The sequence below is a fragment of the Rhipicephalus sanguineus genome, chromosome 3, assembly GCF_013339695.2.
Source record: "Rhipicephalus sanguineus isolate Rsan-2018 chromosome 3, BIME_Rsan_1.4, whole genome shotgun sequence".
Classification (NCBI taxonomy): domain Eukaryota; kingdom Metazoa; phylum Arthropoda; class Arachnida; order Ixodida; family Ixodidae; genus Rhipicephalus; species Rhipicephalus sanguineus.
The window spans coordinates 80,192,650-80,336,828 of NC_051178.1; the positions used below are offsets into that span (position 1 = coordinate 80,192,650).

A 144,179-nucleotide genomic window follows, 5' to 3' on the forward strand; every position below is an offset into this window, starting at 1 on the left:
CTCACCTCTACCAGAGCACGGTCATGACTTGTGGCTCGTTTGTTCTTCTTGGCGGACGGAAAAGGAGCACGTGCTCTTACGCTTTGCCGAGTGCGGACCATCATCATCGTCGTAATTGTATCGGCTCTGTCAAAGACGCCGTTCGAAGCCACAACGCCGGTCGTCGTCTTTGCATATCCACTCCTCCGCTTCGTGGAACGCCTTGGCGGAGTCGTGGTTCGAGTGTTCACACCATGAGCAAGGCGAAGAAGGCCGACACTTCTTCCGACGAAGACCTGGTGGATCCGCTGGAGACGCTGCGAGCTGAGTGCCGTGCCAATGACAAGTGCGTCGCCTTCAGCCACAAGCTGGACGAGTGCAACGAGCGCGTCGGCAGTCGCTCACAGACGTTCGAGACGTGCGTTGAGGAACTGTTCGATTTCCTGCACTGCGTTGACCACTGTGCTTCCAAGAACGTCTTCAAGAAGCTCAAGTAGCTAACAGCTGCGTCTAGGTCGCTGCGGGATCTTCGGGAAGATGCCGAAGACACAGTATGAAGGTCGGCTGGATAAACTTCTCGTGCTGACGGGATCCGCGCTTGGATAACACATTGCTGAAACCACCACGCAGCGTGGAAAAAAAAAGTGCACAGCGTCCTCTTGTTCACCATTACATGTACTAATTCTCTGTCTATTCAATATAAATGATGCACGTGTCCTGCACCTCCCCTAGGTGTACTTTGTTTCTTAAGCAGAACAGACTGTTGGGCTAGTTGGTTATCCATGAACACTGAAAGAATACGCGCTAAAATTGACGAACACAAAAAGGAGAACAGACAAAGGTCCTTTGTCTGTTCTCCTTTTGTTTCTGCATGGCTGTTGGCTGCGAAGTGCGTGAATACGCTGCCAGTGCCTGTGCAGGGATGGCATGAAAGCCGCGATGTGCAGAGATGTTTTTATTTGATTGAGCGGCAGTGCTCATCATTAGTCCCACTCCCTCAGGCGAGCATATGGAAACATGCATTGCACATGGATGAGCCTAATTGACAACAGGCCCGTTCAGTCAGTGAACACACGCATTGCATCTTGCAAGCACCTACTATCGAGAAACTGCTCTTACCATTGCCAGAGCCAATCAGAAGGAAGCTGTTGTCCAGAGGTAAAGTGGGAATACACACAGCGTTTGTAAAGAATTCCATCCAAAGCCTCCGCACACCTTACCTTATCAGCCATCGAGTTGCTAAAGTGGGGGCTTCCGTTGCTTTGCAACTGGGCACCGGTCTCGGCCCAACAATAAACACGTTTGGTCAAACACGACTGCTCTTGTACCATCCGAGACTGTACCTCTTATGCATTCAGTGGTGAAATACTTTCCTTGACAATTATGTATCAATGCTGATGCCACGGCAATGATGTCGCGGGTTCGATCCCGGCCGCGGCGGTCTCATTTCGATGGAGGCGGAACGACGGGACCGATGTGCCCCCCCCCCCCCGAAATTTTTTCCCCGTGGGATACAGAGCACAAAATGACACTCGACCTCACTTATCTTCCCACTTATCTTCCCAGAAGGTGCACCCCCCCCCCCCAGAAAAAAAATTCTGCCTACGCTACTGGACCCAACAGCCACTGTGCACTGAAAACTGCAGTGTATATGATAAGAAATTAGTCGCAATACATAGAGCCTCCAATCAGTTGTTTCTTAGATATCGCCGCATGAGTTTTACACGTGCGGCTGAGTTTTGAAAATTACAATTTGCCAGCCAAGAACCACTTCCCACGAAAACACAGCAAAACACTCAAGAGACCAAATGAGCAACATAATAAATTTAATACACGCTTCTTCAGTAGCTTATCTTGCACAGCGTATGCAGTGTTTTCCAAGCATGCTACAGCTAAGCCCACAAAGACAAAAAAAAAAAAGCTCGGTTGCTTCACACACCACATAAGGATTGCATTACTTGACTATGATCATACAGTGGCCCTAAGAATAACCAACCACAATTGCATGTAAATACAAAAAGACAAAAATATAAAACAACATAAGAATCCTGCTCTACCCAAAGATCAGTTTTAGGAAGCAAATTATGGGAGCTGTAGAGCTTCACGCGAACACTGCGTCTCAATCACAGCACTGCACAAGGTCCAACTGACCGGTTTGGTTAGATTCATGGTGTTGCATTTCTGTGGGCAAGGTAAATACGTATTGCATGCAGGCTGAAGCAAAATTTCACAACTCAAAAGTACTTCGGCGATTTACAACCAAGTAAATTCTTGAGAGCTCATTCCTTTGTACTATTATGAAACGAAGATTTCGATTAGTTTTGGTGGTCATGAATTTCAACAGCAGCGTGTTAATGGGGCATCCCGTGCAGACAGCTGCGCCGAAAATACGATGAGCGCGTGGCAGAGCTGAACACGCGGCATGCTACAACGATCTCACAGCAAATGATTGCCAGAATATCTTTATATTTATCCTAAAAAAAGAAGTGCACGTGATGGGGCAGAGTTTTAACACACCCCAAACTAGTGGACATGCTCACAACAACCATTAGAAGCAAAAAGAAAAACGGAAACATCACAATTTATCACAAACATTACGGGGAACACAACTGTACACTACAATGCTACGCTTTTTGCCAGCTAGAATACTCCGAACATGCCATGTAAAGCACAACTGATACGGGTCAATGTAGAAGCATCGAGCGCTGCAAGGAATATACAACGAAAAAAATCTTCACATTTTACAGCTTTGGTGCACGAGACATCTCTCAAAACATAAAAAAAAAACAGAATCCTACAATTTTCACCGCAGAATACAATTGCCTACGGAGCTTGCAAAACGCCAGTGCCACAGACTACTGTAATGTGACGGGATTGGTTGACAAGGTGGGCCATTTCTCGATCGTTTAAAATATTATGGTTCTTCACACTCTCATAACACATACGTTAGAAAACATGCTCATTCTTGGCTATAAAGAGAACAAATTTACAGTGCCACTAGCACCAGTGCCTAGCTACCATTGCTTCAATTTTCCTTGCAGTGTCACGGATTGGACACAACATTTGAACATGAATTTAAAGGCGTGAATCGAGTCAATGGCCCTGTCCCAGTCCTACTCGTATAACAGTTCAAGCAAACCGGTGACAACGGCTTGACAAGAGGTGCCAACATTTTTCATCGATATGCAAAAGCTTTTATAAGGTGCCAGTTTAAAACAGTCAGAATTCTGAATCTGATGCTTTCAACACAGTTCTACCTTTCCATCTTCCTCATTAATACGTTCTGCCTAAGCTGCGCTGAAAGCAGTCATGGAATTGATTTTTGCCATCACCTAACTGGGACTGTGGCAAGAGTGTCCATGCTGTGCATCAAGAAAAAATATGTTCATGCCAAAACTTGCATTCACACCAAGCACACAGATAAACACACACACACATACCTTTTCCTCATGTTCCCACGGCACGCAATAACGAATGTGTGCAGACTAAGGTGCTACGGCAACAAAGTAAAATTTTTAGAAATAGGTTCCGCCAGGCCAGCGAATCTCACCAATGCCGTGGCTCGGATGAGGTGACACCAGTGGTGTCTTTTTTTTTTTTTTTTCATTCTTTAACTCCGCAGCCTGGGTGCCCAGAACCCTACTCAGAACTAAGGCTGGGATAAAACGAAACAAATTTGCAACACAACAGTGTAACACAATGTTTAAAGAGGCAGCAAGGTGGGGCATTGCATGCTACGGAAAACAAAACAGATATAGTAAAAAAACACACTTCTCGGTACTACTGCAAAGCAACAAGAACGAACAAGAAAGACTACAAGATGAAGAATGCCAGGCCCGCGCAGGTGCGACAGTGGCTCCGCAGGGGCAATGGTGTCTCCTTTCGGCGGTTCATTCCTCGGGCACGACACCTGCCAAGTCAAGGTGCAACGTGACGGGCTTGGCAAGACAGTTTTGGCCGTTGCCACACTGGAGGCGACTCCCACAAGAGTTGTCGTCCGCACCGCCCGTCCTCACAAGACGACGGGCAGACGTACTGCAGCAAGCTGCCGCCACAAACTTAAAGTCTCTCTCTGTTTTTTTTTTGTCTCATAGCGCGTCCCATGCAAGGGCGCTTGGCCAGACACGACAACCATTCCAACACTGACGACGTGCGAAGGATGTCTCCGCCCACCGCTGCTCAGTCGACCTTGACGACACTGTAGATCTTGCGCACAAACCAGAAGCAGGAGAAGAACCCCACAGTGCCTGCAACGAGGGCAACACCGCGGCTGAGGCCAACGTTTTTCCACTTACGCACAGCTGCCACAGCCAGCATGAGTCCTGGGCCTTAACTAAGATTGAATTCTGGGGCTTTGTGCACCAAAACCCTGAAGTGACTATGAAACACATTGTAGTGGTGGAACTTCAGTCGATTTTGACCACCTGGGTTTCCTTAACGTGCACTTAAATTGAAATACAGTCAAACCTCGTTAATACGTACCCGCTTTAAACGTACTAACGGCTAAAGCGTAGTTGCGACGAATCCCCAACCGAGTCCCATAGAGCCCAATGCATTCGCTGACTGCTTAAACCATAGTAGTTCGCCCTATGCCTACCGGTTAGTGCATACCCTGCGTACCGCGATAACTCTTTATGGCATAAAATTTTACTGCACCGCTGAAATTCTCGAAGCCACAATGTGCGGCCAAAGGTTTTCCGTCTTTTCGAGAAATGCGGAGATCGGTCGATCACCGATTCCGACTTCCGCGCGATTGCGGCGACGCCTTTGCAGGTAAGCATCGAGAAAGAACGAAGGCGAGGCGGTGGCCACCGACGAACGCGCCAGCATGACTTAGCGCCGACAACCTTATCACAAGAAGTATCTTCAGCTATCTGCTCGGGCATGCGTACAGCGCAGCGCTACTTTAAGCCTACTGCACGCTTTTATTTGGCGACAACCTGAACGCGCTGGGCCGCCGATCGCTGCCGCCTCGTGCGGGGCCGTGTTCAAGCGCGCACCACTTTGTAGAAACGAAAGCAGATCGCTGTTGCGGAGTTGAGCGTTGCGGGTCGCGGACGCCGCGAAACCTTGCTGCATTGACGCTATCATACTAAAGCAAGCGTACGGTACAGCAAGCGTAGCGCTGTTGTAACCATACTGCATGCTTTTATTAGGCGACCACCCAACGCGCCTCCGTCCGCTGCCCGGACCGCTACAGCGTCGCGGAGGAAGCACTTCACTGCGTTAACTGAACAAGCTACTCATCGCATCTGTGCACGGTTTGGAGCGAAGTGGGCACGAAGAACAACACTCCCACGACAAATGCGCGCGTGCGGTACGGCAGGCGGCCTGGCAGTGACGGCGTGAGCCGAGTAGGCGACGCGCTGCACACAACTACCCAGGAGACGATCGGCTCCACGCGGCCATAACGCGTGTCAGTTTTCGTTTAGTAGCAGATCGCGGTACAGACGCATACACACATACCACGGAATACAGACACTATCCGTTTTGTCTCTATGTCGAGCACTGCGTATCCCGGACCGTGAAATAGTTTCGAAATGCTCTTTGGCGTGGCAGCCACCGCGCGCTATCGGACGGTCGTGCCAGAGTGCCAGGATCTTTTCTCCACTTTGGCAAAAAGAAAGAAAAGGCTTTGAGGTGGGTACTTTAGGCGATATTTGCTGTGGCACTCCATTTATTTCTTTGTTGGCGGCGATGGCGTACGCCAGGGGAGGCACATTTGTACTTGATGGTTAATGCGTACTACTGTTTAGTGCGTAATTATGCCGCGTTCCCGACAGGTACGTATTAACGAGGTTTCACTGTACATGCGTGTTCTTGCACTTCACTCCTACTGAAATGTGGCCACCACTGCTGCGTATAGAACTGTAGTCCTCGAGCTCAGCAGTGTTAACACTTTAGCTGCTAAATTACTCCAGGTAGTGGGCGGTAGCTAGTTATTAATGACCTTTAACCAGTTACTTTTTCAGATAACTTGTAGCCGTAACATTGTTACTTTTAAATGAATCCAACAGACAATTGGGCCAAGGAAAGCGTAGGGGAAATAGTTTAACTGTCTTCTTTACCTGTAGTGTAGTATTTGTGACGTAAACTGAAATGAACTAAAGTAGACAAAAAGATCGCCCTTTCTCTCGGTGGGAACCAAACCCACAACCTTCAGACTATGTGCCCGATGCTCTATCACTTGAGCTGCGACGGAAAGGGTTTTCCTGTACACGTCGTTGGGTGTTTCTGGATGTGTAATCCTTGGGAGCGCTAGCCAGTGCCACTCATAGCCAAGGCGGTGAGTGTGGAACACTCATTTTGCTAGAGGGCGTCACGATGCACGTGATTTTTGCATGAGGTGGCACAGACTAACACTCCCAGGGATTAGGTACATGTATTGAAACGCACAACGAAGTGGACGGGGAAGAGCCTTTCGCAGTAGCTTGATTGGTAGAACATCAGACGCGTAATGGAAAGGTTGTAGGTTCAGATCTCACCGATGGGAAGGGCAATTTTCCGTCACCTTTAGTTCATTTATGTAAGCACAATTAATTTTCCCTATGCTTTCCTTGGCCTAATTGTCTGTTGTATTCATTTGGTTGTGCCTCACAAAGAAGAGCGCCCCTTGAAAAAATTCCCCTTCTCTCGTTCACTGTTACTTTTAGTAACAATGTGTTCAGTGTTACAGTAACGGAAAACTAACCATGTTACCTGACAAGCAACTGCAACTGCAAGAAGTTACTCTGTTGAAGCTTGTAACCATAACTGGACTTTTCTTTTCTGCTTTAGGTAGCTCCAGCTGTAAGACTGTTACTTTTTACTAGAAGCATGCACTGATAGACGAGTGTTGAAACAGTCAATGTGCTATGCCTGAACAGAAAGAGTTCGGAAATGGCTTCCAGCCCGAGTTCAGCTTGCATGTGCTGTGGGGTGGACGTTGTCTGTTTTTGCAAGTTCACATCTCCCAGATAGCTACAGTAAGGTACTTCCAGCCTCTCTCTCACTGTCAAATCTAATGCTATAACAACACAGTTATCAGCGTAAACAGAAAACGCAAAGTGAGTAAGTACCTAGGACTGACTCATTTTCACCACAGGGCACAGCAGTAAAGTAAACAGCGCAAGTTTTTGAGATGGGGACCAAAGAAAATGACAACGACCAACCACCGGTTCGTGTTTTCTTCTTTGTACCCTTGTCATTGTCTTAAATCACGCCGTTTTACCTTAAATTATGCAGAACCAGTGAGCTAAAGCTTTGATGTCACTAAGGTGCACCATTTCAGTGGTTTACTTTCGCGAACAATCCTAGAGAGCTATTATGTGTTTTAGCAGCTATGTATGCTTCTATGGGCTGCTTTGCTTCAAGAATAGCATCAAAATGTGTTCCAAAGTCACTATTTTATGGCGATGCCACCCGTTCCAATTCTATGCTGACTTTATGGTCCACCACTATGACTGGCTGATCTGAATGACGTGGGCAGACTGCAACTCTAATGAGTAATGAAGTGTCAAAAGCACAAAAAAAGGCACTGCTGCAGAACAGCATGCCGCCGTTTGCTTTTCTTAGCCAACTGCAGTTCATGTAAGCAGTGCCTCCAATAATGTGGAAGCAAAATGACAAACAGCGCATTCAAACAATGCGAGGCAAGCCAGCCTGAACTCACCGGTGAGCAGGAAGAAGAGGAACACGATGATGAGGGTGTATCCAAAATAGAGGAAGGTCGAGGCCACGCCCGTGATGCTGAGGCGCGTGAAGTAGTGGATGCAGTAGACAAACAGGTAGAACGCTGTGCAGCCACTGGTCAGGAACGACCGCCACCACCAGTGGTAGTCCTGCACACACGATTTCACCGCACGAACACATTAACGAGTTGTTCATGTCAAAAAGAAATGCGTAAGGGTGCTTGTAAGTGCCCAGGAAGTGTTAAAGTGCCCAGTACATAATTGCATAGTAAGGAAGTAAGTAACAAACTCTCTAGTAAGTGTTAGAGATGACATGATCAATTGCCTCATCACATTAATGCAGACACAGTTTACATAAGCTGAATGTGAGCAGGTTCGGTTGGAACTCGAGATAACGAGCCCAACACTACCGCATTTGCTGGAATCTTGGTCACTCATTACGCGTGAATGAGGTGGCCTATGACTAGGGCTCCATGTTTTCGGATAAATCCGAAAAAATCCGATAAGCACTCGCCGGTAAAATTCTTGACAATTCGGATTTATCCGATAAACTCAGATTTTAAGAGGGCATTTTCACCATTCAAAGGGCATTTTCAAAGCTGAGAATCATCAATCGAAAGGAGCGCACCTACATCAGCGACAGCAACCTCGTAAAATATGCTTTCGCCTATTACAACAAGCTTTAAGGTTGTAATACGAACAAACGTAGATGTTTTGTATTCAACTACTTGTGCTTGTATGTATATGTGTTTGTGCGTTCAAACCTTCCAGACATTTAAAATACACTTAGTGCATTCGCATGTTTTCGTGTTCAGATATCATTTCATGTAAGATTTCGGAGTATGAAGAATAATAATAATAATAATAATACGTCCTTAATTTTTCATCAAGAAGATGATAGAGGCTGGGAGAAAAAGCTGAGAAGCAGACTGACTAGCTTTTGCCCCCCCCCCCCTCCCTCCTCCAAAGTACACTTTGACGAGTTTACAGCAGTGCACATCGATAGCCTTATTACGCCCAAAAAGGGGAGCGGTTCCGCAGCACTCTCGAAATACTTTTGGGGTTCTTCAAGGCCATTAAGTGTGAGAACACCTGCTCTAGACACATTTTCAGTGACCTGCTTTTCCAAAGTTTTACTCTTATAGTCTTCTTCATATAGGTCAGATTTTAAATGTAAACATTTCGACAGAAGTCTGTCTGGCTGGGTGGAAGAATTAAGAAGTTGAAATACCTCCAGCCACAAATTCTTGGAGGAAACCCGACGTTTTGAGACCGGCTTGGTCTCTTCTTCAGGGGTGACTGTGCTGATCAGGGAGGCTTCGTCGCAGCTTGTTTTGGGCTCCGCCTTTCTCTTTCCCTCACGTTTTGGATAGCCTTATTACGCAATCCAGTTTACGGTGGAAAGAGAACAAGACGGAGCGCTACCGTTCCTCGATGTTTTAGTACGACGACAAGGCGAACGCATGACCTTCTCGGTGTACAGAAAACCAACGCACACCGGCAGGTATTTGCATTTCACCTCGAGTCACCCCACTGCCCACAAAGCTTCCGTGGTGTCGGCACTCTTTTCACGAGCAAGAGCCATCTGCACATCAGAAGGAGAGAGAAAGAGAGAAGAAGAGAGGGTCGTGGCCGAGTTAAGAAAGAACGGATACACGACAGCTTTCATCCGCCGTGTGGCACGCCGCATGTCGAGAGATCAGCTTCCCCGCCGCGGAGACGCATCTGCGAACGACACACGCGACCCTCCTCCCACGCTGGCCACTCCACTGGCTACAATGGTATCGAAGAAACCAGCCCAACGAGTCGTCATCCCGTATGTTCCGGGAACTAGCGAACAGCTCGCCAGGGTTCTCGGAAAAGCTGGGGTCACGGTGGTTCACAAGCCGGCCTCAACGCTCGCTCGCTTACTACCGCGGCCGAAAGATCGACCATCCCGGGAGCAACACCAGGGCGTGGTCTACAAAGTGTCATGTGCCGACTGTCCAGCGAGCTACATAGGCGAGAGTAAGTGCTTCCCGGAAAGAATGCGCCAACACAAAAACGACGTCAGGAAGATGGAAATACAACGCAGTGCACTTGCAGAGCATTGCGAGAAGTACGACCACAAAATTGACTTCGAGGGCGCATCCATCATAGAAACGGAAAGGAATCTGGGAAGGAGGCTCTTGCTCGAGTCGTGGCACATCCAGAACACACCTGCGAATGTGAACCGGTCCCTCGGAACAATGCCTCCGATCTACGTGCACGGCCTCCGGAACGTGAGGGAAAGAGAAAGGCGGAGCCAAAAACAAGCTGCGACGAAGCCTCCCTGATCAGCACAGTCACCCCTGAAGAAGAGACCAAGCCGGTCTCGAAACGTCGGGTTTCCTCCAAGAATTTGTGGCTGGAGGTATTTCAACTTCTTAGGTCAGATTTTGAACAACAATAGGGTTCATGTTGAACTCAGCTTTGTACTTCAGTTGCTTTCAATATTGCTTGCGTCGGGAGCCTCCTATTCTAGACTTCACCAAAATGAAAGTTTAGGGACGACTAGTGCAGCGCTAAAAGTCTCGAGGAAAAAACAAGGGCGAAGAAAAAGAGAAAGCCTTGCCTCAGAGCAGAGGTGGAAGTAGCAGAGCAGTATGGTCGTCTCCGAGCAGGTGATGATCAGGATGATGAACACCAGGAACAGGAATCCAAACATGTAGTACATCTGGCTAGACCTGAAACATACATTGTGTACGCACACAAAACATCTGCATATATGCTATCACATACAGTTGACTTTCAATAAATCAAACACGAGAGGACCCCAGTATTTCTGAATAAGTATGGTAGCACAAGGTAACGGGACACAACAGTAACATGGAATTTCGTTTGACCTATCAGACGTTCTCATAAATATGACTCTGGGAAACATAACAACTTGTGTTATGTTTACGTTTACCATTTCTTAGGGCTATAGCAACGTCAGACACAGATCTGAATGATTATCAGTAAAGTTTTTAGGTGTCAGCGATCATATTAGTACAGTAGAACCCCGCTGATACGTTTTTGAAGGGACCGTAGCAAATAAACGTAAGAGATGGGAAACGTAAGAGCCAAAAAACAGGAAAAAAAAAACGACAAAATATTTCGAGGTACAGAATTTTGTTTCAGTGCTCACGAGCAGCACGAAAATTGGCGCGCTCAGCCGCGATCTAGTCGACGGATAGAAACGCGGAGCTGGAGACGGCCTCATCCACAGAAATGTAATCAACGTATGTGATTTTTTTAACACCAACAGCTGTAGGCATGAAAGAACTAAGCACACGCAATCACGACCAGTGCGGCGAGTCTGACCGCGAACCGCGCGCACGACCATGCGAGCTCCAACCAGCTCGAACTCCTCCCGTCCTCCGACGAATAACGATGATGATGAGTCTACGCCAACGCGATGGCAGAAGTAAATGCCAATCTCGAAGGCCTTGCTTTCGCGAGCAATTACGCCATAGACGCCATCTTTGCAGTACGAATCTCGAAGGCGATGCATTTGTTTGCATTAGTTGAAAGATCCTGTTGCTTGAGCCTCTCATGCAGCTAATATTACGGTCAAACCAGGCCAAGCTGCGTGAAAATGCACCATGGCCGCTCTCTTTGGTAGTCACTCGGTCAGCTCCGAGCGCACTTCGCGACGTATCATATGGGAGCTATGCTGGGACCGGCGGAAAACGACGTAACAGCCGGGAAAACGCAGCAGTGAGGAACGTAACAGCGGGGTTCTGCTACTTGCTATCATATTAGAACTCCAGTGCTCTCAACAAAGCCAACGAAACAGCTAGCTTACACATCATTTGTAAGACCAGTTCTCGAATATGCTAACACAGTCTGGTTACCACATACGCTGACTAACATAACCAAAGTAGAAGCAATACAAAGGAAAGATGCGAGGTTTATCCACAACGAATATAGACGCACAGATTCGCCAACGCATCTTTCAACCCAATCTGGTTTGCAAACATTGTCTACTAGGGCAAAACACGCTCGCTTCCTGTTTCAACTACTAAAAAAATAACTACAAGACAGATTCATCTGAATACCTATCCCAGACCTATTTTCCAAGGCTCAACAAACACGAAATAAGCATGCACGCACATGGACAGAATACACATGTAAAAACGACACGTTTAAGTATTCATTCTTCCCACTCGCAATAGCAGAATGGAATCAACCTGATGCTACTATCACTAACGCTGAATCATTAACACAGTTTGCTGCACAGATAGAAAAAAAGCTGTGCGCGCATAACAGTAGCTATGCATGCAGGGACACCGGCCCAGATCTATTCTCCGTTAGGTAAAGCAATACGGCTTTTTAAAAGCCTTCTTTTTTTTTTTTTAATAGTTCAAACATTTTGGAAATATGCTTTCAATGCTTGCAATTCCAGTTCCCTCTGTTTTATTACATTCTCAATCGTGACACTAATGCTATCATGATTATATTTGTCCACTCATATATTTTCCTTTTTATTATCTTTCTGTTTGACCTCAGCATTGTATAATACGTATCTATAACTTGCTTTGTATCTTGTATTTATTGTATGCATTGTGTATTGTTATCATTATTATTATTTAACTTCTGTATTCTTCACTTGTTTATGAACCTCATGTCCTGCTATTATCCTTGCAAGTGTTTACTTCTGTTTCCTTTTTGTTTATTACTTTTGTAAAAAATTATCGTACCGCCCAATTGCCACGTTCTCAAAAGAGAGTTGCAGTATTGTAAAACAAAAATATTAGGGGTGTGCGAATATTCGAAATTTCGAATATTTTTCGAATAGGGTTTGCTATTCGATTCGATTCGCACTGGAATTTTACTATTCGAACTATTCGAACTTTCCAAAAACAAATACAGTCAACGTCCCATTCAAAGTGACCCTTTCAGATTTTCAATATGCTTCACCTCATTACACTCTTGCACTGCGGCAGAGCTGCCTTTCAAACTCCGTTACGGTCGAACTTTGCCAAGAGACAGTCAACATCGATTGGAAGTGGTCCCTAGATTTTCAATATGCTTCACCTCATCACACTCCCGTATTGCGGCAAAGCTGCCTTTCAAGCTCCGCTACGGTCGAACTTGGCCAAGACACAGTCAACGTCCGATTGGAAGTGGTCCCTAGATTTTCAATATGCTTCACCTCATCACACCCCAGCATTGCGGCAAAGCTGCCCTTCAAGCTCTGTTACGGTCGAACTTTGCCAAGAGACAGTCAACGTCCGATTGGAAGTGGTCCCTAGATTTTCAATATGCTTCACCTCATCACATCTCGTTATTGCGGCAAAGCTGTCTTTCAAGCTCCCTTACGGTCGAACTTCGCCAAGAGACAGTCAACGTACGATTGAAAGTGGTCCCTAGAGTTTCAACATTCTTCACCTCATCACACTCCCGTATTGCGGCAAAGCTGCCTTTCAAGCTCTGTTACGGTCGAACTTTGCCCAGAGACAGTCAACGTCCAATTGGAAGTGGTCCCTAGAGTTTCAATATGCTTCACCTTACTACACCCTGGCATTGCGGCAAAGCTGCCTTTCAAACTATGCTACGGTCGCAAATGTATTAACTCAAGAAAACGCTGGTTCCAACATGGAGATGAAAGATGTGGCAGAGGTGGGGCTCAATTAATGCTGTTTTGGACCTCGAATTTGGGCAGGAAGTCCGAAAAATCGGAAGCCGAAGCTTTTTAGCATCTAAAATTTCAGATGTTCTTATATATCGACCTCTACGAGGCAGATTTGGAACTCCGGAGTTGAAGGGAGCACACCCTTGTCCGTCACATCAGTTGGGCTTCCACAGACGTTCCACAGAAAGAGGAGGAGAGGCTGAGGAAATGGCATCTTTGCTTATCACGCGTAAAGTGTTGTCAGCAACACTTTGGTTGCACCAAATCATGTACATAAATACAATTCGGCCTCTACATTGCCTCATTCTTGATAAGAAAACCATGAAACACCACCCCACCAGTGCTTCATCAACCTAACGAAAAGAAACACGTTCATGTTGCTATCTCATAAGAATATGCTTAGGAATCCTCTCTAACCGCAATTTCGCTTCGAACTATTAGAAAAATATTCTAGAAATATTCGAGAAATATTAGAAAAATATTCGATTCGATTCGCACTTACACTTCAATATTCGAATTCGCTTCGCACTCAAAATTTTGCTATTCGCACAGCTCTAAAATATATACAATATATGGTGCATGCATGCGCGTGTAACTAAGGGACAAAATGTGCTGTGTCCAGTGACATCTGGTAGCCACTTCCCAATCTTTGTACGCTTTTCCGCATAACACCTGTGTACTGCGGTGAAAATGACTTAAGCATTCAGTACCAGACAGACCTAGGCCAGACTGTCTCATTTTTTGTTTTTTTTTATTGAGCTAGCAATGATATGGACACTATCGGCAGCTTTCTGCCGTCACTGTCATGTTCCGTATATAGTCCAAATCGATAAGATCACCCCATGCATCGTATGTCCTACACGCGAGTGAAAGTGCACGAGTGCTGGGGACGAACATGGCTAAAGCAGAGATGGAATGAGCCGGCCATCTACATTGCACGAAGGCCACATGGAATGCCATTGCCCCATGTGTTGTCAGAATCAGTAACAAGTGCTCCCTTTGCCTAACAAACTGTTACTGAGCTCCACTTAAAGTTTATATCACTCCCTCAGACTCGCGTCCCTTCTTTACCTCCTGTAACGCACACCACATCCACCACTCCAGAACTCCATTATTACATGCTTCGTCCAGCAACTAGTGTCGGTTCTGCCAGGCCCTTACACACCACTGGCGTCACGACAGCCTCCTCAATGTATTAACCCATATATGCCCAGTGTCCTACATATAGGACGCTTCTTTGATGCACTGTAACATCGCTATTTCTTTAGCTGATGAGTAGCGCCACCTACAGCACATCAAGCAGGCCTCAATGAGGCCTGCTTGATGTGCTATGTTCGAGTGCCATGTTAGAGTGTGCCATGTTAGAGTGCATCAAAGAAGTGTCCTATATGTAGGACACTGGGCATATATGGGTTAAATGTACAAACACTCTGTCCCCATTAGCGTGCTCCGAGCTTCTTCCATGACAACCTGTTGCAAAAGGAAGAAACACCTGCACGACAGCCTACGTACCAGATAGAGTTGAGGATGAAGAAGAGCTGGATGAAAATGCATCCAAAGGGCAGGATCCCGCCCATGAAGATTGCTGGAACCACTTGGGTGTACAGGGACTGCTCGGGGATCTGTCGGGGAATCTGATTGGTCCGCACGGGGTTCTCCAGCACCTGTCATCAGACGGAAGAAACTCGGGCGATGTACTTTCACCACACTTGGGGTGCACCAAGGGCATCACCTAAATCTAGGCCTACTACTTATGCGCTCATTTGCGAAGAGAATTGGGGCCCAGGAAAGTTTTAAACAGTGCCAAAGAAAAGAAAACTAGACAAAGAGGCAAAGAAACTGACAAAAATGCGCTGTGCTCAGTTCCTTCAATCTGTTGGCACGAACTGTCCAGGACTGTCCAGGTCACTTAACACGCGATGCTCATTGGCTGGGCGATATGCCTCAGACAAAGCAGGACTTTCAGCGATGGCAACTACCATCAACTCAATTCTACATATATTTGCAACACTTAAGAAACATAGGGTTTCACAGTGATAGACACATGTCCGTGGTCATGTGCAATTCAGTAAAGTTACTGATTAATTTCTCTGTCACTGATTGAATTCATTAGTAATGTTTTAACATCCAGCACCAACATGGGGCTATGAAAGGTATCGTAGTACACACTTGTACAGTACCAGTGAACCTGACCTGAAGCACGGACCTAACAAAACTGCTTCTATAGTTCAGTTTAGAGCATACGGATTTTGAGTCATCCATTCTTCACTGCATACAAACAGCCACATGATTACTATCAATATCAGTCTGTTGCAGTCCTCAAAGTTTCTGAGTATCACTTGCCAGCACTTCCCTAAGTTAAAGGTGATTATTGAATATTGACATAAATGCAGTTGTGCACATTGCTATGCTGACTCATTATTTATCTTGTTTGCCACTGATCCCAAGTGGCCAACAAGCGGCATCCCTTTTGGTAGAGCAGCCAAAACGACAACCTCAATTAGCAAGAAATTGTGTGAGTATTGGCACTGACATTTCCATGAGAAAACTAATCATATGTGCAAAGTCGTGATCTACCTGGTTTATCAAACATATAAAGAGTGTGCACTAAGAAAATACAAAGAATAACCAATAAGTAGATACAACAGATCAATGTTCATTCATTCACCCCACATCGACACCAAGGTGCGATGTTGCTCATGTGTGCAAAATCTGCTTGTTCTGCTATCTTGTGACATTTTATTTCATGCCACCAGGCTGCGGCTCGGATTACATTTCAAGCAAACAACAAGCAGTCACTGCACTTGCCAATAAAAACATGTGCATGAGTACTGGTTCTTACTTTGTACCATTACTGGCAAGTAAGGATAGCAGCGTTCCATAGTATCTTGTAGCGAGTATGTCGAGAGCTTCCTTGAAAATGGGTAAAACGCCCAAAATAGCAAGATAAAATCTGTGGCTAGAGCTACCCTTGATATCAAATTGCCATTGCCTATGCTTGATAACCAGCATTCTTAGCAACTTTGGTGGTTGCAAGGGGAATGCAGATGGCAATTAATGCCTGCTGAATTCTGTGGTTTGATGCCCCAAAGGCAAGACATGACGACGAGGCATGCCATAGTAGGGTACTCCAGATTAAATTTGACCAGCTGGGGTTCTTAAAAGTGCACTTAAAGGGACCCTGCAACACTTTTCCAAGTAATCGTCCAATGGCTTCATTAAAAGAGCTTATTGCCTCACGAATCAACTTTTTAGAATCCGTCAAGTACGAGCAGAGTTACAGGGATTTGCCGCACGCTTTACCCGCACTTTCTCTCCTTTTGTACCAGCAAGCACGCTGCAAGCTACACAGGGAGGGGGGTGACAAGGGGGCAAGAAGATGTGTCCCATCAAGAAGATGCATGTATCATGACCTTTTTTCCTTCGAACGCGCACTTTACTTCCGGTGTGATCACGCACGCCCACGCGGGCACGTGGTGGCATTTCGCGGCGACCACGGTGACTAAGCAGCTACAATGCTCAAATCAGCAAACGGCCATAGACTGTGGGTATATGGGGCAGTAATGTGGGTATATGGCATCATTTGTAAACGGAGAAGGGAACCATTTCTAGCTGACTTTGAGAATGAATTGTAAATTCCAGGCCGCATGCTGCGCTATAATGTTTGGCTTGCATGTTCTCAGGAGCCTCAACTACCGATCGGCAGCATTTCCTGACCAAGCTGAAAAAGTGTTGCAAAGTCCCTTTAAACCTAAGTACATGGGTGTGCTTGGATTTCTCCCCATCAAAACACACCCACCACAGCCAGGAATTGAACCTGCATCCTCAAGCATAGCAATGCAACACAGCTGTTGAATTCAACACACCACATACAAAGTGATTACAGATCAGCAGCATCTGCTTGCTAACGGCTGGTGATTTCATTGACATCACAGTTAACACAGTTTTGCAGCTACAAAGGCCTGGTTACAGCAAACGAGGCAGCCACAAACCAGCAGCATGCACTAGATCTTCATCTTTACCATTTTCGTCCTCCACACTGGTGGGACCAGCACGCTTTGCGTGCCTTCCCAGCTTGTGCATTAAAATACATCACATGAATAGGTATTCCTTGGCAATATTTCAGTTTTGTTATTATGCTTCTTCGCTTATCCAAAATTATTTTCACATATTCTAAGCTTATGTACTATCAGAGAACCTCAGGAACATATCACTGCCGAATGCATAGTTTGCCGCTGAAAACACGCACACAAAAGAAGACAAGGACGACGACACAGCTGCCCTTGTCGTCGTCCTCATCTTCTTTCGTGTGCGATTTTTCAGCGGCAAACTATGCATTCAGTATCTCACCAACTAGGCCAAGAACAAGTTCTCCTCAAATACAACTGCCATTACTATAAATTACCTTGATTACCTTGATATGAAGGGGCAGGCACAGTTCTCTTGTTGAGTCGGCATAGAAATGCTCAAGTATTTAAAACTCGCAACTTCGACGCTTGTTACACATATTCAAAACTTCCTCTTCAGATGTATGTAAATCTGAGAATCCGCTACCTTAATGATAGTGTAGCCGACTGAGCAAGTTCTCATGACCGATGTAAAAAGTAATAACAGTTCATTTGCTGACTGCTGCATAGTGACAGTTACAACACAGTGAATATGCACCGTGGGAGCTGTACCCCCCCCCCCCCCCCCAAAGCTCCCAGCTAGACTTAAACAAGAATCTGATTTTTAGCTATAGTATAAACTGTGCAATAAAGGTTGTCTACTTACATGAGGCTTTTGCAACATAGCTCACCTTATAATCATAGATAATTATGCTTTAAAAAACAAAAAGAGTCAGTCTGTTCTTTGATTTAATACCGAGCATACCACCACCACATGCCAGTCTTCAATGACACATAAAAATGGGCGTAGGGCTATCGCAAACAGCTTCTGAATGTTCGACTCACATCAGTGCACTTGCGCGAAAAAGACACGAACAAATGAGAGAAAGACACACCCAGTGCAAACTTTCAACTAAATTTATTGTGGCACTGAACCTGTTTATATATTGAAGCAGAACAGACCGTGCATGAGTGTCTTTTCTGTGCAACTTTACTGAAATACAATGGATTACCAACTTGCCCAGAAAGTTGCTCTCATTAAGTTTGACTCATACTTGAAATCTCTTAGCATTCACGGGCCCTTAGTTATAACTAGAGACCGGATATTAGGCAAATGCCTATTTTGTTCCTTGCGCTCCTATCGTGCCACTTTGATATATGAGCATGAATTAGACGTTAAGAAGGGCTTTTATAGTGTTTTTACAGTGCCTATAAATGCCTATCTTTGGCGTTAGTGCCTAAATGCTTACAAATGGCTATAAATGCCTATTTTCTAAATCGGTGCTTATATGAGCACTGTTTAGCCTCAAGTTTCGCTCCCGGGTGCAGTTTGAGCCCGTTATTCATGTTACCGCGCAACACTGACAACTCCCGGAAACAATCGGTAGCAGCAGTGAAGTGGGACGCACCGGTGAGCATTCGCCGCCCCACTGATATGGTGCGAGAAATTGGCGAATGCGAAACCGCGGAAAGGAGAGTGAAGAGCAAATAAAGAAAGAAAAATGTCATGCACACGCGGGTTTTGTTTTGTTTGTTATTTATGTGTAAGGTGTTCACTGCAGTAGTGCAACCAGAATTTTTTTTCTGACGGGGGGGACAGGAAGGTTTCAACCACACTTTATGTATGTTCTTGCGTGCATATACACTTACGCAAAACTGAAAATTTTCGGGAAAGGGGGGGGGGGTTGCACCGCCCCTCCCCCTACCCTCGGCTACCCCAGTGGTTTGTTGACAGAGGAGAAATTTGCTCTACGCGATTCCACCCGGCCAATAGGAGGTATCCCTCCCTTTTCGTCATTTAGCGATCTGGCTATCTGCTCCTGCTTTGCCTTTCTCACTAATGCCGAAAAGACGCCCAGGAGTGTGTTGATTCGACAGTGGACACCTGACGCGCTGAGCAGAACACGGCAGAGACCGTGTTCTACAAACTGTGCGGCACAAAGCACACTTGCACGGCTATGTTCAACTGTTGGCGCCTTTGTGTCATCTTAAGCGACAACATTTTTCTTTTCCTGTCATAGAGGTCGCGCACATCTTCGTTTGAAATTATTTGAATTTATGTCAAATGTATTGTGCCTATATTTACGATTTTGGAAGCCTAAAACTTTGTTTTGCCTGCCTATTTTTGGCGCCTAAAACGAGCTTTCTTAATGTCTAAAAATACGGCCTCTAGTTATAACCAGTGCTGGGCAGTATCGAAGATACATGTATCTTAGATACTATCTTAGATACACTTTGGTTATCTTGTATCTGTATCGCGATACGTCTCGAAAGACAAGTATCTGTATCTGTATTTCCGATACATTCGATAATGTATCGTGTATCTTAAGATACAAGATACTTCTATCGCAACACAGCCTTGCAAAACAATAATCGCTGGCCAAACTCCGCTTCTCAACTGGTACTGGTGTCACTAAGCGATCTGAATAAGTCTAAGGGCACTGACGTTATTTTTACGCCAGAGTCGTCCAGTGATGGTAGATCAGGAAGACAAGCACGCGGACGTCCACGCCCAGCCCACGTACGTTTTGTTTTCTCTATTTCTTTTCTTTTTAGTTGCTCCAATGCCGCTACACTTGCTCATAGCCACTGTCCTGCGCCGCGTACTCCACTGCGTGCGGCGTCTATCGCGCAAATTCTGATGTTACAGCGTCGTTATTGCAGATTCTTTTGCGTCTTGATCCGTAACGAAATGCGTGCAAGAATGGGGTTGCTTTGCGTCGCGTGGATTTTACATATTAGCGATTTAAAAGATTTCGAGGATATAAGTTTGACTTGCATGCAATGAATTAACCTATATGCAAATAAGATTCTAACAACTTTAGCACCACAGGTACTGATGCTAGATCTAATAGAGCAAGCGTTTACCTAACAGAAAATATCTTGGCGTACGGTATTTCTAACTTCCATCTGCATTTATTCAAAGAATTTATGAAATCATAATTTGATTATTAGCACAAGGCACAAGTGCTTTCTTAGCTGTAATTTTGCGTCACATACATTACCTAGGTCTCTGCACTGTTTTTCCGGTCTGGTCACTGCAGTATGTCTTTTGTAACGCGCTCCCAAAAAAAGTTTGCTGCTTTATTCTCCTGTCTGCTTTATTTCTACTACTGTTTACACATTTACACGTTGCCAAGGCAATTTTGAAAACAAATATATTATTATGTGGGCGTGCCTTGAGTATACAGTACAAAATATTCTACTTACCGCTTAAGAAAATAGCGAAATTGAGTTTGCATTATAAAAATAGAAGAGCCAAGATGTTAGGAAGGAGATTCGAGAAACGTTGTTTTACTGAATGCTCCGTTGTACTCATGAGCGTCCCAACGAGCCGTTTCAGGAAATTTTCCATAGGCACTGAATTTCACATTGTCTCAACCAAGCCCTTAGCCGGGGGGCGAGGCGGCTAAGGGCTTGGTTGGGGGGGAGTGGCCCGGGCCACTCCCCCCCCCCCGGAATTTTGGTGAAGTAGGTGGTTATACCAAAAATAAATAATGAAAATAGGTGTTTTTCTCAAATAGTCAAGGTTTTCAGCAAATGCCCCCCCCCCCCCCGAAAAATTTTTGGCTACGGGCCTGGTCTCAACAGGTAAGTTGACGATAGTTCGTGATCATAGCTGTTAAGGGCGCCATCTGTATCGTGTTTCAGTGCTCATTCAATGTGAATGTTTGATAAACAACCACCTCTGTATTTTACTTATATTTGTTTTCCGGTTTTAGGCCTTCTTAAATATTTTTCTTATTACTAATCGCTACATAAAGGGAGCTATAAGCGACAATAGCGCGAATAGCGGCGGTGTCCTGCGATGCTTCATGCAGCTACGCAATACGTCTGAGACATTTCTGTGTTGCAGATGTTCTCTCGTTCAAGAAAAATTGCTAAAAAACTGCACGTTAGTGAGTATATCAACAAAGAATCCCTTACGCCAGCAGCTAAGTAGAACATGGAAATTCATTGCAGGTTTACGTCATCTACATATACAACAGGGGTCTCAGACTCAGCTTATCGCCGGCGGGCCGCAGTCGCGAAATTTAGCCCCAAAGGCCCGGGGACAGTGAAGATGGTGGGGTCGGAGAGAGTTTGAACAAAATGACGTTGCCATTTGAAAGGATGCCTTTGACATATCTCATATATAGGTCATTGCTGAAGGGGATTTTGAGTCCGGATTCCAGAAACAACGATACGGATGTACATAACGAGTGAAATCTGGACGCGGATTGAAATATAGAGTTCTTGTTCCACGGTTATGTTTCAGCACATGGTGACCACGTGTTCCTCACGAAAGAAATGCTTGAGACCAGTCATGTCTGTGTAGCTCACTAACATACTTATTTAGAAAACAAAAACAAATGGATCGGAGACGGTCATGTGTGCCGGCCGGGCCGCTAGCGAACGGTCGCAAGCCCCGTATACACCATGCGTTCCCCGCGCCACTCCCCCCCCCCCCCCCCCCCCCCCCAGGAAGAAAAAAAGTCGTTATTAGCGTTGTTGCTGCTGTACACCTGTCCGGATATATGGTATTGTGCAAACTGTCTTTTACGGACAAGGTGAAAGTCCCCACCGGTATTTGCGCCGTCGTGCGAAGGCTTCTTATTGACGTTATTGTGATTACATGGCAACCCGCTAGCTGGTCGGCAAGCTGAGCAGCGACTCCCATCAATTACAAAAATGACAAGCAAGAACCGCTGTCAGCGAAGTGTATAAAGAGTTGTCCTGTGAACAAGCTAAAATAAGCCCCAATAAGTTGTTTTGGAAGGAAACTAATGTACTTTGAGCAAGAAGGGCAAAACTTTTGAGATACTAACAGACATTTCATGCAAGTAAAACTAAATAGGTCACAGTTCAGAAATTTTCAAGGAGACATCTTTGTGTATAGGCGTTTGCTGCTACATTGTATGGATCTATAATAACCAATTTGAGAATGTATCGAAGTATCTTAAGATACAATTGCCAAGTATCGTATCGAATACAATTAGTGCGGCAGTATCTTGTATCTGTATCTCCAATACTTTTTGCCTGAGTATCTTGTATCGTATCGCGATACAATTTCAAAGTATCTTTGCCCAGCCCTGGTTATAACTGCATGATGAGGCCACTGTGCAGTGTGCAATGTCAGGTGGAAACGAAGCAGGTGTTAACACTCACCCTGCGCTTGAAGCCGAAGTAGGCACCCACGAAGGTGAGCGGGAGTGAGATGCCGAACCAGAGAGCCAGCAGCGCGAGCAGCGTGGTGAAGGGCACGGCAGCCGAGCTCTCCTTGGCCCACAGCAACAGGTTCAAGACGAAGAACAAGCTGAACACGATGCCCGGGCACACGAGCGCCGTCAGCAGCACATTCAGCTTCCACTGCTCCCCGCCAAAGGCTGAACCAGTGAAGGACATTTCGGGGTGACCTTGTATCCTTACAACAATGTACAGAGGCGAAAACTAATAACATATATGGGAGAATAAAGGAAGGATGGATGAAGGAATGGGTGAGTTGGCGTGGTTTCATGGCCGATTCCAGCAGTGTAGACAACAAAGGAAGAGCGAATGAAGAGTACTCACACTATGTTTAAGAACGCACTCCGCTTTATTTAATACCTAAAAGCACAACTATGATGGAAACAAGCAATACTATATAAAGCAAGTGACAATGATCAAAGCAGCAATACCCTGCAAAAAGCAATAATGGCATCAATGCATATTGCGCACACGTTACAGTAGAACCCCGCTGTTACGTTCCTCACTGCTGCATTTTCCCGGCTGTTACGTCGTTTTCCGCCGATCCCGGCATAGCTCCCATAGGATACAATGTATTGGGAACCCCGCTGTTACGTCGTAACTGTCAGACCGTTCCCGTATGATACGCCGCGAAGTGCACTCGGAGCCGACCGAGTGACTACCGAAGAGAGTGGTCATTGGTGCATTTTCACGCAGCTTGGCCTGGTTTGACCGTAACATTAGCCGCATGAGAGGTGCAAGCAACAGGATCTTTCGACTGATGCAAACAAATGCATTGCCTTCGAGATTCGTACTGCAAAGATGGCGTCTATGACGTAATTGCTCGCGAAAGCAAGGCCTTCGAGATTGGCATTTACTATTGACAAAAGTATAGCCTTTGAGATTTGTATTTACAAACATGGCGTCTATGCCGTAATTGCTTAAGAAAGCAAGGCCTTCGAGATTGGCATTCACTTCTGCCATCACGTTGGCGTAGACTCATCATCATCGTTATTTGTTGGAGGACGGGAGGAGTTCAAGCTGGTTGGAGCTCTCATGGTCGTGCGCGCAGTTCGCGGTCGGACTCGCCGCGCTGGTCGTGATTGCGTGTGCTTAGTTCTTTCATGCCTACAGCTGTTGGTGTTAAAGAAATCACATACATTGATTACATTTCTGTGGATGAGGCCGTCCCCAGCTCTGCGTTTCTATCCGTCGACTAGATCGTGGCCGAGCGCGCCAATTTTCGTGCTGCTCGTAAGCATTGAAATAAAATTCTGTACCACTAAATATTAGGGATAGGCAAATATTCAGGTGTTTCGAATATTCGAACGAATATTACAGTATTCGAATTCGCTTCGATACGAACTTATATTATTCGAAATTTCGAAGTATTTGAAATGAACGAATATATGTATGTTTGACCGCACATAACCCCCTGTAAAGGTGGTTTCACTGCAGCGTCAGGTTGCTGTACCGTGAAACCACCTTTACAGGAGAAATCTGCACTGCCGCGAAGCCGCACTTCAAAGTTACGTGTACATTTTTTTTAAAGTTTAAATCGTGTTATATGGGCTTATATGCGCTAAGTATAGTAATTTTTAAATCGTAACATATTGTACCACTTCTAACCTGCACCCAACTGCTATTCAAATCTTGATACTATTCAAGGTTGCTTCCACTTCATTTCAAACCAAAAAAGTGACATTCGCTCATACCTAGTTCCAATTCTTAAAAATATTGTGCAAGGGTCATGACAAAAACGCTCATTTTTCATAATAATATGCGCTATATACTATTCGAACTATTCAATTCGAAATTATTCGACCAAATCACTATTCGCTTCGGATTCGCTTCGAACCTCAAATAATTTGCTATTCGCCCATCCCTACTAAATATTTTGTCATTTTTCCTGTTTTTCAGCTCTTGCGTTTCCCATCTCTTACGTTTATTTCCTACGGTCCCTTCAAAAACGTATCAGCGGGGTTCTACTGTACTGAGTCACGAAAAACTGATGCACAGGGGAACTGCGAGCGTATTGATGTTCTCTTGTTGAAAAATCTGTGTCGACTGACTGACAAATCCATTGTGATTACAGTGCATATCACTAGCTAGCCGTTGCTATTCGATTCAAATCTATTTGGAGAATTAAGTATTGTAAATTGTTGATTATTTGTTTTCGTTCAATACTTCAAACTCCAAATAACAAGTGGTTACGGTTTTGAAGGACTTTCTTGCCGGAGAGCGGCAGTTGTTATGCACAAGTCTCAGTTCTTGAGTGCAGGCATGGGGCAGGTAATTTCTGTGGAGGAACTTTACAATCCACAATAAGTGTGTCACTTCAAGACAGCCTACACACAAATTGGTCATCTTGTCTCCTGCAATGGAATTTGTCACATGGCCATTTTCATTTATTTTGCACCACAAATATGTGTCCCTTTGCACTTGGTGCACTCCAAGGATCACCTCAGTTAACCGCCATGCAGCCAGGGGCATCAAAATTAACAAGTTTGATGCCAATAAATATTATATAAGCGTGCATAGACCAGTGTAGACGACCGAGTTACACTATTTCCCAAATTAATCAGGGTTGAAGTAACAAGTTTTTACTCTCTAAGTACAGAAGCATGCATGTGTGCCAAGGGCAAAATGAGTACACCACTCACACTTGTAGATCCTAGCCGAGACATATCCAGCTGGTGTTCCAAGGCACACGAAAAGGACCTGAGGGAGAAGGAGACATTTAAGTGAAAAACAAAAACAAAGCTCATGGTATGTTGACATATGCTTGGGTCTGTGAAACAAACCGAGCACTTTAATTGAGCCTACTGCTTTGACAACTCGCGTGCTTGCACTCCCGTTTCATGCAACAGCAGCGAGCAAACGTGCCAGACGCCACTCTGAGCCAAGTTAGTATGAGATCTTTCCCCTGCTACATATCTATCACCAGTCGCATGCACATGCTCTGGTGCTCATTGCCACATAGTTGGGGCCCTCCCACAACAGTGGTAAGCTGAGATTAAATTATTTTCCCCACCTCGCTTATGAAACTGTCACTGATCCATCAATGTGTTTACAGCACATTAATTGTGACCTTGAGCAAGATAACTGGTTCAAGAGAACCACTTCTTGGTCTAGTTGGTGCTTGCTAAAGGATGTTATGTTACTGCAACTTGACATCTCACACACAAGAGAACCACACACAGAAGATACCACAGCCAACCCTGTCGTCTATGTCTTCCTTTTGTGTATGTTTTACTTTTGCGACATAACATGTCCTTCAGCAAGATGATTGGTGCTTTTGAGTAGGCGTGATCATTTGATGCGCTTTACATTAACGAAGCAAGTACGTCAGCCAGCAGCTTTTCAGCAGGATTGTGGGTCATGATTCGCACTTACGCTATGGTGAAACATTAAATGTCACATCGCAGGTGTGTGTCTTCCTAAGGTGTGATGCTTGCATCTCCTTCTGCTGCATCAGTTTATGTACTACTGCGTGAAGTTCATTACACCACAGAAATGAGCAGTGCGAGCTTTGTTTTCTTTGCATGACTGGAGCCAGCTCCTGTCTCCTTGAACACTTGCATTACGATCGATGATCGAATGCCTTGAGTGAGATGCCAAGCAAGCAGTCTCAGCACAGCGCCCGTAATGCTCTCGCCAAAAAATGCTCATGTGGCTGGGCTGGTGCTTCGGCATGCAAAAGTGATCCGAGAATATTACTGCTGCTATTTTGGAAAGGTTCCAAGTGGTCCGTATGCCATCAGTGACCTCCTATTTTCATGATTTCATTTATCTCGAAATCTTTTTCACAGTCTTCACGTCTTGAAGTTTACAATGTCTCACTAGTAGCCACATACCCAAGCTCACTACACATCAAGGCATCCACGTGCACAACTAGACAAGTTAAAACACTGGCTCACTCACCATGGCACAGGTCATCAGAGCCCCACGGTTGGCCGGCGACAGAAAGCCCAGACAGGCAAACACTGCACGAGCAAAGCAAGGGCCTTAATTAAGCAAGCAACACTGCCATCTCGTGTGTCAATTTCTTTTGTACTACAAGCGTGCCGCAATGGATGTTAGTGACGAAATGCTAAAGCACATTTGTGTAGAATCCTATGGTCTCTCCATCGTTTCGAACCAACTCCGGACTTTTTTTTTTGTTCTTCCCATCTGCTGCATCACTGCTTGGTGTTGCTCTCTCAAGAACATGGACCAGCTTGTCCTGCACTTCAAACCTTCTGTGCTAGCCCGATGCACTATGCAACTGCCTATCTCCGACTGTACGACACCCAAAATAAAATGTACTACCTTGAAACCTCATCACCATCATTGCCGCCACCATCATGAATGACCAAGTGACAGCAAAAGCAAAAATAGCCTCATAATCACATTCTCGTTTGCATCTGTAGCAGGACAAGGACCTTTTTCTTGCCTTCTTTTAGCCACGTCATGTGTCAGGCAACCTTGCCCTATCAGTGAGAATCAGTGTTGCGGAGTAGCCACTTCGGAATTGGAATGACTCTGGAATCATTCCACATTTTCAAGAGCCCAGACTGGAATGAGAATGGAAGCGGGGAAGCTAGTCAGCCTTCACTCCCACTGCTCCGGGGCGGGATCAATTATCCCTGCGCGTTGGTTCCCATTGATACCCCCACACAAAAGTGGCGAATACTCTATGCACAACCTGATCTCTATCTCACAAGCAGTTTAGTACCTGACACACGTAAATAACCTTTGCGACAAGGAAGACATTGCATACCTGCACACAGTCGAACACAGAAAGTTCTCCTCACCCCATCCATATTTGTGAGGCGCACTTGACAAGCGTGAGTGCTGACGAGCAGTGCGGCCCAGTGTTCCGTATTCGATGCAAAGGCACAAGGTGACCGAGCGGTGCACTGTTCCAACTAATACCAGCAGATCTAGAAGGTTTTGTTCCCCATTAACCAAATTTTAGTTTTCTCCATATTCACGACCGCTCCAGACGCGTGGCAAAACTGCTTAGTCTTCTTGAACGCTACTTTTGTCAACATAAAAATGCACTATGTCGTCATTTTAGCGTTAGCACATTTAAGCTTGAACAATATTAAAACATCACCATTCGTGCAAAAATGCTGACCATGGAAATAGTACAGGAGTCAGGAGAACTGCCCCTATGGGAATTAGTAGGGTGGTTGTACTGCACGAGATATGTCACCAATCTTTTATTCGTCGACCTTGGTAACGTGTTTTGCGTACTTTTGCAGTTCTTAATGCATCTGATGACATCAGCTTTATGGGGCGTTCATCCTTAACTCGATAAAACTATCAAGATGCCTTTCCTACGTTGAGGAACTACAGGAATGGAATTGAACTGCCCGGCCATTTCCAAAGTGGGAATGGGCTAAGTTTTTTCATTCCGAGGAATTGAAAGGAATGGAATTGCAGCAAGCTCTAATTCCCTGGAATGGAACTGGAATGGAATAGAGGCACCCATTCCGCAACACTGGCACTGAGAATTCACTCGTCCCTCGATCATTCCCTCGAATTCTCTAACGTACACCAAAATATAAAAACGGGTGTTCGTTTATTTCGGCCTCACTGAAATGCGGCTGTTGTGGCCGGGAATCGAACCCACGCCCTTGCAGTTAGTAGTGCAACACCTTAGCTGATAAGCTATTACAGAGTTTGCACCCAAAGTTAGTGATGCCAAGAAAGACCACAAAGGGAATATAGAAAAGGCTACAATCAAGGCGTGGAGTTTTGAATATGCAAAAACAAACATTGGCGAGATATTTCTAAGGTTACCTAATATAGCCAGATGGCCAGCAAACAGAGCCAACAACAACACTCACGCAGGGTAATGAAGGTCATGAAGAAGATCTGCGTGCCGCTGCCGAGGAACACCGAGAGCAGCATGCCCTTGCGGGGAGTGCGGAAGACGTCGCCGTGCACCAACTTCCACCCAAACTCCTCCTGGGCATCGTCCTGAGATGAGGACAAAACGCAAGTGCATTCAGTCAGAGCAGCACAGAAGAATAAGAACAAGGGGGCCAGTACCCACGAGACGCCCAGTAGCAGGAAACGCCACAATTTACGAGAGCAGGCATTTCGTGTAGAACACATCGCGAGATATCCAACTTCACAGCTGCGTAAGATACTACCGTATCTTATTTCTGTCAAAATGTTTTACATTTAAATAATTATACCAACGTGACACAAGCTGCACATGAAATCCTTGGGCTTTTTAGAAGCCACAACCTGATTGAGGCACTCTGCAGTCGAAGGGCCCTGCATTATTCGTGACCAGTTGAAGTTCTGATGTGCACCTGAGCCTAACAACATGAGAGCATTGTTGCAATACATGCCCACCAAAATGCAGCCATTGCAGCCGAGATAGAACCTATGACCTCGAGATTAGCAGCATCGCACCGTAGCCCCTAAGCTGCCATGGCAGGTCGTAATGCAGAGGCCATGTTGGAAAGCAATAGTTAAGGGCTTTGTCATGAGAAACAAAGAGACACAATAACTTCCGTCTTCTTCCGAACTTCTAGCTTACCGTATTTATTCGAAAATAGGTCGGGCACGAATATAGGTCGACCCCTACTTATAGCGCTCTACGAGAAATAAAAAAAAAAATATTCGAAAATAGGTCGACCCATGTTTTTTTTTTTTTTTTTTTAGAAACAGGAAAATTGAAACATAGCACACCTTTATTTACAATTAACTTAGCGCCCTAGTCGCTGCCGGGAGTGTCATGTTCGTCAGATGTGCAAGGAAAGTTGTCGGATTCTTCGCAGGCATCCTCGGCATCCGAAATGACGTCGACTTCGCTGCCATCGATTGCGTTGGAAATGCAGCACTTTTTAAAGCCAGTCACGATAATTTCCGCTGGCAAGTCTTTCCGCGCGTCCTTCACCCACGTCGCAACTTCATTGAGGGAAGCCCTTCTCGCGGCGTCCCGTCGGTGTCATTGCAGCATCCTCCTTCAAGCCACTCTTTGTAACTCTTCGCCACCCGGTCCTTAATGTAGCCGGGACGTCATACCTAGCGGTATGACGACCAGGTCTGTTGGCCTTCTGCAGGGCCTCCTTGACGCCCGGAGCCTCAGTTCTTTTTCAAGAGCGTCATGCCTGCCAGTTGCTGGGCCGCGAAAAGCACGACGCTATCCATTGCACGCGAACAGTCGGTCCCGCTGCTTCCGCCAACCCCTAATCAACTTTTACGTCGAACTCACGCTGAGCGGCACAATTGCTGGAATTCTCGGCAAAAAGTATCACTTGACGCTTGAAGTCAGCTGTGTAGCTCTACCGACGTGACACCGTCCAACCGCGCATTTGCAAATGCAAACCGTCACGTCAGATCTCAAACAACAAACAAAGAGTGAGGCCTTAGGCTGCTTAGGCCAGTGCCAGTGCGGCTGCGCGTCGGCAGGCAGCACGGCTAGGGGGCTAGGGACTTCACGGCCTATCTAGGGAAATCACGGGTTCCAGCGCAAACATGGCGGAGCGGCTGCATTTCGCGGGGGCTTTGAAAAGGCGGTGTGCAGCTATTGCACAAATAACTTTTTTTTTCTTAGTTACTTAGTCGGAAAAGGCGAACGGGTACGGTTTTTATACCAGATTTTATGGTATATAATGTGCGTATGTAGCAGGAACTGCTTGAAGAACAGCAGGCGCGGCAGTTGAACGCCATAGGTGCGGTGCTTTTGGTCGCTTTGATATAGGTCGAGATTCTTTGGTCACGAATATAGGTCGATAGCTGATTATGGGCAACATTTTTGGGAAAAAAAGGTCGACCTATATTCGAATAAATACGGTATTTACACTAGCAGTAGTCGTTTTATCATTTCAGCATGAATGCTGCAGAGTCAATGCTGCAGAGTCAAATGTCCCAAGCTGTTGCATAAACGAACTTTTCAAAGGACGCAGCAATCGGAAACGCGGCAGAAATCGGTCTCCCACAGGTTTCAAAAAGAACAGTATAGAGTTGGGAGGCTGTGGAAAAATAGCAGCCTTCCTGAACACCCGAGCTGAAGCTTTATTTTTTTCTATGTTTGTTCACCTGAAGTAAAAACTCAAAAAGCTATAGCGAGTGAAGTTCCCAGAGTCAACATAATCCTGAGGAATGCAACACGCATTTGGTCTTTCTCAGGCTTCATCGTGCCAACGGACACAATTTGGCAAAAGTGCTTTGCCAAACTGCCTCTGTGATTTGGCAGTTATTGTGCCTTTCACGTGACACACCACTTTGCTGAACTATCTGCCTATTTCTTCTGATCGGTCCATGCCATATCGTGAAGCGAGAAACCAACAATGCAGAGCTTCCCTAGCACGGCTGCACTACACGAGGCAAAAAAATACCAAAGCAACTGACAGACCCTACAGATGTGCAGTTAGAACAAGAGCGAGTGCTTTGGCATGCAAATTATGCACTGAATAAAATGCAAAAACAAGTCACCAGGCACCCCTGTAGCTTACTTAAAGGGACCCCGCAACACCTTTTTAAGTGATCATCGAATGGCTTCATTAAAAGAGTTTATTGCCTCAGAAATTGACTGCCACAAAAATTTTTAGAATCCGTGAAGTATGAGCGGAGTTACAGGGATTTGTCGCATGCTTCAAGCGCTTTCTCTCCTTCATACAAGCGCGTGCGCTGAACGCTACGCAGGGAGCGCAATGACAAGGGGGCAAGAAGATGCATCCCTTTATCAGCGTGTGTCACGACCTTGAGGACGTGGCGGCATCCCGTGGCAGCCGCCGTAACTGTGCAGCTCATGATGCTCAGATCAGCCAATGGCCATGGACTTTGGGTTTTGGGGCGTGGTCATTTGGGTTTATAGCATAATTTGGTGAGAGAAGAGAGAACGATTTCTAGCTGACTTTGAGAACTGATTGTGAATTCCAAGCCGCGTGCTGCACTATAATGTTTGGCTCGAGTATTCTCAGAAGCCCTGACTACCGATCGGCAGCGTTTTCTGACCATGCTGAAAAAGTCTTGCAGGGCCCCTTTAATGTAACTGAACACACAGTTCCTAGTGAAACATGCTCACAGAAGGAACGTCACATGGTATGTGGCATTCATCTAGGTATCTCGCGGTATGACTGCACCCGGGTGTAGGTTTAAAAGCTTGGTTTCAACCAAAACAGTACAAATGAGCAGTGCGAGACTGTTCCATGTGACATGGAAATACCCATTATAGAGTATTATCAGTACGGAGTAAGACAACAGTGAGAAGAGCAGAGAGCAACGTACCCCAGAGTCCATCTGGTTGTAGCGGGCAATGTCCTTGTGAAGTGTTCGGAGCAGGATCATGGCCACCATACCGGTCAGGAAAAGCACTATGATCAGGCTGTTCATGATGCTGGAAGGAGAGGAGAGACAGAAGTCGGCTACGATACAGACAGGTAAGATAGTGTTACTTGCATAGGTCAGCAAAAAAGTGTGGAGCTCACTCAGACTCACTGATGAAATATATATTCCTCTTTGGACTCACTCGGACTCAGACTCGCCAAAATTTTCTTCATCCGGGCTCACTCGGACTTAAGGCTCACGAACATTTTGCTCAACCGGACTCCCTCGGACTCAAACTCACAAAAACCTTACTCACCCGGACTCACTCAGACTCTGACTCACAGCTCAATGCGAGTCTGAGTGAGTTTACGTGCAGCTGAAGCTCTACAAACGTCCTCAGAGATGCGAAGGAGCAAACGTGCTTCTCAGCGGAGATGTGCCGGTGGGGGAGAGAGCGGCGATGACGTTACGAACGAAGAGGGGACGAGGAACGAACGAACAAGGAGCAGGGGCAGAAAAAAAAAGGGATGGCGGTGGGGAGCAGCAGCCCGGCGCGGGTGCGTGGTGTGAGGAGGGGGCAGCGGTTGCGTGGCCGACGGAGAAGCCTCTGCCCCCTTTACTTCGGCCGCTTGACATGCACACTCCGCTACGAACGGGCGCCTGCGTCCGCATCAAGAGCGCGTTACCGCTGTTTGTCTCCGTCGGGAAAATAGTTGCTTCGTCGTAGAGCGCAGATATCGCGCGTGCGACCTCGATTCCCCCGCAAGTAACAATGCTTTGAGACACGATTGAGCTTTCGCCTTTGCCACCAACAGGCGGACTCACAAGCTTAGAAGACTTTTTCAGGATAGTTGCCGCGGCTGTTCCCCCGACCGCGAACCGAAACTTCGTTTCACGCGTGATGCCCCAATCGCGAGTGCAATCTCTTCTACGCCCGATCTCCGTATTGTCTAGGGCAAGCTTCTCGCGACAGCATGCCAAGTTGCAACGCGCACGCTAGGCCTAACGAGCGCTAGCTGCCATGTCGGTGGCCGCGGACTACAGAAGTCGCGGTTTGGTGCTGAGTCAATGAAACATTTTGCAGTTGTTGCATTTAGAAGGGGTGACTTACATGTTTAAGGAAAGCGCGGGCGTGCGTGTGAAACACTCGAGTGGTGGTTCGTGGTCGCCACCGTTTTCGACATCGCCCACGCGCAGTGTTACCGTGGTGACTTCTTGTTACGGCGCACTTTTTCCGCGTTCGTTATGTCGGCACCACAGGTCTGCGGGTGCTAACTGTTCAACATTTTCAAATGTAAGCAGACGCAAACTTACGTCCCAGTTGCATGCCTCGATAGTCGAAATCGCGCGCCTGCCTGTTGGTCATGTTTTGCACACGTGCAACCTTTCAAAAATGTTGTTTTGTTTATAGTGCGGTACCGCTTATAGTGCGGATATTCGTGACTCCTGCGACTTACGTTATAAGTAGAGCTGTGCGAATAGCAAAATTTTGGATGCGAAGTGAATTCGAATATTGAAGTGTGAGTGCGAATCGAATCAAATATTTTTAGAATATTTCTAGAATATTTTTCGAATACAGTCGCCGACCGTTTATTCGGACGCTGAAAATTCGGACATGCTCGTTTATTCGGACGCCTTCGCGGCACCGCCACTCGTCCCATTGAAGCAATGTAAACTCACGACCGAAAATTCGGACGCCCCACAGCCCGCCGTTCGATTTTTAGGACTCCGGCTGGCTGATCGAGTGCGACGTTGAACGCCTTGACAAGCTGTCAGCAATGTTTACAATATTTTTGCTAGGTTGCCAGCACTGAAATTTTGCACTAGCTATAACTGGAGATCGTGCCAGTGTCAAAAATCCATGCGGAAATTACCGATCTCGAAGGCTATGTTTGTTGGCTACATGTAATGGCTGCCTTTTGGCTTTAGCCAGTCAAGTATCCATTGACTGGCTACCACGGCCAAACAGCAGGCCAAGCCAAGCCAAGATTGGAATCAGCTCGGTGTGGCGTTTGAGGCGAATGACAGCACGTACGAGTACGACGCGGATCCTAATTCGGACAAAGAGAGTACAACAACAGAAGTGCTGCAACATCAACTAGCCCAACGTCGTTTCCTTTTGGCGTGTGAGGATTTGCGTTGTCAGATGTTTCTGTGGCTAGGCCTGATCTGCGTCCCGAGCTTTGTCTCACTCCCTTGTTGCTTGGCGTGAGAGGTGTTGCTCCGACGCCACCCGTTCCATGTGCGCCGTCGGAACTAAAGAAACGCGGCAACTACGAGACCCTGACGATGGCGAAAAAAGCGGCGATTATTCACCAGGTGGAAGTTGCTTGGGAGTTTTCGCCGAGTTGGGCGATGAGATCATCCGTCAGCTACTCGAACCAGTGCATGTGGACAGCGACTGCCGTGATGACGCACCTCCCACACCACAGCCATCAAATGCGGATTTAGCGTAGGCCGTTGCAGTGCTATTGCCGACCCGCAGGGGTGGCCAAGCATTGGCTGAAATACAGGCCGACTTGGTCGCGCGTAAGCGTACATGTGTACAGACGCGCACTGACAAGTTTTTTCCGGCCGCTAGGCCAATAGAAATTAGGGGTGTGCGAATATTCGAAATTTCGAATATTTTTCGAATAGTGTTTGCTATTCGATTCGATTCGCACTGGAATTTTATTATTCGAACTATTCGAACTTCCCAAAAACAAATACAGTCAACGTCCAACTGAAAATGCCCCCTTCAAATTTTCGTTATGCTTCAGCTCATTACACTCTCGTATAGCGGCAAAGCTGCCTTTCAAGCTCCGTTACGGTCGAACATAGCCAAGACACCGTCAACGTCCGATTAGAAGTGCTCCCTAGATTTTCAATATGCTTCGCCTCATCATACCTCCACATTGCGGCAAAGCAGCCTTTCAAGCTCCGCTACGGTCGAACTTTGCCAAGACACAGTCAACGTCCGATTGAAAGTGTATGGTGCACAAATTCAGAAGTGGTTTATTTATATCTTGCAACGTGTAAAAAGCTAATCACCAGAATGGAGGAGAGAAGGCGAAAGGCCTGAAGAACACCAAGAAAAATGAAGTTTGCTGCATTGAGGGTATGATGACACAGTAGTCTTTTGTTCCTATGACAAAAAAATGCTTCTTTATCTCCCTGACATCCTTGTTACCACAGCATGCAAGCAGCTCGGCGTTAAGGAAGATCAGTGTGCATGAGCATCGCTTTCAACGTGCTGCAGGATGACCTGCTTCTTGTAATTGATGGCACGCATGTCGGTGCTCGCAGAGACGTTTGGTGATACAGCGTTCTGCCTGCCTGATGTATTGTTCCCCGCAAGTATATCATATCCCATGAACTGGCAGCACACAACACGTGTGTGCGCATGCATGTGTGCGTGTGTTCGGATGCGTGCGTGCATGTGTACATGCATGCACACTTGAGTGAATGCCCAACCCTCACCTGAACCATTGGATGTTGGTCTGTGGCAGAGACTCGAGGATGTAGTCCCACCTGGATGACCAGCGCACTTGGTCGTTCCTCTGCAACAGAGAAGCAGGCAGGGACATTATAGACGTGCACCATCACACTTCTGCACACTCGATCAACAAGGTGGCTGTGCCTGTGACATTAAAGGTGGGTGTCTACTGCTGCATCAGCCGCTCCTTGCTTCATCACTCTGCATTGCTCTGCAATTGACACAAAACTAAGTCTTTTCAGTCTCCCTTGTGTGCTCAGTATTCAGTGACACTGGTAGTGGTGTGCCCTGTGCGCCAAGCCAACTGACTCACATTTAAAGCAATCTTTCATACTATGCGACTGCCAACACTAATTTATCTTATGTAGTTGACAGACCTGCCTAAATGCTGATGCCAAACTGAAGTTGAGAAGTGCTTTGAACTCATCATGTCAAAATACCATTAAAGTAGTAAATTATTTCTAATCTCTGCAGACATGAAGCCTTTATATTAATTGGTAAGCTGATAGCCATCATTCATAAAGAGACAAAAACAAAAAAACAGATCCTGACTCTCTGAAAAAACACCCACCTTACATAACATAGGAGACAATGCCTTCGTCCTACGCCTACCCGTTAGTGTGTACCCTGCATACTGCGATAACGTTTTGTGCCATAAAATTTTACTGCGCCACTGAACTTCCCGATGCCACAATGTGCCGCCAAAGGTTTTCAGTCTTTTCGAGAAGTGCGTAGATCGGTCGATCACCGATTCCGACTTCCGCGCAACTGTGGCGACGCATTTGCGGGTAAGCATTGGGAAAGAACAAAGGTGAGGTGGCGGCCGCCGACGAATGCACCAGCATGACTTATCGCCAACAGCCTTATCACAATATCTTCAGATATCTGCTCGGGTGCTCGCGCGGCACAGCACTACTTTAAGGCTACTGCACGCTTTTATTAGGCGACAACCTGAATGCACAGGGCTGCCGATCGCTGCCGCCTCGTTGTGCGGGGCTGTGTTCAAGCATGCACCGCTTTGTAGAAACGAAAACAGCTCGCTGTTGCGGCGTTGAGCGTTGCTTGGTCGCGGGCAACGAGAAACCTCTTGACATTGATGCTATCACCCTAAACGCACGGGTACGGTACAGCAAGCGTAGTGCTGTTGTAACCATACTGCACGCTTTTATTGGGCGACCACCCAAACGTGCTTCCGTCCGCTGCCAGGACCGCTAGAGCATCGCGGAGTGCGCATCGCTTGCAGGAAGTTTGTCCTTGCTGCATTAACCAAACAAGCTACTCGCCACACCTGTGCACGGTCTGGAGCGAAGTGGGTACGAAGAACACTCCCACGACAAATGTGTGCGTGTGGTACAGCATGTGGCCCGGCAGTGACGGCGTGAGCCGGGAAGGCGACACGCTGCATGCAACTAGCGAGGAGACGATCGGCTCCACACAGCCGTACCGCATTTCACCGGAACTGTGTCAGTTTTCGTTTAGTAGCAGATCGCGGTGCAGATGCACACACAATAAGGCAGAAAGCAGACACTGTCCGTTCTGTCGTTATGTCAGTCACTGCGTATACCGGACCCTGTAATAGTTCCAAAATGCTCCTTGGCGTTGCTACTGCGCGCTATCAGCACTATCAGATGGTCATGTGAGAGTACCAAAATCTTTTCTCCACTTAGGCAAAAAGAAGGAAAAGGCTTTGCAGTGGGTACTTTAGGCAATATTTGCTGTGGCACTGTATTTCTTTGCTGGCGGTGATGGCGTACGCGAGGAGATGCATATTTTTACTTGGTGGTTAACGCGTACTACCGTTTAGTGTGTAGTTATGCGGCATTCCCGGCAGGTACGCATTAATGAGGTTCCACTGTACACTCAAACCTCATTCTAACAAAGTCACACCTGCCATGAAAATAACTTCGTTATATCCGAAAATTCGTTATAAACGTTTATCTTTAACACTGTATCTATGACAAGACTATTCTTCATTTACTTCGTTATAACCGATAATTCGTTATATCCGTGTTCGTTATATAGAGGTTAGAGTGTAGTATGATGCATGCAGTGAGCCATCATCATTTGCTCCACATTGCTCAACGACAAGCCTAGCAGTGATATCAGTCCGTCTGGAACAACTCCATTCTCTAACAGCGAGATGCACATAAAATGGCTTTTCTTTTTTTCTTCTTCAATGGATGAAGCAGGCAATCAGAGGTGTGCAAAAGGCTTCGTGGAACAACGTAGAAGAAATCATGCAACCTTGTTGCAAGGTCTAAGTGCAAAAAAAAGCAGCAGTAAGCACTTCTTTGCAAGGTCTGTGAAAGTATTATGAGGATGACTGCACAGGGGGCGACCATCACTGCAAGTATGTAGCTTCTTACAAAAATGAACGGCCCCAACAGTGGCTTCCAGCAGTGAAATTGTTTTACAAATGAAAAAAAAAAACGAGAGAGACATTTATGAAACCTATTAGCACCAAAGTATGAACGACTTCCGCAACAAACTGCTCAAAGAAGAAAAGTGAAGTGACTGTAATGACACCCCATAAGCTGTGATCAATTGTACAGGGAAACTGGTGCTCACTAAGCAAACTCCCGTTTCAACATCACAGGGCGTGCCTACAAAAAGAAATATGGAGAAGCTAAGGTGCTCCATTACCAGGCTATTCTGAAGCTCCAGAACAGTTAAGGGGTATTAACTTGTGCGAGGTGGACTACAGTAGAACCCCGCTGTTACGTTCCTCACTGCTGCGTTTTCCCGGCTGTTACATCGTTTTCCGCCGGTCCCGGCATAGCTCCCATAGGATACAATGTATTGTGAACCCCGCTGTTACGTCCTAACTGTCGGACCGTTCCCGTAGGCTACGTCGCGAAGTGTGCTCGGAGCCGACCGAGTGACTACCAAAGAGAGCGGCCATGGTGCATTTTCACGCAGTTTGGCCTCGTTTGACCGTAATATTAGCCGCATGAGAGGCGCAAGCAACAGAGTTTCAATTGATGCAAACAAAAGCATGGCCTTCGAGATTCAAATTGCAAAGATGGCGTCTATGACGTAACTGCTCGCGAAAGCAAGGCCTTCGAGATTGGCATTTACTAGTGACAAAAGCATAGCCTCTGAGATTTGTATTGCACAAACATGGCGTGTATGACGTAATTGCTTGCGAAAGCAAGGCCTTCGAGATTGGCATTCACTTCTGCCATCGCGTTGGCGTAGACTCATCATCATCGTTATTTGTCGGAGAACGGGAGGAGTTCGAGCTGGTTGGAGCTCGCGTGGTCGTGCGTGCGGTTCGCGGTCGGACTCGCCGCGCCGGTCGTGATTGCGTGTGCTTAGTTCTTTCATGCCTACAGCTGTTGGTGTTAAAAAAATCACATACGTTGATTACATTTCTGTGGATGAGGCCGTCCTAAGCTCCGCGTTTCTATCCATTGACTAGATCGCGGCTGAGCGCGCCAATTTTCGTGCTGCTCGTAAGAATTGAAATAAAATTCTGTACCACTAAATATTTTGGCGTTTTTCCTGTTTTTCGGCTCTTACGTTTCCCGTCTCTTACGTTTATTTCCTACGGTCCCTTCAAAAACGTATCAGCGGGGTTCTACTGTATTACGCTCTCATACCGTAGCTTTGAACTGTTTCAAATAAGATATAAACTTTGAAACTGGAAATCTCCATTTTTTAATATCCATATAGCACTTCTTTACCAACCTCCAAGCCATTTGGACTGACCATACGACTGACCAACTAGGTATCTAAGCACAAGTGAGGACACACACCACACACACAAATGACATCAGCTCAACACATATACACAACATAAAAAATGATAGGCATAACTTTAGGATAAAGCAAGACAGCAGAGTGAATCAGAGAACAAAGAGGGGTACCCCATATCCTAGCAGATATATTAAGAGAGAACTATGGACATGGGCAGGTCATGTCATGAGAAGGACACATGGTCAGTTACACAAGAGATGGAAAGCGCAGCCAAGGACAATAAAAGGTTAGGGGGGATGAAAAAAATCAAGAAATTTGGAAGCATAAAGTAGAATCAGCTCGCGCAGGATAGGGTGGCTTGGAGATGACTTGAAGACGACTTCGTACTGCAGTTGGCATAAGACAGGCTGATGATGATGACTGCAGCAACCAAACATAGAAACTGATAACAATACCAATAAAAAATGCTAACAAAATTGTTTCACCGGCAGGATTTGAACTCTGGGCCTCTGGTGCCAAATACCAGAGCTTCATCCACTGTACCACAAGTGCAGGCCTTATTAGGTGAAACAGAACACTTCTAACCTCTGTAATGATTTGGGCCTTGAGGGCAATAAATAAATAAATAAATAAATAAATAAATAAATAAATAAATAAATAAATAAATAAATAAATGAGTGGTTCCCCATTTTCCACAATGCTGATGCTTTAGTAATTTTCTTCAAACAAGCCAGTGCATTTCATAATGCTGACAGAGTGTTATCAAGCCACTGTTCAATCAAATGTGGGTTGTTACAGAGGCCAGTCATCATATGGTTTTCTCCAATAATTTTTTTGCCTCAAACATATTTGACTACAGTTGAATGCATGAGGTTACTGCAGGTATCGTAACATGCTTCCCTTAAAGCACTGTCTATGTAGCTAGTCTGTCAACCTCCTCGAACAGCTGCTGAGAGCCAACCAACTCTACCATGGCTGCTTCTACAAAAAGTAAAACCTATTCATTATAGACTTCAACGTTCACAAAGTTGGAGCTTTTCAAGCATGTGTATATGACTATGTTAGAAAGCTCTGGCACTCGAACGTTTATTCAAATCTCAAATACAACAACCATTGTATCAATATGGCCTCCAAGCGAGGGGCAACAAATCTTCAGATCGCCATCCCCACTCACCACAAAGGTGACACTGTAGGTGTACGTGACGGTCAGAGGGCCATTGTCCTTGAGGCCAAGCGTCAGGTGCTCACCCGTGTCACACGTCGGCCTCTCGTGGTCCTTGTGGTTGATGCTGCAACAGAGTAGTACGCCGCTATCGTGACAAACGTGATGCGCAACGAGTATGTTTGAACCATGTTCAGTGAAGTTGAAGTAGTGGAGTTAATGTACATCAATTTCTCTAGTGTTATGATAAAGACACTTTGCTGTCATGCCACTTTCATCAAGAATGAAGCAACAGCTGCCATCCCTTCAACATACAGTAGTTAACTCGAACTCGCATATCTCGAAAAGTCGGCTAAGTCTTAATTTTCCGTAGTACCGGACAATTTCTCATAGGTGCAATGTATTTACTGCCCTTTATCTCGAAGTATTTTCGTGCCCAATTTCAGATATCTCGAAATCTTGACTGAGAGTGGACCAAAAACTTTGCCACCGAACCATTACACAAAGTTCGCGCGAGGCTGCCGCGCTTAGGGCAAAGCGGACACTGTCCCCAAATGTGAAGTGGGAACCCAGCAGCATAATAACTTTGTCAAGCAACCCTGTGTCCCCCGTCATATGACGCTATAGACGCGCACAGAAGCAGGCCCTGAAAAATAGCATGGTTCGTACACTTCGTTTTGTTTACCGTCAGAGATGCGATTTCAGTATTGTTTTATTTAGTTGGCTGTGCGATGTGGTCAGGATAACGCCGTCTGCACTGATGCTGCAAAGAAAGGTAGCCCTAATCAAAGAAGCGGATTCGAAGCTCGAAGTTTGCGGACGTCAAAACGGCGCTGATTGTGGCTGCATAGCGCGAGAGGAGCCAGCCTTCCAGTCACAGCATCGACAGAGAAAGCCAATTCTCTGGACTTAGTGGTGGGCTACATTGATCTCACCTGCAACTTCAGCTGGTTTGACCATTTTCTTAAGCGAAATAATGTGGCGTCACATACGGTGATTGTGGCAGTGTCGACGCAGCTACTCAAGGGGTGACGACATCAGCCGAAACACAAAACATGCTTCGCTTGATGTGAAATAAAGTTTACTGCAGTGGAGAGGACGATCACTACATGCGATGTGTTAAGTAACTCGAGAAAGCTTTGCTAGGTGAAGGTGTTACTGAGAGGCAGACCAGCCTTAGTCAGTCTTTCTGCACTAAATAAAAAGGCAGTGCCGAAAAACACAGCTGGTTGATAGCTATGGTATGTCATTATTTTTCTTTAACACCTTTACAAAGAGCCAGTTAGGTGCTCCCGTTAGGAAACTGGTCAGCAGTGATAACATTTATAGATAGAACTGGACTTCTCAGTGGAATTTGCGCAACTTTGCTTAACTCGAAAATCTGCTCATCGCGAAATTTTTTCTGGTTTTTACTACTTCGATTTAACGAGGTATTACTGTATATGTTCAATGCAAGCAAGTGGCTGCTTATTCTAGAGCTTTTGGTAGTTAAGTGTGTGTCAGCCTTCCATCGTTCTGGACAAAGGGCAAAAACCAGCACTTTGTCCAATTTTCTGTCCCATCCGTTTTTAGTTGCACTCTATGCTGAAAACGTAGGCCATGCTCAGCCAAGAAGGTTAATCATTCACTGTTCTGAATTGCTATTTAAGGATTGCAGCCCTTTTCCGACAAACCGGTTGAAAGCCAGTAGCCAGCTTCCACACCATCTTTTCCTGTCATCCGATGCTTCTGAGAAATAGATCACAACCCCGCCAATCCTGGCAAAGATACCTTTTGCAACTGCTGTAAACCTTGGGTTACAACCCTGACCTTTACCTTCATTCGAAACTACTGTGAAAGAGACAGCAGAACAAAAGCTAACGGCAACAAGAGCAACGAACAACCGTAGGTGCGGTAGGCACACTGCACCACCTTACCACGTACCTCCGAGGTTGCACCTTGACGGAGATGATGCGCCCTCCTTCCTCGATGAAGGAGCTTCCCCAGGACTCCTTCTCGCTCTTGTGGTACGAGATGGTCAGGTCCACGTGGTTGAACAGGTAGAACGTCTCCGGCTTGGAGAACTCGGACTACTCGACCCGAGAAAACGGGAATGAAAAAAAGAACGGCACTTTGAAGTCACACTAATGCAGCTACACGCCACAATGAAGAACAGACTAGCTTTCAATGCCTTTACATAAAGCGACAACAGAAAAGCAGCTAAACATTGACTCACAAGACATCACATGAGACATTAGTACTTCCACCACTATGGTTCACTGCACACTTGGTTCCATGCGACACAGAGACTAAAAAAAAAACAAGCAGCAGAGCTTTATTCGTGCACTATACTGCAGCAAAAGCACAATGTATACTAATATTATTTCAGGAGGCTCGGTAAGCTACAAAAGATGTCTAAAGAAAGCAGAGGTGGTGACAGAACTTTTCATTTTCCTGTACCAGCTGATGCCTTTACTTTATCGATTTTCGAGATATCTACTAAAGAATAGCTCACTGTTTTCCAGTACAGGAAGTACTGACATAGCATTTAGAAACCTCTAGTATATTCTAATACAGAACATCACCTTGACCTTCAACTTAGCATTCACGGCTTACCGGGCCCATGGGCAGCAGCAACAAAGCTGCTAGCGATATCTTGCAATGCTTCGCACAACTTTTTTTTGGTGGCATGATGGTTCTTGTCATAAGACAACCATAAAAAGGGTGCACATTAAGAACTGCATACCCAATAGTACATGAAGGCAGCAGTTAAGTAGAATGTGGTAAGTGCACAGTGGTATCAGGTAGCTTTGCGTGATTTCCAGTTATATATGCCACAAAATGCTGCTGCCAGTGCAGATGATGTCATGCACCTTAATGGTAGCCCAGTATTTTCAAATGGCAATACGTTTACTGAGGAGTTAAAACGCCCCAACTTTTCAAATGTGAGATATGGTACTTCAAAATATGGGAAGGTACTTCAAAATATGGCAAAATATGGGAAATATAGGTGTGAAATTCTGGTGAAACTACAGTCGAACACGTTTATATCGAACTCGAAGGGGATCACGAATTAGTTCGATATATGAAAAATTCGATATAAAAAAAATACAGGCCCCGAGACCTTACCAGTGGCGGACGATCACCTACAATCGGCGCATTCAAGAATTGACAACTAATTCCGCACACATGATGCAAGAGAACGTTTTATTTGCGTGAAAAAAAATCGCTTATCTTGGCCTGCTTCTTCGTCTTTGAAATCAAATTGAAGACGCTGGCCTCAATCTTATCGAGGCTGTCCAGGTGCGACAGCCTGGTTCCCTCCATGTCACCGTAACAACGGCGAATCAAACCGAACGCTGCCGCCATTTCAGCGGCGGAGTACGCGCGTGTAGCCGCCGCGTCGTTCGGACGATCTTCCTCATCACTTTAACTGTCGGCCTAGGCATCCTGGGTCCCTGTGACCGCAGCTACAATGTCCTCGTCAGCAAGGCTCGCAACAGCCTGAACATTGCAGTCCGCTTCCACGAAATCGTCCGCAGACACTTGGGGTCGAACGGCAGCTGGGAAGAGGGACACCAACTCGCGAAACACGTCGTCTATGCGCTCGTCGTTTGCCGACGATGTTGTAGCGTTGCTTAAATCGGTGAAGCCACCCGGTGTTGTCAGCGAAATCGTCTTTGCCGAGTGCGGCGGCAAACCATTTGGCCTTAGCCATCAGCATTGGGCTGTCCACAGGAATGTTCTTCGCGCGCACTTCTGAACCAGGCATAGAGTGCCTTTTCTACTTTCCCGTGGGCGGGAGCGCGCACACAACAGGCTCCCGACGTTCGCTGCTCCGCCGCCTTTGCCTTGATATCCGCCTTGTTCTTCAACAAGGTGCTCATAGTGCTCCGTGGTATCACGATATTGTCCGCCACCGTCAAACTTTTTTCGCCCCCTCAACATGCTGTATGGCTTTCAACTTCGTCGCAAAGTCAAGGTTCTTGCGCTTCTTGATGCTGGCCATTGGTACATGAGAAGTCTAAAATTCAAGCAGTCCGCAGCGCCTCTGCACAGCACGCACGCAAAAGAGGAATGCGGTGGTATGCGACAACTTACGGAAGTGAACTGCGCCAACAAAGCGCTCGCGATCAGTCGCGATGGCTGCCATGGCTACCCGGGCTACCTGCAAGGGCAGCAGCGATGTACGAAAGGCGCGAGCTGTGGTTGGCTGAGCAATTACGAAAGGCGCGGGCTGTGGTTGGCTGATCAAAACTCACAAAACAGCAACAAAAAAAGAAAGAAAGAAACGGCGAAAGGAGGAGGCCACCGGCTCCTTCGTTCCTGCTCTCCGAGCCGACGGTAACGCAGAGAAAGCATAAGAACGAGAGAGAGAGGACAAAAGAAGAAAAAAAAAAGCCATTCCGCAAAGTTGGATAACGTGCCCAACAGGAGTACAGTCTGAGCCCTCTCGCCCTCACGTTTTTCGAGTGTTTCGGGTGTCGGCGGAGGCACGGTACCGCAAAGGTCGCGGGGCGCAGCAAGTGCCGAAGCGCACATTCCAGCTCGCGCGGCGTTCGATATATCCGATGGCGGGTAAAAATACCGTTCGATATAAACGTGTGAATTTCTATACTTTTACAAAGGATTTTCAAGGGGATAATTTACGAGTTCGATATAGCCGGAAATTCGATATTAGTATGCGAGTTCGATATATCCGTGTTCGACTTATTATCAATCAACATTTTTGCTCTAAATTAGCAAAAGTTTTTTCAAAGGATACTCCAGTGGCCTAAATAGATTTCGTGGTGTCGTTCAGGACCTATTTAGGTGACACTGAAAACCGAAGACAACCATTGCCATAATTCAATTATGTTGAACATTAACACCCTTTTAAACATGGCACGGTTCACATGATTTATTTTCTTGCTTTATTCAGAATGGAGCGTTTAAACACACACACATACACAGTGCCATTTTACATATGTATTTCCCAGGAACCCACGAACACTAGCATCTGCAACCCAATGACAATTCTTCCCACGGTGACAAGATTTTCTCAATGCAATGATCTATACACCAGTAGACATGAAATGCTTAAAAAGGCAAGCCTATCACTTTAGTGGGACACAACTCCTATGAACAGCAGTAGTACTTGAAAAAACAGAAGGCTGCCTTTATCATAGTCAGCATCTCCATAAACATAAACCCTACGTCCTTGACCTTTCACTCGCCTATCTCACTTTCTTCTATGTATAAATTATCATAGTAGCACAGGTTATGTCTGCCACACCTTGATACACCATGACTGCCACATTTATAAATAAAAAACGCAACCCTCTACTAAGTGTCAACGTGAGGTTTCGAAAGAGAAACCAATGTGAACTGTAGCATTGTTCAGATTTATTTGAGTAGCAGTTTGTAAAATGCTCCCCAGAGTAACTTCAAGCTACCACCACAGCCCAAAGAGAAGACAGGCTGCCACGCAGAGTTTTTATAAACTCAGGTCCCATGCCCTTAAAGGGACACTAAAGAGCAAAATGGTTTTTTCATATTAGTGAAGTACTCTTTTATGATGCCAAAAACACAACACTTGCTGCAATAAGGCGCTTAGTAAGCGAGAAAAAGCGCCAAAACAAAATGTGGGTGGCGACGCCACCTAGCTGTTTACGCACCATTCGCCATGACATCACATGTTTTGACGTCATGTACTAGGGACTGCGTAGTTCCTAATCGGTAAAAATGAAGTACATCGTCCTCTGAGGGGGCCATAGACTTAACATAACAAGTTTGGGTTAATTTTGTTGAGCCAATGGCGCCAAAATACGATAAAGAGACTTTGAAATCCATGACGTCACGCGGGGAGATTTTGGCGCGAAATTTAAAAATGAAACTTTGAACTTGGTTTTCTCCTCTATGATGGCAAAATTAACGACATTAGAGTTCTCAGAGCACAATTTATCGATTTAAACCGGTTCATTGTTTCACTTTAGTGTTCCTTTAAGATGTCCTAGAGACATGGCACCATAGCCAAGAAACACACTACGTATATGGCTTTTGGTGTACACAATTGTGTACCAAGTGTCTAAAAGGGTTAACAAAAAAAGCCACAAAGGGAGGAAGGGGATCTGCCATCATACCGTGACGCTGCACAGGCCCCGAGGCTGGCTGTTGCGGTAGGTGAAGCAGCCCATGGGGAATCCCATGGAGCAGTACTGCTTGTCGGTGTCAATCAGGTAGCACCAGGTGACCGGCATGTTGTCCACGATCCAGTGGTGCCGGTACTGCTTCATCATGCCCTTGCGCAACTGGTCCAGGCGCGCCGCCGAACCGGGGATGTTGGGACCGTACTGGCGCGTGCACAGCTTGGCACAGGACTTGTTCACCATGAAGTCGATCTGCACACGTAACAGGTCGAGAGATGATTTGTGGTTGTGAGTAATTGGCTTGTGAATATAAATGCACCCATTTCAACAGACTCCAACTTAACTGTTATTCGTATTGTTCAATGCACAAATTGTCAGCTTAAACTAACAGAACAGTCATCAGAGCTTTTTTTCTTTTTCTCTTTTCCACAACCTTTCATAAGGGCAGTTGCTTGAATGGAGTACAAACCACAAGGCTGAGAATGCACATATTACGACATGTGATTATTTTCAGTGATGAGTCATCGAGTAGAAGTTAAATGAAAATGTTTCAAATGCAGATACATTAGCCAATACTTTAAAGTAATTCCTCTACAGCAAAACTAAAGGAAAGTACAGCAGGGCTTTTCGTTTCAACTTTTGGCTGATTTTCTATTACCTTCTAAAGCTTTTATGGCAGGCAAATATAGTGAACTAGGGTTAGGAAAAAAAAAAGGAAAAACGCAGAATCACAAATGGCACACTGAAAAACCAACAATAAACACTAGATCCATGCTGGACAGAACCTCCCCGCTGTACCCACAAAGGCTGCGATTTGCTAATAATCAGCCACTATTGACCAAAACTACCACTGAGGCGCTGCTAACTAAACACATATGAGAACGAAACTCTCAAATGGCTCACGCCTACTTATCTACTAGTTACACTGAAGGCACAGCTGCACAGAAGTACCAAGTAGGCTTCCCTGCATAGCAGAAGTTCCTTTTACGGCTCCAAATAAGCACGCATGAGCAAAAAGAGAAAGGTGAGCAGATGACGCACCTGATAAGGTGAGAGCCGAATTCTCTCGCCAAACACCACCTGGCCAAGGTTCTCTGCTGGCGATGTCGTCCCATTGGTCGTGCAGAAGTCGAAACTGCACAAAATCAAAACAATCACTAATGGTCAATGAACTCGCTTTGAACTGCAAAACATGAAATGAAATAGTAAAGTGGAAATCGTGGCTGCCATATGAACACAATGCACAAAGCGCTGCCAATCAATATCGGCAGCTTGGACTACACTTCCCACATCCTTCCACTTTTTGATGAAGGCACAGTTACTTATATTAAATTATGGTGTTTTACGTGCCAATAAAAAGGGCATGTTTATGAGGCATGCCACAGTGGAAGACTCCAGATCTATTCCAACCACCTTGACAGTGGCAGGGACCAACTCTTTAGTAAATCTATGCACATGGGTACTTTTGCATTTTGCCCCCTGTATAACTGCGGCCACCATGGCAGGGAAGTGAATTTGAACCCTCAAGCTTGGAAGCACAACACTACAACCAATACACTACAAGAGTGGGTGTGATGTAAGCACAAAACAAGAAAGGATCCTGTCATGATAATAAAACAATACAATGTTGGGAGCTGCGCATTGTCCAAGACATGTAACACAGCTGTGCTGTTAGGAGATACCCAGGTAAAGTTCTATCAGGCTTGGTCTCACAACAAATAGCTGTCCCCAGAGGGACACGGAAGTTTTTAAGACTAACAGCCTGGCAACGTATGGAACATCTGGAAACCATACTTGCTGCATGCACTAGCACCAGCATTGTCCAAAACTTTGCTTGGCCTCAGTTAACGTTGTGATAATGAGCTTGCGGTTACATCATCCTATAAGTTCACAGCCCACACAACAAGGTAACTACATAGTGAAAGCCATGAAGCACTGTGTTATCCCCTCTAACCTCACTTTTGTGTCCTGACAGAATGAAAAGTTACAAAAGTTCACTCCCAGCCCTAGCTATCCGAGGAAGAAAAAAAAAAGAAAGACTTACTGTTGGTACTCGTACGGGATGACGGACTCATCGGAGTCTAGCCTGTTCACAAACAGGTCGATCCTTGTCTGGAAAGAAATAAAGAAAAAATGAGGACGTCTTTTTTTTAAGGATTTCATAGACAGCGACGCAATACACAGCTCTGCATACCTGGTGCATTTCAGCACAAACCACAGTGCATCAAGTTCCCGTTAAACCCAAAGAGTCACGTATAAAAGCGTGCTGGCAGGAAAACATTTTGTACTTGATTTTCATGGCGGAAAAAAAATGTTCAGTCAAAAAAAAAAAGATATAAACGTCATAAAACTAACAATATGCAATATTCTTTTATACTGGAACACACATCATTTTTGAAAATACTAAGCTGTACAGCAATAAAAAAAACGTGCGCTTATTTAATAAGACACTTCACACAAAACATTCACAAGATAACCCATGCCACAAATCTTTGCAGCTCAAAGCCAAGTGAAAAAAAAAAAAAAAATCCTGATGCATTAAATCCATCTGACATTGGGGTGGAGGCATACGTAAAACAGATACCTGTTCCACTTTCATTTGCAACTGGCGAAATGAAAATGTATCTGAGAGACACGGGCCCTGCTGACAAAACATGTCACTCTACAATCGTTCCTTGATTTTGCCAGCCGAGAGTGAAAGGGAAGCATAAGCTTTACCAATGCTTCGGCCCAGATGTCCTACTAAGCGGCGCATGCAACAGCCGCGTACCACAGGGGACAAAAGAGTCATCAATCATCAATCTTGCACGTGCAATACAGAGAGGAAAATTTGGAGCTGCATATTCCAGAACACGGAATTGTACCAAATGGAATTGCAGAGGACTGCAATTGCTTTGAAGTATTCGGTACAGGCATGGACACTTCCTGCAGTGACTAAAGAGATCATTGCTAATTAATTCTCCCTAATTGTCTGGCTGAAATTGAGAACTATTATCATGCTTCATCTCCCATTTGCATGACTTACGTTTAGAGACAGATTTTTCACATATTTCTAGGTGTCTTTTACTCTTAATCACTCTGTGCAAGTTTTTTTTTTTCTTTTTCTCACTCCCTAGCACTTTTAGGACACATCTCGTAACCTGGAAAATTGCTTTGCAGTATGTTTCCATTCCATGCCCATACAATTTTGTAGCAATATAGACCCAAGAGACGAGAAATAAGCAACACATTTGCGTGTTTTTCTTGTGTCCGTGTCCACATGCCTTCTCCTAAAAAACACTACTGATATCAAGCATGAATTGCAGAATGTGCTCAATTGATTCCAGAATGAAAGCATTCAAGATAAAGCCTAAAAAAAAATAGTCCCAAAACATTTTTGATACTACCTTGTATGGCGTTTTGATCGGTGAGCTCTACTCGTTTTAATAATGTAATGAGCCATGTGGGTGCTTTGATGCATTATCACGCTCTTCATCGCATTGGTCACATCACTTTTTTACCATCATAACAGTGTGACATTATGGGTTAGTGAGAGCCCACCATGTCATAAAAGCTTACGTGCTATGCAGCGGACTGCGTGCGAAGCATAGCAGTGCAGTGACCGTGACACTTAATTTCTTTTTTCTTGCATGTGGATGTGCACTGTGATATCATTGGCCATGACTTGAAAATCTGGATAATGGTCATTTCTGCCAGTTCAAGTATTCCAGCCCAAAGAATAGAATTGTGCTACCCGACAGAAGCAAGTTTTAAATATCCTTCTCAGTGCTAAAATACGAACCCAAACACCAGTTTTGCTCCCTAGGGTAATATTCAGAACAAGAATTAAAATATCCCGAACTTCTTTTACTCTTTTTTTTATGACCTTTTAAAGGGCTGTCAAATACAACCATCTTCAGCCTCAATTATTGACTAAATAAAGCTTCTATGACAGCTGCATGTTTAGATCAGATGGTTTATGTTGATGCTTGCCAGCACTCCCTCAACAGCAGCCTTCATAGACTTTTCAGAAGCACAATTTTTAGACCACTTCTCATTGATGCCCCTTATATAGAGCCATAGGTCGGCAAACTCACTCATAAGTGACTCACTCAGATTCAGATCAGCCCTTGAGTCTGAGTGAGCTTGAGTTCGAGTGAGTCCGGTTGAGGAAAATACTCGTGAGTCCGAGTAAGAGCGAGCCCAAAGCACAAAATATATTTCTTGAGCGAGTCTCAGCGAGCTACAATTTTTTTGCCGACCTATATATAAAGCAGTATAGAATATTTACATGCTGGGAACTAGAACGGCGCGCTGAGAGTAACGTGGCCCTTGAAGTTCACTGTCAGGTACCCTTGGATATCAGAGGACTTGTGTGAGCAAGTAAATCATTCATTAGAAGTGGCCCCCAGTGATTCTGAGTGCAGAAAGCTCGCCTGCTGTATCTGCCACCTTGGAGCTGTACAGCAATGGCTGTAACTGGCTTTTCACAGTTTTTGCGCATCCTAGTCTCTAGCTGCTGGAGAAACTCAAGTGCCTCAATGGTGTCTGGACAACAGGCACCACTTGCATCTCTTTATCAAGCGTCATCAGTGGCTATACAGCAAAATATGAAAGGTTTTGGCTTGAGAAGGTTGCAAAGTCTAAGTCACTCAGATCTGCTTGTAAGCCAACTAGGACACCATACAGATTCACTGCCTGCATCAAACCAGAAGTTGACAAAATGAAATAAATTTGCTTGGTCAGCAACAGCAGGGGTCTGTGAAAATGAAAGATTCTAGGGAGGTATGATGACAATGTTTATGCCTATTGTATTCGAAGCAGTGCCCTCAAATACCTTGCACACACTGTGTCCGAACAGCACGTGTCGTTGCTCGGCAGCTAACCTACCGGCATATGCAGATGTCTGCCTCTTACTAAAGCAGCTGAGCAGACAACTCTTGAGCGACATAAAACCTGACTCGCAGACGGCACAGATGCACATTCTAACACACGAAACAGGTCGGCTGTCATCTACACATTTCCTGCTCGGAACAAGAGTAAAAAAATGCATGCCACAGCACGAAAATGGCACGCGGATGCAGGATGTCAGCTTGCAGCTGTTGTTGCGTCACCCTCAAGTAAAAGGTAGCGTGTCGCGCAAGTCAATATTTTTTGAACATCTTGAAACCAGCGCAAAAAAATGATGCGGACAACAGAAGATTAAGGAAACACCACAGCGACTTTTTTTTTTTTGAATGCTCATTATCATGACTATTCTTTCATTTGGCAGCACACGTGGGAGAGCCTGCAATTTTCATGGTTGCTTAATGTTTTCTTTCGGATTCAAGATGGAGGCTTTTTGACGTCCTTTGTGGAGAGTGGTCACATGCATTGTCATTATTTAAGTGTGCATGTAGCATGAAACAAAATTTCAGCTGCAGGTAAGCGCTGTGCTGTGTCCATTATCTTCTGCTGTCCGTGTCTTTTTTTGTGTGTGCTGTTTTGTGATGTTCAAGAACCATTGCCAACTAAACCAGTTGTTTATTCTTCTAAAGTAAATCTTTAGCTTGTGGCACACAAAGACTTGTTTGAAGACAGCAACAGTGAAAAAGGTGCAGATTTAGACACAGCGAACACCGGAGGGGTGAGACCCACTTAGCAGCTCACCGCTTCTCACAATTAAATGTCGATATGCTTTGCGGAATGAACAAGCTACAACACACAAAAAGGATGCAGTCAACAGGATGAAGCCTGTGCGTGGAAAATACTATTTATCGGCTGGGAGCACTTATGGTCCCACTGGCATTTCAATCAACTTTCTTATGTGGTTGGCCTCAAGGCTTCCCGTTTCCATCTACCACGGCAAGCACTGTACCACAAATGGGCACCAGGCTCCTTGAAAGTCTAATTGCATGTCGAGTGCTTCATGCACAGCTTATTTTGTCTGCATATACACACACACACACACACACACACACACACACACACACACACACACACACACACATTGAAAGGATCGAACTGAATGTCAGTCCACAGTGAGAGATAGTTTCCACATTTAAAAACAGTTTTGCAGACATTTCAAACAATTTTGCAAACACCCATGGCACCCATGGCAAGAGCTGCAGAAAGATGCTTTGAATGGACAGTTATGCTGAACAGACAGAGTTTGAGATGTACAAAGCCTGCATTCAGAAACTACTTAAAAGTGTATCGTGACAGTGCACTGCATGGAGCAATGCAGATGATGGATATATTTAGCAAAGTAATCTTGATCTTGTCTTTGCAAGGAGCCAGTTCCGAGAGATCAAGCGTACATGAACAATCAGTTGTACGAGTGTACGGAAAACCATGTCATTCATCTGGTATGGAGAACAATGTTGTTCTCCATACAAGATGTATGGCGAGTCATCACGTTAACAGAAGTAATATTTGCGTAAGAGTGTGTGGTTTAAAGCTTCCCACCCGTTACAAAGGGCGCAGCCACAATTCTTCATCATCAGTCACAGCCATGGCGTGCGCAGGGTCTTCCCCTTTGGGTGGGGGGGTCAAAGTGTCATCGCAGCGCAACGTCATGAAGCCTGTATAGTTGTGTTGCTACTTATAGCCAAAATCCAAATATACAGAAGTTCAAGAAAAGATGGAGGATTCAAGTGATGAAAAATCGCCGAACCGGGAATGTCGGTGTAGCCAACGTTTTGACCAGGCGACTTTTCTTTCTCGGAGAGACTCTGGCAAGTCCTCTCGCCGAAACGTTGTCTCGGGTGACATTCTGTTCAACTATTTCTCAGCACTTTGCATCAAGTGTTAATTACTCATGAATATAGCGCCTGGTTAAGAACGGTGCGCAAGTGCCACTGTCACTTGCCATGAGCCCCCCCAACATATCAATGGACTAAGACGGTCAATCCGATAAGCACAAAATTTTCGAAAACTTGACTGCTTGGAATGATGCCTCCCATCAAATGCCAAAGCCGACATGATGCATTTGAAGTGTACGTTCAGTCTTGAATACATCGTTAGATTCTAATAATGATGGATCAATATAACAGCATACACCAACAAAGTCAAATGCGAGACGTAAGCCCTTCATTATAAAAGTGCGAACCTCACTGTCTTAATACAAGAAAGCTTAAGATTTAACCCCAATTCGGTGTTTAACAACTGCGCCTACAACGAAAGCAGCCTGAGCAGTGCGGCTAACTACTTTGAGAAGGCCACGAGTGGCGCAAAATTCCTGGAGATTAAAGGCAAGTAGATTGCAGTCAGCGTGAATGCCAGGTGTAAGTCATCTGCCCAGTAAACAAATTGAGCACATGCGATCGCCCCGCTGTGTAGATTTCCCAAGAGTCCGTTAGAAGACATGCGTGGCCAACTGGAAAATGTCGCACATGCGCCCGACGCGCTGCCCATTTCGCAAGTGTTAAAAGGAGTAAGAATTAGCATTCGCTTCCTGACGATATTTGCTGGGAACATCTGGCTGAAACGCGAAAGCGCGCCCTTTCTTTTGCAGAACACCGCGAAAGCCCCGTCAGCAACGTAAAGCAGGCAGTGGCAACGCAAAAGCAAGCGGGTTGCTCGCGAATGATTGATTGATTGTTAGTTCCGATCTGGTTCGATTCGTTGTCACGGTCCGGCGCTAACAGGGCAGGCAACTTTTTCCACCGCTCCGTCAGGCGGCGACGGAAGAAGACCGGGAGAAACTCATTCGTTCCTTTATCACCAACCGGCTTATCGCACCACAAAGATGCGATGATTCACAACGTCACAGCTGCTGCCGCGCTTACAACCGTCGCTACGAGAAAGGCAACCGTGACTGGGACTCCGCTGCTCACTACTGAGACGGCGGAAGGCTTTATTACACCACGAAGTAACCTTGCATATTCGCCGAGTCGCGATCACAGCGCTTTCGCTATCATTTCCATGCCGATGTTGCACGCTCGGCTGCGCTACCGCTACGCTAAGGGGGCGACGTCGCTGCTGCCAAGACGCATAAAGACCACATTCGAGATTCGCGTAATTTCAGGTCCCGCCGGTAAGCACGAACAGCGTGGCGCCGCGCGGTCGCGGCTTGCCGAGAAAGAAACAAAAAATAACGCGAAGAAACGGAACACCAAGTGCAAACACTGTGGTTTCGTGTACACGGCTCCTGGAGCGCAGCTTCGTGACGCACCCCGTTGAAACACCTGCGGCGACGCTGCTCGCGCTGTGCCTTCGGCGCGTCGTGGCAACATTGCGATACACGAAATCAACGCGTGCGCATCGCACGAATCGCTCAACAAGATCGTCACCGGGTTCTTACTTGGCACTGCTTGGTTGTCGAGCCTGGCTTGCAGTAGTTGACGGGGGCAAGGCCGGGGAGGTAGAAAGCGGATGCTACGTGAAGCACGGCCGGAATCAGCACTGCGAACAGTGCCGGGGTCCTCGTAGGAGACATTGCTCGTCGCTTTCTCGTACACGGGGCGCCAAACATCGGGGTGCACACGGGGTCTCTTCTACGGGACCGCTACGAGAAGGCGCCGTAAAGGCCGTAGAGCCCACATCAGCCGTTCCACGATTCTAAAAAATATAAAAGTAGGCGGCGTGTCTGTCGCTGTCAGGAAAGCGGTGACAACTTCCTGTCGTAGTGGCCAGACGTAAGGAGAAAAAAGAAGCGCTTTCATGAGCGAAACCGAAACTGAAATACCAGAGATGCGTGGCCATGCTACGGGAGCGCAATTACTGATATTCAACGAGTGCTAATGAAGCTGATGTTATTCAAGCAATAATAAATGTATGTGAGAAGCACAAAGCGGAAAACTGGGCGTATACAAAGAAAAAATAATAAGCGGCGGGGAAAAAGAGAGAACTCAAGCGCAGTCTAGAAACTATTTTTTGCATCATAGCGGAGATTCCACGCATGCATCGCTGTTCTCCCTAATAAAGACGGATTCAATAATCTCTCTAGTTCTCATGGCGTAGGTGAGGTAATGCGAAAATTGGAAACGCAGGCACATTTATTATTATTATTATTATTATTATTATTATTATTATTATTATTATTATTATTATTATTATTATTATTATTATTATTATTATTATTATTATTATTATTATTATTATTATTATTTGTTGGTTTGAATACATAGAAAACACGAAGACACAGAGTAAATAGGGAGGGAACAAGCTGACAACTGCCACAACGCCTGCCTCTTCGGGAAGGGGGAAACAGGGGAAAAGAAGATGGGAAAAAGAAAGAGGGAAGAAAGGAGGAAAGAAAAAACAAATAACACAGACGTAAACAAAAATAAATAGTCACATGAAAAAATGTCTAAAAACGCGAGGCCAAATCGGTATTGTTTAAGAAAGTAAGCAAGGCTTGAGCACTTAAGACCAATAAGGCCATATTGATGAGCAGTGCTCGCTGCATAACGAATGCGGTACACTAAAAAATTATGTGTTCTAGTGTCTCACGTGAGCCATACGACGTACATACATGACGGACTGTCTACACGTCTTTGACGGTATAATCGCTCACGCACTGATACAGCCAACTCTTACATAAGAGGGCTCTGTCGTGGATTGCTTCGTCGTGACACTTCCGGCGATGTGCGTTCTAATTTGCAATCCCGGAACAGCTGCCTTTAAATTTAGAGCGTTGTCGTCCTCATGCCTATATATAGTCAGCCCAATGCATACCTTTTTGCAAGCCAGGGATGCAATAAAATACATCGCGTCGACAATTCATCCAGCGATTAGTATGGCTTTAGTATGGTATACGAAAAACCAAGTCATCACAGTCTTCGTTTTTAATCAAGTATGGAACATATCCGCTGCAGCTTAGGAAAAACGTTTACGTTAAATTTCTTAATGTCACACTGTATTTTCATGCGAATTACTTGTGTTAGCCTTTCTCGCCCAGATAAAAAAAATTGCAGTGGCTTAGCTTAGCTATGCCAGAATATACGTAGCGTTAGTTGAGGTTCAGCTGATTGTTCTTAGCATTCCTGGTTGTCAAGCTTCTCCGTTTTTCTGCGCCGTTTAGCAGCATTTGCGCTCTCCTTCTCCATGGCTATACTACACTGGCAAACGCCAGCCAGCTGGTCTGACAAGTGGATAATCTCCCAGCCCTTCCGTTTTTCTTTTCCTCCTCCTCCTCACCGCTATATATATACCCCCACTGATACGTCTGCGCATGCGCGCAAAATGAGGCGCTATCAAGTGGCTCCGGCGCAGTGCCAGACGGCCACTGTGCAACGGAGGCGCACAGCTGGGGGCGCGCCGGCGCCAGTGCGTCTGCCGCGGCTATGACTTCACTCCTCTGGAATGCGCAGACCGGCGAGGCACGCGGCGGCGGCTCCCGTGCGCCAGCTATGCGCCGTGTGACGTCACTGCTCCTCGCGCATGCGCAGCACGGCTCTCAAACTGCCACGCGAAATCGCTTCGCCTCGGCCAGTGTAGCTAACGCTACAATATCTTTTCTAAATGTGATAGCACAGGTGGCATACAAATGATGAAGGGCCGAGCTTTGTGAATATATATGCATGCCCGTAGAAGACTGTCTGGGGCTCAAGCAAATCTGATCTTTTTCTCGTAACGCCATAGAAGGCATGCCAACTGCGCCCAGCCCCTGCCTCATCATGTGCTACGCTCAAGGACCTCTTGCCTTCTCTCTTTGGCATAGTGAAGAACACTTGTGTCAGTAATCTTCGGATGGGACGCCGCGAGTTCTCTAAGGCGGTCATTAAGACAGACACCTGTCTCTCATAATGGTATTTAGCGCAAACACTAGACAATAGACAAAGGAGAGGACGTGGACCTCTCTTTCCTATGTACACACCGCCGCAAGTCAAGGGGATTCTATACCGGTGGTGCATGGTACGGATTGCCTAACACATCCATAATAATAATAATTGTTTGGGTTTTACGCCCCAAAACCACGACACGATTACGAGAGACGCCGTAGTGGAGGGCTCCAGAAATTTCGACTACCTGGGGTTTTTTAACGTGCACCTAAATCCAAGTACACGGGCCTCAATCATTTTTGCCTGCATCGAAAATGCGGCCGCCGCAGCCGGGATTCGATCCCGCGACCTTCTGGTCAGCATTCGAGCACCATAACCACTAAACCACCGTGGCGGGTTAGCCTCAGACATCCAGTAGTGCAGTCAGGTTTCTTGAGTCGGATTCTACCCCCTACAGTCAAATCCGACTATATCGGACTCGAGTAAATGGAATTGTGCTTTATATAGAACTATTTTCGAACACGACAATGTTTTAACATTAATGCATAGGAAAATCTACGGCTAAATCGAACAAAAATAGCCGGAACACTTCATACATCGAACGTCGGAGAGCGCGAAACGCCCCGAAAAGTTGGCTTTCCCTCACAGGAAGTTTGCTTATCCTCACGGAAGGGGACTTTCCCGCATGCATTTGGGAGAGCGAGCGGTGTGATTAGGAGAGCGCCGCGCAGAGCGAGTACATACCACCGCTTGTCGTCATGTGTTTCGTCCCGTGATTTCTGGTCGTCGTGCCCGTTGGGTTCGCTTCTCAGCGATTCTCCGCTCCGTAAGGCAATGGCTGCCGTAAAAAAATAAGAACCTGCTGTTCTCCGCAAAGCCGGCGATGATCAACGCAGTCGAAAGTAGAGAACAGAAGTCTGACGTCGCCTCAAGAATCAAGCTGAGTACGGTAGTGAAGAACAAGGCACACTTGAGGCGCCCGACGAGTGCGCACAGCTGCGTGTGAAGATGTTGAGTTGTGCACATAGATACCGTATTTTCTCGCGTGTAACCCGCAGCCCCGTACAAGCCGCGGAAAAATATAAAACAAAAAAGTCACCTCTGTATAACCCGCAAAAACAAATACAAACAACGGAAAAAAAGAATTCAGGTACTGCCAGGAAGCCGCCTTTCTTGCATTATCTTAAAGCAGTGTCGTGAAGCCAACTTGCGCACCGAAATTCGCGTATAAAATAAAGCAAGTTCTTCAGAAGTTTTATATCGAATTATACGATATATCAAACATATTTCCAGTTTTTTTTTCGCGAGTTCGACTGTAGTTCGCTACATAAAAATGACAATTTACTCGGTGCGGAAAAGACGTACGAAAAATTTTCCTGCACTCTTATGAGGTGGTGCGCCACGCGATGAATGTAAGGAAGCCTTGTACTACTTGAAGCGGCTAAAAAAAAATCTTTCGACACCACAGGCGCGGATCCACGGGGGCATCAAAGTGGACGATTGGGCCAGTTGGTGATTCATGATCGAGGTAACTGCGCGGAAAAAAAGACGACAAGCAGGCGGGGACAGCGCTTGCTTGCTTGCTGGTTCCTTGCATTTAGCTCACACCCACAACGGGGGATTGGCCAAGAAGCCGGCGGCTGATGTAAATTGGAACATTAAGTATAAGTCAGGGAAAGGGAAAAATTGCTTTTTTCAAATAGAATAACGTGAATGTCGTGATACAGAAAAAGGACATAAAGAAATAAATAAGAGTTCTTTTTTTTAGAGAATTGAAACAATGATTTGAAAAACAATGAATTAGCAAGGTAATCTCATTGTGTCATCCAGGAATTCGCAGATGGCCCCGCAGACGTTCCTGTTACTACATTCCAATGAAGCGTCCCCAAAGCAAAGAATATTTAGAGTACTTGTGGTATTCCGAACTTTTGTAGCGTTAGCTACACTTGCCTAGCCGGAGCCGATTTCACGTGGATCCTCATGAGCCGTGCTGCGCATGCGCGAGGATCAGTGACGTCACACAGCTGGCTCACCGGAGCCGACATCTCACGCGCTCTCCGCCACCGCCGCGCGCGGCTCGCCGCTGTTTGTCTGCGCGCTCGGGAGGAGTGGCGTCGTAGCCGCGGCAGACAAACTGGCGCCGACGCGCGCGACTCGCCGCCGCCGGTCTGCGCTTTCCAGAGGAGTGACGTCGTAGCCTTGGCAGACGTATTGGCGCCAGCACGCGCGCAGCTATTCGCCTTCGCTGTGCATTCTGACACTGTGCTGGAGCCGCTTGATAGCGCCTCCGACTGGCGTTTGCAGGTGGGTAACGCAGTGGAGAAGTAGAGCGCAAATGCTGCTCAACGGCGCAGAAGAGCCAAGAAGCTTATCTCATCGTATCTCGAAGAACCTGGCAATTAGCGGTTAAGCGTACGAAGAATGAACAGAAGAAGGCTAATAATCCTAGACAATCTGGAAAGCTAAGAATAATCAGCTGAACCTTTGCTAACGCTACGTATATCCTGGCATAGCCGAGCTAAGCCACTGCAATTTTTTGAATAAAATTTCAAAGCACTCGTCTGCTTGTCGTCCTTGTTTTCTTCCGCGCAGTGTATCTCGACCAGGGGGATGGCCGGAGATCCTGAGTCCCCCCTCAAATTTCTGCGTCGCCTCTCACTGACAGGGTGATGACCATCTCGCAAAAGCTATGACCACCAGAATTCTTCAAGAGCACTTTTAGCGAATTCTTCGAGTGGTAACAGGCATAGGAGTAAAGCTCGCTAGCAAGCTTAGCTCTTTACCGTAGGGGGGTGGTGTGACGAAGTTGTCGTAGTTATTTTTTCGCATGAACACCTTGGACCTTCCGGCGCCGGCTGTGCCTTGCTTTTCCCGTCGGCGGCGTCGAGCGCCCGGGGACGTCCGTCTTGTCAAGTACGTCCATGTACACGCCAGCGCCTTTGCGCCATATCAACTTAGTTCTAGGGGTGTACGAATATTCGAAAATTTAGAATAACGAATCGAATAGCTTTATATTCGGTTCTGTACTCGAATCGAATAGTGCATATTCGAAATACCGAATATTTTTCGAATAATCAGCAACGACGAAAAATTCTCGAAGGAACTAGACGTTGGAACAGCGAGGGTTAATTTAAAGGCTATTGATAAATTACCACATTGAATACTGTAGTCACTGCTGTATTTCTGCCTGCAGTTACAAAATATTTCGAAGGCTCTAGTGGCTGCTGCATAGGAGCTTGCCTCACTTTAAACAATTGTGTTTTTTTTTTGTGGGTTAAAAGTAATCGTAATGTTCCTTTGTAAAAGCTTGTGAGTATCTGTTCCAAATAAAATGTTGTAGAATTCTTGGGCTGTTTTAAAAATTGTTACCTTACCAGTCTTGGGCTGCTTTGAAAATGGTTGTCTCAGTTTTAGAAAACTATTCGAACAGTATTCGATCTGTATTCGTACTCGATTCGGTTGTAAAATTTACTGTTCGCACACCCTAACTTAGTTCTTTTTCGGGGTGTCATCTGATGGCTCTCTCGCCATTACCTGAAAAATTCAGGGGTGCGGCGAAGCGCGGTCATGCAGGAGAAAGAAAGCTAACAGAGCGGAGAGGATAATAATGGTGTAGCGCGAAGACACATAAGAAAGACACGGAAACACACAACACAGGCGCCTGTGTTGTGTGTTTCCGTGTCTTTCTTATGTGTCTGTGCGCTACCACATGATTATTAGCAAACACCAACTGGCCGAAGAAGAGGTCCTTCTGCAGAGCGGAGAGGAGTCTACTGAAGCAACGCGAATAGAGGCACCGCGAATACAAACAGCGAAAGCGGACAATGTCGAAAGACCACGAGTCCAAGGAAAAACGTCACAGGCCGCAGTCGCCCACGCCGGAGAAACGCGGGCAGGCAGGCGTCTTACATGAGCATAAATGCGAATATTGTGTTGCTGGTAATCAGTCCCCATATAAATGTTGCGGCCCCACGATTTTTTTTTTTTAACTTCAACTCTTTGTGAGAGGTGTGTTTGGTGGATGTGGGGGAAGATAATAAAAGACGGCTTTGCCGAGTTCAGGACGCGAAGGGCCGGACCAAGCAGAGACCGCGCCGGTTTTCTTTGAGTTTTATGTTGTATCCTGTCGAGGTGCCCCTGCAGTGTAGATAAACTTAAACAATAAATTAGTCAGCTTAATATGGCCCCCTGTCCTTCAGAAGTTCGTCTGTCTGCCCTTCAGTGCTGCGTAACGACTGCCTGGACTTCGGCACTGCAATGTCACAGAAAAGAATATTGACATTTTTAAGACGAACACGTTTCAAGGTCGTGTGAAGCCCCAAATAAATCTTGCAAAGGAAGAAGTGAGCGAGCCACCTGCGTCTGAGCACGCCAGCATCGAGAGTACTTCATTCAAATCAATAAAAAATAAAGAGAAGGCACGTGAGCGAGCGAGCTGCCCGTCTACTTCGCACTTCGTTTTTCAGCCGTTCGTGCGAGCAGCAGCGCAGTAGTCACCATGTCCTGCTGGGATGCCCCTGCCAAGCATGCGCGGTCTAGACGTGGGGAGACGCGCGAGTCGCGTCCTCTTCTAGTCGAGGCTATGTCTAGCCACCATATCGAGGCCGGGCCAAATTTGGCAGCTGTGGGTTCTTGCGCTGCTGTCTCATTTCGAGAACACCGTCGCATGATGCCTATGCGTCGCTGTGCGGGCTCAGGGCTTCATTCCACAACACTATGCGTCCAACCAGGCTTTTGCTTTCGCATTCTTATTAAGTTCTAAGCACAAAATTGCAAATTGATTACGATGGATGAACCACGATTCTACAAATTTCCTTGGTCCCCATCATTCTTCCCGTGCCGGTGTCGTCACATTGTCAAAATCTAACACGTGTCCTTTTGTCAGACAGAGCACGTGTTGCATGTGTGCCTTTTACAACGTCCCTTGCGTACTGCTTGAGGCGAGTACGACGTCGTCGCCCCGTCTCACCGAAGTAACTGGCATCACAGTCCATGCAGTTGACCTTGTACACCACGCCGCTTTATTCGTCCGGAGGGGTGCGGTTCTTACGTTTCGCGAACACATTGGCGAGTGTGCGTGTGGGTTTGAACACAGTTCACACTCCCAAAGGCCTCAAGGCCCAACGCACTGCTTCTGACACACCGCGAACATACGGAATGCACACAAAAAAAGTTGCCCGATTAGTGCTGCTCTCGCGAGGTCGTTGCATGCGGCGTCGTGTATCGACGACAAAGCGCTGAGGGTAGCTCCGTTTATTCAAAACAGTGGCAACATTAGTTTCTTCATGCTCCCTTAGGTCCTGCGTCGACGACAGCGCGTCGCAGCGTGACAGAAGTGTACGCACACCTGCATATTTGTGTCCCGCAGGGTGGTGCGAGTCGAAACTCAGCACACTGCCGCTATCGCAAGATTTGCGGTATAAGGCTGTCTCCAATGAATCGCCCTCGCTCCGACGTGCCAGCACATCGAGAAAGGCTAAAGTGCCACCATCCTCCACTTCGCAAGTTAACTGGATGGAAGGATGAACGTTATTCAGAGCCCCATGCATGGCATGCAGATTGCGCTTTTCTATAATGACGAAAGTGTCGTCTACATAGCGGCAGTAGATTTTGACAGCGAAAGGAGAGGTTGACAGAAATGCAGTTTCCACGTGTTCCATTAACAGATCTGCCACGATTACTGACACGGGACCGCCCATCGGGAGACCTTCTATTTGGTGCTATACAGCTCCAGCAAAAGCGAAATATGTTTGCTTCAAGCAGAATCTCAGCAAAATCAAGACGTCATCTACAGTTAGAGAAGTGCGACTTGCCAACGTACAATCATCTTGCAGGCGCTTCTCGATTATACCTGTGGCAAAGTTAGCATAATTAGAGACGTGAGTTGGGCTAGTTGGTGCGTATTAACTGCAGACATGACTGAATGGTGCAACAACAAAAAAAAAAAGACAAGGTAGAGACGACAGACAGGACGGAGCGCTCCGTACTGTCTGTCGTCTCTACCTTGTCTGTGGATTTTTTATGCTATTCAGTCATGTCCGCAGTGGCGAAGTTAAATGGCACGTTGGTGAATAAAGACACGACATCAAATAATACCATAACACCCTCATCACCAAGCTGTTGCTGACGTATCATCGTGACAAATTCTTTGGAATTCTTAACCGTGAACGTGTTTGCTTCCGCAAGTTTATAAATTTCACACAAAAACTTTGACAAATTGTATGTAGGGGATCCAACAAAAGAAACAATAGGCCGCAGGAGACAGCCATCTTTGTGAACTTTCGGCAATCCGTACGCTCTCGGAGTCGCTCCGTCAGACGAAAAAAGACGACGGCATAACGATTGTTCAACTATTCCTCTCGTTTTTAGCATGCGCAGATAGGCTAATACCGTCGTCTTTTTTCGTCTGACGGAGCGACTCCGAGAGCGTACGGATTGCCGAAAGTTCACAAAGATGGCTGTCCCCTGCGGCATATCTTTTCTTTTGTTGGATTTTATGTATGTTCTTTTGTTGAATTTTTAATCTATTTTCTTTTGTTGGACTTTATGTGTGTATGTACGTATGTATGTATGTGAGCGTGTATATATAGGCATATACACATGCAAAACTAAAAAAAATTCAAGAGATTTGGACCCCCTCCCTCTCCCCTCTGCATGACTACATCAGCAAAAAGATGGCAACGTTGATTTAACTGATATGAACAGCATCGAGCTTGGAGCACCAATTATGACGGCAGTTCAACCCTGTCGTAGACGCTATCCCCAATCCCATTTTCGATCATTAAGAGGTCATACGTTGCAACACTGGCCCTTACTGATTGTAATGATTCGACGGTCGGGCTCTGACAGCGGAGGAAACCAAAGGGTGGCTGTGCCCTGCAGGGGGCTCCCATTTGGTTAGTAGAATTTTCATGCCAAGTAAAATGTCTTGAATCAATAAATAAATCCTTCATAATGCTTTGTTTATAGTTATATAACGTTACGGTACAGTTCCAAATTCCTTTTTACACAGCATGGCTTGTTCTCTGAACTGCCAGGCGATGCTCGTAGTGTTCAAGGTCACTACTGCGAAAGTAGTTACCGTGCGCTCACGCTAGGTACAGATCAGCGCCTCACGCGCGCGAAGCACGGAGCAGGGGCGTATTCGTTGGCTGACATAGTGTGTTAGTTCAGCCCGTCAGCGTATTCACGGGTACGCCACGGCGAAGTGGGACCACGACAGCTGTGCCTTAAGACTGTTGTGCAAATTTTAAAAAAAAGCTCGTCAATAAGAATGTCAATCAAAATGCAGAAAAAAGCCAGGGCTAGAACAACTTGCGTCACTAGTGCCTTTACTAGCTGCATTCCACTATGGCCGAGCAGAAAAAGTATAAAAGGACGTCCCCTGCTTATTGTTCAGTCCTCTGAAAGGAATCGCCAGAGAAACACCTCCAGCTGCGCCGGTCTTAGGAAAAGGGAAACTATGGCGCGTCTCTGGATTTTCTGCTTTCTCTTCAGCTTGGCGATGGTCGCGGTTTGCGAAGACCCCAGCACGACAACTGAGCCTGGTGCCGCCAACACAACGACCCCCGCTGCGAGCGCAGCCGCGAAGGAATCGTCACACTGTGATTGTGAGTGCACACCCGCTCAGCACAGCACAACATAGTTCCTGTTTCAGCAACGATAGTCTTATGATCTCATCCTATAGTCCTAAATGAGGTATGACGTACTCAACCTAGCAATCAAGCAGACATTAAACACCTTCACGAAGTCTCTGTTTTAGTGGCGGCACATAACCGTGGTGACGCCTTTTATACGTTAAGTGTTTCGATTAACTCGATTAGTGGCGGCAGTTTGTAGAATGTCTGCCTAATGTTTCAGGCCATTTCCGACCTTCTTTAGGGACTTATTATACGTATCACAGTCAGTATGCTTCACTTAACATGACACTTTTTTTAATGTGCTAAGCATATCTGCGTTTTAGGTAATGTCGAGTCTCGGAGGCATTTAGAATACACGGAAGGCTTTGGATTGTTTTAGAAATTTACCTAACGTCGTAGTTTGTATAGCGATGAAAAAAAAAGAATGAAGTGAAAATTCACAAGTGCGCACCAAATTTTCTAGCAGGCTTGGGCTCACATATTTTCCTGAAATTACCTGTTCCAAGATCAATCAACACACACGCCCTTGATATTCCACAGAAATGTGCTAGTCCTCATTATAAATGGAGCAACGGGGTTTGTCAAACTATCATGCGCTGAATTTACAGCTAAAAGCTGATGGAATTTCATCTCTGCGTAGAAAGGTTGAGTAGTTGCACTCAGTGCTGGCATTAGGTAAAAGAAAAAACTGCGAGGCTCCTCGCTTCTCAGAGCGAACGAGCTTCATGGACTAAGCCGAGCTGAAACCACGCTATCGTTGTTTATCATGCAATCCACGGATAACGTGGTAAATCGTGGCTCGCACAACCAATACACATTGAAGTTTCTATGCTCCACAGTGCGGTATGTGCAGACTATATATAGTGATGTTACGCTCATGAACGCTCCTGTGACGTTAAACCGTGACACAGGGATAACTGGAGATAGCTGACAGGGGTCTTCATTCTACGTCGGATATAAGTGAACTGAAAAATGTGCCTCAACATACGACACGAATGTACGATGATATTTTGCTATGCCTTACCATCTGCTTTCCACTGTGCCATTTTAACTACCTTAAAATTACAGCCAGTTCGCCCTGACTGCCATTAGCTGCCGATGTTTCACCCTGACTTTATGGTTACACAAGTAAGAGTGACTTATAGTCCCTAAATGCCCTGATTCACCACCAAAGCTGTGACCGAGTCATAACAAAACACTCGGCTCAGCGGTGGGAGGTGGGCGGGACCGTACTCTGACCATGTACACCCTTTAGGATGGACAATGGCGTCGCAGGGTGCGCACACGCTACGCCGGGAGACCGAGGTCGTTGTGGTGTTGTCTGCCAACAATGACCATAGAAGCGCAGGTAAAGCCGTGTGTTCTGGCGAGCACTGCACGAGCGCTAGATGGAGGACGCAGGTGGTGAAAGTTCGGGGGCGTTCATCCGTCTAGCGTGTAGTGAGGTGCTGCGGCAGTTCGTCCTGAACCACCGTCCGCGACTGCCGCCGTGACTGCACGGCGAAAACATCACGGAGTAATTCACCCGCAAGGGTGGGCCGCGGTCTCTTTTATGTGTTAATTGCTTGTCTGTTGCTTTTCAACTGCTAAATTTACTGTATATTTTGCTCATTCAAGCTACTTCTCAGGGGTACGTAAACTAAGTGCACGGCGCGACGGCGAAGGTCGCGACGTCCGTGATTGCACGGCGGAAACAACGCTGGATACTTCACACGCAAGGGTAGTCCAGGGTCTCCTTTTAGGGACACCTGTATGTTTTATTTTGCTTGTATTCTAGTTTATTCAAGCACGCATTACCTAGCCTAAAAAGACAAAGGAGAGATTAACTCTGCCTGAGTAAGGTGTTTCGCTGCACAGTTCCCAAATTTCTCATTGCTAATACAATCTGATAATTATGCAATCTTCATAAGTTCTTTAGCTGACCTTAACATACCCGACAGAACGAATAAAAGGGTGGGTAATAAAGATTTTGTAGAGGCACGCAATCAATGTGAACGCACAAGCTACGATTTCGTAAGCTCGTAAAGTCTAGTTGACCTTAGATAGCTCAATTAGCCTTTCGTGGTCTTGTGTGTATGTCTATTCTCGATCAATGCCTACAGAGTAAGTGCGCGCCGCATTCTTACAATACAGTTTGTGAGCGTAATCGGACCCATGTCATGTGAGTTTATAAAGTACAACCGTCCTACGCGTACGGGCGCCACACCACGAATAAGTCATGGAAGCACGTATACGGATCTGTGTCGGCAGCGAGGCAATCATTCTCAAGCCTTCACGCGCACCGGCGCTTGCCGCAAAGTGAATCCTTGGCAATGCATGTGTGACAATTTCGACAAGGTTTCTTCTACAGTGCCGAAATCGACTCTGACGAAGTCTATTTAGTCCTCTCGTCAGAAGATTGCACTCCAGGCAAGAAGCATCTGCTTGGCCTCGATGTATGACCTCTAGTGATCCCCTCATATTCTTGAGTAGCACGCTAAGACAATAGCAAGGCAAACGTTACCGTGCCCATTAACTAATCCCTGTCTCACTTATTCTAAGGCCCTGCAGCAATTAAGAACTCGCTTTTTCTCTCTTTCTCTCTCTCTGACGCTTCTGGTTCACAGGCGAGCCGCACGACGAAGCCCGGAGACAAATGCGACATTGCAGGCTGAAGTACAAGTCCCCCACAAAGACCCAAGCCATCAAGGTATGAACATCCACGCTAACCGAGATGCATGCTACGAAATGCTCTTAAGTAATGGGCATTGGTGGCAATACTGAATGGGCACAGCCTAATAAGGGGCAGTGGTAACGCAGTTAAAACGGGTACGAACTATCCCTTCAGAACCCTTCATGCTTATGATTGATTTAGCGAAAAAAAAAAAAAAACTTCCCGGTATGATATGACGACCTACCACACGAATAAATCTCGTTGTGGCACGTCACATGCAGCGTCACAAATATCTCAAAGTATGTTTTCGCGTTTGAGCCGTCTTGGAGAAGGGCAAGTACTCAGAACTTCCTATATTGTGAGTACTTCGTTCCCTTAGAATGACCGTTCTTAGAACCACACTTCACAATACTCAAGGAGACGCTGACAAAGTTGACGACATCGTTGCGAGTTAGTGAGGGATGTTCAGTCTGGCGCTCAGACTTTCATCCAGCTAGAGTTACTGTATATGCTACAGCATATACAGTAATTCTACATCCAGCGGCTTTCCGAGCATGGTATAGGCGTCCTCTCACAGTGAGTATCATATAGTGCTGGACCTTCTACGCTTTTCATTAGCAGCGTGACATCGATCATAGCTGCAAATCTCGCGCGGCAAGACGTATGCTTCATGCTGTGTTTTTGCCTTCTTGCGAGAGAAATTACGCAGACTTCCAAGGCATATGCACGCTGTAAGCACCACTGCAGTGCGGTTCCGTTGACGATGCATCCGCAGAGCCGCATATGTAGATTTTTCTCACAGCGTTACAAAAAGGAACACCTGCCGCCACGTTACATGCGCGCTTCTTTAATTAAAGAACGCGCTGTCTGTGCCCAGCAGTTGTTTCGCGCATTCTGTATACCAGCATGGCGCCCGCGCGTATTGTACGTGTTTGGAACACTGTCCCAGGACCGAGTTCAAACGCGATGAATGCTTCGCCCTGCAAGCGAAACTTGCAAGTTAGCATTTTTTTTTCAGCGCTACAACTGCGTTAATATAACCGAATCAGCAAAAACGACTCAGCTTTATGCTTCAGCTAACGCTGTCATTCATTTCAGTACAAATGATTTCCTCAATATCTACGCAAATGGTTCTTCTAAAGATGGCTCATGCTTTTCAGAGAGATATTTTTTTTTGTTGTTGTTGTTATGGCGGGCACGTACAAGGTCAACAATAAACATAATTATGAAATATTTGTCAATTGACTACACCAATTTCGATATTACTCTACGTAGGCGTTTGTGGACAATCGCGGACCAGGACGAATTTTAAACAGCCGTGCATACCACATACAACAGAGAAGGTTCCACGCTGCTGAGCTCGAGGCGCGGGCTCGGTTCCAGGCCAGGACTGCCGCATTCCGACGAAGGCGATATGCAAGAACACCCGTTTAGCTAGCTTTAGGTGCCTGTTAAATAACGTTAAGTGATAATTATTATTATTATCAGTAGACAATCGACAGCACGAAAACAACGAAAGTTTCTTGGATACGTCTATTGCCTTCCGATATGATTGTCGTTAAACCTCGCACTTGGAACGCTATATACATTTGCACTCCGAGGCAGGGGCATTGTCACAAGGACAAACGAGCACCCCCTTCCCCATGTGACGTACAGCTGATTCCCGGTAGTATGCCAATCCAGAAGCTGGGCGGAACTGATAACAGCTGCACACCATGTTGCCGGCTGGCACAAAACGAGGCCGGCTTCCGTCAGCGTTCCCAACGCAATCGGCATGAGTCACAACGTTTGCTTAGCTTTATTTTGAAACTCCGTGTTCTTAATGCGAAACGAGTGAAATGGGAGCGATCATTTCGATTTCGAAAGGTTTATTGGTGGATATCTCAGGACAACATCTAGAATAATCCGAGAAAATTGGAGCAATCATTGAATAGCGTTGCATTCAAGTACCGGATACAACTGCGTGTCACAGCCAGCAACAAAATTTTATTTTTGATTCACTCGTGGACAAATATTTCTGCGCCTGTACTGTGTCAGTCAAAACGCTCAACTAGTGCAATCGCTATTTGCGTAGCCTTCGTAGTAAAACTATACTGACAGCCTTAACTTTGAAGGACGTACGAAAGAATATGGCAGTGGAGATAGGATAAACAAAGAAAAAGAAAGCACCTGTCGAGAAATCATAGCGCTGTTTCTGTATGAACAACGCAAACACCGCCACTGTAACTAGCTCACATGTGCACAATGCCTGCTATGTAACAGCTGGTGGATCCACGTTGACTATTGAGGTTATGTGCTATAGGTACCCGTGCGCCGAAGAACGTAAATCGCTCATGGTAACAAAAAGGCCTAAGTCCTAATTAAATGCTAAGAAGCAATGAAGAGCATCGCAGTATGAACTACCCGTATATTCTACCTATGTCACTTATCTGCTCCTCAAAGGAGGCCTCCAGTGCAACCAGAATTTGCGTAACTAATAATAATAATATCTGGGGTTTAACGTTCCAAAACCACGCTATGATTGTGAGAGACGCCGTAGTGGAGGGCTCCGGAAATTTCGACCACCTGGGGTTCTTTAACGAGCACCTAAAACAAAGTACACGGGCCTCAAACATTTTCGCCTCCAATTTGCGTAACTTAACTACAGCATTGCCCTCATAGTAAAACTAGTTATAGTTCTTAACGAAAACGAAAATATCTTGCGGAAGTTTGAACACATGCTATTAAGAATAATCATACTTGTTTAGCAGCCGCCATGGCAATACGGTGGTATGGTGCTCGCCTGCTGAGCCGAAAGTCGTGGGTTCAATCCCGACCGCGGCGGTCGCTTTTCGACGGAGGCGAAAGTGCTCGAGGCCCGTTACTGTGCGATGTCAGTACACGTTAAAAAACCTCAGGCGGTTGAAATTTTTCGGAGCCCTCCGCTATCGCGTGCCTCATTTTCTTAGCATTATTGTCTGTTAGTTCCCATTAATATTGTGTCTAACAAAGAAAAAAAAGAGCCCTTAAAAGTCACCTTCTTTCCTTCATAATAGCATCGTGGTTTTGGCACCTGAAGCACAAAAATATTATTAATACGTGTCGAACAGGCGGTTGGCCTCATAAATTAGGTCATCCTAATCTACAAACAATTCAAAAGGAAAATTAGGGCCTTTCGACTCCTTTCGATAGGAACTGCAGGAACCTTATCTTGATAGACGATGCCAGTTCGTTTCTGTCGGAACTATTACATTAATAGCCAAAGAAATACGTTGTGGTCACCTGCAGGGCAGCGTTTTTGGGCCCGTTGCTCTTTAATTTATACTTCAATGATATCGTTTCTATCTCTGAGAAGGCCAAATTTATTATACTTTACGCAGACCACGTCGGCGTGTTTATTGCGCTTGATTCAATTATTCAAGTTCAGTTACCATGGCGAATAAATGCTTGAGTATTCCTATCTATTGGTCCAAAGAAAACTGAACATAAATTCGGACAGAACAAAGGCTCTAATTTTCCGTACCAAGTGTACGTTAATTAAAAACTTCCACGTTTAAGTCTATAAATCCAGAAGTTGTGCATGCGCTAAAGGTGTTTCGAGTACGCTCCACAAGTATTACGCAATGGGACGAAAAGGTGCACATTTTGCTCCAAAAACTCATAGTCGGTGAATCGAGACGGATACATTTTACCTACCTCTGTGAGTGAAACTATTAAGGCGAAAGCCTTAGTCAAACGCGAAAGGTTACCGTCAGCGGCGTCGATGTCGACATGAACGGTGCAAAAAGTCGCGTGGATGCAGACGACGCCATCTGTGCAACCAACACGGCGTCACACCTCGCAAAAATTGGTGACTTCATCCTTATGTCACATAACATGATGTCACATGATGACGTCACCACATTACACTGTCGCCTGGTAAAAGGTGGGCCGATCCCAGAGGCATTGCAAAACCACGTGATGTGCAGAAATCTTCAAGGGGGAAGAGGGTAAGGTTATCGTATCAGTACAATCGATCTCGAAGAATAAGAAGATAGTTTTCACCTGCGAGGCAGCGAGAGGCGGCGTTGTCGGCGCTTTGCGCAGCGCCTACAGGTGCACCACCATGTTTCTTCTTTATATGCGCCTTTTGCGCATGAATCGATGCTGTGCGGCATGGCAGCCGCTGCAAACACTGAAGCGAATGTCGCTAGGTACTTTATATCGAGTCATGCGGACATCTTCCTCCTCTCCCCCATACTGCAGCTGCGTAAAGCCGAGCGCCAGGCGTTCATCAACTGCACGGCCGAGCACGCCCGGGACATGCACGCCGTGGAATACGTCGAGCGACTCTTCGACGACGTACCCTACCGCAAAGAGGTGGGGCATACATGACAACGCAGGTATAATTGATCACATTATTTATCGTCTCTAATGGAATGGCGAGCTTCCATAGAGACGCCGTAGCAGGGGACGTCCCGATTGAGTAACCATTACTGTTTGCGCAACGATGTTCGTTTGGCCAAGGTTTTCTTAACTTGATTTTAACCGTAACGAACAATGATTTGAATTGAAAGTTGCCATGTGCGTCTCTCCTTGAAACAGACGACTATACGGACATATTTTCTTTTGTTTTTGTTTTTACCAATGGACATTCGTAACCATTTGCTTGTCACCTCGTGCTGTATTGACTTCGCGTTGAAGATTAGCTAGGAAATAATAAGACTGCAATAGCGCCCGCTGGACTCGGCCTTTGTCCCAGTACAATGTTTTTCCAGTGTCTGTGTGGCGGCGTCATATATTTTAAAGTACACCTCTGCTTCATCATTCCTTCGTTCTTTCCTCTTATTCGAGACCGTTTTGAGTGAGCATATCAGGCACATTTGTAAACGAGTATTAACGGTGGAAGTTGTGAGGTCCTTTTTAAAAAAAAAAAAAATGCGGTGCTGCTTAATTGATGTTAAAGATGGCACTTGAAGTTGACTTCGAGCTAGCTGCAAGATTTTGACGGCTCTGGCATGATCCACGTGTTTTGATCGCGGTGGAAAGGAAGAGACTAAGCATTATGTCAGGCGGCTAGCTATAGCCATCGTAAGAAAACTCCCAGTGAGACTGTTACTTCCCTATTACCATTCGGTGAATCTTAGGAAATGCGCGCACTACGCGCTCAATTTCTCAAACATAACGCCGTGTACGCTGTTTGTTCCGGAATACGCTTGAGCACTGCTGAGCACTGGAGCACAGCCGCCACTAACTCCAGCCACCCGCGCTTATCAGCTGTCACACTCGATTCCTTTATTTCTCAGCCTCGGTTCCTTGAGCCGTACCTGTCGATGGTTATAGGAGACACTATATCTTCTAAGCTTGCGCGTGATCCTATAGGTGATAGGAGCGATACAACGACGATAGAGCGGCTCAACAGAAAAGCGGAAGACGAATCTAGCATAGCTGCGTGGTGTGACCAATGAACACCGCTTGCCATCACGCGCCCTTCCCATGATTGCTTCTCACGTCCTTCCCATCATCCTTACTTCTTAAGCGTTAGAAGCACTGTGGCGTAGGGTGCCTTGATGCGCGTTTTGTTGCGAGTTTTGTCCAGGGTGAGGACATCTGCGGCGTCTACTGCGGCGCGGCTGCCATATTTTAGCCCACGGCTTCTTACCGGCGTCTCACCCCTCTACGGCAGCTGCGCTGAGAGGCACGAGACGCGGGGCAAAAAATGGCGTCGTGGCGGCATCAGCCCCTTCAAAGAATGGCAACACCCTAAGGGGGGCGCACACATCGAGGCACACTACTGTGGCGCTAAAAAGGGCGCCGTCTTTCGCAGAGGGAGACGTCACTCTGAACATGACGGATACAACGAGAGATGACAGATGGAAAATAATAATTAAAAAGCAGAAAAAAATTGTAGTATAATGAGATGAAAAATCTTAGAGGAAAAAAATGCGCACGCTGCAAGCACGTTGTCCGGCGATTGAGTTTTCGTGTGCAATGGTACGTAACAATTCAAAGTTTCGGGCGTTCAAAAGATCCTAAATAGCTCCTCTAAACGTCATCCTCAGTTTTTCTCCCCCAAATGAGAATCTCCTAATATTAAGCTAAATTTCGAGGTTGTCACGTGTCTGGTCATCCTGTTCTTTTTCTTTTGTACGTGGGTGTGGTTGTACGGATCTGAGAAGTCCCCGCCATCTATGGCTCAACATGTAGACGTCACCAATGTCGGCACTCCAGCAGGCGCGCCCCTGTTAAGCCTCTTCTTTACTACATTTCACTCGACACACCTGCGACAGAAAGGAGCGGACTTGGAGCTTGGAAAGACACATCGGAAGTAAATATGCTAACGAAACAGAGGAGATGCACACCAAGTGGTCGTACATTCGACGTGGTGCTGTTTCTCTTTGCAGGTGTACGACTGCTACTACAAGGAACGCAAGGCTATAATGGTATGCAATTTCTCTATTCTCAATTGACCGAACACATATAATTCCAGCACAAGCTGCTGCTGTGCGCAGTTAACGCCTGTGTTTTCTGTCAGTCGCAGTGTCATTCAAGAATGGCATCTTTTTTTTATTTTTTATCAATTTCGAAAGCCTGCCCTTAGGCATAGTACTACGCGGTGTCATAAATACATATATAAATTAAAAGTGAGCGACGTGGAACGGTCGTTTTGTGCACTCGAACCATGTCTTGCCATCTTTGTGGAAACTGTTGAGAGAAAGAGGTTCAAAAAATCGAACGGTTGAAATGTGTTACAAATATGTTAAAAATACTGTGATCACGCTTGCGCGTTCTTCGCGGCAAAAGATCATCCTTTTTTCCATGAGCAAGCTTAATAGCACTAATGACGTAGGTGTTAATGCCATTAATGAAACAGGAGCAATATGGACATTCTTATTACCAGATAATGGAACTGTGTGTTAAGTGTAGACCGAAGCCATTGCATCAAACTTGCGAGACACATAATCAGCTGGTTTATCCAAAAGACCGAAGCTCTTGTTTGTGTTAAATGTCTTCCTATACCGTTATAACGTAGAGAAGGTAAAATCTCGGGATCATATCTAGTGTGTCGCATTACTTCAACGTTTTGCCCCACTCCTAATCAATCGAAAGGACGTAATGTCAGACGAGGTTTACCGTGAGCGTTCTCGAAGAAAGTTCTCGCGGGTTAAAGTATAGGGCAATATTTGGTGTAAATTTAGATAACTTCAAGTCGCGCATATTTTTGAGAAATGACGTATCGAAACAATAAATTAAAACTCACAGGGTCCCTTGTGATTCCGCCTCAGTCGCCTCGAAGGAGAAAGCCATCTTCTTTTTCTTCTAAGTCGATGTACTGAACCTCCCGCGCCCCCCTCCGAAAGCTTTGTGCAACTAACGTGGTTTTGCAATGCCTCCAGGATCGGAGGCATTGTAAGCTTTCTGCACCTCACCTTGTTTTGCACTGCCTCCGGGATCGGCCCACCTTTGACCAAGCAATGACGTCATGATAACGTCACGAATTTTGGCGATCTGTGACGTCATGTGGGGACGTCATCACGTGATGATGACTTTCTTGCATCATTCGTGTTGACACCGCCGACGCGGGGCGCCGGTCAATTTTCGCGTTTGATGAGGCATCTAAGGCGTTGGCCTTAAATGCGAAATTGTGCTGTTCCTTCCACCTCTCCCCTAATTATGAATGTGCGTGCTTTAGGCACAAGACTGCCCCACCAGCACCACTTGACGATTATTACTTCAAAAAATGCGAAAAGCCTCTGCACATTAATGCATGCCCATGCAATTACAATGCCCTTCAGCGAAAGTTTAGATAATAGAGGCAATTCAATATTCCTCAATCATTTTAAAGGATTCGTGCACATGAGGGATCGGCCAAGACTCTGACGATATCGAAAGATGATTCCATCTCCCATCAGCTTTTATCGCTTTTGCTCATCGCAGCTCGAGAAAGGCCTGTCACCCGAGCTGTCCAACCGGTCGTACAGGGTGAGTGAAGTATACATTACTTTATCGGCCTCGAATATGTCCGTCAGGACGATCAGCGATTTGTGAGGTACTAGACGCTATGCGGCTGTGAAAGCCTCAACGCTGCGGTTGGCAGCTATTCTCTGATACGAAATTTTGATTAAACGGCTTACCAATGTGTTCCTTAAAATATTAATTTTATGCAGAGGAGCAGGTGTTCGAAGCGACAGCTTGTTAGTTTTGCGGATGACGGGGTTGGGCAAGGACTTGGATGAAAATGAACAAACACTGGTCGAAGTTAGGGAAATATTTGTGCTGCAGTTGCCTGACCATTGTTTAAGCAGCTTACTACGCGACAAACGAACAAACGCAGGAACAAGCTCAGCGTTTTTCATTGTCAACTTTTGTGCTTATTTGGACGCCCAGGTGCGCGCTGCTTGCACAGTCGATAAGATTAAATTCTCGTCAACGCTTAGTGTAACGTTTCTATTAAGGAAGTCACTAAACACAATCACAGACACGAACACACTAAAGCGTTCTGTCACGAGTTCTTATCGTGTTAGGACCTTATACCCCTGACACCCGGGCAATAGTAAAGTACTTTGAGGTAAACCCCTTTTGTCGCCTAAAGGGACCATTTGCAGAAAGGAGCTGTGCCGATGACACACGGCACCGGACAACTGCTTTAAGTGGTTCCTCAGAAAAACGCTGTAGAAAAAAATGGCGCTGTTTGTGCAAGCAACAAAATAGGAAATGTATTCAAAAAATGCACATGTACATCATATTTCGCGATATTAAAGCATGAAAACTTTTTTTTTATTGTCTGGCGGCTTATAACGCGCATACTCGCAATTTCCGTTCATTTTTTCCGTTTTTAGCAGCAACTTAACTTCGTCTGGCAACTATGAACAGTTGTTTTGCTGTTCCTGCTTTTGCTGTACTTTTTCTTGACTGTGCGAAGGCGAGGCGTGTTTCCTCGTGGTCCTGTTATGAATCAGCGAATGGTGGCATGGCGGTTTTCTAGTGATGTGGTGCAGGCGTTTGAAAGTATAAACGTTCGCTTTTCGACAAATCGTTCTACTGCTGAAAATTAAAACATTTTCGCTCGCAAAAAAAAAAAAAAACTCACTAGGCACCTTAGTGTTGCAACATGTTTTCTTTTATTCATAAATTCTGCGCACTGTGTGCGAGAGTACTCCCTTCCTGGCCGAAAAGTAGATGCGCGATCTGCCTTTCCGAAAAGGATCGTTTCTGGAAGGGAGTTACTCCTTTGTCGTGTGTCACTGCGCTCGAACGCCTTTCCGGAAGATGTCCCCTTTTCTAAAGGACTTTAGAGTGGCCGTGTGTCAGGGGTATTACTTCAGTTACCGCTGCTATCAGCGTCGTGAAACTCTTTATCAAGAAGCACAGATGTTTGCGTCAGTTTGTGCATCGTCAAAAGTTTAAACAGCGTAATACAGAGGACCACAACAATATAATATGCAACAGCGACAACTTACAACCTGACGAAAACTATCGTGAGTTACTGGGCTGCACATGATTTATAGATGATAAAAACTTGACCGAAGATTTTTTTTTTCTGATCGATAAAATTTGGTCTATTCTCTGCGATCGTGCAGCCAAGACGTATATTTCTCAACTCTCAGCTCTTTGCTTGTTTTCTTTACAGAAATGTCTCGCCGACGCCATGAAACTCAAGGGCAAGAAAATATGAGAATGCAGGGACAAGGTGGTCAAGGCGGGGTTCGACATTTAGCATGACTTTCATTCGGATGGCTTTGTTGTTGAAGTTACGAGGTGACGTCAGAGGCTCGTAGGCTTCTTCACTTCTAGGCTCAAGAGATCGAGGTCCCATGCGTCGAAACAAAACAACGCCACGTTCACTTCGTCACCTGCACTCTGCACCACGAATGGAACAAACTCGTAACCTGCACTCTTGTAATACAACGTAAAAGAATCTTAACATGCACGTTTCATAGTATTATAACTAGCGGCACCTCTCCTGATGTCTGTCGAAAATTTGGAGCAAAAGGCAAAACAAACTACACAAACTTCGGTGGGCAAGGTGGCTTCGCGGCGGCGCTTTACAGTCGTGCACAGAAGCTAGCTTTACGGGAGTACGAGGGGAGTTTATACCTATAGCAGTCAAACAGGTGGGCGCCCAGCTTCCACATTTTCTCAGAACTTGGAAACCCAGAACACAACGCTGAGAGGAGGAGGGGGGGGGGAGAGAGAAGTAGCAGAGAAGAGGGGTGCTGGCAGCCGTAGAAGCTGTGTATTGAGGGAAGTACGCAAAATAAATCACTCTTCTGATCAAAGTTTGCAGTTTATTCATTACGCAATTAAGATTCACGTATACTGCATATCAAGCGTGAATTCAGCCGGCATTCAGCTGGCAGAATGAGCGCCCACCTGCCTCCCCGTAACTGACTTCTCTGAGCGTAACAGTGATCAGCATCGAGTGCAACTGCGGCTAACAAACCAGTAATCACTGCAGCCTGCGCCTAAGCTTGTGCGTTCTTGTCCCATCGTCTAGCACTTCTCCGTACTAACAGCGAAATGTACCAACCACCTCAACTGTCAACGCCTCAGAAACCAGGAACTTTCGCTACGTAAGACAAGCACCGCAAACGGCTACGGATAGGATCTGAACATGTGACCATGGGTTGTATCCGTAACGCTTTTCTTCATTATTATTATTCTAAAGTTTACCAAACGGAGTACGCAATCAAATATATAAATGGAGGCCCCGTTTCCATGATGCACCTCAACAGTACTCGCAGTATCGAAAAATGTCGTTATCGCGGTGAAGACAAAGGATGGTAACGCTAAGCGCGGGAGAAATGTCACGGAACACACACAAACACTTAGCACTGTGGTCACACATTCGATTCTCGTATATGCACAACTTGTCAAGGACGCGCACCAACTCGCGAACTTCAACAAACGCCACTTGAAATCACAAGCAAATGTTTTTTCTAAACGCACGCAGTCATATAACTTAACCTTGTGCACTTGGACACGGACTATATATGTTCATGCACGCTCAGGTAGAGAAGCATTCCAGGCAGATAGGTGTAGCTGGCACACCACCGTACAACTCGGCACCTGCAGGTGGGCACATTAATCGTGCCCGCGTTCTAGAGAACACTGTCAATTACATCCACCTTCAACGGTATATTTGCAACTTTGAAACGTGATCAGGCGCAAGAAGCAACATTCGCTTTTTATTCGGATTAGCAGCATAATGCGGGAATGGTCTGTGTGGTGCACGTACAGATAACGCAAATGTGCACGCACCAACTGTAACCTCGCATGTCTGGCGAGATGGAGCGGTCGAAGCATTGTTCCGACGAAAAAAATTGGCCGCGTATCTGCGTGCTTCGCTGCAAATGTCGTCTAAAGACGATAGAAGAGGCGCTGCGTGAGATATGGACGCCATCTCGCAATACGTCGGGAAACATGAGTGCTGTGTTGCGGGCGCGTGGCGGCGTATTATGATTTCCTGGCGCGGCAGCGCACGCGAGAGAGAAAAAAGAGAGAGCGAGGAGGACGCCAGCGGCCCCTCGACGAGCGCTTGCGCGCTATTGGTTCTTCTCGTGGGGTCACGTGGCTGGGCTGGCGAGCACGTTTTCGCATATAAGGGAACCAGCGCTGGAGTTTCCGCAGCCGCCCTGGCGGTCAAAGTGCGCATACTCCAGCCGCTCCCGCGGACGAGAGTGGCGACTGGTTGAGGCGATGCGGGCGCGTATCGCCGAAACAAAACAAGAGGATGCTGGCGGTACTGTTGCGCATTCAACTGCCACAATACGTACAAATGAGGGAGGACGTATCCTTCTATGTTTTTCCTTCTAAAACGTATGAATATGAACGGATGCGGCGTTGCATCCCGGCAGTCAGGCGAGCACAGTATGTTCTTGCTCTACTGTCTAGTGGCGTCGGGCTGATTCCTAAACCGCATTGCGCGTGTCTGTTAGATTTATTCGATAGTAAGGGCCACCAGTGGAAACCGGGGCCAACGAGAGGAATTTAATCGGTGTTTTGTCGTAAAAAAACGTACATATTATGCAGGATGCAACATATGTAACAATTTTTTCATCTGACCACCACCAAGTTCATTTCTGATGCCACCGCGTGCAATGAATGATACGATAGGCAGGTAGTCTGCATCATTTGCAAACAGTTACGCAGAAGGAAAGCTGCCTGTCTACGAGACGTGTACGGGGGCACGTTCGCGCCGAAGTCGCTGCAAAGTTATAAGAAATACGCCCGCGATGGATGCCTCCGTTGAACTTTACTTGTGCTACAGACAGAGTTGTCACGAACAAATCAGCGGACTACTCGAAGCTTAGCTTACTGGAGTCAGCCGGTGCGGTAAAGCATCTTTGTGTATTGGCTGCCGCGGCGAAGTGCCATCGCAATTATATGCCTCGCTAGAAAAGGGTCAAATATCTTGGATTTTTACTCGCCGTTAAATTCGCCTAACGTACTGTGTTAGTTTTTTCGCTTGCCTGTGCCTGCTTAGAATAAACGTGTTTGATCAACATAGACACTTGCTATAGCGTTTTACGTGCCAAACAAGGTATGATAATGAGGCACGCCAAAGTGTGGGAATCAGGATTATTTTTGACAACCTGGGGTTCTTTAATGTGCACATAAATCTCAGTACGCGGGTGTTCTTTGTATTTCAACCCCGTCGAAATGCGGCCACCGTGGCCGGGAATCTGTCCCGCGCCCTCGAGCATAACAGCGCGACACCATACGTGCTCTGCTAGCACGGTGGTTTGCTTGATCAACGTCCGCGTGCATACACACCGCAGGCTGGGCATACATACCACGGCAGAAAAACGTTGACGCAGATACTCCTTGCCTCTTATTTTTTTTTTTTTTACTGCAGTAGTGGGCAGCTGGTATCGACGCAGCATGTACTTATCAATGGAGGCTGTGAGCCTGCACTAGCTTGACACAAATCCCAAGGCGCAATCAGAAAATGGTGACGACGGAGTCGCCACCAAGGCACAGCACTGTCTCTTTGACGCCGTATGCACAGACGTAGTCTGCTCTGTAGGACTTGTCTCCGTTTTCCAATGCTTTCTTGAGAAAGTAGCCTTCAGACAAAGTTATTTTTTTTTCTAAACCATAGAGCAGTATCATTGGCGCAATGGCTGCTCGAGGTGTTCGCGCCAAAATGAAGCACGGGAACGGCACACGCGCGTGCGCTCACCGCGGTACAGTGCGGCCGGTCGTTTGAGTGCGAGCGGCATTGCCTCCGAGATTAGCCGGCGGCGCGGAGGCCATGCGAGCGGCTGAGTTATGTCGCGACTCCCCGCCAGGCGCCCTTTTTCGGCGCGCCACCTGTCCAGCGCTGGTCTCCCATACCCCCGTATTCTAGAACGTCCCTTCACTCAACGCTCCACCTTGACTTGAGAAAGTCGATGGGAGCGCCGTTTCTAGGCGGAACAAATCACTGCATATCGGCGATTATCTGCAGCGATTCTTGAAAAGCGCGGCGTCATTTTCGGTCGAACAGCGGCGCTGTGCTCGACTTGTTCAAGTGAAGGACGAAGTTCGAGTCGAGGAGCGTTTGTGAATACGGGGGATAGTGTTCTAGAATATTGGGTAGTGAGCCCACTCTCCGGGGAGAGGGTACGTTGCCGCGGCGCAAAAAATGTAAACGAGTTTTCGTTTTCCTGAGTGCCCGCGTGGCGGCGCTACCATCGTCAGCAATGGGAGCCTTCGCCCCGCTGCTGTAGGGCTGCTGCTGTGTTTCGTCGTCGCTGCAGGTTTTCGGCCGAGCATTGCTTCGTCAATACGTTTCATTTTTCAGTTCCTGTAGTTGTGAATAATGTAGATTGGTAGCACGACTTGTTCACGGGCTGCTTTTCATGTGAAGAACTCCATGCAGACAGCATTTTAGATGTGCTGACCATTGTGAAAGCAAGGCTTTGGCAAGAGGTTGGGTGCCGAAGCCATTCCTCAATGCTCTCTCAAAAAATAATCCAATTCTATGTTGTTACGCCAGTTCATTTTTACATTAAGGGGCTAAACACAGACAGAGCAGGCAAACGCCAAAAAGCAAAGCACTTAAAGATAAGCCGCTGCTCTTAAATTTTTTTCCTTGCTATAGAAGATTTTTAAAATTTTATTATTGTTCCTGCGTTTAGATTTTACAAGTGTAGGTTAAACTTGAAGTATGAATCTTCTCTGAATATTCTTTTTCTGTTTCACTGACTCAAATGCAAGAAAATGCCATGTTTGAAAAACAAGCAAGATAGTATATGTTGCCACTCGCCATGCATACTATAGCAATAAACCCTTGAATAAGTGCCAACTCTGTTTAATTCAATTGTGAATGGTGGCTTTGGTCCTTGGCGTACCATCAACAGTGCGATTAATATGATCTACCAGAACGTCAGTAGATCTGTATAAAAATGCATGTGTTTGAATGGAAATGTGTCTATTATTTGTCATTTTTTTAGTATTTCTTCTGATTCAGTGTCTTTACTTATTGTGTGAACAATATGTGTTGAGTATTCATGTGCTTTTGTGAACTTTTTTTAATTTATGCTATGCTAAGTATGCTATTGAAAATATTTAGCGTCTCTTTGTGAGTATTTTTCTAGCATCTATTGGGCTGTTTTAGGAGACATGCTTTTTGCCGCACACGCTGATAAGAAATGGGGCAAGGCCCTCTTCAAGCTATTTCAGCTTTTTTCCATCTGTTTTCACTTTGAAAAAAAAATGAAAGTGATTGATAAGCATGGCTTTTGTGGAGTAAGGTCATTGCATGTGCTGCCCCACCAAATAAACTTTTCACTTAATTCCGTGAACGATTGTTGTTTACATTTTTCCACACCTTCATTACAAATTCATTTTTCTAAATACAGGAGTGCGGACAAATAGTTCTGTAGAAAAGAGTGCAAATGAACCTTTTAGGCATATTATAGTGTCAGCAGAATTGCTAACTGAATTTTACACTCAACTGATAGCGGTGTTTGCATGCAATTTCTCACACAAATATAATTTCCAGCATGTGAGGGGTCTTCAAGAAGCAAAATCTGATTGCATGGTCTACCCTTACTTTCGGTCTTTTATTTCTTGGGCATGATTAGGATAGGTCTTTCCTGCTGTGCACTCCCGCACATTTTCTTGCACTTTTCAGGAGAATATATCAACTGAGAGCGCGTAAGGTGCTTAAGTTTGTAGTAATATTGTTTTATTTAGTGAGAGTATGACCTCACTAAAGAGACTACCGAGTACAAACGCTAGCATGAAAATATTAGTTTCTTTTATCTAAAGGCAATCGATGTCAGTGCACGTTAAAGAACCCCAGGTGGTCGAAATTTCCGCAGTCCTCCACTACGGCGTGCTTCATAATCAGAAAGTGGTTCTGGCACGTAAAACCCCATAAATTAATTAATTATCTAAACGCAATAAAACTGCGAGATCTTTTTTTTAAGCGAGAGCTCGCTACTGCAATACAAAACTGGCGGTTTACAGCATATATTGCATCCGGCGCCCGCTGATGACGCGCTCATGTTTAGCGATACTTCATGCGCCAGAACGACGGCCAAAGCAAGAATATGCTCACGCAAAAGAAAAAAAGCAACGAAAATGGCTATGTACAGGGGTTGCACAAGAGTAGTTTGTGCTTGAAGCGCTGGCAAACTAACCTTCGCGCTGAGGGCAGCAACGCGTCGCTTACATTGCAGGTGGTGGTGGCGCCATCTACCAGGTGAGACATAAAGTGCGTCAGTGCACGGCCTCCAGTCAGCCCACTAAACGGAGGTAACGGAGGAGTGTTTACGGCTGTTCCATCGTTCGGAAGCACCCCTCGCCACGCCGAGACGCCGCAGATACGCGCGCCGAGGGCGCCTGCAAGCGGGTTTCGATAGTTCCGATGAGCAACGTGATTCCGAGTGTCAACGTGAAGTGCCTCCGCGTCGACCTGTGCACGGACGGCGACGCACACGAGTGGATCGCCAGCTACAGTAGGATACGATGAGCGAGCATTCAGCGCTTTCGCATTTAGCATATTCGCAATTGGCGTCGATATCATCAAATGTTAATATTAGACTGGCCTATTCACCACTTGTAGAAGAAACGAACACGTGAACTTACCTCTTTGGATTTCGGGTTTCCCTGTCGACGATCCATGTCGTGTTCGTTTTCCTACTGTAGCTTGCGATCCACTCGTGTGCGTCGCCGTCCGTGCACAGGTCGACGCGAAGGCACTTCACGTTTGATCGGCAGTTAGAACTTGCATCTAACTCACGCGTGAACGTCCGCGTGCTCATCGAAACCTGCTCGATGTTACATGGGCTATGAGATCTGGCGTTTATTTCGCACGTAGGCGTACTCGTGTCCAACATGTCACTCGGAAGCACGTTTATTGAAACCCGCTCAACGCGAGATGGGCAAGCGCAACTCGGAACAGGCGCGCGTACTTGAGCGTCCGCCATGTGCGCGGCGCGAATCTGCGGCGTGGCTAGGAGGAGGGTGCTTCCGTACGATGGAACAGCCGTAAACACTACTCCGTGCGTGCGTGCGTTTGTAAACGCTCTCACGTGCCCAGCCACGTGACCCTAAGAGGAGAACCAATAGCGCGCAAGCGGTCGCGGAGGAGCCGCTGACGTCCTTCTCGCTCTCTCTTTTTAAAGACGATAGTCTTTCTTGGGGAACTTAAACGCAGAAATTTTGGTCTGTCTTTCTGTCTTTCTGTTTGTCGGCACGTCACTCGATTCAGCCACCCGGCCAAAGTTGAACCACTTGCCCAAGGGCCAGCCATCTTGAACGGCTGACTAGGTTCATTCTTCTGTACATTGTTGATCAAAAAGCAAACATTACGCATATCTGAGGCGCCACATCACTAGGTAAGTATTAGGTGGTGTGTTCCTTTAATAGAAAATACATAGATACGTAATTCTAGAGACCCTAGTTGCTTAAGCTGCGCTGAAAATGCGACTGCGCTGAAACTTGCCTTCCTCCGTGCCCTCTGCACGAGCTCATCGTTGTGTTTCGGTTTCGGTTAAGTACTGCACTGTACGAATGCCATGGGGCGCCGCTCTGGCATTCCTGTTTTACCCAGGTGACGTGTAAATAAAGGAGTGTGTGGAGAGTACTCGTTGAGTGCGGACGTTTCTTCTGCTTCGGCGCTTCGCGCCAAACCGCGTGTTCGGGCTGGCTGGCGTCCCCGCCGGTCGCGTTGGTCACCGCCGGTCTTCGCCTGCTGCTGCGCCGGGACGCGTATTATGATTTCCTGGCGCGGCAGCGCACGCGAGAGAAAAAATTGGCCGCGTATCTGCGTGCTTCGCTGCAAATGTCGTCTAAAGACGATAGAAGAGGCGCTGCGTGAGATATGGACGCCATCTCGCAATACGTCGGGAAACATGAGTGCTGTGTTGCGGGCGCGTGGCGGCGTATTATGATTTCCTGGCGCGGCAGCGCACGCGAGAGAGAAAAAAGAGAGAGCGAGGAGGACGCCAGCGGCCCCTCGACGAGCGCTTGCGCGCTATTGGTTCTTCTCGTGGGGTCACGTGGCTGGGCTGGAGAGCACGTTTTCGCACGCACGGAGGTAGCGGAGGAGTGTTTACGGCTGTTCCATCGTTCGGAAGCACCCCTCGCCACGCCGAGACGCCGCAGATACGCGCGCCGAGGGCGCCTGCAAGCGGGTTTCGATAGTTCCGATGAGCAACGTGATTCCGAGTGTCAACGTGAAGTGCCTCCGCGTCGACCTGTGCACGGACGGCGACGCACACGAGTGGATCGCCAGCTACAGTAGGATACGATGAGCGAGCATTCAGCGCTTTCGCATTTAGCATATTCGCAATTGGCGTCGATATCATCAAATGTTATTATTAGACTGGCCTATTCACCACTTGTAGAAGAAACGAACACGTGAACTTACCTCTTTGGATTTCGGGTTTCCCTGTCGACGATCCATGTCGTGTTCGTTTTCCTACTGTAGCTTGCGATCCACTCGTGTGCGTCGCCGTCCGTGCACAGGTCGACGCGAAGGCACTTCACGTTTGATCGGCAGTTAGAACTTGCATCTAACTCACGCGTGAACGTCCGCGTGCTCATCGAAACCTGCTCGATGTTACATGGGCTATGAGATCTGGCGTTTATTTCGCACGTAGGCGTACTCGTGTCCAACATGTCACTCGGAAGCACGTTTATTGAAACCCGCTCAACGCGAGATGGGCAAGCGCAACTCGGAACAGGCGCGCGTACTTGAGCGTCCGCCATGTGCGCGGCGCGAATCTGCGGCGTGGCTAGGAGGAGGGTGCTTCCGTACGATGGAACAGCCGTAAACACTACTCCGTGCGTGCGTGCGTTTGTAAACGCTCTCACGTGCCCAGCCACGTGACCCTAAGAGGAGAACCAATAGCGCGCAAGCGGTCGCGGAGGAGCCGCTGACGTCCTTCTCGCTCTCTCTTTTTTCTCTCTCGCGTGCGCTGCCGCGCCAGGAAATCATAATACGCGTCCCGGCGCAGCAGCAGGCGAAGACCGGCGGTGACCAACGCGACCGGCGGGGACGCCAGCCAGCCCGAACACGCGGTTTGGCGCGAAGCGCCGAAGCAGAAGAAACGTCCGCACTCAACGAGTACTCTCCACACACTCCTTTATTTACACGTCACCTGGGTAAAACAGGAATGCCAGAGCGGCGCCCCATGGCATTCGTACAGTGCAGTACTTAACCGAAACCGAAACACAACGATGAGCTCGTGCAGAGGGCACGGAGGAAGGCAAGTTTCAGCGCAGTCGCATTTTCAGCGCAGCTTAAGCAACTAGGGTCTCTAGAATTACGTATCTATGTATTTTCTATTAAAGGAACACACCACCTAATACTTACCTAGTGATGTTGCGCCTCAGATATGCGTAATGTTTGCTTTTTGATCAACAATGTACAGAAGAATGAACCTAGTCAGCCGTTCAAGATGGCTGGCCCTTGGGCAAGTGGTTCAACTTTGGCCGGGTGGCTGAATCGAGTGACGTGCCGACAAACAGAAAGACAGAAAGACAGACCAAAATTTCTGCGTTAAGTTCCCCAAGAAAGACTATCGTCTTTAAAAAAGAACTGTAACGAACTGCACTAAAGCCTTCTGTGCTTGCTCGTCTCGTGGATGCTTGCATGGTTCTTTCGTGTTTGCATATACATAAAAGCACGGGATGTGTCAAGTCTCTCAGTCCATTGTTGTTGGCATTATTATTATTGTTATTATTATTATTATTATTATTATTATTATTATTATTATTATTATTATTAGTAGTAGTAGTAGTAGTAGTAGTAGTATCTACTGGTGGGCCTTCCACAGCCGTTTGCGCAAGCTGACCTTTTGTTGTTTGCATATTTGGTAACCGATTTGCCTGAGCCAACCAACCAAACCAAAGCGAGCACGTAGCGTTCAGTGGCGAGTCGCTGTTCTCTAGGGACACACCACGGCCTCCTATATATACTTAGGAGGCTATGGACACGTTATAGGATTTTTACACGGCCCCATTCTGCAACTCTTTAATGGGAAGAAAGGAAGGAAAACGGGAGAGAGGAAAGACAGGGATGTCAACCAGTTTGGCATAACCGGTATGCTACCCTGCACAGGGGAAGGGATGGGGGAGATTGAAAGAAGAGTAAAGAGAGAGAGAAAGAGAGGGGAACACACACATAACTTCACAGCGCAGAGCGGCAGTCTTGTGCGGTATGTGGCATCATTAAGAGTCTACAGCCGCTCGTGTAAGTCTGTTGTCCTTAGGAATTTGAGCAATGCCTTGGTTGCTTGAATTCTCGATGACTTCTCAGGATGACATTGGAGAATTGTTTCTAGTGTCATCGTTCTGTTGTGAAGACGAGCGAGAGCGAATATCAGGGATCGTCTCTGCGCACCGTAGCGAGGCTCGCTCGCGTAGCGATGCGCATCGTAGCATCAAGAGTGGCTTTCACGAAGTCATATTCGTTTCGAATAGGGATGGCCGACAACGCTCTTTGCTACGCCTGCGGCACCGAGGAGACCTTGCAGCAACTCTTTAATGGGGGTTACGACATGAGCTCACTTCTGGGCTGTCTATAGATCTGTTTAGAAACTGTCCCTACATAGCCGTGAAGCATCTGGTCATTACTGGCCCATGAAAGGCGAGAAACGGAAAATAGCGAGGCACATTTGACATCCGTCTGCGAATCTCCCGACAGAAAACTTCGATCTCTGTTTTTATTGCTCTGTCAAAGAACCATCATCTCGGTATTTACGCGGCAGAGCTTCAAATCTCCTACAGCGCAGGATGTAAGTACTAATCCATCACTATTATAATAATAATCATCAACCTATTCTATGTCCACTTCAGGACGAAGGCCTCTTTCAATGATATCCATTTGACCCCGTTTTGCACGAGCTGGTTCCGTTTTATTCCTGCGCATTTCTTCCTTTCATCACCGCACCTAACTCGCTGTAGCCCACGGCTGCGTGTGCCATTCCTGAATGACCACCGCTTCCCTGTCCTACGCATTGTGTGGTCTACTGCCCAAGTGCACTACTTCGCCTAATATCAACTAGAATATCCGCTACAGTTCTCCGTCCATTCTGCCGTCTTCCAATCTCCTACGCTGTGTGGTCCTTAACATTTTCCTAGACGGGCTTTGTCATTCTCCGAGTTTCAGCCCGACACGTTAATACTGGCAATATGCAATGTTTGTAGTAGGGTCATTCCACGCCAACTGTCCCAGCCGGGGCGCTCGACAAAAATCAATTTCTCTAAAAAAAATCTGAGAAAATTACACACATATAGACATTAGCAATACAGTATTTTTACAAAAAATTTGAGCGGCAAAAATTTTTTGGGCACGTGAGCGCCATTTGAACATCACGAAATGTTGGAAAACCAGGTACGAAAAAAAAATTCGCTATAAATCGACCGTTCCAGGCATTCTTTCAACACTTGCATTTTTGCGTTTTTCAAGCATCGTGATTTCATTATAGGGCAGGTCCTAATGAGAGCTTTATATTTTGTTAGTCCTTGCGCGTAAGTAAAGTTGAGTAAATTGTCGTGTTTTCGGGAATATCTTTACAAAAGACAATTATTGATGAAATGAAAAAATTATTTTTAAAAAATTATCCATAATACGTACTATCTGCTAATTTTTTTGTTTTGCCTGTGTGTGGCCCATAGGCTCTAAAATTAAATCCTGAACTTGACAAAAACGATTCATTGGCCTATGTTGAGACGTCTGTAGCACCCTAAGGTGGCCCAAGAAAAAATAAGTGGAAAAGCGCATACGATTGAGAATCATAAATACTTTTTCCAAAGAAAGTTTAATGAAAGTAGTTTTTGTTTTAGTTGAGAAAAAAGTTTTTGAAGTTGAGTCCCTCCATTGCATTGTTTTGCTGTGGGGACAATACAAACCAACTGAATTTGCTGTATAAATGAAGAAGTAGTGTATTCGTAGCACATGGCTTTTCAGTTTCTTTTGTTAGTACGTTGTATTGTTTATTACATATCAAGGTGATAATAACTAGAGGTAAAAATATAACAATGCCATTGGCTTAGATATGCCACAATTTCCTCAATAATGAATCGGGTTGCTTATTAGGCAGTACCTGTCTAATACGGATCGATTAGCGCCAGCGGCGAATTGAATCGAAAGATCCTGCTGCTTTTTGGAAGGGTGGCAGATCGGGCTAGTTGGCGCTCCATGATGAGAATCGTAATAGCGAGGAAGCAACACAAAGGACAAGAAGGGACGCCGACTAGCGCTAACTTTCAACTAAGCTTTATTGTGAAACGAAAGGTGTATAGGTATATGCAGGCAGTGGGTGAAATGACAAACAGAAAGAGTACAGCCAATCACGTGTCAACCAAGTGCCAACAGATTGAACAGCGCGTAAACGAACATGTGAAGTACAGAAAAGCAAAACCAAAAGATGAGCCGCCCGGGTTACTTTTGTTTTTTTTTTCTTTTTTTCGGGTGGGGGGAGGGGTGATCTTTCTATCATAAAATATGTTATATGTTAATATAATGTTAATGTTGTATGCCCGAGCGGAAGTGGATGACAGGCATGACCTGGTAAACTGCCTCAGAGCGGTTAATTGGCCGGGTTTGTGTGCTTCCATCTTGAACTAAATAAATATCGCGAAAAAACAACGACGAGCAAAGGAACCGCGCCTGTGTTTGTCGTTCCTCTGCTCATCCTCGTTTTTTCGTGCTGCTTATTTCGTTCCCGATAGACTATCTCCGTTTATAGATGACTACGTGGTCAATAAAACTTTTCTACTACTGCTACTACTATCATAACACATGTAAGGTACATTATGACACATTCTTTAAAAACACGCCAAATGAATACTCGGAACGAGTAAGGCAATTTATTCGCCTATATATACAACCTTCTTGGGATAATACTGTTACGTGAGTGACAGTCGCTTTTACAAGTCGCTATTCACAAGATATATTTTCAAGAACGGCTGCAGCGCTGAGCAATCCGGCTCCGAGCTCGAGCAGCTAACGACCTTCGTCCTCTTCGTCGGGCGCACACGCGCGTCGACAATATGGATTCCGGCAGCCTACATGTAGCATAACCCCCGGCGCAAAGGCGCCGTCTCGGCGCATCTAGGCGTCAACGTCATTGGGCGAGTGGTACTGCTTCAGGCGTGCGACGTGTACGATGTCGCTGGCATGCGGGGTGGATGAAGACGACGAGTCAGCAGGAGCGATTTCATAGGTGACGGGAGTCACCGCACGAAGCACTCGGTATGGCCCTGTGTACCGAGAGAGCAGTTTGTCGGACAGGCCAACGTGCCGGGTCGGAGACCACAGCAGAACCAAAGAACCGGGCGAAAAGTGTACGTCGCGGTGTCGTTGATCATACCGACGGCGTTGGTTCTCTTGGGAGGTCAGAAGGCGAGTACGAGCGGCTTCGCGTGCATGAGCGGCCCGGCTGATAGCGTCCAGGGCGTATTCAGTGGTCGGAGCTGCTGGCAACGGAATGACTGTATCAAGGGGCAATGTGGGTTCGCGGCCGAACAGCAGGAAAAATGGGGAGTAACCAGCCGTGTCATGGCGCGAGGAATTGTAGGCAAATGTCACGTACGGTAGAGCAAGGTCCCAGTCGGAGTGGTCTGAGGAAACATACTTTGAAAGCATGTCGGTTAGGGTTCGGTTCAGACGCTCCGTGAGGCCATTCGTTTGCGGATGGTACGACGTAGTGAGCTTATGCCGCGTTTCACATGAACGCAGGATGTCCGCTATGACTCTCGATAGAAATGTGCGGCCACGGTCCGTGAGCAGCTGGCGTGGAGCACCGTGTTGCAAGATCACGTCGCGCAGAAGAAAATCGGCGACATCTGTGGCGCAGCTTGTTGGAAGAGCTCGTGTGATGGCGTAGCGTGTGGCGTAGTCTGTGGCCACAGCTATCCACCTGTTGCCAGCAGAAGACAGGGGAAAAGGGCCGAGTAGGTCCAAGCCGACGCGAAAGAAGGGTTCGGACGAAATGTCGAGGGGTTGAAGGCACCCAGCCGGAAGCGTCGATGGTGTTTTGCGGCGTTGACATTTCTCACACGCCGCGATGTATCGTCTGACGGAGCGTGCGAGACCTGGCCAATAGAAGCGACGGCGGATTCGGTCGTATGTGCGGGACACACCAAGGTGACCGGCAGTTGGAACGTCGTGAAGTTCGTGAAGTACAGCGGAGCGGAGGTGTTTGGGTACAACAAGCAGCAGGGATGGTCCGTCTGGATGAAAGTTGTGGCGGTATAGCGTACCATTCTGGAGTACGAACGAGCGATGAGATCGGTCCGAAGGTGAGGCTTCGAGGCACTCGATGATAGCCCGTAAGGATGCATCACGGCGTTGCTCGTCGGCTATGTGGGTCAGTTGGGAAACGGTGCACACGCAAGCGTCGGTGTCAGGGACGGTGCGCGACTCGCCAACCGGATAGCGAGATAGGCAGTCGGCGTCCTGATGCAGGCGTCCAGACTTGTACGTTACTGCAAAAGTGTACTCTTGCAGCCGCAGAGCCCAGCGACCAAGTCGACCTGTGGGATCCCTTAATGATGAAAGCCAGCAGAGCGCGTGGTGGTCGGTGACTACGGAGAAGTGAGTGCCATATAAATATGGACGGAACTTGGAGACCGCCCAGACAAGAGCAAGGCATTCTCTTTCGGTGATCGAATAGTTGCGCTCCGCAGGTGTAAGGAGGCGACTAGCATAGGCGATAACGCGGTCGTGTCCCTGCTGACGTTGGGCGAGGACGGCTCCGATCCCGTGACCACTGGCATCAGTTCGGACCTCAGTCGGGGCGGATGGGTCAAAGTGGGCCAATATAGGTGGCGTCGTCAAAATTGTGATGAGGTGAGAGAAGGCGGCAGCTTGAGTGGACCCCCACGAAAATGGGACGTCTTTCTTTAGAAGATCAGTAAGTGGTCGAGCGATTGCTGCAAAGTCCTTCACGAACCGCCGGAAATAGGAACAGAGTCCCACAAAACTCCGAACATCTTTGGCGGATTTGGGTACTGGGAAACTGGTGACGGCACGAATTTTCTCAGGGTCCGGCCGCACACCAGAAGCATCAACGAGGTGGCCCAACACTGTAATCTGTTGGCGGCCGAAGTGACACTTCGACGAGTTCAACTGGAGGCCAGCATTGCGGAAGACGTCGAGAATAGCCGACAGACGCTCAAGGTGGGTCTCAAATGTAGGTGAGAATACGAGGACGTCGTCTAGGTAACAAAGGCATGTTGACCATTTGAACCCTTGTAGCAGAGAGTCCATCATGCGCTCGAACGTGGCAGGGGCGTTGCATAGACCGAAGGGCATAACCTTGAATTGGTACAGGCCATCGGGAGTGACGAAGGCGGTCTTTTCTTGGTCTTTCTCGTCCACGGCAATCTGCCAATAACCGGAGCGAAGGTCTATGGATGAAAAGTAGCGTGCGCCATGGAGACAATCGAGAGCGTCATCAATGCGGGGCAAAGGATACACGTCCTTTTTCGTAATTCGATTTAGATGCCGGTAATCGATGCAGAAACGCCACGTGTTGTCTTTCTTTTAACCAGGACGACGGGTGACGCCCAAGGGCTCGATGAGGGCTCAATAATGCCTTTAGCTAACATCTTGTTTACTTCTTCTTGAATAATCTGGCGCTCCGATACGGACACCCGATACGGTCGACGGTGAATGGGAACAGCATCACCTGTGTTGATACGGTGCTGCACAAGAGAAGTTTGGCCGAGTGGTCGATTGTCAAGGTCAAAGATCTCGCGGTAAGAAGCCAAAAGGCGGATGAGGGCGGCTGATTGCGCTGGGGGGAGGTCTGGGGCAATCATGGGGCGTAATGCCATGTCGAGGCTTGTGGTATCGGGTGGGCGACAAGGAATATTGGAGCATACGTCTGCTGCAAAAGAGGTGACGTGGTCATCGGCTAAGGACCGCAACGTGGCGATTAAGATGCCTTGAGGGAGGACTTGCTTCGTGAAGCCGAAATTTATGACGGGGAGATGTACCCGGTTAGCGGCTATAGTTATGACGCAGTGAGGCACAGTGATGTCACGTGCCAGAAGTACATCAGTAATCGGCGTGACGACGTAGTGCCCATCCAACACGGATGAAGTCGTTGTGAATTCGGCGAATGTTAGGGCTTTAGGCGGTAGGCGGATGAAATCCGAGGTGCAGAGGCTGTGTGGGAGGTCGGGGTGAATATCTGGCTGAAGAGGAAGGTCCAAGCAAAGAGTACCAGCGGAACAGTCTATCAGGGCAGAATGGGTCGACAGGAAGTCCATCCCTAGGATGAGGTCATGAGGACAATTATGGAGCACCGTGAAGAGGACAGGAACGTAACGGTCGGCTATGCTTATGCGAGCTGTACACATTCCAGTGACAGGAACAGTTCCGCCATCGGCGACGCGTACAGCTTTTGTAGTAGCAGGTGTGAGGACTTTTTTCAGTCGGCGACAAAGACGAGCACTGATTATGGACACGTGAGCTCCAGTATCGACTAGAGCCGTCAAAGAAATACCGTCCACATGCACATCGATGAGGTTCTTGTTCGTAGGAAGCGTCAACGGAGGATTTGGTTCAGAAGGAGATGATGCAGCACTACCTCCAGGAGCTGCACGATCTAGTTTTCCGTCGGGTACGATGCAAAATTGGGCGGCGAGGGGTGGCGGCGGGGTTGGGGCGACGGGGAACGACGGCGTTGAGGGGACGGTGAACGAGCAGGAGGGCGGCTGTTAGGTGTGTCACCAGTAGGGTCTGTACGGCTGGGCGAATACCGGCGAAGATCTTCATATGGGCGGGTAGGCGAGAAAAATTGGGTCCTATATGGCGGCGTCCAAGTGGCGCGGCAGTAGCGGGATACATGACCAACGCGGTGGCACCGGAAGCAGATGGGTCTGTCGTCGGGAGTACGCCATTCCGCTGGGTTGCGAGATCGTGGAGGAACGAATGGGTCACTTCGAGGTGCATTCATGGGCATTGGTCGGGACGAGGGGCGAGAGACGGGGCAGGCGACAGGGAACCCGAGGTTGGCGAATTCTTGTCGTACGACCGCCTGAATAACGGAGACCGCGGGGGTTGGTTGTATAGTGGCATGGTCGAATGGAGAGGGCTGGAACGGCGCTGGACTTGCCGCTTCAAGTTCCCGTCGAACGATACGCGTTACACTCTGCTCAAAGGGCGGTGTAGCGGCGGAATCGGAGCAGGTGGACGTGGCAGCCGTGTTTGGCAACCGAGAAAATTGAGGGTGCACACGACGGCTTTTGGCCGTTTCGAAACGGCGGCATTCTTGAATGATGCGGTCGATAGTCGAGACGTTGGTGTAGACCAGCAAATGGAAAGCGTCGTCCGCGATGCCTTTCAAAACGTGACCCACTTTGTCAGCTTCGGGCATTGCCTCGTCCACTTTCCGGCAAAGAGCAAGCACTTCTTGTATGTATGAGACATACGACTCAGTAGGTGACTGGACACGGGTAGCGAGCTCTTGTCGTGCAGCTGCGTGGCGACCGGTCGGGTTCCCAAAGATGTCACGTAGCTTCTCCTTGAACGTGTCCCAGCTGGTGAGCTCGGTCTCATGTGTTTCGTACCAGATGCGCGGGGTTCCGTCCAAGTAGAAGAGAACATTAGCGAGCATCATGGTAGGGTCCCACCGGTGAGTTTGACTGACCCGTTCATACAGGCGAAGCCAGTAGTCGACGTCGAGGCCAGGTTGCGCAGAGAATGTCCCAGGATCGCGGGGGGTGGGGACCGCAACAAAGGTTGTCGTAGGAGCCGCAGATGGAGATGGGGACGGGTTGTCATTGGAAGCCATGGCGAGAGGCTGGATGACGCGGCCACTGCGGAGCTGCGTGATGAGGACGGGGAACGTTCCACCTCCACCAAATATGTTACGTGAGTGACAGTCGCTTTTACAAGTCGCTATTCACAAGATATATTTTCAAGAACGGCTGCAGCGCTGAGCAATCCGGCTCCGAGCTCGAGCAGCTAACGACCTTCGTCCTCTTCGTCGGGCGCACACGCGCGTCGACAATATGGATTCCGGCAGCCTACATGTAGCAATACTAATAATGGGCTCATGACTATTTAAAAGAAAAAAAAAATAGTGTCTGTGCCGCGATGTACGGTGTGCTCCACTGCGTTTCTCGCGGGCATGGACTTATCGTACTTTTGCTTCAGCCTTACGCCAGATCACTCACACTCCGAAATTCAAGCTAGTCGAATAGTTCTTTGAAATATGTGAATACTCGCACAATGCCAGCTCGTCCTCTCTGCGATGTCCAAATAGACTTCCAGCCGCTGCAGCAGTTCCTGGTTTCTTTGGGATGCACAACTGGAGTGCACGAGAGAGACATGACAGACAAAGAGGCTGAATTAACGGTGCACCGAGTGCGGTCGAGTGTTACAGCAGCCGCCTCCAATCTGGGAGGTACTGGGTTCGACTGCCAGTGCCACCGGGCACCCACCGATATCTTTAATGGCGAGAGATGTACCCCAACCTCCCGCTCGGTGATGCGGGTACTCATATTTCGAGAGGGTGGTTTCTCCTTTTCACTGACCGAAAGCCTCTTCCCTTCCCCTTCTCCCCTTCGTCCAGCCCTCATTAAGCGATCAATAGGGAAATGGCCCATGTATATTTGTCAACTTCTTTCGTTTCTCACGATCGCCCGCAGTTAAGCTTCTATATGGCTCATTGAAATTGTGTTACATTATGTGAGTGTGAGTAGTTATGGGCCATTCGTCATCAAACTACTTCGAAGTTTTGGCGCAGCAGTAAAGGTTGTGATGTGTGATTGGCCCAGCAGTCAACGTTATCATGTTTGATTTCGGCGAATCTAAATCAACATAGTTGTCCATGTCTAAATCTGGAGGTTTGTAGCAAGAACTGCTAGACATATTTGTGCGGACTTAAGCCGTTATATATCAGTACTGGAACAATGACTCCAAGTTTAATCCGTAAGCGATGCCTCAAATTCTCGCGGGAAAAGTGTAAATAAAAAAGTAAATAAATAAATAAATAAATAAATAAATAAATAAATAAATAAATAAATAAATTATCCTCCCTACAATTAAAATAACAGAGTCGTCGTGCACGATTACGTCCGGATGAGAAGCATTCACGTTTAAGGACCAGAAGGGGCGGCTACAATGGCGCCTCCCTAACAAAGGAGTGTATGTATTACCCCCATTGAGTGAACGTCCCAGTCTAAAAAAGAAAAAGAACGTTTACGCCTCACGACGTCGTTAATTAAACATCGCAGATGAGAGGCATAATGGATAGGGAAGTGCAGTCAAGAGACTGGCCCGGGAACGTGGTCGCAGGCGCCTTGAAATCTACACTCGCCGTCGATGAATCCGAAGCATGACGACTGGGAGAGGTCGAGCAGCTTCTCGCAGAAGCGCCGTGCCTGCTGAGAGGTCTGGAAGAGGATTCCCTCCTTGCCATTATCGCCGAAACCGCAAGAATAGCTGTAGTAGCGATGCGAGGACTGCTTCCGCGACGAGTTCCACGACCCGCAGAACTCGTACGAATCGGCGCTAGTCAGGAAGGTTCGCGAAACCGAGGCTCTCTGCCCCTTGTTGACGTCACACGACGCCATGATGAGAGACACGGCCGTCGCCGAAAGCAGCAGGTAGCACACCGAACGACGAGCTGAGGCCTCGTCCATATTCTCGACAACCGCCATATTGGCGGGCGACGGCCACCTGCTCCTTTTGCGGAGCACCGAAGTGGTCGGGTAGAGCAGAATCGACTGCGGGGAGTTCAGGATTTTGGCGAGAAATCTCAGCCCGGCTGTGTACCACATAGGACTCGGGTGCGCTGCTGGGTACGGGAGGAAGAATCCCAGAGTGCAGTTCGCCTTCCGAAGCGCGGTCGCGACCCATCGTACCTTGCGGACGAAGCTCTGTTTGACCGCTCTCGATGCGTCCGCCTCGAACAGCCACAGGCGGACGCCGGCGTAGCCTGCGGATCGTGCCAAGCGCAAGGCGTTGCGGACGAAGTCCATCCGAGCCCGACGACCTGCAGGCGACAGGAGCTCCTTGAAGGCCCAGTCCTGCCCGAGAATCGCCGCTAGCGTTGTCTGTGGTCGACGAGTGACGTCACCGCATCGTTTTGTGAAGCTGCGATGCCGCGCCTTCACTGCTGTGCCCGTCTGCGGAGTTTCCGGTCGAAGAGTCATATTGTTTTCGAGGACGTAGCAGCACCGGATGAGCACGTCGCAGTGCCGAGGTCGCGGATGATCCGAAGGGGTCTGGCTATAAGCTGTCGGCTCGAAGCTGTGCAATACGTCATCGAGGTGCGTATAGAGGCACACGTGGCTTGCCAGGCTGGTGATGTCTTGGTGCCGCAGCGGAGTGAATGCCTTGGGGGTGGCGAAGTCGCTGGCGTGCCTCTTACCTGTAAGCGAAGTGCCACGGTGAGCATCATGACAAAAAAATGTGCTTTTACTTAAATAAAGGCATTCTAGCAGCGACGCAACAGCAACACTCTATTGGCATTTCTACATTTCGCGAAAAAAAAGAACGACATACGTTTGCACACGGTGAAAAAAGTCACAGTTTCACCGTAAGGCCGAAACAATGATTGCGAAATTAAGTAGCAAATTGGCAGGTTATACGAAGTTAGGCTAGCAGCTAATTACTTTAGGACCCGATCTGGCGTAACTCTACGAAACGCTGGCGTAAGGGGACGCAGCGGCTGCAGCGAACGAAGCGATCGACCTTCGTGTTGTCTATCGCTTCAATGCAAAGTAAGCGCTGAGAGCACCACAAGTACGAAGATATGAGCCGTCTGCTAATCTCCGTCGAGATAGCGCGCGCGCTACCTTCACGGGCTACATCACTTATCTGTAGCTTATTAGTGACTTGCTTAGCGGTAAAAATGTGCAGTTGTCAGGCAGCTCAATGTGCGGCTGGTTTTACAGGCGAAACCGAAATTCGTCCGCACTGTGTGCGCAATAACTCCTGGCGCGTATGTGCCACAGAAATTGAGCAAATCCCACTACGCTCCACTGGTCCACTAAATATGAAGTGAGGAACACATGGGCGACAAACACTAATTAATATTTTTGGACAGACTTAACCAATAATTTTAAACTTTAATGAACCATTGGTATTAACCCAGTGACAAACACCGTGGCCACACGTTTCAGCCTCGCTGGTTAACCATCTGCATGGAGTGCTCGGGCGGTGATTTTTTCTATTATAATAGCAATTATATGAACACTCTCGGTGTGTTTTTGCCGTCACCGTCACCGTCATGTTCAGTATAAAGTCCAAATCGATAACATATCACCCCGTGCTTCGTATGTTCTACCCGCGAGTAAAAGCTCGGGAGCGCTGGCGACGAAAGCGGACGAAGAAGAGATGAAACGAGCCGGCCATCTCCGTCGCACGCAGGGCGCATGCGATAACATGACTCCGCGTGCGAGGCCTGCCGTCGATTGCTCTTCAAGCAGGGAGGAAACGCCCCACCAGTCTTTCGTCTGGTGAAGGAGCATGAACAGACCGCGGGGAAGGGAGGGAGGGGGGAGAGGGGCTGCCCTCTAAGAAAAGTTTCGCCGCAAGGGCGAAGCAATGAATGCGATAGCAAGAAATTAATGCTATAGGGAACCCAAGCTCAAGTTTGCGGCGCGACGACAGCGCCGCGCCAGCCGCGCTGCGGCTCTGCCGGAAAACACTGAACCGTCGCGCGGCCGACTCAGCCCCTTTCACGGTAGCGGTAGCGCACGTGCGCTCGCGTTCTTCTCTCGGTGCGGGTAACTGTGGGGCCGTCAGCTCGGCACGTTGCGCCGTGCTCCCTATTGGGCTGCAGAAATTAGGTGCCTTTTTCCTTTTCCTTTCGAATCACTATACATACCGAGAGGCTTGCTGTGCGAAGCTGCGCATTTCCACGACCGCAGAAGCGACCCCGCGGAAGCGCAAGCGTGGTCCGAAGTATTGCGGTTTTGTGGCCAGCCACAACAGTGCAGACAAGGCACACGATTCACGTGTTAAACTGTATCGGTTCCCGGGCGTGTCGCACGAGAAATAAAGGCGGCAAGCGTGGATAGCTGACAGCGCTGTCTCGCCTTCTATTTTGGCTGTCTGAGTTCATCGCTTTCGTTCGTTCCGACTACCTGAATCGGTAAGTAACGGGGCGCATGCACGCAGCGACTACAGTAATGATTACTCGCTGTCTTCTCGCATTGTTAAAGTCCAGTTACGGTTGTAGGTGAAGCAACTTTGTGTTTTGATTCCCCGTTCTCGTGAGACCTAGCCGTCGTTGTTGAACGTTCACATTCGCGTTATACCGTAAGCGTTGCGCGGTTGGTTGAATTCAACTGAACTCCGCACATTGTCAGAAGTTCGGCGCCTGCATTTCACGCGTCGGGAAGGCTGCTTTATCACGCCGGAACGGACGTCTGTGCATTTTCAGCAAGCTTTGACATCGTTCTGCAGGTTTGCTTTGTTTTTGTCACTTTATTGGGGTGATATATATTTAAGCCGCTAAATATAACTGGCACTTCATACATGCTTTGCAATTGCAACCTTGAATTAACCACCTTCTGACTTTGTGCGATTTTCTAGCCGCGTTCACGCAACAGGTTTTATACGCCTGTCAAGTCTATATCATAAAAAGAGACTGCAAGCATGACGCGAGAGCCGAAAAAACGAGGCGAGCAGTTCATCTTGCTTCACAGTGGTTGAAGCTCAGCTAGCTGCCTCGCGTCTTAATTGGCGGGTGATTCTCCAGCGGCACGGAGGACTTGACTCTAACCTTCTCAGGAAGCAGTGCCATGGCCGTATACTCTTTCTTTCGCACGCCGCAAACGTTTGTTCACGAAAGTACACGGCTGCTACTGTAAGCATGCCATATCAAAACAACAATCATATGATTCGTAGTCCACGCCGCAGAACATCGATAGCGTGTACGGCTTCATTTCGGAGTGCATGTGGACCATTATTCATCTTTAACGTGACAGAATGAGACTTACCTCGAGGTATACGTCCTACACGGTGTAATCGCGACTTGGGAAATGCATTTCGCTTTGAGTCGGGCGTGGTTGTCGTCGATCGTCTGCTCTTCACCGTTAACGTGATTGACGAGCTTTCCTCATTTTATCAAGTTCGCTTTGCGGAAGTGCCAGTCAAGCTTGAAGATCCTTTTGAAGCCGCACTGCACGCGGTACATTGTGAGACGCCGCAAGTGCACCGCGAGAGCTCTGCACGTGCACGGAAGCGAGCGGCAACGCGGTGGCGAGAAGGGAAAGCGCTCGCTGATCACGCCCCAGTTTCTCTTTTTCTGCCAGAGATGGCGCTGCCTGTCAAGAGCAGCAGCGCCGCTAAGCGTTGCTTGGGAAGCCTATACGAAGTGAGGCTCGCCAATGGATACTCTCAGTTTGAACAGCGTTCCTGTTGCAAAGGCGGCCGAAGCAGCGAAGGAAACTAGCGTGCTTCAACTGTCGAGCTGTGACACTTGATAGTTCGCGCTCATCTTCTGTTTGTTCGTTTAGCGGCGTCCCTTCAGCTCGAGTGACTTTCGTGCGCTCGGTAACATGAGCGCGGACATCACGGTGAAAGCGTGAAACATTCCTCTTCACCTCACCGCGAGAAAGCTGCGCGAGCAGACAACGGAAGGGCAATGTTCTCGCTGCGCAAATATAAGAAGCGAGCGAGCTCGACGACGACTTTTAAGTGCGCCCGTCGTGCTGCTAGCGCCATCTCGCTGGTAATGAAGAAACGCTTATTATCGCCTGCCGTCTCTGAGTCCGTCCAGCGGTAAAGGGTATGTATATAACGCTCGCCGTTAGCTACGTGGAGGATCTGCGTTTCGTGGCGTAGTGGATAGCGCCACTCGCTGCGGAGCAAGAGGTCCCTGGTTCGATTCCGCGCTTTGGAAGCATTTTTCTGAATTATTTTTCTTTGGGGCTTTTATATGTATATACATACTTATACATATACGGTGCATGACGGCGACGGGGACGGACATTTTCCAGCCGAGACTGTCCATATAATTGCTATCGCAATAAAAAAACAGCGTATGTGTGACTCTTTTCGGGTAGTCCTGACTTGCCCCGTATATGACTCTCTTCATAGAAGCACGCGAACTCGCCTGTGGGTCACACGACTCTCAGAAGAGAGTATAATGTGACCCCCAAAGAGAGTTGACGTGCCTCTTTAAACAGAGTCATATACGTGGCAAGTCAGGACTCTCGAAACAGAGTCAAAGGACTTTTTTTTTTCTTAGAATGTGGGTCGCTCGAGGAGCATCTGCGGACTTTGATCATAAGGGCGCGGTCGCGCGCGCTGGCGCGCCCGCTGTCTCAGCAGACATCAGCAAACGGCTCGCATACCCTTCTACGTGCTGTGCTCTCACCGCATCTCGTGTTGAGATGGCAGACTGCCCGAAAACCGCTTTTCTCCCTAGAGCGGCCGAATTTCCTTACACCAGCGTTTTGTAGAGTGAACCTACGCCGCGAACCTACGCCGCTGCACACGTTGCTGTTGCTGATGATGATAATTATTTATATCTGGATGCTCATTATTGCGTGGACCTTAAATATTCGACTCGTAGCGCAACTCACATTTTGACGACTGGTGCGATTCTACGCTTGTGCCACGCAATATTGCGTGCCTTAATGATACTACTAACACTACACGACATGCGTATAGGGTTCTTTCCAAAACAATTTCGCGCAGTTGCGTGGCTCTGTGGTAGTACATCTGCCTGTCACGCAGACGGGTTGGGTTCGATTCCCACTCGAACCGGAGCTTTTTTCATTATTTTTATTTTTTTTTGCATATATCTCGAATTTTCATTCACGGACAACGCTGATTCTTCGCTCGCAGCCGTTGACACCGGAATTTGCGCGAAACGAGATCTTTAACGTTATCGATAAGTGGTTAATCGGGTGACCTCTTTCGAAAGTGGGTCACCCAACTTTTCGAGAGAAAAAGTGGTTACCTGGGGCGACCACCGTGCCGGACGCATTTAAACGTACTCCACTCACGTTACTGCGGATAAATGAGCGGTTCAGACGGATAATACTCATTCATTAGGATCTTTTCTAGTTATTATTGAGCGATAGCGCCCACCGAAGTGATCCATTGCGCATCCTCTGCAGTGCAGCGCAATGGATTAAAAATGCATCGAAATACCGCCGGTTGTCAGGGTAACGAGTGTTGACGCAGCCCCATAGAGCAAAAGAAAAGTAGACCGAGCGGAACGTTCCGCTCGTTATTTATCAAAGCGCTTATCCTATGTACTGGCATAGGAGCAATCATGAAGTCAGGCGACGTCAAGTATTGGGACTGTGTTCCCGCGGATATTGTCCGTAATTGAGAGATCACGGAAAATTCGATCATTAAAAGCTTCGCCTCCTGAAGCCACCTGAAGCACTTCGACTGCGAGGGTCGAACGACGTTAATTTTGATGCGTTCCAAGCGCATACGAGAAAAAAAAAAAGGGAGGGGGGGAAACGTGGACACCTAAAGGCAAAAGAACAGTAAGAATACTATGTTTGCGTTTGTTTTTTTCTCGTATGCGCTGGGAATGCATAAAAATTCAGTGCTCCAATCAGCCCAGCTAAGAGCCTTAAGGACGTCAAAGCCGCATTTCGCTAGAAAGTCCATATCGAGGTCGGCTGCGACGTCTGCTCATGAACGAATGGGAGAATCGCAGGCGAAGGTCATTAAGAAATCCAGCTATAGTCTTCGGGAGATCTCGAAGATTCCACAAGACTTTCATCAGTGTGTAATGATTCCGACAGCTGCTTCTGTGAAGCTATATGCATGCGCAGTATTCTTCGCGGGGATCCGCAGCTGCGCGCGCGTCACCAACCTTTGCCTGCGGTCTCCTTGTCGCGTTCCTCGGCTTCCTTCTTGTCGGTCGACGTCTGGTCTTCCTTCTCGGTGGACCGAGCCGTGGTTTCCACGCCGTCTCCTTCCGTCAGCGGGCCCTCGTAGTCGTCCAGGTAGCCGGACACCCACAATACCAGGAGCACCCACAGCAGCATGAACGTGGCGAACGCGCTGGCGGCGAGGCACACGCGGAGGACGCGGGTCCTCGACGGGTCGGACGCGAAGCTGCGGCTCTCCACGGTGTCCACGCTGAAGGAGATGCGGCGCCGCCGGCGTGCACGGCTTCGGCGGCGGCTGCCCCGACTGCAAGCAGAGAGTCAGGATGAGGGAGGCGTACAGGCACTGGACGATTGTGAGCAACCGCAGTCTTGCAGGGACCCCAGTTGGAGCCTTTCTAAGTTATCGTAGTCATCAGCCTGACTGCGCCCACTGCAGCGCAAAGACCTCCCAGGTTTCGCCAATCAACCCGGTCATGTACTTGCTACGCGCCCACGTTATCCCCGAAACCTTCTTAATCTCATCTGCTCACCTAACTTCCCGCCTCCCCCACGCGCGCTTGCCTTCTCTTGGAATCCATTCTGTTAGTCCCTGCTAAGTTGTCATAGAATTACGTGACTATTCCACTAGGTTGTATTTTGAATATTCTGGCGCACGGTTTTCTGTATAAGCGGTGTTGCCGATCAAAATGCGCTCTCTCTCTCTCCTCTTTCGTCGCTATGAGCGTGCCGGAAGCCACAAATAAAGGGCAAGGAGGTTTTACAAATAGGTAAGAGGAGATGCTCTGCCCGAAAGCTGCGTTGCCGCGCGTCGTGGCCTTGAGCACTCTATTGCAGCGGTGATCACGTGGTAAAACATGCGCCTCTAGTGCTGGATGTACCAGGTTCGATTCGTAGAGGGCTTGACGAATATGACTGTCTGGTCATGACACGAACAACGTGAAAATTCTGCCGCGTACGTCGTCAAACCCTTTTCTCAGGACAGATGTGGCACATTCCCGTATACGGTAAGCGGGTATGCGCCACAGGAGACTGACAGTTTATATCTTCTCAGGAACACCGAGAACAGACATCGGTAATTTACATGCGACATCTTAAAGAAAAACTGACATCGGCAGCGTTGACCCGACAAATGGAAAGAATAAAGATCAGGCTCCCAACACTAATCGAACCCAAGCATTCTACGTGGCAGTCACGTATTCTACAACAGAGCCACACCACGTCTTGAGACTGCTTCATAAAAATATCCTATGCAGGCGTAATGTCGGTGCAGCGTCATTTGTGGTCGCAGTGCTGGTTATCTATTTTTATAACACAGCAATAAACATTAAATATGTACTCCTATGATACAGGCGTCATGCCGGGTTAACGTCAATTGTGGTTCCAGTGTTGGCTCCGCTTTCATAGAAGTCTAATAAACATTACATTTGTATTCCTATGATTCAGCAACCTATATAAGCGTCGCTCGACCGCGGAGAATACGCTAACCAAAGTTACGTATTATATTCACATCATCACACCCTAAAGTGCACTTCATTTCGATAATACTTACGTCTGTGCCTTAAATGAGTGCCGACGTTACGTCAGACCATAAGTTACCCTTTAAACGCCAGTGTAGTCGACGTGCCTGATAAGGCACGTCGACTACACTGGCGTTTAACTACTACGCTACTACTATAACTACGCTACTACTTTAACTACTACGTTTAACTACTACACTGACGTTTAACTACTACTACGCACCCAACTACTACGCTTACAAAAACACGTCGACCACCTCCTAACACTTGGCTCAAAGATAAAACATGCAGCGTAGACAACTACTCGCTGACTATTTCGCATAACACCGATTCTCACAAGGCGTGGGATCTGCGGTATTTTTTTCCAATAAGGAGCCAAGTACACCGACCTGGCGCTCGCCGGTGCAGGTAAACTCATCTCGACAAGGTTGCCTCACATTTCCAGTCACCGCTCCACAGCGCGCATTGTGCCGAGCCGTGCTCTCTTATAGGTTGCACGAAAAAGTGTCCTAAAATTGGTACCCAGTTTCACTTAATGCAGCATACGGTGAGCGAGAACTAACTAGTCCTTTTCAGAACGCCGCACATATGCAAAGTCATAGGAGTATCAATAAACACGGCGCAACGCGATTCTCTTCCTGTCTGGCCCGTGAAATGCATTGCGTATTACGCAACGCAATTGTGTATTACGCAACGCGTAATTGCGTATTACGCAACGCTTTTGCGTATTACGGGCCATACCACCTCGACCAATTTCACATCGTGTTCTCCAAATATCTTGATTTCGTTGTTTGTTTATTTATTTATACTGCAGTATCAGCAGTAAGACCATAGCAGAATGGCACAACTTATCGTAAAAGTATACAAAACAGGGGCACAAAAAGTTACAGTTTCCTTTGCTACACAGCTCAAAAAGATACAATTCAGACAAGCATCCAAGAGCATACCAATGAGTTTTGAAACACGGCATATTAACAAGGTTATTCAAATGACAGGCCTATACAAACAAGCTGATTGTGCACGAAAAAAAAACAGTAGTTAAAATAGTGGATTGTTATATCAGAGAGGTAATTTTCCGCGAGAGCCTCTTGATGATGATGATGATATCTGGGGTTTAACGTCCCAAAACCACGATATGATTATGAGAGACGCCGTAGTGGAGGGCTCCGGAAATTTCGACCACCTGGGGTTCTTTAACGTGCCCCTAAATCTAAGTACACGGGCCTCAAACATTTTCGCCCCCATCGAAAATGCAGCCGCCGCGGCCGGGATTCGATCCCGCGACCTTCGGGTCAGCAGCCGAGCGCCATAACCACTAGACCACCGTGGCGGGGCCGCGAGAGCCTCTTTCTCACAGCGCATGTTATAGGGAAAGTTCAAACATTTAACGCAGTCATGTTTTCTTAGCCATTGAATATAACACGAAACAACTTAAGCCCATAAGTATAAGCTCTATGACCTACTTGTGGAGGAACTACAGTGAAACCTCGGTGATACGATCACAGCTGATACGAATTTCGGGGTGATACGAATTTTTCGTTGGTCCCGGCCAAGGCCCATTAGCCTGCAATGCAATGGAGTACGGTTGTTGCGAACCAATTTTCACCCAGTGACGTTTGATACGAACGTATGCTACCGCACAGGTACGAAGAGGTGCTGTTGGTGCTGTCCTGGAAGATGCACCAAGCACGTGCGAGCGCGGGAACGCAAGCGTGGGCATGCGCGCCGCACCGCCAAATTGTCAGAATCATGGTATCAGAAAACACTTTTCTTACGGTCAGAATAAACCCTCAGAGACGCGTCACGGCCTCCGAGATTGTGTGCCCGAATATTTGAAGCACTTAAGTGCCTCCGTGTGCCTTCGCATTTAGATTACAGAGGATATTAGTGCCATGCTTCTTTTTCTAGTGCGTCGATGCGGGCTCCTGTCGTTGTACTGTGTTTACACGTGCGTGCCTCATGCATCAGACATCCTATGAAAGGTGGACGAGGACCAAAAGAAGACCAGGACGGTCTTTGCCAAGGAGTCATGCCTCACAGTGTCAACATGCACGACCGTTGATTTCGCGCTTGTGCGGGCATGGCCGTAAGTATCCCCAAAACATCCCCAACACCTCCACGATAACAAAATCATAACACAAGACCGTGGTTCTGTAATTTTGTGGCCTTGATCCATGGCGTCAAAGCGCTTCTTTCGTTACTTTTACTGCAGTACTCCGGTGTCATGAAAAAAAAACATACTAAAATTTTAAAGGGGCTACTGCTGTCGCGGGTCACAACGCACCTGGTTCATTAATTAAATATGCGCGTATGGGCCATATATTTATCAGTACTGGTATGATTGCCGACATCTAAAAACTTAACTGACAATCGTTCGGGGTTCTTGCAGACATTGCTGCGGCCCTGAAAAACAATAAATGAAAATGTACGCCAGCTTTCTTTTGTCGCATGCTAATTTTTCATGCTTTCTGCTGATACGAATTTTGGATGATACGAATATTTTGGTAGTCCCGCGAGATTCGTATCACTGAGGTTTCACTGTAATTCCTCTATCGTACACCTATATGATAATATTACGGAATATTCAGCGTCCTAAACCAGTTACAGCGTTAAGCGTTTTAACTCAGCAGCATACTAAACTGCACTCGCCTGCGCACGAGTATGGAGGCCATCCGTCCGTCGTTATCGAATCCCGTGGTGGACGCGTGGACATCGGTCGCCGTCTGCTGTACTCTGGTGGGAGACTCTCTGCGGGCGTCCGCCGCACCTAACGTCGTCGGCAGTGCACCGGCGTAGAAGTAACTCTTGTAGCGCGGATCCCAGTACAGTTCCTGCGGCGTCAGTTCGCGCGCCCTGGCCTTCGCTTCCAGCTCTGCGGATACGCGGGACTGTCGCTGCTTGAGCGGCAAAGGTTCCTGAGAACCCGCGGCTCCTTGCCCTTGCGAAACCTTAGTTAGTCGGGTACCCATGGTTTTTCTACTGAATCTACGGTCCCTGTGTCAAGACAGAAGTGTACAACAGGCACGTCGCCGAGTTCACAGCTTGTCCTCACAAATTAGCTTCTCCTTCTTCTTTGTTGTGTACCAGGCTTGGACGCAAGGGACGTCATCATCATCATCATCTTGCTTGATGATGATGATAATGATCATGGCACCCATGAATGGGCATGGGCCAAGGATCAGATCGTTGAATTCACGGTGAGTAAACTTTCATTAGGCCACATTTCGTCGTTGCCTTTCTTTAAGAACTGCGCAACTAAGAAAGTTAGTGGCACCAGTCAAGAAAGGACTTATGAAAGGATGGTAAACGCTTCGGATGTGCGCTGCATAACGACGGAGCTGACATAGAATAGCAGAGAGCTGTGCTAGTTGGCAGGTATTCATACTAAAAATTTAGACAGGGCGCGCAAACACGGACACACGAGAGAGGGTGTCTTGACTTCTCTCTTGTGTCCGTGTTTGCACGTCCTTTCTTTTTAACAGCAGCTGACATGCTGCATTAGCCTATACCTGGTCTGCACAACCATAATGGTAGGTAGCACTGTGAGCGATGTGCTAGGCGAGGTTAGCGAGGCCTACTACAGATGACGCGACGTGAGCTGCGCAGCAACTGGCCGCACAGTCGTCGGCCAAATTGTGTTTGCGCTTCCGGGATTCTTTGTTTTGCCTCGCAGTGCAATGTGCGTCGTAGTTGAGCAGATGTTCCCTAGTTGAGCCACGGACGCAGGCGTGTGAAGACGCTGTGTAACGATGTGTCTAGCCCTAACACAGCCTTAATAAACAGTTTCTCTGTTATACGAGTCTTCCTGCGTCCAGCCCAAGCCTCACAGCACCAATTTACAACAAAGACAAAAAAATGCGGGAAGTTTGCACTAAGTTGCGCAAAGCTTTGCACAGCGAAGCTGGCTGATACTCAGCTCGTCGTGCTGCAGCACTGGAATCACAACGCCGGCAACGATTGGATCCAGCGTGCTTGGCCGAAGAAGCGGCCGCCAAGAGACGGCGACAGGCGCATCCGGAATTCGCGCAAAGCTTGCCGTGTGTTGAAATCGCTGTCCCTGAGCCACGGTGAAGAAACCAGGCCCGTAGCCAGGAATTTTTTTTGGGGGGAGGGGGGGGGGCACTTGCTGAAAGCCTTGACTATTTGAGAAAAACGCCTATATTCATGGTTTATTTTCGATAAAACGCCATGTGTCATCAAAATTTCGGGGGGGGGGGGGGCTGCCTCCCCCCCCCCCACCCTGGCTACGGGCCTGTAAGAAACTGTTGCGGTTGCTATGGCGACGGCTCGGTGGCGGCTGCTCCTCAGCACGTAGGGCTTGGCTATTTTTAGCACAGTTGGCGCGCAGCTGTGGTGGTTGCTAGTGGTTGCTAGTGTCCCTGCGCAGGGTCCCGCATTCGATTACCTATTGGTTACTGTATTGGGGCCATCAGTTACTGCAGTTGCAAAGCTACTTATACGGGAACTGCAACTAAGCAGTTTACTGATATGTAACGCAGTTGCACACACGGTAAAATAATTTCACCAAGAGCAAACAACATACGCGGTTCCCTGTAGGGGTATACGATTTATGTGTGCCTTCTTTTTTCTCCAACACGTTTCGCTCGAAAACAGAGCCATATGCAAACTGCATAGCACGTATTGGCGATCCCCATCATTCGGCGGATCACTGCACCTAATGGTGCTGGTAAGGCAAACATGAGTTGCATATGTGGCAAATAGGGCTGGGGGTTATAACGAAGGGAGTCGGACAGTTAGTCTATATATGTGTACGCAGCGTGGTTCGAGGGCTCTTTGCGATCATTCAAACTGAGATACACGAGATTCTGGATGCGGCGTGTAAAAGAATAAAAATGATTAAAATCCCACCTTTCCTCTTTCCCCTAACTCACTTACCAGTGTTCGTGACCTCATGTGCCACCCAACGTTACCCCCCTAACCCCTCCTCTTTCTTTTGGGGGTGGGGGAAGGGTTAGGTGGTAAGTTTCACACCGCACCCCACCGAGAAAAACATTTCTAGCTACGTGTATGGATGAACCTTATTAGGTCGTTCATTAGAGACAAATGCTACGTGTGTAAAGTTCGTTTGTGCAGCTACAGCCTAGAACTGAAAATGCATAAACCAGACAATTATTCTACCGTCATATGAAAGCTAGAAAGGATGTATTCACAGACGTTGTAACCAGCCTCGTTGTTTTGCTTGAACTGGCCACTTTGCTGCTAGTAGAAACGGATGCTTTGTCTTTGCTGCCAGCTTCTTCTAATACCTGAACAAAGGCCTGAATATCTGTTGTTTTCACAAATTAAGAGGCGGTTGTTCCTCCATTCCTAGCGGCCTGCAATTGATTTAGCTCTTCTGTTTGACGGGCAACTATCTCTTTTAAATCTGTTCACTGCTTTCTTCGGCTCTTCCAAGATGCAAGATCATTCCAAGACCATTCCAAGGTCATTCCAAGACGCAAGATTGATTGCACAAGATCTTATGCAAGGAACCCTGCCCCAATGGCGCTGAGCCGTCCTCCCGCGAGGGCGGCAGAAGATAGTGCCATTATTTCAATTTCTTAAAGAACCACCTCTCTCTCTTTTTTTTTATTATACACTGCTGCACTTCTAACGTTGCTGGTAACAACGGTCCAGGTGACCGTAGGCTATCAGACAACAAACACATTGTACAAACGACAAGTAGGCCCATTTATCTTCCACTATAAGATACTTAGTAGGCAACGGATCACCCGCACGAAGAAGCAACAGACGAAACACACACGACGTCACTCATTTTTAGATGCGTAGCAGCTCTTTGACTAGCCTGTGTAACGCTGTCCGTCCGTCCGCACAAACGCGAGGCAACGCGCTTCCCTCGGCGCGGGTGTTGGAGCGGTGCCAAGTAGGTCACGCCGCAGCTGGGCGTTGACGTCACGCACCCCTCGCACGCTTCCCTCGCAGGTGCGCGCGTACGTCACTCTCTCCCTCACCCGCCGGAGCGCCGCAGCTGCTGGCTCCAACGCCCGCTCGCCTCCCGTGTCCGCGTTTCAAACAAACGTTTACACCAGTAAACGCTACACCGAGTTTCGCTTCAAACGTATCTTCCAGCGCTCACCGCTGCACCCGCGTTAGCGCCGTTCAACCCGTGACGCCACCCGTGCGCAACGCTGCTGCTTCGCATCCCATCAGCGTTCCCTTCGGGGAGATGATCCAATTTTTGTCTCGTTCGCCTTGCACATTAAATTCCATGGCCACCGAGACTACCGTAAAACAAGCACACTGATGCACTACACGAACACTACCTACTACTTCAACACTAATTTAATTACCTTAGCACTATCTTAGCCACTACCCTAAATGGACACTAAAGAGAAAAACGAATTTTCTCGTATTAGTAAATTACTCTTTAATGACACCGAAATCAACACATTTACAAGAAAATTTGACGACGCAAACCACCGAGAAGAAAAGGCGAAAGGAAAGAGCGTCAACTTGCAACTACCTTTATTCTTGCAAATCCCGCAATATATACACCATGCCACACATGCGCAATAACGCGTCACATCCAACGATCGGCCACTGTCAATGCACGTGCAAAAACCTGTCAAAAAATCAAATTCAGCTGAACGCAGTAGCACAGACAGGTTTTTGAACTAGCACGTGCATTTACAGTGGCCGATTGTTGGATGTGACGCGGTGCGTTATTGCGCGTGTGCGGCATGGTGTATATATATTGCGGTGGATTTGCAAGAATAAAGGTAGTTGCGAGTTGACGCGCTTTCCTTTCGCCTTTTCGTCTCGGTGGTTTGCGTCGTCGAATTTTCTTGTAAACATGCACCAACTAGCCCAACAACAAGTTTTACTAAATCAACACACTTGCCGCGAAGAGACGCTTGGTCGAGCAAAAAGAAAATGCGGGTGGCAACACCACCTTGAACTTCGCGCACCAGTCGCGTGTCGTCAAAACTTTTGACAGCGTCTACTAAGGCCTACGTAGTTCTTAACACTTTCATGCACAGAACTGCATTTTTGGTAGGAAACAGTTTCATGCAAAAAAAACGGTGAATTCTTTTTGAGAAAATGATTTTCTCGCAAGCAAAAAAAAAAATGAGGTGGTCACTTGAGGTGACCACCATGCAGTATGGGTCTACCAGTCAGTTTCGGTGGAAGGCTGCAAAACAATGCTTTTTTCCCTGCGGGGACATTGTATATATCACACATCTATCTCAATCTTGAAGGCTCACTAAAGTATTTCGCGAAACTTCTCCTCCAAGCACCAATAAAAAAGTAAGATATTACCAGCCTTCTAAGACCCTTCACGCACGGTGGTCACTCTAGGTGACCACCAACTTCAGCGACACAGCGCTCTGTGCTGACTGAGTACAGCTCTTTATTTCTCGATTCCTTGGTGTTAGATACTTATACAACGTATTGTCCTAAGCCATCAACTTAATAAGAACCGGAGATACTTTCATTTCTGTAAAGATATCTCGGGTCCATCTTTTAGCGCCTTGAAGACGACGGCAGCCGGATGAAAACAGACGTAACCCGTAACAATGAAGCCCAAACGAAGTGGCATCATCTTTGTCACTATGTTGAAAGCTTTAGAAACGTGCCGTATAAATTCGACGTTTGGGGCTCGTGTGCTTCAAGAGAAAATAATGAAGAAAAGGTGGTCACCGTGGGTGACCACCGTGCCGGAAAGAGTTAATAGGTAAAAAAGAAGTACGTTGTCTGCTGACGGAGCCAGAGACTTAACATACCAAATTTCAGAAATTTTCGTTGAGTCAAAGTGGCCAAAATACGGGAAAACACTTTGAAATCCGTTATGTCGCCGTCGGAAGTTTAGGCGGGGAATTCAAAAGTGAAACTTTTGACAATGATTTTCTCATGTAATAATAAACCTATGACGGTGAAATGAACGACACTTGGGCGTTCATATTATAACTTAGCAGTGTAAACTAACTTATTGCTTCACTTTCGTGTCCCTTTAACACTGAACGCTAGTACAATACCTTAAGTACTTGGGGCATGTAAATGATAATTGTTATTTGTAGCTCCCCTTCTACATTTAACAAGCCTAACGTTTAAGAGAGAGAGGGGGCAACTTTATTGATTTCCGATAGATTGCTGGGCTGGGCTAACGGAGGGACCGCGCCTCCCGGCAGCTTCCTCGGCTTGCTGGATCGCCCACAGTTGCTGGTCCAGGCCAGAACGGAGCAGTACGGTCCGCCAACGCGCCCGAAGGCCTTCACTGGAGGAGGCGACACCAGTTATTACATTTACGTCCTTTCGACGGCGTTCTCCTTGCTTAGCCCCTAGGTGTTATTTATGTGGCTTTTTAGGGGCGAAGCTCCTTAAAGCGGCACCCGTTCGTCCCCGTCCCGTGTCCCCGTCGTAGTAGTGTGTAACCAGTCTTAAAAACGGAGGGGGCGTGCACACATGAAGGCTCCCTAAAGACAATGCGCTGCGATAGTACGTGATATGTATCGCCCTCTCGAGGCGTGGGAATCACTCCTGTCATCAAATGAACAACGTATTCAGACAGAAGTTATTAACTGGGCCGAAAAGGTCGTGGCGAGCTACTTGCCACCACCATTCGAACCACCGGCAAGCTAAATTCAACGACCTCGCTGTGCCGTCAATAAAGTTGTTTCTCTCTCTCCTCTCCTACGCTTCCCCCTCTTTCTCCTCTCCCCTTTCTGCACCTCACTTGGTGTCGTGTAGCCTCCGGGATCGGCCCACGTTTCACCGATTCATGAGGTCAATTGATGACGTCAAAATGACGTCACACATATTGGTGATCTCTAACGTTATGATGTCGTCAAATGGCGACATCATTGTGTGACGTCCTCACTCGCTCGGGGATACATCCAGTCGGTGAGCCATAGAGTGCGACATACTTACTGGAAACATCTTTAGTTCTAATGTGAGCATGCGAGTTACGAGGGGAAATATATATGTGCCATGTGCGCCAGAATGTGTTAATGAGATATACAAAAACGCATTCCTGCTCAATTTCACAATGTGGTTCAATTAATTAATGAGCCCCCTTAGTTCTTTTTTAACATACCTTACAGCTAGGGCCCAATGGGGCAATAAGGAGTGCATGCTTAGATGTTATATAAACAAAAAGGTAGCAAAATTGCATAAAGTACACACGTCTGATAAAATTTCAGTGAAAAACCTTATTTTCAGCAAAAAATGAAATAACTCCACTTAAGCTTCTGTCTTTAGACAGTCTATAGACTGGGATTTGACAATAGGAAATAACACCAATTTATCAACTTTTGTTTATAGACAATCTATACACTGGGATTAGACAAAAAACAAATTTCAGCAACTTAACTTTTGTCTATTGATTGTATATAGACTAACAATAGAAAAAAAAGAACCATACGCTTTTTGAAACTTTTGCTTATAGACAATCTATAGAACGCAATTAAACAAAAGATGACACGCATTTATAAACTTTTGTCTATAGATTGTCAAAAGATTTTCTTTAGGCAAAATACTAAATCTACATAAAGGCGAACTCGTCTACAAGAAGTATACAGACACTCTATAGACTGTCTAAATCCATTTTTGTAAGGGATGTCACGTGGGTTTGCTTTTCTGTTCGTAGACGGACGTGGACGCATGCGGACGGACGATGCGAAATCAGGCAGGTGTGCCGTTTCCTGTAAAAGTGAGCGAGAGTATTATGTACGGTGTTTGTACAGCAATTGGGAACGACAGGAGGCTCATCATCTGATCTATCTTTACATTGTCGAGTACGTACAGGCACACCTCAATTCGATGAAAGCGCAGTTTTGTACAGGTACAATAATGAAGAAACGCGTCTAATGTTGGATGCCTGGCATATCTAAGTACTGATAGCGCATGCGTGATCCAGCCATCGATTGACATAAGTAAATTATAATTTAAATGCCTGACTGTATATATATATATATATATATATATATATATATATATATATATATATATTGCAAAGACGTTTATTAGCGGGCTCTCGGCGACGATGCACGACAGCGACAGTCAAGGTGGGGCCGACTCTCAGCACGAGGGGCGTGCTCTCAGAGAAGAGGACGACCCATTGCTGAGTACGAACGTTGCGCTACAATATATATATATATATATATATATATATATATATATATATATATATATATATATATATATATATATATATATATATATATATATATATATATATATATATATATATATATATATATATAGTCCGATAGACATTAAGAAGTCCGCAAAGGCGCAGCCGACACGGCCAAAGCGCGCCAGCCGATCAACTCCGCGACTAAAGAAATCGTCCCGCTCATGCACTCGGCAACGTTCTCCGAATCACCGGCACTCCGGCTTATGACGTCAGTCCGGAGTGCTCGTCCATTGGTGTCGGCTTCTGCACATCTGCCTTTGACCCCACGTGTGCCGGATTGGCAGGTTGCCTGCACAGATAACTTATTGTGATAGTGCGCCTTTTCAGTTCATAGTCAGCGCTCGCTCTATCTTCACCCGTTCTTTCTGTGTCCGCGTTGGCACGCCTACCTTCCTTGGTCATGAATCGGTACCTATACAGCTGAACTTTCTGCAGATTTATAGTAGCAGATTTACAGTACCTCTTCGATTACTACGGATGGAGCCAACAATATGGCCCCACACTACGCTTAAGTCATCCTAAAAAGCCTCCGCACTTCATCTGGTTATATTTCAGAGTTCGGCAGCCTATCCAAATAGCCTTCCTTGTAACGTATAAAATAAAAGGTACCGCAAAAAAGATATTAAGTGTGCATTTTATTCTTTAGACGAACATCTACAATGTAAAAACAATGCTTGTAATAGTGCTGTCCAAATATCTTGTATGAGTTCCCTAACGAAAAAAAAAAAAAAACGCTAGGCCTGCGCGGAAAGCGCAGCACAGTCACAGCCAAGGAGGTTAAAAAATGCCCCCATCTCCCCGAAGGGAATCGTGAGGAAATGCGAATGCATTTCTTGCGCCGAGAGTACACGGCGTAGTAATTTTAATGGCGTAAAGCTGGACACATCGACGCGCTCAAGTGACTCCCTTTTGGGCGCCTCTTTCAACGAACGCTTCTTACGTGCGTTCTTAATCACCTCAGGGATGTTGCCGCCGCCTTCAATGCAGCACAAACGCGTTTAGAACGCGCTGTTTTCAGGCTGTGCCAAGGCAGCACAAACGCTACAAACGCGTTTCAAACGCACTGCATTGAGGCGGTGGTGCAGGTAGGAGAGAGCGAGAACGGTGAGCGAAGGAGCGGCGAAGCACTGCACCTAACCCTCTCATACACTCTCCACGCACGCGGGAGCTCCGCCGAGCTCCCGCGATGCGAGCGCCCTCACACGCCAGAGCACGCTCCTCCTCTCCACTCACTCTCCGCTACTCCGCCCGCACCAACTGCTCCGGTTGCTAGGGGCGAGGATAAGCGCGCGCGCCCGCAGCTGTTGCTATGGGAGAGGGAGTGAGAGCGGAGAGGCGCGCGGACAACGCCGGACGCTTGACATAGCCCGACTAAGAAATGCATTCGCATTTTAAAAAATAGCTGGAGTGGCGATTATTGCGCAATAGTGAAGCCGTGCCTACCAAAAGATGGCGGCTGCGTCCGCCATCTTAGTAGAGGCACGATAAATCATCGGCGTTTGGCGAAGGAAAGCGAGCGTTTTCCACACACGCCAGATGGGTTCAATATGGCAACTTTTACGGGTCAGATACTGCTCCAAGTGTGTCTTTGTGTTACCAGTTTTCGTATGTAAGCCTCAAGGTCATGGCAAATTTTATTGAAGATCAATCGTCAATGCTCCGTTCGACGGGTTAATTTTGTCGGCAACAACGATCTTTTATTTTATAATTAACGCAGTATTTACACAAACACATTAAAGCGATTTGATCTCTAATTAGGCACAACCAGAAAAGAGCATGTTTTCGAGCTCTTTGGTGGGCAAAAGCTGGCTTCACTTTTGCTTGCATGGCGTTGCGAGAGCTTCCACTCCAGAATTTTTTTTTAACCTCCTTGGTCACAGCGAATGCTGGAACAGCGGCATTTTTAGAGCCCGTTGTAAACTCTCTAGGGGCCACTAATACAAGTACACATGCAAGGTACCCACTACGCCATAAATCATATTTTAGGGGCGAAGCTCCTAAGGATCGAGTCATGTCCCTACCTCGTTGTGACACGCTATAGTACTGGGAGCGCTCGCTCTCGGCGCGTGCTCTGGTTGGCGAAGAAGACCAAGAAGAAGTGATTCGGCTATATGCTGGAGTGGCCCAGTTGTCCTCCGGGTTTCGAACGGTTCCCGCTCGCCTGCTCTTGGGGTTTAGGCCAAGGATTAAGTAGCTGTTTTTGGTTTTTTATTGTCCTTTCATTGTTTCTCATAGTGCAATAGTTGTTTTATAAGTGTTTTTTGTGCAGATCAGACCAGACAGGATGCCTTTTTCTTCGCCTGGACCAGGGACTTTCCTCTGGTCTGCTTCTATTCCTCCGCAGGAGTTATCAGTAGATCTTTTCTTGCGCAACGGCATCTCATCCGTTCCAGTGGCTCTAGTCCCTACCAATGACGGCTTCATTCGGATGAAGAACCCGGAAGCCATTCAGTCGGAACTGCGGTCGGCAACGGCCCATTTCCAGTGCATAACAGAGGTCCGCCAGTTCGGCAGAGGTCCGCTGTGACCAATACTCTGCTTTTCCCCAGACCAGTCCTGTGTGCAAGATTTTCTAAAGTGCACGATGTTCGCATCCAACCCGGTGAGCGCGTTCATACCGCAACACTTAGCATGCACCAGAGGTCTAGTCCGTGGCGTTGATGCCAACATGACACCATCTGAAGTACTAGAATTGTTTTCTCCAGCAGGTGTTATTTCAGTGTACCGATGCGGACGTGTGGTTGACAAGAACAAAATACCAACGGAGTCCGTCATAGTAACATTTGCAGGGTCAGTGCGGCCATCAGAAATTAAGACATGGCCTCTAATTTACAGAGTCGAACCTCTTTCCCCTCGCCCTCTCCAATGCGTAAAGTGCTGGCGTTATGGGCACACCATAAAAGGTTGCAGGTCCGCTGTCAGGTGTAGAGTATGTGGGGAGGATCACAATGCTAGTGAGTGTCAAAGCAAGGAAGAAAGGTGTTGCCTATGTAACGAAGCTCATGCTGCAGATTGTTCAAGCTGTTCTGCAAAGGCACGTGAGCTGCAAGTTCTCGAGATAACTGAACGAAGACGCTGTTCTCGTAAGGAAGCAATAGCTGAAATACAGGCACGCACACAAGGTTATGCTGGTATTACAGCCCGCCATATTCTATCAATGGAAGCGTCTCTCTCCGTTTCTACGGCGGAAGCTATCGAGAAGGCAATGGAAAAGGCAATGGAAAAGGAAATGGAACGTCTCGCTGGGAGCCTCTGTGAGTCATTAGCCCAAATACTAACAAACCAGATGGCCCAAATATTAGGCACAGCGGAAAATTTGAGCCTCGCACCTCAAAATAGTGAGAGTTCAGGACCTTCAAAGGAGGCAGTCTCTGATGTTTCGTCTCAAGGGGCTCACTCTGCAGGTGCATCCGCCGAAGCCAGACCGTATCAAAGGGAGGTTATCGGGGATGACGTGCAGGACTCAGATGAGATGGAGACGGATCCCCGATCGCTAAAGCGTCCTCGATCCCCTTTGGCTAAAAAAGGCACTACACCAATCAACTCAAAGACCAAAAAGTACCAGAAAGATAGCCTGTCTAAAGCCGATTTTCTAAAAAAAAGTATCTTAAGCAAAGCAGTCGCCGAGTTCATCTTAGCGAAACCATAGGGTCACTTAAAATTCTTCACTGGAATTGCAGATCCATTCACTCAGCTGTAACTGATTTGATATATTTGGCATCAAAATTCACTCCAGATATCATTGCTCTACAAGAAACCTGGCTTTCAATGCATCAGTCTTTTCGATTAAATAGATTCAGATCTTTCCGGCTAGATCGCCCATCGAAAGGTGGAGGTCTGGCATTTTTTATCAATAATAGAATAAGTCTCAAGGTGAAAATTTCATATAAGCATATGTCACCTGAAAGCGAAATTTTTGCTCTGGAAATAACGTTGCCAGGATGCCAGCCCCTCTTGTTAGTCAATGCGTACTTCCCTGCGGGTGTGCAAGAAACTCTATGCTTGGACGCCGCAGTAACATCTATTTGTAAGGATAAAATTGTGGTGGGCGATTTCAACTCGCACCATACGTGCTGGGGTTTTCGCACTGATCGGTGTGGTAAACGATTGTGGGAGTGGACAGCAGATAACAACCTGCGTTGCCTGAATTCTCGAACGCCTACCTTCATTTGTCATCGATCTCGCTCAGCCTTGGATGTAAGCTTCGTGAGTTCGTCACTCACTAGTGTATCATGGACAGCCTTGTAGTGTGCCACCAACAGCGATCATTTGCCAGTGATGCTTGAGATTGTTTGCACAATAACACCGTCATGTTCTCAGACTCGAGTATTTATTAATTATAGCAAATTTAAAAAAGATCTAGAAACTGCTTTGACCACCCATTCTGAAGAACGAGAAGACACAAAAGCTATGAGACTAAGTGCATTGATAAAAAGAACGTACAAAAAGGCAGAATTTGTTGTCGAAACTGTAAAGAGTACCACCCATAGTCCTTGGTGGAATTCAGACTTTGCACGTGATTTCCGTCGACGACAGGCAGCTTGGAAAAAACTTATGTATAACCAGTGCCCCCAAAATTGGTCTGATTACAAGTTTTACGCTGGAAATTTTAAACGCACAGTTTCTTTAGCTAAAGAGGAATATGATCGGAAACACTATGATTACTTGTCAAAACCTAAGAATAAAAATGCGCTGTTTAGATTTATGAGATTACGTAAAATTCTGCCATCCCCAACTAACATAGATTATGAAATTATGTCGTCAGGGGAAATGAAGAAGTCTTTGGAAGTTATAGGTAGAGGACTGGAGTGTCGATTTACATCAACTAAGCCATACAATTTGCAAATAACGGCGTTAATGACAGATTTTACCAAAGTTACACTGGAAGAATTGGCTCAGGTGATTCAAGATTTGCCCTCGTCAGCTCCAGGTCCGGACGGAATTACAGTTATTATGATAAAAATACTATTCCAATTGGCACCATGTGACCACATAAACACTGTGAATCATTCGTTAAATTACACCTGGATTCCATACGATTGGAAAATAGCTAAAATAATTCCGATAGAAAAACGACAAGAATTAGGCTATAACATAGAAAATATACGACCTATTTCTCTTACATCGAATATGGTAAAACTCATAGAAAGGGTGTTACATAAAAGAATTACAGTCTGGCTGGCAGAAAACGTAGTACTAAATCCAAATCAAATTGGTTTTAGAGCAGAGTGCTCAATATGGTGTGCACACGCAGATCTAGAAAGCCGCATTCAACTTGCTCGAAAAAGAAGGCAACACGCTGCTCTAGTGACACTAGATATAGCCAAAGCATATGACAGTGTGGAACATTCAGTATTATTGGACATCTTACAGAGCCACAATCTGCCACAATATATGATTGCGTGGTTGAGGGAATTTTTGAAGGCTAGAGAATTTTATTGTTTTAAGGATGGATGCGCATCGTCAAAGTTTAAACAGACTTGCGGAGTCCCCCAAGGAGCAGTCTTGTCTCCTGTATTATTTAACATATTAATGAGCTCAATCCCCACTTGCCAGGACGTGCAAATATATATTTATGCAGATGATATTGCATTCTTCGCGGCAGATAGTGACATTCATTCTTTATATAAAAAATTACAGACATATATAAATATGCTAGAGATATGGCTGGAGACAATTTGCATGACCTTAAATGTAAATAAAAGCGCACTGTTAATATTTCCATTAACAGACCCCATCTCAATTTTAATATGTTATAAACAAGAGCCCATTCCACAGGTTTAGTCGCTTAAATATTTGGGAATAATTTATAATGGCAAGCTAAACTGGACTCCTCACATAGAAAGTATTGCATCTAAGGCACAAAGTATCTTAGGCTTACTACGCAGACTGAGCAGAAGACGATATGGATTACGTAGGGACACAATGGTGATGATATATAAAATGTACATGCGACCAATATTAGAATTTGGGTGTGTATTGTTCTCAGGTGGCCCTGCTTACAAACTTAAGCCTCTGATTCTGCTGGAGCGAGAAGCCTTGCGAGTATGTCTAGGGCTCCCTAGGTCTGTAGCTAACAATGTTATGTACCAGGAAGCTAGATTGCCAACATTGCCTTGTCGATTCCGCATCCTAACGGTGCAGGCATTTTTAAAATTTTATAGCTATCCGTTAAGACGATCTGAATATGCTTTTATAAAAAACCAAGACTCCTTTTTTCTTGCTCATTGGCCACGTTTTCGTACACCCCAGATTATTTTTGTTCAGAAGCAGCTAGACCGGATAAACGTGAAAATTCGAGATGTGCCTGCAGCAAATGTGTCCAATCAGAACCTAAAGATAGAATATGATGAGATTTTCCCCTCTAAACCTAAATTTCAACCATACAGGGTATTAAATAGCCGGCTACAAGATTACCTTGCATACGTGGAAACAAATAATGTAGTAGCCACAGACGCTTCCGTAATAGACGAAAAGGCAGGAGTAGGCATTTACTCCCCTTCGCTTGGCTGGTCATTTTCACTAAGACTACCGGACTTCACCCCCATTTTAACGCGATAGCGTTAAAGAGCTCGTATCGCAGAAATTCCGCCGTCGGCACCGTTGGTTGTGAGCGAAAAATCATCTTGTCCGTGACCGAAAAATCGAAAAAGCTGCAAATAAAATAAATCATAAAAATGTTGGGTCCGAGTGAGAATCGAACCCAGGCCGTCTGCGTGGCAAGCAGGTGTTCTACCACACAGCCACGCCTCTAGCTGCGCTGAAAGTAACTTTGATGCTTCCCAAAAATACGCGTCCTGTATACAGGTGTCACAGTACGAGATGTAATGTGGCAGTAATAATGCGTGGTACAAGCGTACATTGCCATCGGGCGTCACACCACGACAATATCATAACGACTTGGTGGTTTAAAGACAGCCACCCATTACAAAAGGCGCACACATTACTGCGCGTATTCCCTTAAGACCACGTAGTGGGTGCATCGCAGCCTCGAAAAAGGTTCTCGCGCATAATTGCTCCTGGTTTAAAGCATGCTACCCATTACATAAGGCACACACCTCATTGCGCGCATTCTGTTAAACACTCGTAGTGTTCGAAGTGCGCACTAGGGGCAGGATATTGCTATCGCGTTCAACTCTTAAAGGCGAAGCTTAAGCATCCCCCAATTTTTGAAGCTGAACTCTTGGCAATTATTCTAGCCCTGCGTAAATTAGCTTTGAACGCCCATAGCGCAATAATAATAACAGACTCCGTGTCAGTATGCACGTCCCTTACAGCTTCATCAAAATCAACTGCCCTAAAGACGTTCCTGGCGCTAATTCCTCCACAGCTGAAGCTCTTAAAATTATTATGGGTACCTGGCCACTCTGGATTAAAATTAAATGAAATGGCTGACTCACTAGCGCGAGCTGCATTGAATGGTCCAATTCTTTCTGTCCTTCCTGTAGTGGCCAGTATAACTGCGATTAGATATAGAAAATTTTCACTTCGTGCAGACGCCATAGAATCAATAACAGCTAGGACAGAATTTAGTCATTTAAAATTTCCGTGGAAGATCCAATGGTGTCCTACTAGACAATTGGAAGTATTAGTAACTAGACTACGATGTCGTGTGCCCCCGTTAAATCTATATTCACACAGGGCTGGTCTGGCGATATCGCCCCTATGTCACTTTTGTTTAGAAATGGAATCAATAGAGCACTACTTTTTATCATGTCGCAGATACAGATTACTCAGAAAAAGACTTCTTGATATCCCATTCGCTAACCTGGGGCTGCGATTCACAATTGACAATGTGCTTACCTTCGGTGCTTCAACTCTGGCCTTCAGCCACAGAAATGCGTTTGATGCCATGTGTAGCTACCTTCACGAAACAAAACGAATACGGCTTTAAATTTCCGCTTGTATAAGTATTATCATAACAGAAAAAAAAAGTTTTGATATTATTTTCATTATTATTGTGCTTCTTCTTATTATTTTTATTGTAATTCCTATTCGGGACAATGATTAAAGTGTCTGATCTGTATGTTTAAAAAACTATTATTGCACTCTTTCATTGATGCGTACGTTTTTTTTTTGTATATTCATTGGTGTTATTTATTTATTTATTTATTCTTTTTATTGGCATCAGCATTCAATATTCAAAATAATAAAAAAAACTTTTTTTTTGTAAGACGACTTCTTGTCCAATCCCCCAGAGTGGGTACGAGCCATGCAGTAGAGGATACTACTACTACTACTACTATATGCTCAAGATACCTGGGCTGCAGAAATCAAGATGCTCTGCTGAAGGCGAGAGACAAGGTGGTGCGGATGTCTCATACGGAATTTGCGAACCTTTCCAGAGAGGTTCTACTCGTACTCAGCAAGCCGTACATGATCACTGCAAACATCAATGTCATAGATGGACTGGTTAACGGGGCAGTCACTCTTAAATTGTGCGAGCGAGCAGTAGAATAAGAAAAACGGCTGTGGTTACAGTTTGACGTGCCCACAACGGGAAAGCTCGCTCGCCTTCGTTCGCGACGAATGGTAAACGAGGCGATGCAAAATGGCCATGATGTGGACTCTACGTGGGTCCCCATTGAACTTCGAGCGGCTACGTTAACCTTAGATTGCAAGACGGGCGCTGCGTGCAAACAAAGGCAGTTTCCATTGGTTCAAGCGAGTGCGATAACCGTGCACAAATCGCAAGGAGGAACCTACTCGTCCACCGTCTACGAGTACTGTCAGAGACCGCGATGGATCTCAACCTACCAATGATCAATCGACAACGATCAGAGGGACTTGCATTGACCTCGTCTTCGCAAATTTCAGGTTGGATCCCATACAAGAACCTTTTGCTTTACATTTCACCGTTCATAATGCGGTCATAATGAAAGGAAAGAGCCGCCCACATCTCAAAACCATATACGCAGTGTGTGATTAATAAAAAAACTTTGTACATACTGTACGCACGTGTTGTCACGTCTTTGCATGATCGGGTGGGCAATGTACGGGGGGATTCATAGTTAATGATCCCCCGGAGCATCGCCCACTCGTCATCATTCACTTCGTGGATATGCTGTGATTTTTTTTTTGTGAAGTTGGGAAGCACCGAGCCACTATTCGTCATTTTGCGGAGAAGTGAGGTACCCGCTACATATCTGTAAGGCGTTGTGTGCGCTTTGTTGATGCGGCGGCTGATGACGATGAAGATTTATGGCTTAGTCCTTTGTAATGGGTTGGTAGCTTTAAACGAACCACTAGTTACGTAATTCGAATTGTGTGACGCCCAGCCGTTATTTCACTCTCCCACCACAATATATAACATACGTTAACGTGAGAAAGAGAGAGAAAGAGGGAAAGAACTTTATTGAAGCCCAGAGGAAATGGATTATTGGGGCCCTATGGCCTTCCTTGGCAACTAATACAAATACACTTGCGAGGTACCCCCTACGCTATAAATTATAATTTTTGTGAAGTAGGGAACGTCATTATGCGGAGAACCGTGGTACCCGCTACATATGTGTGATGCATTATGTGCACTTTGTTGATGCTGTGCCTGACGACAATGAAGAATTATGGCTGAGCCCTTTGTTCCACGACCCACAGGTAGCGCAATTCGCATTGTGTGACTCCGCTGGTTACAGAATTCGCGTTGTGTGATGCCTAGTTGTTATTTTGCTCTCCTATTACGCTTTATTACGTATTTTATAGCGATTCCTTCCCCACATGAAGCCTGTACAGGGTCTTTTTGCAACGGAGTTTCAAGTACCGGCACGGCTCTGTGGCTAATGAGGATACTCTAAAACTCCTTCATTTGAAAAAGAAGCTCTACACGATCTAACCAACCGGGAACAGCTTCAAAAAGTTTTTGTTCTTCAACAAAACGGGTTATGCTTTCTTTGAAGTGTTGACGCGCCGGACGGGCGTCCACATCAACGTGCCATATGGCCATCCTGCACTTCCATATGCTGTGGAGAGTAATCAACATTATTAGATCAAACGGTGTCCCATCATCACTTTCAGCAGAGAGATACCGAATTCCAGGGAGGTTTAAAGGGAAATCTTTTTTGATGGTACGCTGCAGTACATCCCATAAAAACACGGCGTCCCAGCAGTCGAGGAACATATCGTCTATCGTTTCTACTTTTCTGCATATTAAGCAATCGGTTCCCCATGGCACAAACATGCCCTTTTCCTCCAGCCAAGGTTTGACAGGAAGTGTACCTGAATGTAGTTGAAAGAAGAATGTTTTCATTCCTGCATGTACCATCATTCTTTTGACCCTTTTTAGTACATTTCTCCATCGACCCCCGGGGTACATGGTTCTATACAGAGGTACAGGTAGTGCAAAGTCACAAAGGCCTTTATACAATTTCTTCCGAGTCACAGTGGAAAAATAATCGAGAGAAAAGCGAGCGGCCAAAAATTATTAGCTAAAACTACTTCTTTTAGAAATCCATGTAAGCTTCCAGGCGAATATTTCGCAGGTACAAAATGTTAGGCAACCATTTGCTCAGGCGAAGGCTGGCACACACTGCGCAGAAAAGGGCCCTGTACATTGCGTAAGAACAGAAAGCGATTCACAGTCTGGCGCAAATAGAGGCGTGTCCATCCCAGCCCCCCATTTTTAACCCTTCCCTTTTTTCCTATCGATCTCTCTCCCTTTTTACGCAACCAGTGTTTGTATTGTAAATAGCGTTCCCTCTTGTGTTTGTTTGCTAGATGTCAAAAGCCGGCAATAAAAAGAAACCCGGCATGGTTCTGTGCTAGAATACTGGACACTCACGCAGAGGGCCTACGTTCGAACACTGCTCCTTCCTTGAAATTGTTTCTTATTTCGTTTTTTTTTTAATTAATATTTCGCGCGATAGCGGTTGCGAACATCGGCGGCGGCGGCGGACAACTACGGCGCGAAAAACGGCTGTTGTGATCTCATAACAGCTTTCTCTGTAAAAAAAGTCACAGTTTCGCCGCAAGGGCGAAGCAATTAATGCGATAGCAAGAAACTGTAATGATATACGAAGTGAGGCTCGCCAATGGATGCTCTCAGTTTGAACAGCGCTCCTGTAGCAAAGGCGGCCGAAGCAGCGAAGGGAACTAGCGTGCTTCAAGTGTCGAGCTGTGACACTTGATAGTTCGCGCTCATCTTCTGTTTGTTTATTTAGCGGCGTTCCTTGAGCTCGAGTGACGTTTGTACGCTCCGTAACATCAGCGCGGACATCACGGTGAAAGCTCGAAACATCCCTCCTCCCCTCACCACGAGAAAACCGCGCGAGCAGACAGCGGAAGGGCAAGGTTCTCCCTGCGCAAATATAAGAAGAAGCGAGCGAGCTCGCCGACGACTTTTAAATGCCCCCGTTGCGCTCCTCGCGCCAGATATATATATATATATATATATATATATATATATATATATATATATATATATATATATATATATATATATATATATATATATATAGATGCTGAAGTGAAGTGGACGAACGAACGAAAAACGATGCTTTATTGCCAACGTTGCGGCCGGGGACCGGCCTTCGTCAGGGCACACATGCATACGACTGTAATGCGTACGTCTTAAATAAGAACATGGCAGGTGGCGCCCCCATTGTGCATATTCACTGCTAACAAATGTTTACACAGAGGCATTCACTGTTAACTGACAGATATTCAGACATGAGCAGTATTTTGTATGGTGATAGCATAAATAGCGAAGTAGCAGTACATATTGAAAATGTGACAAAGCAAACCCAAACATAAAATAGCGATAGTATGTAGGGTGGTTGAAATATCACCACACTTGTGACACAATGAAAAAAAAATAATAATAAAATCTATACAATGTTGATAAGTCACATTTGTTTGCAACGAAATGTACACGAGCAAAATACCAGCGTCGACGTCACATTATGATAGCAAGTTTACATGCGCATTCTGGTCACCTGAATGATTGGGCGGATGTCACCGAAGATTCGATACGCTACATGCGCATTCTGGTCACCTGAATGATTGGGCGGATGTCACCGAAGATTCGATACGGATACGGACATATATATACATATATATATATATATATATATGTATATATATATATATATATATATATACATATATATATATATATATATATATATATATATATGTATATATATATATATATACATATATATATATATATATATATATATATATATATATATATATATATATATATATATATATATATATATATATATATATATATATATATATATACATATATATATATACACATATGCGGTGTATGACGGCGGCGACGGCGACGGCAAAAACCAGCCGAGACTGTCCATATAATTGCTATCGCAATAAAACTCCAGCCAGCTGTTGTTGTGATCTCATAACAGCTTTCGCTGTAACAAACACCAGCCAGCTCCGCTTAGCGAACACTGCCGAAACAGCGAAGCTGACGTCCCTCCTTCGTACTTCTATGTTTTTCAAGTCTTCCCTTCGTTGAGCTCAGGCCACTCTTGCGCGAACATCGCGGTTGGCTCGGCGACTACATGCGCGTTCCCGCGTCAGCTCTCGCTGACGCCCCCGTCGGGCGGCTTCTTCCTCGGGAGCGGTCTTGGACATTACGAAAATGCAAACTCACAAAGAACCAACGCCCTCCTTTATACTCCACCGAGACACTCATACTTCTCGCAAAACGGCTGGATACCTCCGCTGAGCGTTATTCTTGCCCCTCTTGACGCGCCTCTCATTGGTTCACTCTTTCCGCAAGGCCTCACTCTCCTCCTTCCTGTTGCGCCTCTCAATGGCTCACCCGCCAAGCCTCACCATCGCCACTCTCGGCAGTGACGGGCTCTGCGCGGCAGGAGCGCCCCACAAAGGGAAGAGAATCGTGCGAGCTCTGATGAACGGCGTGGCGATGTCCAAGCTTCCGCCTCCTTCAGAATGGGCCGCTGTGGCATGTTTGGGATGCTCCGGTGCCGACCGAACTCGTCTATTTTGACCAGAGCAATTATTGGTCGTCGTAAAGCCTTTTCTGCCCTTCTGGGAAAAAGCGGAGCAACTCGCCCGACATCCTGTTTTCCCGGCTGACCACACGTGAGTGTCATTGACCGCAGGAACTTGGTTGCATCAACGACTGACGACCCGTCTGCGACAGTGTAATTTGCTGGCGTCTTGGTGGGTGGTGTCGTGTGTGTCCTCCTTGAATGTGCTACAATCAAGAAGGAGGAGCTAGCGAGACAAGACGCTCTGGGCCATGGGTTAATGGCTCATCCAGTTCGCTCGTCGCTGAACTCTTTTACCTTTTCACCATGTAAATAAGTGTACAAAAAGTGCCAGTAAACTTTCCCGACTTCAACGCTTTCTTAGCTTCTGAAGCATCAGTTCCTCAACCCGAAGACTCATTCACGCTACCAAGCGGAGTCCCTACACGACGCAACCCTAACGTCGCCACAGTGTAGAGCCCAGTGAACTGCGGAGGCCCATAAGCATGATCGGGTCGTACAGGAGTCCTTTATCGTCATCTATAGCGGCAGACACTATATAGCTCAAGAATGGCGGGCTACTATTGTGACCCGAATGCCCTACCGGCGCTTGTGTATTTTGGTCAACATATGCAGATATTTAATGAAGTGCTGAACTCGCAACAACCTTTAACGGAGTGGCTGGCCATGGTCGAACGGCTGACAGCACTAGAGGAATTTTAAAAAGGCGGAGTCACGCCCGAGTAACGGACGACTACTAATGTGTATTTTGTTGGTGTGTCTCCTATTCTCACGAAATTTGAGGTGTTACACACGTCGAGACAAGGCAATAGAGAAAAGTATCCATCAAATTGGACGCAAGCGAAGCTTGACGTGGGCTTACCCGGCGTACCGCTTTTCTTTCTTTCTTCCTTTCTTTTTTTTTCTTTCTTTTCTTCTTTAGAGGTAGCGGCCGTCTCCGGTACGCTGTTTTCGGGCTGAATCGCCGTGTCGTCTCTCACGTTTTTTCCAGCTGTCGTCTGTCAGCCTGTAGAACGGCCCAACGAAATGACGATCAAGCGATCGCGCAAACGCGGTTTAGGAAGTCGATATGCTTGAAGTCGGAATGCCCCTGAAATGTGCAATTCCTGATATCGGCCTTACGCGCTGCCCAGCACGTATAGCTTTCAGTCCGCCAACACGAAATATTGAAATGCAGCGCCCACAGCAACTGTACTGCTTTGACTGCTTCCCAGTTTTTGGGAAACAGTAAGTCAGACAAACCAATCAAGTTTGTCACACCGTAATATTCGTTTTAGGAAGCGCATGCTAGGTGCTCGATTAACCTCAATAGGGACGCTAAGGACACCTTGTACAAGCACTGTACCACATGATATGGAGGTAGTTTCTATCAAGTTCACGCTGTCCATACCTGCACTGCAATCCTACGTCTAAATGAAGATATGCTTCCTCAGAGAGTAAAGTAATCACCAGCTTCGTGGCGACTTGTGATGAAAGCATCTTTCTATGAAGCTGGGAGGCGGTGGGTTCAAAGATGTTCTGGTGCATCGTGAACGCACTACCGGTGGAACCGTGCTTAAGTGTAGCTCTCGACAACAACGTGAGGGTTACATTATAGGTGCACTGTGAACAAGTCCTGCACCTGATCGGTATAGCAGTTACTAGTTCGACACGGTACCACTTTCATTACGGCTGCAGAGTCGAATCTCGGCAGAACATGCGTGGCATCTGGGTAGGGAGAGAAGGGGGTGGGTTAGTGATTAGGGAATGATGCTACACAAATAACTTAGTTGCTCTAGATAATATTACCTTCTGAAATTCACTGCAAGTTAAGTCGCATGCAGTTTTAAGATTATAACAAGATGTCTCGCTGGTTCTCCCAAGCCCCGCTGGCGACACATTTGCCATTCCGGCACTGAATCACATAGGCGCGCCGATTAAACTTAGACTGTTGGCAATCTTCGCGTTTTGCAGCCGTGGGTTGACGCAGTATTACACTGTTTTCAGAATCGGCCAGTATTTTTCTGTGCAGAAACAAATAGAATTTTCTGACTGCCTCACCTATAAAGCTATAGGTGAGGTTTTACGCTCTCAATGGATTATGAATGGCTTCTCGCGCTTTTTTGCAGCAGTTTCGTGTTTAACGTCGTACGTCGTTATATGCGCTTTTAGATGAAACGCGCAACCCTTTACCTGAGACGATTTTTTTCTTATTTTACGAATCTCACAGCGTCAATGGCCACAAAGTATGAGTGGGATCTTCGAAATCAATTTATCGCTTCTTATATATTCATTGTACCACCATAGATAGCACTCGCAGTGTGCAGGCCATTTTATTTTGATTGCGTTCCACTCACAACTGCGCAGAGCAATGATAGGTTGGATGCTAAAACGATAAAAAATGGGTTGTCAAGTTCTCACATTGTATTTGAGTGAAATAAGCTTTTTACATAGGCACATTTACACTACTCTCACATTGCATTTGTGTGAAGTAAGCTTTTGAGTGAAGTAAGCGCCCTGTGACATTAATGGCCAAGCTAAAGGGAAGACACGACGCGCGTAGCGTTTCTCTTCGCGTTTCACGACGCTTTGAAGGAGTGCATATCGAGTACTGTTTATTATGTGCTTGTTGATCCCATATTTGCTCGGCGTTCACCATATGCGGTGTCCACGTATATGTTAAAGGGACACTAAAGAGAAACAATGAATTGGTTTAGATTGATAAAGTGTGCTCGGAGAACTCTAGTGTAGTTTATTTCACCACCATAGGTTTATTATTAGAGGAGAAAACCAAGTTCAAAGTTTCATTTTTAAATTTCACGCCGAACTTTGTAATTCATGACGTAAAAGACTTCAAAGAGCATTTAACATATTTTGGCGCCACTGGCTCGACGGAATTTCCACAAACTCGTTATGTCAAGTCTCTGGCCCCCTCAGAGGACAATGTACTTCGATTTAACCGATTAGGAACAACGTAGGCCCAAGCAGGCGCCGTCAAAAATTTGTGACGTCACGGCAAATGGTGCGGGAATTCCAAGGTGGCGTCGCCACCTGTATTTTCTTTTTGCGCGTTTTCTCGCTTATTAAGCGTCTTCGCACAGAAAGCGTGGTGTTTTTGTTATCGTGCAAGACTATACTTAATGCGAGAAAAATCGTTTTGCTCTTTAGTGTCCCTTTAAGAACTTCAGCTACCGCAAGGGTTAAATCATGAGCATGGGCGTTAGTCGTCGGTACGGAGATGTGCCACTAGCGTCAACGTGAGTGTGTCCACATCAAGCGGTGGTATATCTGCCAAGCAACAGTAGATGTTTTACAAGCTCTCATATACAAATGCACTATAAACAATCAACTACTTCTGTGACGACACGTTTCGCTTTCGTGTTATACCGATTCCTATGACAGAGGGATCAGCCATTTTTTATATTTGGCTTTGTGTGCAATGAAGTTTGGGAAATTCCACTATTCGTGTATTTTCTAATTCGCTTAAGGCCGTTCTACCTCAGGGTGGTGCGGGTTACTCCCACGTTATTTTCCTTTGATTTTCTCTCGGGAGCACAAACACAGCACATACACTTCCATCAGCTAGAAACTGTTGCTACGTGTGTACTCGGGGATGTGGGGAATACGTGCGGTGCCGCCTCAAGTTGTCACGTATGGGGCTCCAAATTAACTCACCATTTTTCCTTATACGTGCCAACAAAGAGTGCCTTTAAAAGAACATGGTTGATCCCTCCGTCATATGAATCGGAATAACACGAAAGTAAAACGTGCCCTTATAGAAGTAACTGAATGTTTACTGTACATTGATATAAGATAGTTTGTACAATGTATATTGATGTCTGGCAGCTATAGCACCATTTAACGTGGATGCACCCACTTTGATGCTTGGTGGTACATCTCCATGCCGACGACTAAGGTCTATGATTAAACAAACCCTTGTGGTAGCTGTAGTAGTTAGCGGTGAAAGTGTAATCAGAGAACGAGTTGTGATAGCCAGAAGAGCGTCGCATATTGGACGCAGAACTTGGTCGCCACCCTGCGGCATGTTAAAATGTGGTTGAACACCACGGCCGCACTAGAGGGAAACGCAAAGCGCGTCGTGCCGTCCGGTAGCCCGGCCGCAATTTTTCTCGGCGCGAGCGCGTAGGCGGGGAACGCGATGTTACAGCCAGGTGAGGCAGGCGCGCGTCGCAGAGCTATTTTTGGTTTGACTAGCGTGATGGTATGAGCGAGGCCGACGCTTTTACGACGCTTGCGTTAAGGTCGCCACCTCGCGGTATGTTAAGGCGTTGACAAATTGCCCTTCTATTGAAAACGCGCCGAATGGGACGAACGTGTAACGCGTTGCAGGTACTAATCGCGGAAGCAACAGTAATGATGAATTACTTTATTTTGCCGCTCCCAGTGGGCAACGCCACCCCGCCGACCGGGATAGTGGTAGATATAAAAGGCGCGTTTGTACAGCCTCTAGAGTCTGTGACCGTGGCGCAGTGGTTAGCGCGCCCGGCATCTGTTGCGGATTGAGCGATCGTGGGTTCGATGCCCGTTGAAGGAACTTTTTACCTTTGCCATCTGATCGTGTACATTTTTTCGACGTCATTTCCGTGACGGAAATACGTCACTGAAGTCCTGGTGGACCCCGGCATAAAACACTTTCGTGTTAAAATGGCAGCACGTAAAAAAAAAAACTTGGACCTTCTTATGGTGGCTAGATGGGGAGGTGTCAGCATCGGGCAGCCTGCGCTGCGAGAGGAGGCGCGCCAGTGCTCCATGACGCTGCTAGGTGGCGCGCTTGTCGCCACGGAGATGCCTTCATGCTCGTGGTGCATCGGGGAACACGTATGTTTTATCGAAATGGTGCCGTGCTGCCGCTGCCTTCAGTGATTTCTTTTTGCAATGTGGCTGTGCTCGTTATAGCTACGGTGATTGAAAAGAGACAGAGACACTGCTTTGCTCCAGGATGCACTGGTATGTTTCCGCCAGAAAGCAAGGTAACAAGGCGTCCCTTTTTACCGCTCCTGAAGACGACGAACGAAGCAAGGCTTGATCCCGCGTGCAGAAAAGTCACTGGAGAAAAACTGTGTCGTTTGCGAAGCGCATTTAGATGAGCGATTGATCGTTCGGACGTACAAACATGTGATCAATGGTGAAACCGTACAAATTCGCCGAGACCGTCCCTGCCTGACTCCCGACTCCATACGGACTGTTTTCCCGAATGTTCCTTCGTACCTTACGAAGAAGCTCCCACCGAAAAGGAAAACAGCAGCTTCGAATGGTTGCCTCAGTTTTCGGACCTTGGCACGGTCTCCCTCGCGTGGCAATGTTTCAGAGGGCCTGTTAAATAGCCTTTTGGGTCCGAGCAACAGTTGCGACCTAAAATTTGTGCAAAACAAGCTTGATGATCTTTTAGATGTACCGCAGCTCAATGAGGTCCATGAGATGTTAAATGCATGTGATGTCCTTCCAGACCACCGTGACCGTGATTTGGTTGGGGGAAAAAGTATGTAGCTCGAAGAATGCTAAAGAAAACCAAATGTGGTGACTGCAGAGTTGTTGCTACAAGGGGTCAGCCAGGGCCCGCGTCCAAGATAGTCATGTTTAACAAATCACATGGATGGAGGACTGATGTACCCTTCACAAGCACTGAGCTGGTCTTGAAAATGGAAGATGCCTTTACGCACTGCTTTAGCTTTAACAAGCTGAAGAGCAACAGCATAAGAGATCTCATCTCCTGCCTCTCTATTAACAAGCTTAACACGGTTGGCTACGCACAGCACAATGTATAGGTCACAAATTAAGTGATCATACTTTATGTGATAACTAGGCTTCATTTTCTAGTGGCAGATGAGAACGCATCAAGACAGGCTAAAAGAGACGAGATGAAGCACCTTAGGATGAGGCGAACAACATGATGGAATGCATTTATCTTGTGAACATTTCAGTGTTTGTATAAATATGAAGTTCCATTTTGCCTTATTTTATGTGAACTCGAAGAGTTGATAATTAAGAAGTTCTGCTGCCCAGAAGCATTCAACATTCCTTACTGCGAATGTGAAGTCTTACCTCATAAATGTGATGTTTTGCTATATTATTCCAGTTGTACCAGTTAAAATTTTGTGCATTATGTGAATTTGTAAACATTTTTTTTTTCATGTTATGTAGTTGTACTTTGCTAAAGATTTATAGATTTTTGAATAAATGTTCATTTTAAGCATGGCCCTGTCCTGAACTCTTCCAAGCGAACATGTTGCTCGTTGTGTACTTTGAAAGGTAAGGCAGCCAATCCTTGCCAGAACTTAATTTTATGAGAATTGCATGCACTCACCACTTTAATGGCTAAAAGGCGTTCTCACCCTGTTATAACATTTCCAAGGGACAGCCCTAGTGTACAGAACCAGCTTGTCTAACACCAGTGGCGTAGCCAGAAACCTTTTCCGGGGTGGGTAAGGGTGTTCAAGCACCCTTGTCCGTGCCAGGAGGGGAGGCCCCTCCTTGAATGATGTGCGTATACCGGGCAGGCAGATGTGGTCGAGCGTCATTTTGTGCTCCGTATCCCATGGCAGAAAAAAATTCGGGGGGGGGGGGGTGCACGGGCCCGGTGTGCCACCCCCTGCTACGCCAATGGTCCGTGCGTGTATATATACTCATGCGAAGTTGAAAGTTACGACAGGGTTCCAACCACCCTTGCTTCACCGTTGTCTAACACACGGAGAAGGCGACCGTATGTTTTTTTACCTCGCATGATGTCGACGTGAAAGTGTATTTAGTGGAAGATGAACTGTACGACATGCGCGCTGCCATTGATCTTACAAATTTCTGGCAGATAGCTCGATTACAGAGCGTGCGAAGTCCGCTATTTCGCAGCGGAGGCGACCGGTCGCGCGTCTTTCGCATCTCCGTGCCGACAGCAGCGCCGCCGCAGCGTCCTGAAGGTCCGCTCTCTCCACGGCGCTCCGTTTCGCACACCTCCCCATCTAGCCACCATACCTTCTCCCCGAAGGGAGCCCTGATGGGATGGGAAGCTGCAGCGGTACGCACGGCGTTGACCCAGTTGAAACGGGCGTCGACGCGGGTGCTAAAAGAACGGTTTGAAGCAAAACTCGGTGTAGCGTCGGTCGAGGGTGACGCTACCGCGTCTTCCGGCGTCCTCTCCATCGCAGATAAACGAGCCGAAAGAGTGTTTCCACTCGACTTGCGGTCGAGCGTTGCGGGCGGTGGAGAGGGTGAAGCGAGAAAGAAGTGACACGTTCAGAGGTGTTGCGAGCGGGCGGAGCAGCCGGCAGCTGCGGGCGCTGCGGCGATCATTGTGCGGGTGAGGGAGAGAGTGACGTCAGCGCGCACCTGCGAGGGAAGCGTGCGAGGGGAGCGTGACGTCAACGCCCAGCTGTGGCGTGACCTACTTGGCAACGCTCCAACACCTACGGCGAGGCGAACGCGTTGCGGCGCATTCGTACGGACGCACGTAACTTACGGCGTTGCACACGTGAGTCAAAGAGCTGCTTCGCATCTAAAAAGTTGGAGCCATTCCACTCTGTGAAGGTGGGCGACCAGCTGAACTGACGGGCGCGCTCCCGTCTCTGCTCTCACCGGCGTGCTGCTCCTCAGGCGTTCTCACAATGCCAATGCCAATGCCAATGCTCCTCAGGCGTTCTCACAATGGTCGTGCGTGGCAAGCCATGCTTGCCACGCACGACCGCGCCAGCGACTCCAGCAGCGCGAAACACGTGCGAAACGCGTGCCGCTCCCCTGAAGCTTTCTGCACCTCACTTGGTGTCGCGCTGCCTCCGGGATCGGCGCACTTTTCAACGATCCACCAGGTCAATTGATGACGTCAAAATGACGTCACACATTTTGGCGATCTCTTACGTTATGAGGTGACATCACTGTGTGACGACATCGCTCGCTCGGAGGAGGTCACGTGGGTTTGCTTTTCTGTTCGTAGACGGACGTGAACGCACGCGGATGGACGACGCCAAATCAGGCAGGTGTGCCGTATCCAGTTCCACCGTAAAAGTGAGCGAGTGTTGTTTAGAAAATGTTTATTTACACTCTGTACAAAAACAAAATCTTGACAAAATTTTTAGTTATCAGGGGTACATACACATCGGCACAGCTTTGTGCCACGTCAGGCACCACTATCTTGTAGTGAACACATCCAGTCGGTGCGCTCATTCCAACCGTTACAGATGGAGCCAACTACATGACGCTACACCTCGCTTTAGTCACCCTAGAAAGCCTCCGTGCTTGATCTGGTTATATTTCAGAGTTCGGCAGCCTATCTAAATAGGCTGCCGAACTTTGTAACGTATTAAATAAATATTACTGCAAACAAGAAATTAAGTGTCCATTTTATTCTTTAGACAAACGTCTACAATGTTAAGACAATGCTTGTAATGGCGCCGTCCGAATATGTTGCATGAGTTCCTTATGCAAAAAAAAAAAAAAAACGCCCGGCATGTGCGGCAAGCGTAGCAGTCACAGTGAAAACTGGAAGAGTGCCAATTCTAGATCCCGTTGTAAACTCTCTTGGGGCTACTAATACAAGTACTCATGCAAGGTTCCCACTACGCCATGAATCATATTTTTTGTGAAGTTGTGAAGCACCGACTACGCCACTATTCTTCATTTTGCGGAGACGCGAGGTACCCGCTACACATCTGTAAGGCATTGTGAGGGCTTTGTATATGCGGCGGCTGATGACGATGAAGAATTATGACTGATATAAACGACCCACTAGGTACGTAATTCGCACTGTGTGACGCCCGGTCGTTGTTTCACTCTCCCATCACGCTATATAACATACGCTAACGTGAGAAAGAGAGAGAGAGGGTAAGACCTTTACCGAGACCCTGAGGAAATACATCATGGGGGCCTTATGGGCTTCCTCGGCAACACCAATAGAAGTGCACTTGCTATGATGCTGCACAAAAATTATGATGATTTATAGCGTGCACTTGCGTGCACGCTATAAATCATCATAATTTTTGTGCAGCAGAGAAGCAGCCACTATGCCATTTTTCGTCATTCTGCGCAGAACCATGGTACCCGCGGCTATATATTTGTAGGGCATTATGTGCACTTTGTTGATCCTGTGCGTGATGACAATGAAGAATTATGGCAGAGCCCATTATGATCGGTTGGAAGCATTCAACGACCCACTCGCTGCGCGATTCGCATTGTGTCACGCCTGGTTACGGAATTCGCGTTTTGCGACACGATGTTATTTTGCGCTTCTATCACGCTATATTACAAGTTAAAGGGACACTAAAGGCAAATATTAAGTCGACGTTGATTGTTGAAATAGCGGTCCAGAAACCACGTAGTGCTACTTTTATGCCAAGGAAGTGCTTATTTTGAAATAAAATCACGTTTTAGCGGTCCTCATCGCGTTAGCGCACTTCAAATCACCCGCCTGAAATCAGACTTTCATACGTCACTGCTGCCGTGCCCAACGTTGCCCGCCTTTACTGCGCGGCCGCCGGCACTAGTATCAGCAGAGCGAAAGTAGCGGGATCCACAGCAGCAACAACGGCTATCGAAGCTTGCCGCAGTCGCCGCAATGGATGCCAACGGAGTACTTGGCAACGAGACAATTTCTCGCGACGCTCGGCTCCAATTCAGCGAGAGGGTTCATTCCACGGCACCCAGTGAAAAGACATATCGGTTTCCTTGCTGCAGCACTGGCGTTGTGCACCATTCGGGCATCCGGCAACATCACATGTATGCATGCGGCATTTTGTCGAACTTTCTGTCAGAGCGACTTTCACAAGCGCGCAAAACACACGCGGCAGTACGCGATCCCGAAACTACCTCTGAGACGCGACCGCGTGAGCGAAGCAGGGCGGCGGGCGAAGCACAGTTCGGCGAAAACGGAACCTTTGAACCACGCGCGCCGTTCCCCATGGCAACGCCACAGAGGTTCTTTTTTCCATGAATCAAACGGAAACGAACAAACAGCATTTTATTACGTCTTTTGATGCACGGAAGGTTCATTTTTTATTGCTGTTAGTTTGATTACTAGTCATTCATTGTAGGCAGACTCTCATGTCATCGGGATCACTTCGAAAATGCCCCACTTGTGGCGCTCATCATGTGATACATTTAGCTTAATTTCTCGGTAAGTAGGGCACTGCTGTTGATAATATTGCTGTTTTAGAAGTTGTAATACATTGAGCTTTCACTTTGACATAAATTGTTATTTGCCTTTAGTGTCCCTTTAATGTGGTTCCTTCCCGACATGAATCCTGTACAGTGTAGAGCACTTCACGGGCCGTGATTCTCGGCCCGAGCCCGGAACTCGTTGAAGCTTACCCGTTCGAACCCGGCCCGGTGACTCAAAAGCGAGACCCAGGCCAGGGCCAAAACCGAGAAAAAATTTCACCTACCCGGCCCGGTACCGCTTGTACGCATATCGGGCCTGACAGGGGCCCGAGCCAATAATATAGGAGGTGCTGCCCGCAGATGGAATCTAGAGTTACTGTATAATGCTACCTTTAGGTAGCATATACAGTAACTCTACGCTCTCCTAGCCAATGCGGCCACTTAGCGCATTTTGTCCCTGTTCCCATGGCCTCCGAGATGGCGGGCGCGCGGAAACACGCCGCGCGCGCACCATCTCGGAGGCCATGCTGTTCCCTTGCCGGCGCGTAGCTCGAAGCTATGTGCGGTGAATGTCGATGCGTGAAAATGGCAACGCAAAACGAGCTCCGCTAGCTCTTTTGCGGCTACGGACGAACAGCAAACGTTCAGGAATACTTCAAACGAAGTAGTTCGCTTCGACGTGGCGACTTGTATGCCGCTAATCACGTTTACTGCGTGAGATAAAAACTGCACAATGCCGTTGGTCCGTCGGAAATACTCGGAAAACGCGCCGCACGAATAAAGAGCGTGGAGTACGACGTGCGTTTAGAATCGAGTCAACCTTTTTTTTGGCATACGATAGAAAATACTTTTTATCAGAAGTCTCGCGCGTCGCTTGTCTGATGACCGGCGCGCATTAGCAGAAAGCTCGGATAGTTGAAATGACGTATTAGCAACGATAAAAAGATAGAGACCGCATGAAGTGCCCGTCTCTTAGTTTTCTAGCGCTGTTAGTACGTCGAACATTTTCCTGAATTATATTTTTGAACATGTGCGACAGTGTTTTTCGTCTAGGTCTTCCGATCATAAAGGCGACGCTGAGGTCCCTCAGCCCGACAGTCGTGCACAGCCGACAAAGTGGGCACTGCAGAGTATACTGTTTTGCCTCGCAATGGTTGCGACAAACCTCCGTTCGGGCTAACAATAATAAAAGGAACAAGGGAACCAACAATGTGTCAATATTACCTGGAGCAGTAGTGTAGCCGGAATTTTTTTGTGGGGGTTCAACCATACTTCATTTATGTTCGTCCGTGCGTTTGTATGTGGGCGTGTATACATACATACACATACAAAATATTAATTCTGGGGAGAGGGGGGGGGTGAATACCGCTGGTTACGCCACTGCCTTGGATAGAAAGCGAAAGAAACCGTGCGAAGACAGAACGCGTTTGCACATCTGGCGCGCTGAACGGCTGCGTTCCAACGTTGTCGCCGCTCAGCCTCGTGCGCCTTCCATGGAAAATGATAAAATTGCACCTTCGGCAGTTTCCCGGCCTTGTTCTTGTAGCTGTTATGAGATGCAAACTCGCAAGAGCAGATAACAGTCGAGCCAATCTGCTGCGGCCAACCACGGCTGTGCCGAAGGAGCAGGGACATTTTGCCAGTTGCCGCCGCAGTGGCGCTGCATGTCCGATTTGAAACAGCAGCGCACGAGGCCTCAGTGTTGTAGGCGTTACCGAAAAAAAGTAACTAAATATGTTACTCGTTACACTATAAAAAAAGGAACGCGTTACCGCCCTACGTTACCTACAAAAAAAATGTAAAGCGTTACCGTTACCGTTACCGAAAAAAAGTAACGGACGTTACCTGTGCCGTTATACCGCAATCTTAAATTTTAATCAATGTGTCTTTGCTGCAAGAACCCAGAGTAAGAATTTTTTTAATATCAAACTTATGTTTCACATAAATATTCTAACCCAAACAACGATTATACCCAAAATGCTCATTTAACGAGAACTGTTTGCACAAATGTACCGGACCTTAGCAATGTTATAGTGGCTTAATATTGCCTGTAGAGTTACATGTGATGGCTTCTGACTCTGGCTCATGGTGAAGCCATTTTTCTCAATGTGACATTATGCAGAATATGAGATTCAATCACCGACGCTATTCGCAAAGACAGCATCAATGAACTCTCAAGAAATTGGCAATGATTCTGATGGCGTGCTTCTACTAGCAAAATGAATGCGCAAATTTTGTAGTAGTAAATAAATGCTTTAATTGGCTAGCCACGGAAGAAAATATCTGTGCATAAACATTTCTTGTTCGCTTTAACCTATATAATTACCGCAAAAATTGCAAGCGTTTACGTGGGGGTGTTCAAGATCAGCCTCGCTCGCTCAGGAGCTCAATAACCAGAAACATCGCTGCAGTTGCAGATAGAAAGGGAGCAAAATTTATTTTCAACACAAAGTTGATAAGCCTTATCGACTTTGTAGCGACTAACAAAATGTCGCATATTTAGACATTTTTCAAAAACAGTTTCCTTCGCTCTACAAGTTTCAAACAATGTTACTTTACTCTTTGTTGCGCACACATTTCATACACAAAATGTCTTCTTTGTAACGGTAATATTTGTGTTTTACAACGTCGTGAACTTTTGACAACGACAGGTAATGAAATTGGTCTCTCCGTATTGAATATGTTAGATATTTTTTCCCTCGTAAATTATGCAGTTAATAAGAAAACTTAGTTCCTTTTCGGGCTACTGGATGGTGCGTGCATAAAATATAAAATACTCACTCAAATCTAAAATATCTATTCTCGGAATCATCCATTTACAATAACCACGGTTAGGAGACTAACTGCGGTCATGTCTGCCGTATATACCTGTAACCGTGGTTAGCCGTAACCGTAGTTAGCTTAACCGCGGTTAAGGCTGTTCGTGTGACAGCGGTATTAATAGGCTTTGGTTGAAACAGAGGGACACCAACCAAGGTAGTGACCAGCTGTCGCCTGTATGGGCCAGAATTCCACAACGACGCGGGAGTTGTCGAATTCGATGCGGTGATTGTTCACCATGATGTGCTCAGCGAGTGTACTCCTTTGTCACTCGAACTTGCGGACGTCGTTTTTATGTTGTCGCAGCCTCTCGGTGAAGTGCTTTGTTTCCCCCATGTACGAAGTTTTACGATCAGCACGTGGTATGGATTAAACCAGACCGTGCTCTTTCTCTTCGGGAGGCCTGTTTTTCGGGCACGAAAAGGCGCAGGTGCCAGCAATCCACCTGCTACAATCAGTGTTGTAGGCGTTACTGAAAAAAAGTAACTAAATACGTTACTCGTTACACCATAAAAAAAAGGAACGCGTTACCGCCCTACGTTACCTACAAAAAATGTAACGCGTTACCGTTACCGTTACCGAAAAAAAGTAACGGACGTTACCTCTGCCGTTACTCCGCAATCATAAATTTTAATCAATGTGCCTTTGCTGCAAGGAACCCGGATTAGGAATTTTTTTAAATAACAAATTTACGTTTCATATAAAACTTAGAACCCAAACAACGATTGTACCCAAAATGCTGCTTTAACGAGAATTATTTGTACAAATGTACCGGACTTTAGCTACGTTATAGTGGCTTAAAGTTGCCCGTAGAATTGCATGTGATGGCTTCTGACTGGCACATGGTGAAGCCGTTTTTCTCAATGTGACAGTATACACAGTATGAGATTCAATTAATAAAGCTATCCGCAAAGAAAGCATCACTGAACTTTCAATAAGTTTACAGTAATTCTGACGGCGTGCTTCTACTAGCAAAATAGATGCGCAAATTTTCTAGTAATAAAAGAATGATTTAATAGCCTAGTCACTGAAAAAAATATCTGAGAATATACATTTTTTGTTGGCTTTAACCTATACAACCTGTTAACCTGTATAGAGTGTTTAAGATCAGCCTCGTTCGCTCAGGAGTTCAATAACCAGAAACTTAACTGTAGTTGCAGATAGAAAGAAGCAATATTCATTTTCAAAACAAAGTTGATAAGCCTTATCAACGTTGTAGCAACTATTATGTAGCAACTATAAAAAATGTCGCATATTTAGACACTTCAAAAATAGTTTCCTTCGGTCTACAAGTTCCAAACAATGTTACTTTACTCTTTGTTGCGCATGCATGTCATACACAAAATGTCTTTGTAACGGTAATATTTGCGTTTTTCATCACTGTGAACGTTCGAGAACGACAGGTAATAAAATCGGTCCCTCTGTATTGAATATGTTCGCTATTTTTTGCTCGTAAATTATGCAGCTAATAATAAAACTAGGTTCCTCTTCAGGCTACTCGGTGGCATGTGCATAAAATACAAAATACTCAATTAAATCTAAAACATCCATTTTCGGATCCGTGACGATCTCTCGTGGAATCACCCTTTGCGATAAACACCTGCCTGTAACCGTGGTTAGCCGTAACCGTAGTTAGCTTAACCGCGATTAAAGCTGTTCGTGTGACAGCGGTATTCATGGGTTTTGGTTGAAACAGAGTGACGTCAACCAAGGTAGTGAGTAAGTTTTTTTTTTTTTTTCGTTACAAGAAAAAGTTTCGCGTCCCACTCGTTTTCTTTTTGCGGGTCTTCTTCCTGCCGTGGGGTCACGCCTATTCTCCATGATGTCCGTTGAGGCAGACTCTTGATCGGCAGAGCACCTGTAGACCGGTTGACGATACCAGTTGTCGCCTGGATGGGTCAGGATTCCACAAAAAGCCGCTTATAGTAATTGGCTTCTAAGTCAACGACGCGGGACTTGTTAAATTCGATGCGCTGGTCTTTCACCACGCTGTGCCCAGCGAGTTTACTACTTTGTCACCCGTCAACGTCCTATTTATGTTGCCTCTCGGGGAAGTTCTTTGTTTCCCCCGCGGGTACGAAGCCTCACGATCAGCACATGGTATGGGGTATAAACTAGCCCATGCGCTTTTTTCTTCGGGCGGCCTGTCTCTTGGGCACGAAAAGGCGCAGGTGCCAGCAATCCACCTGCTACAATCCACTTCCACGAAAAACATATCCGTACAGTTTCTCATACCGGATTCCGCGGCTTTTTTTTTCAAGCTTTGTGTGGCGATGGCCCGACTTTTTCCAAAGGTAGTCGGCGCGTCTTAGGAATTGGTCCCCGCATTTTCCACAAACAAAAGTGATTCCGCCCGCACGTTCTTTGTTAATGCCTGGCAGGCCGACAGCATTCCGAGGCTGCGACAAAAGAATTCTTCGTAGCGAGCTCTGAGAAAAAGGCACCTACAGGATGAAAATGTAACGAGTAACGTGACACCTCACGTTACCGAAAAATGTTAACGGAAGTACGTTACCCGTTACTAAAGTCCCTAGATTTTTCCCTGTTCTTTCTTAAGTACCGACAACCATTGAAGCGCCGGCGACGAATCTCATTGGCTAACGCTCGTTTTCGGCAGCCATGTTCTTCCTAACTCTTTTCCAGCACCTGGTGGAACGCGTCCCCCATTCACTAATGACAGGGGGTTGACGGGAGGAGAAAGGCGCGTCGCGGTAGCATATTGTCCGCTGAAAGGTGCGTGGCTAATGTACTTAGACGCACATGGCTTTGTAAATCTTCCAAGTTAGGAAGAAAATGGCGTCGGACGCCAGCTGCGCGTGAGAGAGGACCGTGAAAGGAGGCAGTTGTCGGTACTTAAGTAAAAGCGAAAAATCTAGGGACTTTACCCGTTACAGTTCCGAAATAGTAACGAGTACGTTACTAAGTTACCGAAAAAAGTAACGCGTTACCGGTAACGCCGTTACTTGTAACGCGTTACCGACAACACTGGCTACAATCCGCTTCCACGAGAAGCAGGTCCGTACAGTTTCTCATGGTGAATTACGTGGCTTTCTTCAAGCTTTGTGTGGCGATGGCCCAACCCTCCCCACAGGGAGTCGGCGCGTCTTAAGAAATTGGTCCCCACAATTTCCACAAACAAAAGCGATTCCACCTGCGCTTTCTTTGTCAATACCTGGCAGGCCGACAGCAGTCCGACGCTCCGACAAAATAATTCGTCGGGGTGAGCTCTGGGAAAAGGGCTCCTACAGGAAGAAAAAGTAACGAGTAACGCGGCACCACACGTTACCGAAAAATATTAACGTAAGTACGTTACCCGTTACAGTTCCTAAATTGTAACGAGTACGTTACTAAGTTACCGAAAAAAGTAACGCGTTACCGGTAACGCCGTTACTTGTAACGCGTTACCGCCAACACTGCGAGGCCTATACAGTGTAACTCTATGAAAACTGTGCTTTCAACGCCACCAAAGCTTGAGTGCACGTGATCTCAGGCGCTGCCCCACTTTGAGGGGCTAGTTTCTTATGGTTATAGCCGGGCGTTTTGAAATGACACAAAAGTGGACGCAATTAACGACGCTAGCATTAGTTATACCATACGTTAGGGAATTTATGATTCAATTTAGGCATTACCAGACACAAATTTACAAACTGCAGTAAAAATGTCGCAAACAACAATTTCGCTGTTAGGGGTCCATTAATTTATTTTTTAAGTATGTCTTTATCTCTGCCTTAAGTAGGCTTAAGCGTTTCTGCAGAAAGTCAGGGAATAGGTATAGGGGGTATGCACTGTACCTTGATCCGCGAGGTGGCGATAGCATCGCCGGGCAGCGACGCCATTTTGGCGGTCCGGCCGTTCGTGAGCGCAGTAGCAGGTAGCAGTACCGGCAGTACCGGGCTACGTTCTGTATGCGTTCTGCTTAGCCCACGCACAGCAGTGTCTCGTGCGCGGTGCGTATTTATTACGTGAAAATCTTTGAACGAATTTATTTGTGTGTGCGGAGAGACGGTACGTGGCGTGGTTGCACGTCAGCCAGCTGCGACAATGGTGAACTGCGCCGTGTTTGGTTGTAACAACCACACGAAAAAGAAGC

At 46.8% G+C, this 144,179-nt stretch overlaps 3 protein-coding genes across 3 annotated transcripts; 2 read left to right on the forward strand and 1 right to left on the reverse strand.

Moving 5' to 3' along the window:
- The first annotated feature begins 233 nt into the window (after window positions 1–233).
- On the forward strand, window positions 234–481 carry LOC119384991 (cytochrome b-c1 complex subunit 6, mitochondrial). The gene has a single exon (XM_037652579.2). The coding sequence runs from the start codon at window positions 234–236 to the stop codon at window positions 474–476; it is 243 nt and encodes an 80-aa protein (XP_037508507.1). The 3' UTR covers window positions 477–481.
- A 1,307-nt stretch (window positions 482–1,788) lies between these two features.
- Window positions 1,789–54,853, reverse strand: LOC119386788 (transmembrane 9 superfamily member 2). The gene is made up of 16 exons (XM_037654061.1): window positions 54,581–54,853; window positions 48,362–48,429; window positions 47,359–47,452; window positions 46,312–46,569; window positions 42,134–42,279; window positions 40,223–40,337; window positions 35,334–35,413; window positions 31,836–31,944; window positions 28,436–28,568; window positions 26,523–26,584; window positions 25,262–25,319; window positions 22,542–22,759; window positions 14,800–14,951; window positions 10,243–10,354; window positions 7,631–7,799; window positions 1,789–4,226 (listed from the first exon to the last, which is right to left on the reverse strand). Exons 1-16 carry the CDS (start codon window positions 54,749–54,751, stop codon window positions 4,159–4,161), a joined length of 2,013 nt encoding a protein of 670 aa, XP_037509989.1. The 5' UTR covers window positions 54,752–54,853; the 3' UTR covers window positions 1,789–4,158.
- A 9,552-nt stretch (window positions 54,854–64,405) lies between these two features.
- Window positions 64,406–77,430, forward strand: LOC119384992 (uncharacterized). Its single transcript, XM_037652580.2, has 6 exons — window positions 64,406–64,612; window positions 67,249–67,331; window positions 71,520–71,633; window positions 73,658–73,696; window positions 75,192–75,236; window positions 76,885–77,430. The coding sequence occupies exons 1-6, from the start codon at window positions 64,465–64,467 to the stop codon at window positions 76,927–76,929; spliced, it is 474 nt and encodes a 157-aa protein (XP_037508508.1). The 5' UTR covers window positions 64,406–64,464; the 3' UTR covers window positions 76,930–77,430.
- Window positions 77,431–144,179: the final 66,749 nt, after the last annotated feature.

Coding starts and splice junctions, on each gene's coding strand:
- LOC119384991 (XM_037652579.2), top strand. CDS start 234: ATGAGCAAGGCGAAGAAGGCCGACACTTCTTCCGACGAAGACCTGGTG.
- LOC119386788 (XM_037654061.1), bottom strand. CDS start 54,751: ATGTTTGGCGCCCCGTGTACGAGAAAGCGACGAGCAATGTCTCCTACG. Junction 46,570..47,358: donor TTCGGCTCTCACCTTATCAG/GTGCGTCATCTG, acceptor TTACGTGTGCAG/ATCGACTTCATGGTGAACAA. Junction 42,280..46,311: donor GGGGCCTGTGCAGCGTCACG/GTATGATGGCAG, acceptor CGGGTCGAGTAG/TCCGAGTTCTCCAAGCCGGA.
- LOC119384992 (XM_037652580.2), top strand. CDS start 64,465: ATGGCGCGTCTCTGGATTTTCTGCTTTCTCTTCAGCTTGGCGATGGTC. Junction 67,332..71,519: donor CAAAGACCCAAGCCATCAAG/GTATGAACATCC, acceptor CCCATACTGCAG/CTGCGTAAAGCCGAGCGCCA. Junction 75,237..76,884: donor TGTCCAACCGGTCGTACAGG/GTGAGTGAAGTA, acceptor TTTTCTTTACAG/AAATGTCTCGCCGACGCCAT.